Below are 105,465 nucleotides of genomic sequence, written 5' to 3'. Positions count from 1 at the left end.
TATTTCGGCATAGGGAAAAATTTTTTTTATAAAAACTGTTCTGGGCAGATGGGGGTGTCCGGTTGGCGAAGAATGCACCATATATATATATATATATATATATAATTGGCGCGTACACCCTTTTTGGGTGTTTGACCGAGCTCTTCTTCCTATTTGTGGTGTGCGTCTTGATGTTCCACAAATGGAGGGACCTACAGTTTGAAGCCGACTCCGAACGGCAGATATTTTCTTTTTTATGAGGAGCTTTTTCATGGCAGAAATATACATATATACATATCAGTTTACCAACTCTAAACTTGTTTCTTTTGGATGAGGATCAAAATCTTTATAGTCTGAAATTTCGGGACAAGGGTACGAATATCATAACCCATACAGGAGCAGTTTGCATCGCGCTACTCAATAATTGCGCTGCAACCCTTTTGGAACTCTGTTGCAGAATCTTGTATGAGATTGATCACTCTGTTCACCTACCGACTAATATCATATCCATCTATCGAAATATATGATTCGCCGCATGCAATAATTATTATTAATATTGTAATTAGCTGCCGCAATATTGCACAAGTTATTTCGCGATGTTTCACTGAAAGTCAGCGCACGACGAAAATAATCTGCAGATTCCAGCGCATTTAGCGTATTTACAAATTGTGCTGCACATGTGGAGCAGGCCGCGTCGAAGGTCATAACCTGCATCTCGTAAATATCGGAACCTCGAAAAGCATCTATCTTCGGGTAGAACGTAGATCTGATGAAACATCTCGACTATATCTCGGCATACGGCAACATACGCAATACGAAATTAAAATAACACGCAAGGCGTAGGCTGATACTCCTGCTAGTAAACGCTAGCACTACGTTCAGAGCCGTGAAATTTCTCCAGCAACATGCATTTGGCTTCCCATGTCAAAATTAAGATTGAACAAATGTAAGCAAACAAATTTATGAGCATTTGAGCAATTTGTATATTATTTTTATCAAGCTTTACTATATCTATCAATATCTGGATAGTTAGGGTAGTTTTAGTTAATATCTTATCGTTCATAAGCGATATGTTATGCTTGATATAGATATAACATACACAACAGAGAAACGAAATAAAAAATAAAATGAAGTAAAATAAAATAAAATAGAACAAAATAAAATTGCATTTCATGAATACTTTTTTGGGGATTTTCAACCTTCTCTTAAGCCCCTTAACATATTCGCCGTGCCCCGATTTCTTTGTCTTGTTTGCATAGTACGGCTTGTTAATTTCAACGAACTGCCAGTTTTCGCTCAATTTTAAATGACTTGTGCACTTTCAATAGTTGTGAAAAAATATTGCTGGCATGTTGCGCCGTGTTTTCATGGCGTGAAGTGTGTGCTGCTTGGCCGTGAGATTATTTTGAAATTTCATGCATATTCCACAGCAAAGCAATTTGTGTAGATTTGCACAGCCATTTCCCGTGAACCTCGAACTTAGTAAGCTTAAGCACGAATTGAGTGAAATATTCCCGACGGAAGTGGTAGCATAAGGCACAATCATCCCAATAACCTTGTATTCTTTGTTTGCCAACTTTCGAGCAACATTCCGGTAATTTTAAGGCAGTATGCAGTCACTTGCAAAGAAGTCCCGTCTAAAATTCCCCAACAACACAGATGATCGTTTGCTTGAGCATACGCACGCCTGTAGTTTGTTTTGTATTTTCAGTGTATTTTGTTTTTGAATAGTCGGCTTCAAAATTTCCACAAGCTCCTTAAAAGCATTTTTAGATATTCTGTTAAATGTTGGAAATTTATAATCATTGCAATCATTTGTGTAAGCAAAAGTCTGCAATTTGTAATCATCCTCTTGTAACTTCCTTGTGACAATGAATAATCTGCTGTTGAAGTTATTCCTAATGTACGGATACACCCATGGCATTCTTTTTCTTCTATTCCCTCCGATGGAGAACATAATACAATAAAATAAATTCCTCTTCATTACTCGACATATTGACTCGTCTTGTATTTGTACGATAGCTAGTTGCATTGTATGCGGACAAGCAAGCGTATCGTAATGGTTGCTACAAAAAAAGAAAAAAAAATGTAGTGCCGCTGACGACACGACCCGTGTGCAGATGCCCTAAATGATGAAAATATCGCTGCTTCTTTGCGTATAGACACGTTGCGTTTGGCGCGGCCCTTTGTTCATTCGACCCGAAGACTACCCCGTCATACTCCGTGTTGACTTGCATACACACCTTGAAGACCTGCATTGTTACGGATGGCAAGGATCTAGCCCGAGTATTATCCGGGTGATGTGGGAGAATCGCATGTTCATATTTCACAAGTCCCCGGTAGCCAATCTATGTAAGTTTGCTTTGCACTAGCAGATTAAGATTCTTTAAACCATTGTACATTGAAATCATGTTTTTCTCCATGGAGAATGGAGGAGCCTTCTAACATCGCAAATGTATCGACTCCTTAACAAGGCCCAAATAGAGTTACAAGCATGATCCGAAATAAGTCCCCAGGTCGCTTAGTTGTATCGGGTGAACCTATCTTCATTGATTCCATTACGTTGACGACACCCACAAACTGTTGTCCGTTGCGATATGGCCGTTGTGCTGGTGGCGTGGAAAGGCTAATGTAAAAGTTTGTTGTGCTTACGTTGACAACCGTCGACCATGCACAGTGCGCGACGACGGCAATCACGCGTTGAATGATCGCTTCTTATGCACAAAAACGTAACCGGCTCTGCTTTGTCAGAGCCCATCTTTCTGCCACACAGGAAGCCATAAACTTAGGCAAGTGAAGGCTTTGTGCTGTCCCCGGAAAATTGGATACTGGACAGAGTGTTAGGCTTATCTAGATCTCCTTTCTATGGCATACAGTTCTACTCGTCGACGGCTATCACCTTGTTGAAAAGTTCAAACCAAGTTACAAATCGTCATATGAATTCAAAAAAGCCCTAAGTTACAAAAAATTCAAAATCGACTTTTTAGTTGATTATTATGCACTGTATCATTATACATGTTCCTTTAAAATTTTATAATCCAACAACCAATAATGACGTTGGTATAAACAAAATTCGAAAAGCCGGTGACGGTGACGGTGAATAAAACATTCTCACTTTAAAAGGTTTTTTGCTTCTCCTGTAAAATTTTTAAAATGTAACTTAGGGCTTTTTTGATTTCATGTGACGAAATAATGGATAACGGGCCTCAACTGAAGATTACAGTGGACTACTGTCATGTCAATGGCAGCAATTTAAATGTGTTAAATAGCTTGCGTGTAGACCTGCGAAATAAAGCTGTAGTGCCTTGAAGATTAAGGTGGTGAAATAAAGTAGTGCCGGATAACCTGGCGAAAACTATTTATTTCTAAAAATTTAAAAATACAAATGTATAGCATGACAAATCAAATTGAATTGCAAACAATACAATGCCTACCGCAGTTTACGACCTTCCTCTTATACGTTCACGACACTACTTGTCATTTGGGAGTGCAGCGAATATACAAAAAGGAGCTCGCAAAAAGCGATGAGCTTACATCGATTAATGTTAAACAAATTAGGAATCAGCGTTGTGTTACACATACATTTATATGAAGCTCTTCGTATAGCCAAAAGTGAGCAACGCCAACCCCAAAGTAAAGCGTAAAGATGGGCAACTCATTTTTTCGCATGCATCGACAATCAGTAGACGTAAACAAATAAAATTATTCCAAAAATGTTTAACCCGAGTTAAATTGAAATAAGTATGGTATAAATTTAGCAAATGCAGTTATTATTGTAAATAATAAATTTTACTACAATTAATTTACCAAAAGCGTTCATTGTAGCAAGCACTAGAGTTTAACGCGCTGCGTCAAAGCGAACTGAAAGCAAAAGCAATGCTGAAGTTGTATGTAAACAGCCATTGTGACATTACTGCGAGAAAAGAAAACATCATGACTGTTGTTATTAATACAATACAATTTCGAACCAGATACCAAACTCTCACTAAAGAAAATATAATCCAAATTGATTCCTATTTCTGTATATACATAATCTTTATATATAAAAATGAATGTTTGTCTGTATGTCCTCGATGAACTCAAAAACTGGACCGATTATTATAAAAATTGGTATATATATATATGTATTTTTCCACGGAGAAGGTTTGTAGAATATGCTCATTGCTGCCACTCACCACCAGGTGGCGCTGCAGAGTAGCAACTTCTGCCCCGTTCAACCGATTTTTTTGAAATAATCAAAATCAATAAAATGGTTTAGAATGAATTGAATATTTGCGTACTGATTTTTCTTTGAAGTTATTTTTCTTAAATTTATTTTAGTTGTTGGCGTAGCAACGCGCGCCGGGTACAGCTAGTATTTTACATAAAAACAAAATGGCTTTAAAAAATATATAACGAACCAGTGCAATGCCAAATAGTTTCAATTCTCTCACTTATCTGCTGCTGCAGACCTATGAACGACTTTTCACTCTTGCCTAAGCCACATACATACATATATAAATATATAGGAGCATATATTTAAGTATCTAAAATATTACAATATATATAATTTTAAAACAAAAGATTATTATACTAAAACCTGTATCTTGCAATGCCTTTCTCGTAGCTCGTGATAATATTGATAAAATAATTGTCCGGTAGCTATATTTTTTAAATATCGTATTAGAACATGTTTACTACATTTAGAATATTTAAAATTCTCCTGCTTAATTTCTGGAGTCCCGACTAGATCAGCAGCAGGCGTTTTCACCTGATATTGCATAATTTCACTACAGAGGTTTACGTTCTCTAAGGTATCTAGCAATGTTGGGTTGTATAAATTTGAAACTTTCTTTTTAATATCTTTGTTTGCTTGTAAATCACGATCACAATTTCTACAGCTACTCCCGCCAAAACTGGGGTGGAAATGCATGTAAGAGTTTCCACTTGTAGAACCTTCAACATTATGCCCTATTTGACTAATATTTCTACTGCTTGATGATTCGTCAGGACATGGATCACTCCCACCACGTTTAGTTGTTTCACTGTCCATACAATCCATAAAGTTTGTAGCGCAAGATGGTTGATATATCACTGCTGATGCATGACCGGAACGCCCAGAGTTTAGAGGAGTACCTTGCTCCCATGTGTTAGTTTTAGGATCATATACCTCAACGATCGACAGAAAATTCGTACCATCAAATCCTCCAATTGCATAAAGCTTTCCATCTAAAGAGGTAAGAGATAAAGCGCTGCGCGCAATTCGCACGGATGCCACAGATTCCCAAATTTGATTTTCAGTATCATATCGTTCTACCGTGGCAAGTTGGCGTGTTCCATCAAATCCACCAACTACATAAATATATTGGTTTATGGCAGCGACACCTGTAAATTTTATGGGAAATTTATTGCATTTGACAATCTTTACATCTACAATGTAATGTATGTACATATAAAATAATAATAATGTATGGCCCAAATTTGGAAAGAAATGTGTTTTGAAACGATGAGGTTAAGGCTAAGCTTTAAGATTTACATTCCGGCCCAGATTTTGGCTAGGGTATGGATAGCAAAATATGATATTTATCTAAAGCCGCATATATGTACATGAGGCGATAATCAGTTGGAAACCCGCCCGGCAAAAGTTGAGAAAGTGATTTTTTTGTCAGATAATTTGTTGAATCATCATTTACATGAGCGATTTTGAATAGATGCTTAACAATATCCATGTGGCGCCGATTCATTGGGTGCGGTGAGAACTATCTGAGGTAAATCAGTTGATAAATCAATTCTACATACATATATATGTATATATGTGTATATAGGTATATATATGCCCCTTATTTACAATATATATGAATAAAATGTAAAATGTTCAAAATGAACTCCCCAAGTTCTCCCCATCTCCCCTATTTTGGCTAAGGTTTTAGCCTGGTTCCAGAATACCTGGGTTACTTTTAATTCTCTTTTGGTACAGCGGAACTATGTATTTCGAGGACGTCTACGCGACGTCCATTTCTACTCCAAATTTCTATTTCAACTGGGCTGGTGCTTGTGCGTAGCAAAAGCTTTTCAGTTCAAATACGGTTTGGGCAGAAAATTCGCAGTATTTGTTATTAGAATTTGTTGCCAGCGGCAAGCTCCAAGCTCTGCAACCGCATGACAGTTCCGCTTTGACACTGCAGTTGAAGATTTTGATTTTTGTGCTCTGTGAGATGTTGCTGCATCTCCAAACTTTATTGAGTGTAAAAAAGCACTTATCGCATTATTTATGCGGTCGTTGATCTCTGGAATGCCCTGGAGGAGGAGCTCGGCCAAACACCCAAAACGGGTGTACGCGCCAATTATGTATATATGTATACTATATATATATATATATATAGGATATACATATGTAGATAGCAATACTCAGGGTCACAAAATCGAAATTTTTTTTCTTCACTCATCTTGTAGTAAATCATTTCAAGAATGTTGTGTCAAAATTTTAAGTGGATCGGAGCAGAACTCTCAAAGTTATAGCCTTTGTAGGCACTCTACCTCGAATGCGGAGCATCGATAATTTCTTAGAGTCATTTTTTCAAACGCGTTTTTCCCGAAACGACTTCTTAAAAGTCGGTGCCAATCACAACTCCGAAACTATTCAACCGATTCTTTTCAAATTTGGCACACGTTTTCTAAATCAAAAATACCTCCCCCCCTACACTGTTTTTTTTTATTTATTTTTTTTAAGGTTGTTTTTCACTTACAAATATGGCGAAATTTTTCGCCAAAAATGCTCGTTTTACGTTTTTTTGCCACCAAAACTACAAAAATGAAAAAAAAAAGTTTTTATTAATGTAGGGGGGAGCATTACGTCATACTTTAACTGAAAAATTCGACTTTTTTAGTTTCAGATGATTCTACGACGAATGCCGATTGGCACCGCAGAGCACCTCTCGAAAAACATATCTCCAAAAAAACTCTGTCATGGGCTTATTTGTCAATATTTTATTATTAATATTTTTTAAAAACTTATTGAAAAGATGTACAATAACATGCAACTGATTTTATTAAAGTATCTTAAGCCATATTTCTGTAAAAAATTAAAAAAAAAGTGTTTTTTTTTAGCGCGAAACCCTACCCCCCCCTTAATGTTGTTTCACCTACAGTTTTGAGCCGACTCCAAAGGCAGATATTTTTTATGAGGAGCTTTTTCATGGCAGAAATACACTCGGAGGTTTGCCATTGCCGGCCGAGGGGCGACCACTATTAGAGAAAACTTATCTACATTTTGGTGTTTCGGAGATTCGAGCCTACGTTCTCCGAATTCCGAATGGTAGTCACACACCAACCCATTCGACTACTGCTAATTTTAAAGACCGATACTCCATTGCATACAAATGCTGTGAACTATCAACTCTGCTTGTACAAAAAAAAAAACATTACACAAAATAACCACAAGCTAAAATGGGAACAAAAAGAATAAAAAGACAAAAAAAAAAAAAAAATGTCAATACAATGGCAATCGCTCACAATCTTTAAATTTTACGAGAACATCTGAAACGTACTTATGCCAGGACTTGATCCAGCTCTCGAAACATTTCCGGAATTCTATTTTCGGTATAGCCATCCGAGCTGTCTTGCTGTTAAAACGTGTTCCCCGTAGTGGGGTCTTGTCTTCACTAAATTAATTTGGTTTACAAATGTTTACTAATATTTTTAACTAGGAATCAAACCATCCACCGAAAATTCACTTTTTTCAAGATATCCTCAAATAACGGTTATGGATTAAAGGAAAATGTAGATCATACAAATTTCTAATATCTTGAGAATATGGTAATCGATCGTTCATGCTTGATTTCATTAAAATTAAACATTTTCAAGATATTTCCACAGTTTTTGCGAAAATATGAAAATTTGCGATTTATGTATGAGATAAATAAAGGGTGGTTAAATTTCAAAGGCCGATGTTGAATGGAAGCCACACCAAAACGTCAAGTTTTTTTCTGCATTTCATTTGACATTTTTCAATTTCAGACTAACTCAATTTGAACCATGAGAAGATACATAATCGAGCAACGCGTTAAAGTTATTCAGGCTTATTATGAAACGGGCGTTCAATGATGAGGCACATTTTCACCTCTGTGGATTCGTCAATAAGCAGAATTGCCTCATTTGGGCGAATGATAATCCAAGAGTGATTGCCGAAAAACCAATGCACACACAAAGAGTGACTGTTTGGTGCGGTTTATGTTCCGGCGCCATTATGGGCCGGTTTTTTATCCAAAATGAGGCCGGTCAGGCAGTTACTGTGAATAGTGTTCGATATCGTGATATGATAACGAACCTTTTATGGCCCGAATTGGAAGATATGGATGTGGACGATATGTGGTTTCAACAGGACGGTGCAACTTGTCACACAGCTAACGAAACAATGGGTCTTTTACGCGAAAAATTTGATGGCCAAATAATCTCACGTTGCGCCGATGTCAATTGGCCGCCAAGATCATGTGATTTGACACCGTTGGACTTCTTTCCTTGGGGTTATTTGAAATAAAAGGTGTACGTCGATAAGCTAGCAACAATTCAAGAGCTAAAGGATGAGATAATTCGGCACATTAACGGCATAGAACCTCAATTATGTCTCAGCGTCTTCGAAAATTTGGACCATCGGATGGAGGTGTGCCGCCGAGGCCGTGGCGGCCATTTGGCCGATATTTTGTTCCATACGTAATTGAGCCATACCAATATTATCATAATAAAGAAAAATGACAATAATTTCCCAAAACAATTGTATTTTATTCAAAATCAACACCGGCCCTTGAAACTTAACCACCCTTTATATAAGAAAACTATTCCCGAAATTTCGTTCATCCATCTTTTAAATTTAACATACATATCTAGAAAAATGTAATCTACTTATGAATGAAAAAAAAAATCCTTAAATAAATATACAGACGGGTCCTGGAATCCGAGTGAAAGTAAATATGAAAATTACCCTAAATACTAGTGAATTTAGTTTTTGTTTTCTGAAAAACGGATTATTTGGTAATGTTCGAACTCGTGTTGGTTTACATAAAAATATATTTTAAAGCTAATAGCTATCTGTTTAACCAAAACAAACAATACCTTTTTGAATTTAAAAAAGTGTGCATTAACTGAGGTTGCAGTTTTTTTAATAGAAAATGAGACACTTTCAGAAATGTTTAACAGAAAAACCATTCAATTTATTTAGGCCTGAATTAGTATAAGTACTCATATTGGTACTCCCAACCATATACTTATACATTAATCATCCGATTTTGTTTTGGATAACTTTTTTACTAAATAAAAAAAAATTTTGAGTAATGGAAATATTTATTTTGACCTCTTTACGCGCTCCATTGTTTGTCTGTTTGTATACTGCAGCCGTCTAATTCACAAGTGAAAAATATCGACTGTGCTTTTTTCGACTTTTTTTTAAGAGCTTCAGAACTTAGAATGACAATACAAAGCGGGAATATTGATGGAGTGAATTTTTTTCCTTATAATCTGGTAGATAATAAATCCAGAAATCTATCTATCTATTTTGATGATATGATAGGTCTGCCGCGACTACGAGTTACATGGTACATTCGATGAGCCTAAATTTTGACTACTTTTTTCAATAAATCTGAAGAATATCAAACCATAGTTATCGACATCGATAGTTGTCATGAATCTAAAAATAACACCCGATAGGATTGACGTACGACGCCATTTGCAAACATTATAAATTTTCCGATATCTTTATATAAATAATTGATGTTTACACCCTTTCCAGGAGTTTGGTAAGCGTTTTGATGTTTTCTACAAATGGATTAATCTACAGCTTTATGCCACCTCCGAACCGCAGACGGTTTTTCATGACAGAAATACAGTCGGTCTGCCGAGGAGCAACGGTCATTAGAAAAACGTGTTCCATCTATTGGTGTTTCGTGCCCGGGGTTTCGAACCTGTGCACTTTCGAATGTGAGTCAAGGCATCAACCTTAACTTAAAGAAATATGTAAAATCCATAACGAAAATCTAGCTTCCCAATATGGAGAGCAAAATGTAAGAGGGGGTCAATTTAAAGATCAACATGATTTGTTTTATCTTGAATTCAGAAAGAACGAAAAAGTTTACGTTCAACTTATCATATCATCAGGTATGAACATTCAAATCAACATGGAGTGGAAAAAATCGTTCCTAATCGTTTCCCGAAGAAACGATTTAAACATCATTTGGCCATTGTTTTGTATGAGATGAGTTTAGATAAATGATAACTAGCACATCAGAAATAAATCGAGTTTTGCCTAAAACTGGGGTAACCAAAACCAATAACTTTTAAACACATTTATAAGCCAAATAAGATATTTTTATTTTACCAGCACCACTCCGCTCATATTGCATTGGCTGCACAAAGGTCCATTCATTATTTTCAGGGTGGTAGCATTCTACAGTTGTGAGGCGATCAGTTCCATTAAATCCTCCAATAGCATATAATAAACGATTCACAACAACCACACCTACACCTAAGCGTTTTTCATGCATTGGCTGCACTAGTGTCCATCGATCTTGATCTGGCTCATAACTGAGAATAAAAAAATAAGTATTTTGTTCAATAAATGCTACACCCGAGTTTTTCTTTCTTATTTACATACTATTCAACTGAATTGTGATATTCCGATCCAGCGGATCCACCAACTGCGTACATCAACTCATCCATTACGGCAACACCCACTCTGTGGCGTGGTACTGTCATTGGAGCGCATGCGCGCCATTGTTCTGTTGCGGCATTATAACGATCCACCCAATCTGAATCATATGAAGAACCAATTGAATTATTTCGTCCTCCCACAGCATAGAAAGTTCCTTTCAAGAATGCTGCACCAAGACCAGATCGGGGAATTCGCAAATTCGGTAATGTTGTCCACGCCTTGTCATCCACATTATAAGCTTCAAGTATGTCTAATGATTGCCGAAAAAATCCTCCTGCTACAAAAATCATTCGAGTCGTATTTGGTGTACGTTCTTTCACTACCGGCCGTTTGTGTAAAGTCAGGTCTTTGAATATCTTTGCTAAATATTCTCGACAGGCCGGCACCTTTCGTAGCACATCACAGTTTCTCATTTGTTCTTTGAGAAAATTGGGTGTCAGGAATTGACAACGAACAGCACAAAGAATGTGTTCCATTTTTGGATAACGATTATCTTCATCATACTTAACCCATTTAAGTACGGCATTATATACTTCGCGCTCTTCTTGAACATTTAACTCATCGCGACGTATTAAAGCAATTAATTGACAAGCATTCAGTTGGAGAAACTCCTCTTCCTGGCACACCTGCAAACACAGATATTTCATTAGTCATACAGATTGTAAATTTCTATGCACACACTCGTATTGCAATTTTAATAACATTTCAAAACTTTTATTTTTTGGTGAAAAGCTAGTAAACTATTACAAAAATATTTATTGTGTATTAATTAGGCGAGGAGTCTATATTTTAACCTAATATTTTTTATTCAGAATTAATTCACTTTATTATTAAAAATTTATTCAGCTTGTAATACTTTCATACAGAGTATTCCTAAATATTAGTTTTGCTAAAAAAATAATTAGCATTTTTATGAAGCATACTGTTTGACTGCAGTGGTTGGTTGGTTGGTTTAAGTGGTGATTCTTCCAGAATCCAACTAGCGCTTCCGCACCATTTTGTTGCCACATCCTCGTTATCAACTTGTTTAGCAATTATTTACAGCATGACTATATCCAGTCTGTGCGGTTCAGGAACCTTATCAGGTTGTTGACATCTAAGCCCGACAGCTGCTCCAGACTCTCGAACAGCGGTTTATCCAGGGTTAACATTCTGTCCTTCCAGTATGTGTTGTGAGGGATGCCCATTTTGGCTGCTTGTTCTCCCACAGACCAAAAGCCAGTTATGACTGCCGTTAGTCTCCAGGCGTCCCGTCGTTTCATGTTTAACAATATTGAGGATTATTTGAGGTTGTAGGTGGGCCATAACATTCTGCTAATTTTGCATTTCGTCTGGTCTCTCCATCTACAATCCGCGATTCGAAGGTATTTTAGGGAAATTGCACTCTTGACTGTACCTAGTGGTGTGAATACCGATTCTGCAAGAGCGTTATTCATGGCAGATCCCCTTCTTGCCAGTTCATCCGCTTTTTCATTACCTTCGATGCTCCGATGTCCCGGGACCCAGATTAAGGTAACTTTGTGGTTTTCGCCCAAGGTGGTGAGGCTATTCCTGCTTTGCTCCACCACTTCAGAGGTTGTTGTAGCTGAACCCAGTGCCTGGATTGCAGCTTGGCTATCCGAAAGAATAGCGATACTGCCCATAAAAAAGGGATCTACGATTAGTAGCCTACAAGCTTCCCCAATTGCCAGTACTTCCGCCTGAAAGACACTGCAAGCATTAGGGAGACGCACAGATCTATCAATTTTAAGTCTATGAGAATATATAGTGCAGTATATGCATAAAAAGTATTCAATGCTGGAAAATACATTTTTAAATTCTCCTGCCCTGAAATAGACATTAATATTATCCGATCATACTAAACAAAGCAATCGAAAATTTGAATTAAAGTAGCTTATTTATTAAAATAAAAAGTTTGTAAATAATTTGAAGTATTAAGTTAAATCAAGCAGGGATTAAAGGGGAAGCAAATACGCAGCTTTATCTGTTCATTTTCTGACACTCGGCTGCCCTATCTTTTACAAGATTGCCTATATTCGTCGGATGTTTCACGTATTGCTTCTTTGGAGGCATGTATATAATGATGTTGATACCCAGCCTTCTAGAGTATGCAAACTTCATTTTTGACTTTTTCCATTTTTTCATTTATTGAAAATGATATTTCAAGTGTTAAATGGTGAAATAATTTATGGACCTATCAATTTCTCCGAAAATTTTAACTCCACAGCCATGACTCCAATAACTCCATATTTATTTAAACTAAGCTCACGTTTTGTGTTTATTTAAAGCATCTTATAATACGTTTCCTCTAAAGTCAAACCCTTGGTTTAAAGATTTTGGGTTTGAGAGACTTTTGAACTGTTTCCACAACACATTACAGTGTTTGCACTGTAATTCGTTTCTTCATATATATGTACATTTGTATGTATATCTAAATTTTTGACGACAGCCAATCAAAAGTCGGCTTCGATTCGCTACTTCTCTCTCGCCGTCTCTGGACTATGCTCAGTTGAAGAAAAATTTGCATTTGAAAGCAGCAACAAAGTTATAGAGCAAGATTCGCTGCTAGAGAGTATCATAAAACTAGTATAAAGCATAGACAGACAGTGACGTTAATCGGGATTAACAACTTAGTTCGGAATTATCTTATTGAGCATTCAACAAGACGATAAAATCTCAAAAAATTTACAATTTGAGTTAATTCTCTACATCATTAACAGTGCGATTTATACTAATATATGGATGTCTCCAAGTGTCCTCTTTTAAACCCTTGGTCAACTCAACGCTTGTCAATTACATCTCTCACCACACAAATATTGTGATCGCACGCATCTCTTTTTGTTTAAGTTAGTAAAGAGAGGTGTTAATGTAAATTCTCTATCTAAAGCAAATTTCAAAATACGAGTCACATCCGTTGATTATGTCCTTTTCGTTTTGCTTCAAATTTTAAAATTTAGTATTAAAACATGACAGGAATTGGAACCAAAGCTAGCTCTACTTATGCTGCCATTGTGATTGTGATATTTTCTTGTAGTGAGGAATTTTTTTTACAGAAATTGATTGACAGATTGAGACAGTGTATCTGTAAATACTACTCGTGGTGGTGATGTTCTAATTGCTATTAAACCCAGATTTTTACTGCTGTAGTTGCTACAATTGTACCTTGACCAATTATGTGTTTCAATTATGGTAATTTGAAACATATTTACTTTTCAAATTTTTACCATTTGCGCAAAAACTGTTTTATGGTCGATCTTTAGCTCCTGGGCGATGCTACGACTAGTAATATGCCAACTTCGATTATTTCTGTAGTTATATCGACATTTTCTTTAACATCAAAAATGCATCACAGGAATTGACGACCCCAAAATTCAACTTAACTAGCTGTTACAGTACCGGCACCATAAACACCATTCACAATTTCAGCAGTGTGGCTTGCATTTTCACCTTTATCAAAGAAAAACTGTAAAATGTACCGAATTTTCTCTTTGTTGACTTCCATTGTTAACACCTTGTAACCTACAACTGAATGAGCAAACGAATTTTTTTAGTGTTCTTATGTAGTTGTTAGTTCTTGTGTACTTAAGAATCAAACAGTTCGTTAATTAATGCAAATTCAAATTATGTACCAACTGGCAAAAGCTGTCGTAGTTGGAGCATTGATGACGCAAAAACTTAAGTTATTGGTGGTGATTAAGGCAGAAAAATTCAAAATTCTAGCACTTTTCATACAAAATGTGCCAATAGGTAAATAAACATTGTGAATTTCAATTCAGTAGGAAGTGCATGGGTGCGAAACCCCGTGCACGAAACCCGAATGATAGAACAAGTTTTTCTAATAGCGGTCGCTCCTCGGCCGGAAATTGCAAACCTCCGAGTGTATTTTTGCCATGAAAAAGCCCCTCATAGAAACCATTTGCCGTTCGGAGTCAGCTTAAAACTATAGGTCCCCTCGATTTGTGGATTAAGAGGAGGAGTTCAGGCAAACACCGAATAAAGGGTGTAAGCGTCAATTCACCAATAATATATTCATTCAATAATATATAAATAGTAGTCTTCGCCATCTGAAGTACATTTTACGATATCTGAAGTATAATTGAAGTATAAATTTTACAGTTTCTGAAGTACATTTTGCGGTCTCTAAAGAACAATTGACTATTCTGAAATACATTTTACGGTTTCGGAACCTTATTTGCACAGTCAAACTAATTTTGTTAATGACCATCCCTCGAATGTTAAGTAAAATTAAAATTTCTTCCCCGCTAAACCTTGGACCATCGGTATATATGTTTAATCAAATAAGGGATTTGAAAATCTCGAAGCAAGTATCTCCTTGTTTTTCCTTGTTTATCTCTCAAATTTTAGATTTTCTTAGAAGAATGCAGAGTGGTTTTCTTACCCTTATTTTCAAAGGTGATTCTTTAGATTTTTAACTATTGCTCCCTTTCCAAGCCTACAAATCTGTCAAGTTATTTGAAAATATTGTTAGTACCAAACTTCCATTTCCTCACAACAGGGATTTGTATCTGGGCGTTCAACAGCTACCACTATCGCAATTTTTTCAAATTATTACATCTCTTTGTCTGTTATTTGGTACACACTTTTTTACTGTTCAAAGGATTTGTCAGAGTATGCCAAAATAAATATATGTATTGCTAAGCGAGTTACAGGTATATGGTTTCCACACCATCTTTTTTGGCTTGGGTTAAATCTTGCGAATAGAATTATGGTAATTATATAAAAATTGGCAATGCTAGATGTTTTCCAATCACAGCCACGTCGTGGGTGCCCCAACACAGTATATTCGGTTCATTATTTTGCTCGATCTTTACAAAAGACGCCAATGCTTGTTTTAAATACTGGAGTTACCTTTTTTATGCGGAGGACTTGAAAATTTTTTTTGCGAAAATGTAAAAGTTATTCAGATTCCGAAACTATTTAATGCGAGTTGATTAGCTTTTGCGAAAGCTAATGTTCTGTAATCTGTCATAAAATACTAGCATTAAAAAAAAGTGTATTGAACAAAGTGAAATAAATATATGACATTTAATTTTTCTATATACTTAATTGGCATGCATGTCGTCATTGACTTAACCTTTTTTTTAATTTGTTTATTTTTTTTTTTCATAAAAAAAATTCAATTTTCAAATTGGGAAATTCTAAAATTTTAAAACGAAAAAAGCAATTATTATATTTGAAAAAAAAAACTCGATCAGTCAATTGCTCGATATTACTCTAGTATGGATTCCAGGCCATAGGAACATCAAGAGTAATGAAAAGGCTTATGAGCTTGATAGGATATAGTCCGGGAGCCAGGGGTCATTTTGACCTCATCATTTCATGCCGACTGATTTTAATACTGAAGGCAGACGCGCCTGGGATGCTGCAAAACGTGTCGAAAAAATTTTTAGTAACTCATTTAAAACCGGCTGAAATTTTTTTGTGTATTGGTGACATTTAGTAGAATAAAAAAAAAAATAGTCAGCTGCGCCGTAGAGGGGGGAAAATACGTCAGATGAGCAGGCGAACTTGTAAAATAAATTAAAAAGTAAAACCACTTTATGCCTCAAGAGTCTCAAAATTACAGCCTTGGAAGATGAGTACCAACCTGTGCCATGGCCAGAAAGACATAGCCTGGCTATAACATATCCAAGAACAAACAACCGGCAGGGGACGGACGACCTAACAGCTCAAGACTGACAGCTCTTTATACCTGAGCGGATTTATCAAGAACAAGGTTTTTGGCAAACCATTCCTCAACCACATTGGCGAAATTTCAGGCTTCGAATTTGGTATCTTCTTCTCTTCCTAAACCCATAAATTATTCACATTTTCTATAAGAATTTTAATTAATTTTGAGTAGTTTACAAAATCATACGCTTTGAAAAAATATTTTGGTAATACAAGGTGAAGTCCCCCCGCTACTCAAGGCGATCAACATGTTCGTTTTTGGGTCATGCCGTAATTGAGTTTCTGTGGAATTCAGATCTATTACCTCCACGCGGTGACGGCTGGAAACAATTGCGCAGTAGACATAGGCGCGGCTTGTTCTTCAAATAGGTCGTAAAGCCTGTCTCATGTATAATTGGCTAAGATAGATCGTCGTTGGCTAAGATAGGTGGTTGGCAGTCAGGGAGTTTCGACTGTATTTCTACGGAACTACCTCGATACCAGGTCACCTCGGGGTAGAACCAAGACCTTGGAGTGGTATGAGGCGCTGCTAGGTCGACCATTATGTTTTTCCTTTTTATGAGATCACAATGTCAGCCACGGTGGACGGTGATCGTACGAAACAGATGGAGTTTCCCAAAAAAATATCCGTTATCGGCAAACAGTCCTTAAATGCAAAGGAAGCTATAGCGTCGTATTCAAGGTCAGCCTTATTTGAGATATTGAGGGAAACTGTAAAGCCGTTGAAGCTAGCTAGGAAAGGTACTGTTCTACAACTGCTCAGTGACAAAAGTACCATTGGGATGCCTATGGCCACGAGTAAGTTAATGATGAAAAACAAAATTATCCAAGAGACCAATAGGTCATGGAAAGATGACAAGGACAAAGGACAAAGGAATTGCTTAGCCTCTCAAGAGATGATATCTCGAAGATCGTGGCTTGTGTCACCAGTTATTGGCTATTTGGCAGGCATTCCTTGAGACTAGGAGTATTCTCCCATGAATATTGTAGAAGTTGTAGAGATGAGGAAGAAGAAGAAACAGTTGAGCACTTCCTTTACAATTGTCCAGCCTTAGCTAAAACCATAGCAGGTTATCTAGGTAAACACTTTTTACATTCTCTTACAGAGCTACCTGGCGCGGGGATTACACCAATCCTGCGCTTCATAAGAGCCTCAAAATAGTTTAATGAAATTAAATAAACAAGGTTCCCGTGTCGCGCAGTGATATCACAACGGACCTGTAAGGTCTAAATGAGTTGGTCATACGGACCGATTACCACCATAACCTAAGTACTTGGGACTAACCATAGATAAGAATTTGATTTGGAAGGCAAACATCTTAGAAAAAGTTAAGAAAGGAAACCTAGCTTTTTATGTTTTAAGAGAGCTTTAGGTAATTCCTGGGGAAGGTTGCTCATTCGCTTTATACTGATGTCGTCAGACCCCTTCTTCTATTTGGAAATGTTGTCTGGTGGTGTGCTATACAGAAAAACCCTATTCTAATTTATTGAATAAGGTGCAGAGATCAGCGGAATTAGCAATATGTTGCGTCATGAAAACCACGCCATCTACGGCTTTGGATATCATGCTACATTCCCCTATGAATCTGGAAGACTGTCATACATGGACATTCAATCATCTTAGGCGCCTATACGGATATATCCAGTGATTGTGATTATCACCCTCCCAGTTCCTGCTTCGAAAGAAATTTCTCAATAAAAATCCCTTCTAGACTGGAATGGCTTGAAGAAGATCCATCAGCGAACACACCCGTTAAGATCTACACGGAGGGATCTAAAATGGTCACCGGTGTAGGATCAGGGTTATATTGCGAAGAGCTTTTTATTAGTGAATCCTTTAAACTACCAGAAGAAGATAAACGCTATTCATGAAGCCTTAAGATGGTTAGAGATAAACAGAATACCATCAACAGATATCTGCATTCTATCAGACAGCCAAGCTGACCTACGCGCTCTGGATGCATTCCAAATAACATCAAAGAGTGTCTTACATTGTCGCCAATCTCCTAATGAGATGACCAAACAATATCGTATTATCTTATGCTGGGTTCCAGGCCACAGAGATATACCAGGGAACTGTAGAAGGTACCTGTATGCCAAACATAAGTAATTTTATTTGGGTGCCTCTCGCAACTTGTAAGCTTCTTGTTATGGACGCAGTTCTGTAAATCAAAGATTGATTAGTGCCAATACCTGTGAAATTGCTAGGCAAACATGGCCAAGGCTAAATCTATGTCTGTCCAAGAATATATTTTAAAATTGAGTAGACTTCAAATTAGGAAATTGTCTCATAGGAAATCACGCAAAGAGATTACATACATGATTTCTGTCTCAGCTGCAGGAATGAGGAGGAGTTGGAAACAAAACACCTTTTTAGCACATGCCCGGCTCTAATCGGAAACAGGAACTGATATTTAAGATACTACTTCTTAATGAATAGAGATAATCTATACACTTTAGGTATCAACAACCTTTTACGCTTTGTTTAAAGCTCAGGATGGTTCAATCTGGAAGGGGAAATGTAACCCAACCCCTGCTGCTCAAAACAGACCCATTTCGAGGTCTAAGTGGCAGCGCTGTCTCTATTTGCGATGCGGTTGATAAACCTAACCTAAGGTGAAGTTCAAAATAAATAAGACTGATCCTTCCCACTGCCTTTCAATATCAACCTAGAAACCTCCAACCTCCATAAAGCGATTCGATGTGCGGTCAACGCCTCCATACCCCTGTTCCCAACAAAACTAGCCCCCTTATGGTGGAACAAAGAAATTGCCTCGCAAGCAATAGGTTTGGCACTATTTTAAACGCAATCGATCCACTTCAAATCTCATTCAATACAGAAAATTGAACGCACGGTTTCGTCGAGTAATTAGGGATGCTAAGCGGCACTGTTTTCAAAAGTTCAACAGCAGAATTTCTGCGTCATCCGAACCTTAATTCCTCTCATGGTAATCTTCTATATCCTTGGAATATAGCTCAAGAATTTGCCAGCCACTTTTCTAATGCCTCTTCAGACCACACTTCCTCCCGAATTTATTATCTTTAAATACTCGCTAATCCCCCAAAATCGCACCACTCCTTCTAATCTCTCATTACAACAATATCCTCACCACAGGTTACTACCCACACGTATGGAAAAGAAGCGCAGCAATTCCTCTCCTAAAACCCGGAAAATCACCTTGAGACGTCAACAGCTATCGCCCAATTTCACCTCTTCCCTGCCTAGGCAAATTAATGGAGAAGATAATCGCTGCCAGACTAACCTCGTATGCCCACTCAAACAAACTCATCCACCCGAATCAAGTCGCCTTCAAAAAGGGACAAGGCACAACAGATGCCCTATTACATCTTGACCATTTTATTTCAAACGCGCTTTCCAGCAAAAACCACATATCCTTGCTTTCACTCACAGGTTGTACTCAGACAACTCGACAAATGGAAGATCGGTCTCAAATTATACAATTTCATAAAATCATTTCTCTCGAACAGAAAATTACATGTACTTATATCCAACACCCGCTTTCCCATTTTTCCACTCGATAATGGCACTCCACAGGGATCCCCTTTATCGGCCATTTTGTTCATTATAGCCTTTAACGAAATTAGTACCATTTTCAACAAGTTTCCAACAATCCAACACCAAATATACGCAGACGATGTATTGCTATTCTCCAAATCCAATGATCAAGCGGAAGTAATGAAAACCTTTTCCAAAATCCTACGCCTTTTATCCACCTGGTCTCTATTCTCAGACTTTTCAATTTGTCCTATTAAAACCAAAATGCTTCATATATGTAAAAAACGGGAGTGTCCTCCTTCTTCCCTTACCCTCAATGGTGTAAATATTGCAAATACAGATAATCTTAAGTTTCTTGGTATTATATTCGATCCCAAATATTCCTTCTATTAGCACTGTAAATATGTTAGGGAAAAATTATATGTTAAGTTAAATATTATAAAATACTTGTCAAACAAACGCTCGCTAATTAGCTCAACTCTACTGATTAATGTCGTAAAAGCGCTCATCCTATCAACCATTAATTACGGTCTAGCTATTTATGGATTACACGCCAAACAAAATCTAAAGATGATTTCTGCCCCCTACCATGCCGCAGTGCGCAGATCCATACGCGCCTTTCCCACATCGCCCATAAAGGCCATTCTTGCCGAATCGGGCCTTCCGTCTCTATACGACGACATGGAGGACAAAATATTCAGGCTCTATCCAAAGCTTACTCTAAGCCTCAACCTTCTTATTGGCAAAGACTTTCACTCTGCAACCTCACGCGTATCTACACCTAAAATACTCTCATCAATACACACCAGCGCCTTATTTGCTAAACATGTGCAACTGCCCTCTAAGTCATACACTCTGCGGTTCACTAATCACCCACCGTGGGCGGTTAGCAAAAAAGCCGTTATCAACGACCTAGCTAATTTACGGAAAAATAATATTGGAGGGCGTTACAGGGCCAAGTTCTCCGAATCTATTGCATACTATAAATTTAACGGGTGGCAATTGGTTTTTACTGACGGGTCTAAAGGATCCCACACTTCTTACGCAGTGGTAAAGGAAAATCAGGAAGTTATCGCGTACGTCCTTCTATTTTCATTCTGCTCCATTTTCACCGCTGAAGCAACCGCTATATTACAAGCCGTTCAATTCAAAAGTAAGGGTAAACATATAATTTGATCCGAAAGTTTGTCCTGCTTCCAAGCCATCCAAAACCACAAAAAAATCATCGACATCAAAATTATGTGGATACCTGGGCACTCCGGCATCCAGGGTAACACACTGGCAGATACAATTGCCTAGGACATTTCCATTACACCAACAGTCACATCAGAAGTCATCCTACCCAGCGACATATACCGACTTATTCTTGAACAGAGGCAAACTAAGTTACTTCGTGAATGGTCGTATTATAAACACCATTATTCGAATATTAACCCCAAACGTACAAAACCTGCCTATCCATCATCGGTACCCACCAACCACATTACCCCATACACACGACTCCGTATTGGGCACACCCTAATTACTACCGTACACCTATTACAGAGTAATACATCCAACTCCTGCCCCTTCTGCCCAGGCAGTCAGTGTGCATAATCTACTGGTATCCTGCACAGAACTTGCTTCTCAAAGGCATCACCACTTCAGCAACACAGATCCTCTTCTACTTTTAAAAGATGCCACTGAAGATAATATTAAAAAAATTTACAAATTTCTGAAGGACACCGACCTACTCCTCGTATCTGATTCAACACACATCACCAGACAGCCGAAAGCCTCTGCTGCTAGCGCTGCGTTTGCTTGAGTTTACTTGTCATTTTATTATCATGTATAATAAAAATAAAAATAAATAGATAAGGCTGAGCTGAAATAGAAACGACAGGAGCCTTGTTCTGCTAACTTCGAGTTTATTTATTTAAAATAGTCCCCTCTGGCCTCGATATACTGTTTCGCGCTATCTAAAAGCTTTTCGAAAGAGTGTTTCAGGTTATTGATCAGAATGTCCTTCAGGATGTCGGTACAAGGCTTTTGGATGGCCTCTACGGACGCAAAACGTTTTCTTTTCATGGCCAAATGCAATTTTCGAATAGGTAGAAGTCACAGGGAGCCATATCAGGCGAATACGGTAAGTGATTGATGGTTAAAATACGATTTCTTGTCAAAAAATCAGTCACAAGAGTAGATCGATGGGATAGTGTATTATCATGCATTAAGCAACAGGTACCTCCTTCACGGTATTCAGGGCGAATTCGACGAATGCGATGCAACAAACGCTTCAAAACGCCAAGATAGAAACCTGCATTGACGGTTTGGCCTGTTGGCACGAACTCCTTGTAGACAATTCCCTTGGAATCGTAGAAACAAATGAGCATCCACTTGATTTTTAACTTCTCCAAACGCAATTTTTCATCAATTCGAATGTTTCGGTAAACGTTTTGGCGATTTTAGAACAAAATTTGATATTAACTCTTTGTTCGAAACTCATTGACTCAAACATACTGACACTTTAGACGCAATAACTTCGCTTCCACTGAACCGAATGTCACCAAGCTTTCGCTGGAAGTCAGCTAGGGACGTAACTTCCAACGCACTAACTCATTAAAAAAACATTTCTATGACACCAGTCTTGTGTATTTCACCTTGCACAATGTTTGCCAAAGGGTGCCAATACATAATTTCCCGTAAGCCGTTTGATATTGGCTCGAAAGGTTAAATTTTTCGTCATTAATTACCTGTGTAAAATGTCTTTCAATGAAATGGTTGGCTTTTCTTTGCAGTTCTGAGCAGCCATGCTGTTCAGCAAAGTTCGCTATTCCGATAGCATTCGTTGGATCCAATTGCCTCTCTAAAAACGCGCAGCAAGCATTAATAACGTTTGGCACTTGGAACATAGTTGCAGCAGGTAGTAATTGGCAGACCGTCACTTCTGTAACACGTATATGGCCTGTATACATGAAATATATTATACGACCCATTGCTGTGGGGCAAACCTAGCATTTAGAGAAGAGTTTTAATCTATAAAATAGGCTTTTGAATACAACATATTTTCGATACATACTCCTTGCAGCTGAACTCGTGACATTTCAGATTCTTTTAAGCCTCCCGTAAACATAGCTTTAAAATAAGGAGATGCTGCTGACAAAACTACTTTGTGGGCGGGAAATAGTTCATGTTTTACTTCTAGTATGACATCTGTAAGCATATTGTGCGATCGCATCATAAACATCATCTTTAAAACTTCTTTGGCATAATTTGACATGCAAAAGGTCATATCATCGTCCCGGTCGTCTACATCTTCCTGTTCAGCTATAGGTGTATTATATGAACACGGGTTACGAAATATAAAATCATTTTGGCAATTATTTGCAGAATTAGTAGTGTTGCTCATCTCCGTTTCTGAAAAGTAAGTAAGAAAGTATTTTAATATGAAATAACAAGAACTTTTAATCCGTGAGACAATCTTTAGTGTCTGAGCATCTATGTGCTACAGTTATGAGGCGAAAGGTATGATATTAATAAATTAAAATATTGATCGTTTCTTTCAATAAATTGATTTTGTTAATACATGTTGTGAAATTATTTATATTCACAATTAAAACCACTAGTATATAAGAACGTAAAATTATAATAAAGGTAAGTAGAGATGTGTGAAAATTAAATTGATTATAAATATATTTATATATGTAACTAAGGCCAAGAGTGTACATAACTTGGCAAATATTGCCTACAGCGATAGTAGTAGTATAGTAAGCACAAATCCGATAATCTATGCCATCCATCGGCAGGTCTGGATTGACGTGGCGTTGAGCCCTTGCCACAATTTTAATGGAACAATAAAAAATGTACATACATATCTTTTAACAATTATATTGAATAAAGAATGGACACAAAAAAAAGTCTATTGTGACTACTTAGCATTTGCGTAAAATTAACTGTAATTAAAAAATAAGTATACATATTCATATTGTTCGTTGCCATTATTAATTTGGCGGATTCACTTTTTCTGCCGCTCAATACCAAAGCAAATACTTTAAATTGTCCGAAAAGTACGGTACCTTATCTGTTAAAAAAGTATAATGAAACCTTGTCGGTGGAACAAAGGACTCAAAGAAAAACAAAAAAAAAAAAAAAAACCCATATAATGGTGTCATTAAATTCAAACGTTCATCACTATGGAGTGTTTACAAATACGTTTGCTGCCATTCATAAAAGAACATAAAGGCTCAGTTCTGTTCAGGTCCGATCTAGCATCGTATCGTTATAGCCGTCTTGCTATGAACTTGTATGAAAATCACGAGGTAAATATTGTTCAAAAGGCCCACAACCCATCAATTTGCCGACAATTGCGACCAATAGGAAAATATTGGGCAATTGCTAAAACGAAAAAAAAAAAAAAATAATAATTAAATGAGCAGCAGTCTAAACTGAATTGGCAAAGAGCAGCAGATACCTTAACAAAAACTGATGTCCATCACCTAATTACAGGAGTCAAATCTTAATTGTGCCATTTTTTTATAACAAAAAGAACACATATCAGTTTTTTGTTTAACATAGTACACTTAAAAAAGAAAAAAATAGCATTAAAATTGTTTTGATAGCTTTATAAATTTCGCCCAACCAATATTTTTCGTGTCCATTTTTAATATATTTTTATAGATCTACCATTTTTGTTATTTTTATACTGTTCGGATTTTAGTTATTTTTGTAAACGAAATCAAACACATTTTAGTAATATACAGATTTTCTATATACAAACATCTGTCAAAAGAGACGACATCGAATTGTGGCAATTGTATAACAAAACACTGATTCAAAGAAAAAAGCCTTCAGCAACTTGTGACAGATTTTGGATATTGAAGCAATCTCAAAAAATTGTCCCGCATAAACCTACACTACCATTTAAACCTATTCTTCTATCACCCTCCTCCCCGTCGAAACAGACCGTTTTCAATGCCTGCAGAAAATGCCAATATAAACGTTTGGGCTACGTTTCCGTCTGTAAAAGATTGTGAGCTATGTTTGTACTTTTCCAGATATCTACAATAGTTCGAATTGTTACACAATGTACATCATTCAAAGTTGTGTCCAACGTTAAACCGTTATTCGGCTCTCAGCGAATTTGATGAATCAACTGATTTGCTAACGTAATAAGTATTATAACAGCGGTTTGTATACAACAGGAGTCGGAAAAAACTAAGATTGTGTCGGCTTTATGAAAAAACAAAAATCAAATTGGATCATGAGATCAGAATGATCAAATTTATAATCTAATTTCAACAGCACATGCATTTGTAATAATTTTGTTTATAGTAATAACTATTATAATTGGTGGATTCGAAAATTGACTAGTACCTTTAATATTAAGACCTGATATAGCTTTTCCACGTGAAATAATGTAAGATTCTAATTATTACAGATCATCCAGTTCATTATCGTTGCCTTTTGAACGACTAACCGGAAGAGAGTTAGAATACGTGTCAAATGAGCGGGCCGCCTATGACGTAACAGTCAAAGTTACTCTCTTAATTTTGCTTCGGATTGTCAAATCTTGTATTCTATCATTTTTGGAATTGCTGTTTCAGGAGCTGTCAAGTTACCAAAGCTACCAGTGGTCAAAATATTCAGTAAGGTTTACAATTTCATCAAGCTTCGTGAGTACGGTTTTGAACCTTAGACCAATAACCAGACAAATTGTTTATCATTAATCAGCTCACCACCATTGCATTTATGGGCATATCACCAGGAACTGTATTTGTATATTCCGACCTCTTGTATTAGCCAACCTCTTTCGTCTATGAGAACAGAACAGAGTTCCAGCTTCAATGCGCAACAACTTAAGTAAGAGCAACATCAATAATGTATTGTATTCATACTTTCGTTAACAGGTACATAATTTTTCATTATGACTTTTGTTATCTACTTACATACGGGTATATCCTAGTCTAAAGTAGTATACAATCATATTATCTTGTTATCCTTTTCACTTGTTTTATGGGCATTCGTATACATTTTTTATTTATATTGTAATTACTATCATTATTGTAATACGAAAGTTTAGTTAACATTCCAGTGTATTTTCTTGTAGAGATGAAAATGGAAATCTGGTAACAGATACGAAGCCGACACTGAGATTATGGAGGGAATGATGGCTAGCGATTATGCTGTCAATACTGCCGCTAGCATCATGAAAGTGGCACTGGACTGGAAACCGCAAGGGAGTAGAAATCGCAGTCGACCGAAAAACACTTGGAGAAGGTCGATGCTGCGCGAACTAACACACGCCGACATCTCATGGGACGGTGCCAAAACAACAGCACAGAACCGTGTACGATGGAAGAGTCTTGTCGAGGCCCTATGCTCCCGAGAGGAGTGAGCAAAGAAAAAAAAACTGCCGCTGGGGAAATTAACCTGGAACCACCAATTGAAGACGACGGGGTGGAAACTCCTAGCTATGACGTGGATAGTGTAACTATTCAGCGCCTGAAGAATAACAAGGCAGCCGGAGTAGATGGACTGCACACAGAACTGTTCAAGGCCGGCGGCAATGAGCTGACTGGGTGCATGCATCAGCTTATGACTAAAATATAGCTAGGATAAAGCATGCCCAATGATTGCACCTTAGGGGATACGGTACACTAGACAGGGCTAGTTTACTGGGGCGGCAACCCTTGGTTGGGAAAAACCCGAGTCATTCCGATAACGTATTGTAGAACCGGCTGCCATGGGAATGCAGCATAAAATAAAATAGCATAACCTGGCGGCCTATGTTATTGCTTGCATCAGACCACTTGCCCATTATCATCTCGATCGAGAAACCTCCCGACTTTGTTTCCGCGGATCACTGGTCATATATCAACTTTAAAAAAGCTGATTGGACCATATTCGCAAAATTTACTGCAGACATCTTCGCCGCTCTCCCCATTCCCATCGATGTGTGAGCAGGCGAATGCGCATTACCGCAAGGTGATCACAGGCTCGCTTCATACCCGCTGGAAGAATCCGGGACATATGTCCCAATTTCCCAGCTGAAGCATTTGTTCTGGCGAACGAGCGGGACCTCCTACGCCAGACCGATTCCGGAGATCCTCGGTTAAAGGACCTCAATTTGGAGATCCGGCAACCTTTTACCCAACACAAGCGGACCAAATGGGAAGATCATCTGAAGTCCTGGAACTTTACCTCTGGTGTGAGCAAGCTCTGGTCCACCGTAAGGTCCCTGTCGAACCCGACGAGCACAACGACAAGGTGGATATTACCTTCAACGGTTGTACTTTGTCGGATTCGAAGAGAGGCGCGAGCCACTTTAGCCGGCAATTTATTCTGCATCCTCCGGCCTACAGATCTAGACGTACTGCTACCAGGCGGCTGAACAAACTGACATACAACAGTGCGCCTCTTGCTTTCTCCAGCAATGAGGTTCGGAGTCCAACCACCGTGAGACACGTGTAACACTGGCACAATTACGTTCTGGATATTGTAGCAGGTTAAACTCCTACTTATCCAGAATCGACCTCGACATACCAAACATATGTGCGGCATGTGAAGGCACCCCGCACGACACTAACCACCTTTTCACATGCCCACTAAAACCGACTCATCTAACACCCCTCTCCCCTGTATCCATCCCGTCGAAACAGCATGTTTCCTGGGCCTACCTCTAGATGAGCTAGACGAAGACGACCGGTGATATGCCCGACACTGGCGGGGCTACTATTACTGTTAACAAACAAACAAACAAACCTTGGAAATTGTCAAGAAATTTATAATCTTGGCACCGCCGTCACAACAACAAACGATGTCAGCCTGGAGATGAACCAACGAACCACGCTTGCTAATAGGTGTTACTAGGGTACCAGTAAGCAAATGTGTAGCAGAGACCTCTCTCGCCCGACAAAACTAAAACTTTCCAAATGCTCATCTTATCCGTGCTACTATATGGCGTGGGTTGTGTCGCAGACTGATGCAGCCGCTCTTGGGATATCCGAGAGAAAGATACTTTGGAAAATTTTCGGTCCTCTTCGTGTTGACGATAACTACTACCGCCGAATAACCCACGAGCTGTAAGAGCTCTACGAAGATGTGGACATATGTAGTTAAGCGCATCAATATTCAGCGCTAGCGGTGGCTGGCCCAGGTTGAGCTTATGGAAGAAGAAATTCCAGCGCTCATTGCGCTTTAACGTATCTGATAACAATTGCACCTCTGATAAGTCTGTCAAACTCGTCATTGGGGTAATTGTCATCTTCAAGTCGTATATATGGTCCTGATATATTTCTGAGAATCTTTCTCTCTCGAAACAAATTAACTGATCGACTTCATTTTATTTCAGTACTCAGACTTCATGAGACTCAGACTTATGTGAGATTAGGACTTATAACGGTTTTATATTTATATTTGAAGCTTCAGGTTTCTCGACTTCGTCAGTTTTGTATGCGCAAAGTAAGTCTTATTTGCAGCTTGTATCCTGTCTTGTATGGCAATTGATGTATCTTTCTGCGCACTCAGCAAAGCTCAACCTACTTAAATTCATCAACTTTTTCAAAACTATAGCTGCCGATTTGTAAGTTACGTATTGCGTTGCGTGCGGCACCTTCTATATATTTGGTTTTTTCTTCGTTGATGGCAAGTCCTACCATCCTAGCATATAATTATAGGCGCATATGTTTCTTTCAGAGATGATGTTAATATGTTTTCGATTGAGTATGTCAATCGCTTGTTTAAAATCTATAAAAAGACAGCATGGCATAATTTTGTATTTGCGGAATTTTAAAATATTTGCGACAGTGAAAAGCGTTGGTCAAATGTTGATTGGTCTGCCCTGGAGACGCATTGATAGTTGCCGAAACTTTTTTCAGCCTTTAGGTTAATGTAAATATTTGAAAATTTTGTAGCATGTATTTAGCAGAGAGAAGCCAGCTGCAGGGTGGGCCATATAGCGTTTGCTTTTTGAACCACCTATTTTTTTGAGAATGGTAACACAAATGACATGTCAAATGTGTTCAAATTGGGAAATATTGAAAACCTATTTCCAAAGTGGTGAGTCTTCTTCTTCTTCCGCGGTTACAGTAAATGGCGAGCGTTACCGTGACATGCTCAACGAGTTTTTGTTTCCAAAAATTGATGAGGATGACATGGACGACATTTGGTTTCAACAGGACGGTGCAACTTGTCACACTGCCAAAGTTACACTCGAACTTTGGCTACCGTTTTTGAATTCCGATATCAATTGGCCGCCTCGGAGCTGTGATTTAAGCCTGTTGGACTATTTTTTGTGGGGAGCCGTTAAGGACAAATGCTATGCGAACCATCCAGAGACGATTGATGCTTTAAAACACGAAATCGAAGTTGCCATTGATCGAATGGCCTACTGTAAAGCCAGTCGTGGCAGTCATTTGAACGACATTATTTTTCATTCATAAATGACAATGTTCAATCTTCAAAATAAAACAAAAAGTTTGAAAAAATATTGTCTAGTTTTTTTTTTTTATAGCCGATTCAAAAAGCAAATTTTACCTGGCCCACCCCATACTATCTTCCCACCCCGCAGGAAGTTCTTCTTGTAACCATATTTGCAATATTAGCTGATGCATACGTTTGTGGAATATAGATCCACGGCATTAAAGCAATTCCGCATTGATTGCGTCGCTGCTACAACTCTTACAGTATTAAGCTTACTAATTGGGTCTACGTTGTTTGTATTTGTTGTCTGTTTCTTTATCCTTATCAATTCGTTCTACTTCCAATTTAATTCGATGATCTTTCATGCATGAAAATTTTCCAAAACACACTCCACGTTCGCTGAACTGTTTCTTAGAATGTAATATTGTAGTTTTAAAGGTACTTCTCAATCACCGGTTCCCATTTCCGTTTAGAACCTTTGGAGTGTTACAGCTCATCAAAGCAGTAAAATCCAGCAACTTGAAGGACTTGTGGACACAAATAGAAAATGTTTGGAACACAATACTCTTATGTACGGCTCTTAAGAGTTTGCTATGGTTATGTGATCCTGTCATTGAAAACAAGCGATTTCAAACTAAACAATAAGCTTTTTCCTCTGTCCACTTAAAAATGCTGAATTCGGATCCACAAGCGGGCTTAGGAAGGCACAGGAAAGATAAATCTAACTACCATGCAGAAGGCAATAGCCTGGCGTTTTTGGAGCACCGTTGCTAATTATACATTACTTTTAAAAATTCAGAAAGCCATTATTGAAAAATTAAAAAATTCTTCATGTGGGCAATAGTAGTTTTATGAACTGCGGCTTCCCCATTCCATCCTGTTCTGTTCAATTTTGTTCAAAAGTTTCCCCAGGTTTTATCAAAATGACGACCTGTTTCTTGCGTAGGTTTCCTACACATATTTATATGTACATATATGCATGTTTGCTTATGATATAAAATAAGAGAACAAAGTCCTAATGTAAAAAGCACTCTCTTAAGCACCAGCATCCCACCATATATTTATATGTTTACATTTATACTACAATAAGAAAATTATCATTCTCAGAAAGTTTATCTTTCATAAAAATCAAACTCAATGATGAATGAGAACTTGTCAACTTTGTATCAAAACAGTAGCAACATTACTTGAATCAGATATAAATCCACTCCTCTATAATACATACCGGAATATATTCTTTATTATCACAAAAGCTAAAATATCAAACCTAATCCTCTGGAACCATCGAAAAACTTTTTCTCAACCGTTTTTAATGGAAAACAAAAACTTAAAAACCTAGTTCTTAAACATGGAAATCTATTAGTTATGTGTTGATTAGTCAATGCCTATTACTTCAGAAAAATGTCGGTACTCAATATGTTCATTTCGGTACTCGAGACTGATTCGATAAATTATCATTTGCTTAATGTGCATATGTATCGGACCGCCTAAGAAAATACATCTAATAATACGTTCACATATAAGTAGATGATCTACTTTTTCGCACTTAACTCAAAATCCGTAATTAAAAAGCGTGATTTCCCATACAAAATGTCTTTCCCAAAATCTGAGATTATAAAATAATCCTAGATAATAACGATACGTTTTGTGTTTCTGTGTTATCGATAATTATTATTACGAATGTGAGGAGAAACATCAAAATAAAAACTAAATGAAATGGATGCCGGCAAAGAAAATAGGTCTGTAAACATAATTCTAATAAAATTTTTGTTAAATATTATTAATTATAGATTCATTTTACAGAAAAAAGCGTGTGTCCATAAACGTTTTGTCCTCTTAATACTTATTATAAACGGTATTTTCTTCATATAAATTGAGAGATTTCGCAATTTGTCATCTATGCTAATATACCTTGCAATTGTTAGTTTTTGATCTACAGTCAATAACAACATTGAGATAAACGAGAACACAAAAGGTGTCGTCATAGCACAAGCGTTATATCACTTTACTTGTTTGCACTTTCAACTTAGGACTGATTATTATTATTATTATGATTGGCTATTTGTGCACTGCGAAAGGTTCTATTGTGCAGTCATGTTGCCTACTCAAACAGTTTTAGGCTGTTAATAAATCCTAAAACTGCTGTAGCCTTAATTTCTACCAGGAGGTTTGGATCTGTAAGCCCGTTTTCCAAGTAATTTAGTCTGCGTCGTGCCACTGCTGGGCAGTCACATAGAGCATGTTCTGTCGTTTCTTGTCCCTCTTTGCAGAGTATACAAGCATCCCTTTCAATCGCATCTATCTTTTTCATGTGATAATTAAGTTTACAATGTCTCGTTAGTAGTCCAGTGTAAAGTTTTATGCTGGGTGTTGAGGATTTTAAAACATTCCCAGACCAACTTTGATTGGAATGAGAAGCTATCCAGGGATTTTAGAGCTGCTTGACTATCAGAGAGAATGTTAATATTGACACCGCGCGTGCCTCTTCGGAGACATTCTCTGTCATACAGCTCTAAGGCGTGGACCTCCACCTGGAAAATGGAAGTGGTTTTTCCCATTGCAATTGCTTTTTTCAAATGTGGTCCGACGATTCCAGCCATTGCACTACCGTCTTCCATTTTGGGCCCATCAGTAAACCACACCTGTGTGCCCTGTTTCAAGGATATTTCATTGTTTCTCTACTCTGAGCGGTCACTAATGACCACTCTGAAATTCGTGGAGAATTTTAGTTTCCTTTCCATCTTGTAAGGGACTGTCAGGCACGGAGAGTTCAGATCGGCAAGGGGGCTGGTTGATCAACCATCAACTTCCGCAGCGACTCGAGCGCGGCTAAACATCCAAAAGTCAAAAACGAGGCTCAAATTTTCTAACACTAAGCCAAAGGTAGGGAGTGGCAACACCAGTGCCAAAAAACCCTCCGCTCTCTCTGGTCGGCTGAGGAAAGGAAAGACCCGGAGGCTGCGGAAACAGTACGATGCACAAAGGGTGGTCAGGTGCACAAATAATGTCCCAGGCTTCACACCAAAACGTAACCCTTGGAGGCAGTTTCGCTGTCTTTAAAAAAACCTCCTTCGGACAGAAGGAACCTCTACCAGACTTGATGCCTTGGTGGAAAAAACGTGTCTGGTCATCCAGCAACCCTGGGCATCCTACGGAACTGTCAAAGGTTTGCAGACAAAAACATGGAAGTTGATTAACGATTTCAATGTTGACTGTCCCAGGGCGGCAATATTAACCGGTAAATACATTAACCTTCTTCCAATTTCAGAGCTTATGCAACGTGATCTGGTGGGAGTACAGGCAGAAGTGCCGGAGGAAGAAGACGGATTGTCCTGGCCTCGCTATACCTTCCAGGTGATACGGAAGATGTTGCTTCCTGCGAACTCTATGGTTTATATAGAACTAATGGCATATTGCCACAAACGAAATTTGCAATGGGTCATATGCTGCGATGCTAAAGCACATCACACGGTCTGGGGTAACTCGGACATCAATGCAAGAGATGAGTCACTTCTTGATTTTATTAATAAAATAAATAATTGGCGCGTACACTTCTGTTAGGTGTTTGGCCGAGCTCCTCCTCCTATTTGTGGTGTGCGTCTTGATGTTGTTCCACAAATGGAGGGACCTACAGTTTCAAGCCGACTCCGAACGGCAGATATTTTTATGAGGAGCTTTTTCATGGCAGAAATACACTCGGAGGTTTGCCATTGCCTGCCGAGGGGCGACCGCTATTAGAAAAATGTTTTTATTAATTTTGCTTTCACCGAGATTCGAACCAACGACCTCTCGGTGAATTCCGAATGGTAATCACGCACCAACCCATTCGGCTACGGCGGCCGCGATTGATTGATTTTATTACTACTAATAATAAAGTGGTAGTTAATAGAGACAATGAGCCAACGTTTAAAAATGTGGTAAGAAGCGAGGTCCTGGATCTCATTCTCACTAGCGTATTTATATCGGATAGCATTTCGAATTGGAGGGTGTTATGTGAAGTCTTCTTGGCGGACCATCGGTACATTCGGAGCAAAACATAGGGACTCTGAGCGGAAGAATCACTAACTCTCAAGAACTTAAGGGGTTATATGCAGATAGGCCTTTCAAAACTCGACTTTTTTTTCTTAATGTACATATATTTAAGAATACACACAGACAATTTAATATCGTTCCGGTGAATATTTTCGAAGTTACACGCAAATTTGGAAAGGCGTTTTTATCCTATCAAACTTTAAACGCGTTTTTCTCAAAATGGTGTTTTCAAAGTCGGTGACCAACATTACTCGAAAACGGCTAAACCGACTAGTCTCAAAGTTTAACACAAGCTTCTGAAGTGTATTTTTTGGTAATTAATCAATGATTATTTTCTCAGGAATTTCTCCAAAATTTTTGTGAAAAATCGTTTTTTTAGAAACCGCCATTTTGTCAAAAAAATTTATTTTACTTATTCCTTCGATTAATTACTTGATTTAATATTACTTTAACGAAATCTCTTTCGAGAGATATAGTTCAGAGATATAGTGGTCACCGCAAAACGTCTTTATTGAGTGGAGCTCCCGGAGATCAGCTAAAGCTCCTTTCCAAAAAAATATTTTTACTAATACTAAGTCTTAAAATACAGTTAAGAGATAATATAATATGTGTACAAATTTTTAGATCAACAAATTTAGAAAAAATTCTGGAAAATTCGCTTTTTTTAGCCTTCTAACTATATATAACCCCTTAATCTTGGAGTTAACAATCTGCAGAAGGTAACAACGGCATTCTTGGGTAAACAGTTGCGAACATGGTTATGAAGAAGTGTGCCAGGAATATGGAGTTCAAAGGTCTGCAGAGGAAAGCTCGATGGTCGGACAAGAAAACTTCACATAACACCCTCCAATTCGAAATGCTATTCGATATAAATACGCTAGTGAGAGTGAGATCCAGAACCCCCCTTCTTCTCACATTTATAAAAGTTGGCTCATTGCCTCTATTTACTACCACTTTATTATTAGTAGTAAAAAATCAAGAAGTGACTCACCTTGTGATGTGCCAGATGCTAGACAGTTAAGAATTAACCATCCAGGCTTGAAACTGTAGAGTGCAAAGTGAGGCTTTACCGGACCACTTCGACTTTCATACATCCTATCGAGGATGCATCACTGTAACTTTGTTATTTTCTCGGTCGACCAAATGTCCTCCGAGAAATCGTGCGGTATAATCCCAATCTTTTTGCCTGCGACTGCCTGCGCCAGAGTAGGCACTGAGCAAGGAACTTCCGTGGAAACACGCTGTGTAGCCTGCTCTCCAGACTCTACCGATGCCAGGATCAGGATTGCCCTTGGCTGAGGTCTCCACTCCTTCTGTCAATTTGCAAGCCGACGGAGAGGTTGTGGGCACTGTGGACGAGTCCTCAACAGTTTTCTTGCCTGCTGGTGCACTTCGTCGGCTTGAAACTCGATGTGAGTGTGAAGCCACTAGAACGGGATCGTTTAGAGGTGTTCTGTTCGATGCCAGACGCATTCGACGACCTCATGGCCATGGACCAGGCTGTTTCCAGCGGTGTGCCCTCGGCGACTAAGGTCTCTAGTCTCTTGCGTCCAGCTTCGGACAGCTTCACCCTGTTTCCATGAGTCTTTTAATTTTATGCTCATTGATTTCTGGACCAGTTTCCAGGAGAGTTCTCTCCTGTTCGGAGGAGATAAACATTCCAGCCCATTTTGGCTAAGCAGAGTGTCTATCTCCTCCGGCTTGTCGATAGAGAGACCGAGTGCCCCTACCCGAAAGTCGAGATCCATTATCTCACTGGAGATGAGACTAACTGCCTCATCAGCCAGTGATTGTTGTTCGCCACTTTGATGGTGTGCAGTCCGGTTTTTTATTTTCAAAATTATCCATATGATCTGTTTTTGAATTTAAAAAAGCTGTTTGGTCAACAGTGCCCCCATGGGAAAGCTAATTGAAACCGTATGTTCACCAGACCTTGTACGGAGTTCGCTATTAAGCTTGACTCTACCCCGTCAAGCAAGCTCACCAAAATAGCTGTTACATCGTGAGTTTAGGAGTTTTTTTTGAAGGAGTCATGATTTTGACTCCGTCCTACGCTCTCAAGACCGGGCTTTCAAAATGAGAGGCGGAGGCAAAATCCACCCCAGGGAGTTCCTTCTCCCGCGTCCGGCTGTCGGCAACCCAAAACCAGCAGACACATGACCGTACTTATAGCCGCACTACCCCAAAGGGCTGACCGATTTACTGGTATCACCACCAGCTAGCCTAACGACTGACCAGGAATCGTAGAAGGTATACTTTCAATCTGTGCGCTACAGGTAGTAATACGATTTAATTTTTTAACTACCTTGTCTGGTCTGGTATTGGTATTTCATTTCCCTCTACCCACCTAGCTATACTAGAGAGGGATCCCCTATCCGCCACCTGGGAAGGCGCCATGTAGGGGTTACAAGTTCCCCACAAGGAAGGACTGATTACTTTGAGCGCATGCACCTCTGCTTAAATCCATTACTTAACAACCATCGTACTTTTTATATGTATAGTGGCAACTCAAGTTTTCTGGTAACTTCTTTCTTTTCATCTCTCATTCATGTTTTATTTTAGTTCCTCTCCAGATGAACTCCTTTAACCTTCCTCCGATAATCTATTTCCAACGCCGGCAACAAAAATGTACTCGTTGTTATGAACTAATTCAATAAGTTGCCGGTAGTGTACGTTCTCCCACTTCTGAGGTTTTCGTGTAGAACTGGGTTTGGAGTACCTACTGAGTTACATTTAGATGAAGGAAGAAACTTTGAGTCCAGTGTATTTAAAGAGATGTTCTGCTTGTTGGGAACTATGAAAACACACAAAAGTTCTCTTCTTGGAACATTAAAATTTACTTTTCCAGAAGGACAGCACAGTTGAAATCTCGTTTTATATTGCCGGGTACAAAAGTTAAGGAGAGAACAGATCTTTTTCTTTCTTGAGGTTCGAGATTTAAAAGAACTAAACGAGCATTATATTATGGAAGAGGTTCAGTAAATCGTAAAGATCGCAAATCATACTTCAGAAAAACCTTTTGAATATTCTCAAACCTGTTGATTGAGAATTGACTAGGATATGGTTAACTATACTATAAGGATATGGCTAACTATACTATAAGGGCTTTCAAAAATAAACCGCGATTTTGAGTAAGTGGCATGAAAACACTTTTTAATACTTAAGCACAGATGAAATCTAGTGCAGCACGAATAAAGATTCTCAATCTCAGTTTGAAAAATCAACATATCATCTGCCGATTTACTAACGAGTATATTTTAAAAGTCCTCAACGTACAACAGAAACTTAACATATGAAAAACAAGAGCTAAAGTCATTAACGAACAATATGAAAAGTAGCGGACCTAGAGTACTACTCTGAGAGACGCCGGCCGTTGCACGGAAGGGTTCAGAAGACACGCCGTCAATAGAGACAACACACTAGCTATTGCTTAGATACGACTTAAGTCATTGCAAAAAAATGTAGTGAAAGCCTAGGCAAACTAGTTTATGAATCAGTATCTTATGAAAGACTTTATCGAATGCTTTGGAGAAATTAGTGTAGATGCAGTCGACTTGACATCCCGAAAAAACGCTTAGATACAGTATTCACTTAAAACTGTCAGGTTCGAAAATATAGAATGCCTCGTGAGAAAATCTGGTGGGTTAGAGCAGATTAAACTTTAAACAAAGAAATAATTCTTATCCTTAACTATGCATTCGAACAGCTTAGAAATATTAGAGTATCGATATAGGCCTGTAATTGCATACGTTTCCACATTTGTAAATAGGAGTTACCGTAGCATCTTTCCAGGCATCGATAAACTCACCACTGCGAAGTGACATATTGAATAGTATTTCTAGAGGTACAACTCGGGCATGGCAGCCTTTGAACAAGAGGGTCAATATACCATCTACGTATACCTTAGAGGAATGTTTTAGTTTAAATACAGCAAAAGAGATATCGTCAACTAAAACTAACATTGAGCCAAAATCAAGCATAGCATCAATATCAGATGAAAAGTCAAAAGGAGAAACATCATCATCACACACAAAATTGGATCTGAAAAAGTCTGCGAAGAGATTAGCAGCACCACAGGTAGTGCTTGCAGATTTGTTTTTTAAAATGACATCGATTTGAACACGATTTTTTGGACTTTATGAAATTTCAAACCATCTTAGAGTTGGACTTACTTGGACTACTTGATTCAAAATTAGCGATGTACTTTCTGTAACGGAACCTGCCCAAACAGTTGAATTCCTTCATATAATACAGACTGGTCTGAACAAATTTCTTGTAAAACTTGTTCAGTGTTTTTTAACTCTTTTAAACCCCTTGCGTGCCATGGCAATTTATATGGTTGCTTTTTTTACAACTGGAACATTCTTTAAGCATAAATCAAACATAAAAATCTCAAAATAGTTAGCAATATCTGAGTTAGAAAGCACGGCAGACCATTTTATCTCAGAAATAATTTGATTTAGACCGTAAAGATAACAGCGAGCAAAATTGAAAGTGACTGTTTTGTCAGAAAGAACAGCTCCAAATTCGTAAAACTCGAGTTTAAGAACAAGAGTGGTATGGTGCTTATCTGATTGACATTTCCGTGATTGGCGCATAGCACTCAGATAGGTTAAAGTTAATATTATCGTTAATGTAATAAATTTCACCTTAAAATGTTGTCTATAAGGTGGTACAATAAGCACGAAGTCAGTTAATATCGCTAAGATTAAAATCTTTTAGAATACATATATGGTGATTGTCCAACTTGTTGAGCACAATAGATGCAATATTATCATGTTTAACATGGGCTTTATAAACATTTTCTAAACTATTATAGGTATACCAATATATCGCACCCTAAATACAAAAGGGGCACAACTCAAAATTTTCCACACTCGAGCTTGACTTGTTTACAGTAGCACAGAAAACAAACTATGTGACATATCACGCTGAAATTCGCCATGTAAGCTTATAACAGTCCTACCAAAAAACAAAAAAATTATTTTTGCCATATGTCATCCGCGGACCGTTTTATTGATAACGTCTCGTTCATATTTGAGCAGAAGTACATTTTGAGTTGTGACCCTTTTGTATTTAGGGTGCGATATAATGAATACTTTCTAAACTTTGGTATATACGAAGCAATTATAAATAAATATCCGTAATGCGCAGACCCCAGTACGCTGATGCCAAACTGGTTAAGTAAAGTATCACCATTATCGAGCGCTATTAAATATTACATTATACTTGCGTTCGACAGCAATTAATACACCAGAACCTTCGAACGGTCAGTTTTAATTGCATCCTTGTGAAAAGCCAGAATCTGATTCGAGTCAAAAAATGTAGAGGTGAACAAAGTTTCGATACTGACAAAGATATTGTACTCCAGTTGATAACTCAGCACTCTTACAGCATTAGATTTTGTCCTAATGGCAGAAGCATTTCGGAAATATAATATATACAGTGCACTCGCGATAACTCGAACTAATTAAAACAGGCGCTGTTCGATTTATCGAATTTGTTCGACTTATCAATTGAGTGTGCTATGTTAAAAAAACAGTCATCGATATCGATTTTTTTCAATTAAATTTATTTATGGATATGGATTATTTATACATATGGATATGAACATGAATATGTTTAAAATAATTAATTCGTTTCAATATTTTTCATCAAATATTTGGCAGTCTTTGTGTCAGTAACACAAAAAAGTCAGTTTTTACAGAAAAGTTAGGCCGAAAAGAAAGTTGTAATGTGTGTTTGTCTTTTCTTGCCTGCAGCAATGTTGAATATGACTTTTTCACGCAGCAATTGAAGAGTGTTAACCTTTGCGGGGATTACTTGTTCAGTTGTGGCCCACTGAATTACCTTATTGATAGAGCTAACTGCCTCCTCAGATGATATCCGCTCACATGTCTCAGTTGTGTTGTTAAACTCAGACTCAGAATCACTAGTTTCAATTATTACTTCTGTGTCGGTAAATTCGGCACCATCATTCCATTTGCTAACATCATAAAGCGAAAATTCGACCTGTAAATTATGTTTTTCATGTTATGTTCTTTCAAGATGAGTCCACTTATTGGGTAATTCTTTTTTCTTTGGGACAGAAACCATTTGTATAAAGCGGCTTTCATTTTAGGAAACTCAGAAGCTTTTAAAGTTCTCCTCTTCCCAAGCCCCAAAAACGTGTTGTTTACTGCTTTTAAAATTGCCTTGTCTTTCTTTTTTATAAGACTTATGGTGGACTTGGCTACCCCATATTCCTTCGCTAGAGAAGTAACACTACATCCACGTTTAATTTTGTTAAGGACTTCAGCCCTCTCTTTTAATGTTAAACACTTCAACCTTTTACGATCCATTACTCACATGCACTGATACACTACAAATGACAAATTTAAAGCAATTTGGTCAATGCAAGATGTTGTTCCCAGAAAACTAACGGGATATTAACGTCGAAATATTCATATGGACAATACACTAGTATACATATAATTTATATACATATACTATTACATATGTATGTATGTACAAAATGTACATGTTTGAAAAGAATGTGTGTACAAATAAATTTGTTTTTTTGTTCGAGTTATAGAGCTTTAATATTGTTCGAGTTACAAACTAGTCAATAGGGAAAAAAATGTGTTCGAGTTAGCACGTCGTTCGACTTAGCGGCTATTCGAGTTACCGCGAGTGCACTGTATTAACATGATGCAAAGAATAATGAGATGGCGCCCATCGTGGTCCCGTTACTTTGCGCTCAGCGAATTTGACAACTAGTTACGTGATTTTAGCTCCAGTATGGCCAGATTACCATTTTCGTAACTTGATTTATGATTTTTTTTTTGTTATTTTTATTATTTTGTGTCTCGGAGTTTTAGTTCTTTCTTCATGACATTTTTGTACTTGTTCTAATTAAAATGTCATGTTTATAATTTTGTAAAATATGCATTTTTTAATAATTATTTAAATAATTCACTCAGTTTTATTTAGCTTTACTTTTTTTTAACATCTGGTGGCATTGCCCGCGTGTGCAGGTGTTGTTGGTGTTCTTCTGCTTTCGGCAGTCAAATCTCTCTCTCGCTACTGCAGTGTTGCCTAGCTTTGGATATAAAAACGCATTAAAATGCCCATTCAAAGAAAATAACCCAACAAATTTTTATTGAATCACTTAAAGAACTTTGTATGCGTGACAAATTGTCTTTAAAATGTGCGTTTTTTCAAATAAATATGTCATGCTTATGTACAATTTAATTTATGAGGTTTTTCTTAAACGAGACTCTTTTGTTAAGGGAACGGCTTTTTTGCTATATTTGAAGTTATGCAACTAGATAAGGTACTCTTTTTGTAAAAATGTCAGTATGGTTTCTTTAGTATTTTCTGGTAGTTTGTGGCTTATTTTTACAATGAATACAACTCTTAATGTCCTATGTCTCACTAAAGATTTATGACCGGAAGAAACAATTACACCTCTAAGGTTTTAATTCGCTTTCAATAAATTCAAAGGCTTTTTAAAATGTGTAAAAAGGTTTTCAATCTTAAGAAGAGTTGGGAGCGGGGCAAATAATATTTTTGCATAACCTTAAATGGAGCCAAAAATTAAATTTGCACTTTCAAATTATCAAATTTTATAAGAGTAAAAAAATTTTCATTAGCACTAAAATCTTCTCAGAGATCTGGTCACATTGCCCATGATTGCGGTTATTGTTGATGTTTATGAATATTCGTTTCTTATTTGAAATGTGCGTTAATAAGAACAAACGGTAACAAACGTTTTAGTGAATATTTACGCAAAAATAAGATATTTCGTGAAAGTGTACTCGTATAAGTGAAAAATAAGAAAACATGAAATGTGCAGTGAAAAATTGTGCTAGTAAGAACCTCAATAAAGCGTGTGATATAAGCTTTTTTATATTATATTTCCAAAGGATGAGGCGCTCTGCAAACAGTGGATGCATTTCTGTCGGCGAGGAAATACCTTCAATCGAAAAACGAGCTTTATATGTATGAAGCATTTTACTAGTGATAGCATTGAAGCATTCGGTAGCTTTAAATTAAACGCAAAAAGAAACAAACACGAAACTTCAAAATTTTCGCATTTTCGGTATAAAAAAGCACTAAATTTATTGCGAAGAGCAAATGGTTGGCAATACTGCACAACTCAGCAAACGTGACGACACGTACGCTCTGATGGGCGCAATCTTGTTTATATCATTCTTGGGTTCTGCTGTTATTTTTCGTCTCGTGCAAAAAAAAAAAAACGAAACGGCTGACATTCACGACAGACGGATACAAGTCTGGTTATAAAATTTTATCGTATATGGCAGTAGCCGAATGGATTGGTGGGAGAATACTATACGGAGTACGTAGTTTCGAATCTCTGTGAAACACTAAAATAAAGAAAAACATTTTTCGAATAGCGGTCGCCCCTCGACAGGCAAAGGCAAATCTCCGAGTGTATTTCTGCCATGAAAAAGATCCTCATAAAAAATATCTGCCTTTCGGAGTCGGCTTAAACTGTAGGTCCCTCCATTTGCCGAACAACATAAAGACGCACACCACAAGTAGAAGGAGGAGCTCGGCCAAACACCCAAAAAGCATGTTAACGTAAATTATATATATAAATATATATATATAAGCATGTAAACGTAAATTATATATATAAATATATATATATAAGCATGTAAACGTAAATTATATATATAAATATATATATATAAGCATGTAAACGTAAATTATATATATAAATATATACATATATGGTAGTGGCAGCTCCGAATAAAACTCTTTATTGTGCTTATCGGCGTAGTTTTTTGACTAACCTATGGCAAGCATAGTTTGAACTATAGGCCTTGTATGCCTTACTATATAGGCAATAATAGGCCTCTTCTATTCGCCACTTCTCTGCTCGCTATCACTCTGCATGGCTCTGTTGGCGAAAAAATGGGAAAGTACCAACAAAGTTATCACCGCTAGAGAGTATGGTTATAACTCATAACTTTACAAACTATTACTCACTACTTTACAAGCAAATTATACCAGTTGCTTCATCTATTCGTCACTTGCTAACGCTTGGCGAAAGGAAGAGGCCCAATATCATTTGCAGAGACTTAAGGCTTGAATGAAAATACAATTGCCAGAAAAAGTATCCGTACGCAAAGAAATGTAAGCAACATATGTATTAGGAAGTTCATTGTAAAAAAAACTAAAACTTTTTACACTTTTATGAGAAATGTTTAGTCAGTAATTTTTCTACAATTTCTATACATTTTTTCCTAAGTACATCTTTAAAAATTAAATTTCACAAAACAAAAACCAAAAACTTCACTTCCACGAAGCAGAAAAAGTGTTCGTACAGTAAAATTTAAAAAGAAAACTGATTCATTGTTGACACTATAAAAACAAGTTTGCCAACTCCTTGCGCCGCCAAATGTTTGTACATATTTGTGAAAAAGTAATTCGAGGATTATTTTTCACTGATTCCAATATGGTTAATTTTTCACATACGGTCAGCTTTCTAGGTCGACCAGAACGTAGCTTTGACACAATTCAACCAGTTATATTGTATGCTTATTTTAATATTGTTGGTATTATGGTGTACATTTATATTAGCAACACTGCATCTGTCAACCCATTATTTTCCTATTCTTTTTTTATTTTAACAAAATGGCCGACAAGATGTAATATTAAGATGTTTTGTGTTAATTAAAATAATTGTAAAAGCTTAATAAAACTAATAAAAGAAGTAAAGAAGAATTTCATTCATGTATATTAAGATGGTACCACAGCGTGCTTTGTGAAAAAAACTGAACTGAGCGCGTTTTGCGCGCTAAAACATCGACGGGTGACGCCGAATGGGTTGAAAAAGGCATACAAACTACTAACTATATTTATAGTGCATACGCTATTATACAAAAATTTGATTCAATGTAGCTGTAAATTGTATGTAGACATAACCTATAAAATATAAAATTGAAAAACTATTCGGATGTGACTTTATTTTGTGATGACTTTGAAAAAGCTGTGAATGAATTAGAACAAGCTGGTGCAGCGATCACTGAACAGGAAAGACTTAATTACATGCTGAAATCCATGCCGCCAAGTTATAGTCCATAGGTGATCTCATTGATGAACTGCCAGAGAAGGATACAACGGTTGACTATTTGATAAGTAAAATTAAGCTTAAAAGTGCTGAAGAAAAATCTAGTGAAGCAACAAATGACAGCTCAAATGCTTTCCGAGCTGAAGCCAGGCCGACATCATCATACCTGAGAGGTGTAAATTGTGTTAACTGTGGAAAGCCTGGTCATTTACAAAAAGACTGACGTGCCCGCTCAGACTATAGAAATAGAGGTCGTAGTCATATATAACTTTTCTATTTTTTGCCGTTCTTTATTAAACTCCAATCTCAACTTTCGACCGTTCTTTATTAAACTCCAATCTCAACTTTCGACCGTTCTTTATTAAACTCCAATCTCAACTAAAAACTATATTCTTACAATCTACCCTAAATCCCTACTTGCGGTGTAGCTATTGAGTTTGTGTTGGTGTAGTTGCGCCGGCAGCTTTGTTTGTATGTTGGTACGAATGCATTCTCAGCTGCATTCCTCAAGCTGCCAAAAGTCACGTACGTAAATTGATGATCAGCTTGACCGCTGTAAGATTTGTTTATTTGCAAAATCCAAAAGACGGGCAGGCGTAGGAGTAAGCTGTGCGATCTAATTACGAACAGCCAGTAGCGTGGGAGTGATTCAAGGGAATCATCAAATCTCTGTTTTAGCTTTGCAAGTGTGCAATGCGCTAACTTCTCCCCCTCTTAAGACGAGCCGCCCTCGACTCGTGCCAAAATTTCCTCTACTGCCCTCTGAGTTTTTACTTTATTACTTGCTAATTTGTTTCTGCGGTGGATGAAAAAAATTGCTATTGCGATCAATAATAATGGAGGAAAAGAAAAAATCGTCCAGAACAAATTACGATGAACAGATATACCCTCCTTCAATTCGTGAATGCGAGAGATGTTGTCGATATAAATTTGGTGCAAATATGGTAGGGACAAACTCGTATGGTGTTCCAAGTAATTAATGGATACGGTTTTTGGAGGATGTGGTTGGATATAAGTCGGTTCTCTTTTTACCACGTAAGTTGTATCATTTATGGTGATAGAGTCACGAAAAAGAAGCAGATACGTTCCCCTTATTTCCAATTTTCGTTGATCAAATATTGTCGTTGGTTGCACGTTGTTAAGAATAATGATGCCCTCTTCTATTTTTTGAACTGATGGTATGTGATATGCCGATTCTGATGAACAATTAGCTGTGTTATTATTTAGCATCTGACCCAAGCAATCTGAGTGAGCCGGTTTGCACACTTTAGCTACCAGAGTGTCATTGCAGTTCTCGAGTGGTTGAAACGTGTCGCTACATTTTGCCGCAAGCGTGGTCTCTAGCTTTACGATACTATTATTATGGACTACAGGATAGATTTTTAGGAATTGACAGAAATTTGTAACCTTAGGAACCTTAAGAATATAGTAAATAACATCAGAACTTTGCAAAATTTTTACCTTAGATACTAAAAGTAAATTACTTAAACTAAAGGGTAATTGTTCGGAATTGAACGCTTGATCCATCTCTTCGTCATCCAAAATAAGTGGATTTATGATATTACTTTTTGCCAACACAATGGAGAGTGCTAGTCTGTTTAGTTGGCTGATTATATGGTTATTTCTTCTTACCAAATTTTCACAGAGCAATGTTTCCTCGTCTTTTAATATCCAATCCGTTTGATTTCCGCGAAGTGTATTGATTAGGTTGGTAATTTCGTTAATTCTATTTTGTAAATCGGAGTTAATTCTAATCTGCCTATTGTTGTTTTCTATTAGTATGCTTTCCTTTGTCAAGAGCAGTTCAAAATCTTCGTGGTCCGGGGTACCGGCTATAAATTTCAGGGCGGACCCCAGAAAATCTATTGACCTTGCAATTCTCTTAGGTATTTCCAAAGTGCGAATTATGTGTAGTATTTCCTCACCTTGCTGTTTCAAAATATTTTCGTTCACTACCTGATTTTTTGATTTTGATGTGAACCATCGGCTTTCGTAAGCTATCTGGCGATAATCTGTTAGGTTGATGGCGTGCACGAGGTAAATGAATTCATTATAAATAGCCACATTTCCCCGAGGGATGGTGATAACTTGTGAGGAGGTGTAGTCAATTAAATTGGCTCTAGTGACGAAGACTAGGGCAAGCGGCAATCTGAAATTGATTTTATCGTAAATTACTTTTATGAATTTTCCTGCCTTCTATCTGTACTGTTGTACCTAAATCTCTTTCTACTATTTTTTCCACGAACACCTTCTCAAATTTATTTCCCAATCGCTTATTTCGTCGAAGAAACACCCTTTCACCAGGCTGATATGTTTTGGTTATTCTTTTCTCATTCAATCTATTCAATACTAAATTCTGGGCTCTTATTAATTTATCTCTAATTTCCCCAAATTTCTCCGCTGGGCAGTTCTGCAAAATTTCGATTGGTTTCGAATCTACAACCGAGTGAATTGTTCTGTTGTACTTGTAAGCAGCAAGCAAAATCAGATCTTTAACCTCGCTTATCTGCTGCTGTGCCTTCACGCATCTGGCTATTTCCAAAAGGGTTGAATGAAACTTTTCGACCTGTCCGTTGCTTTCGCTATGTAAGGTGGGTACGAAAAACTGTTCTATGGAGAAATGATCGCGTAGCATGTTTCTAATTAAATTTGAAGTAAACGCTCTTTCGTTATCTGTGACAATTGTTTTAGTGTTTTGGAACATACCTAATACCTCTAATAAAGCTTCTTTTATATCAATGGTACATCTTGAAATAACAGGTTTAACAATTGCAAACTTTGAAAACCTATCAACAGCAGTTAAGAATAGCTGCTTTCCAGTAATTAAAATGTCTAAGTGGAGAATTTCTCCTGGGTGCTCTGGGATTGGAGTTTTCCCAATTTCCGGATTTGGTGGTTTTCTTTGGTATTTATTTTCCAGACAGATCTTGCAATTTGATACAGCTGACCTGAGCATTTTCCTCATGTCGGGAAAGTAGTATTCTGATAGAATTTGCTTAAAATTCTCGGACAGAGATCGATGGGCACGGGCATGCTCCGTTGCTATTGCTTCCTGTTGATCGTTCGGATTCGTTAGATCGATTACAAATTTTTCTGTATGAATAAATTTAACCCCCGGGAATGCTTCGACAAGAGGTCCCTGGATCTCTGATAGTGTCGGAAGATCGCAACAAAGAGCGTTTGTAACGCTAGGGTTTACGAGTTTCTTAAGATTATGCAACAAATTTACTATTGTGTCGTAATTTATAGTATAACGAATTTTTTTCTGAAAAATTATTTTTGTACTTTGGTGATAATGATCCCCCTTCGTCAAAATGAATTGTCTTTTGAATTGGTTTACTGGATACTGGATAGTTTTAATTGTGTTTGAGAGCGATGACTCGCTATGTGCTGTAGCATCTGTATCAGTCATATTATTCAAAAACTGACGGGACAGAGCGTCTGCTACGACGTTGTCTCTGCCGGGTTTATAAACAAATTTAGGCGAAAATTCTTCTATGAACGCACGCCATCGCTTCATTTTTGTATTAGGATTTTTGTTCGAAATAGCGAAAGTTAAAGGCTGGTGGTCTGTGAATATTACGATGTCTTTAATACCGTATAAGTAATGTCGAAGGTTTTTAAGGGCCCACACTATAGCCAAGAGCTCACGCTCGTTGGTTGCATGATTCTCCTCTGTTTTTGATAATGTTCTTGAAATCATTGTAATGGGCCGACCATTCTGGGAGAGGACCGCGCCTAAAGCGCTAGAGGAAGCGTCTGTTGTTAGTTCGAATGTTTTGTCATAATCCGGATAAAACAGCAAAACATCTTCCGATGCCAAAATGCTTTTTACCCTTTTAAATGCTTGAATGGCCTCGTCATCAAGGACTATTTTAGTGTGTTTGGACTTGTGGGATGACACATGGCCATTCTCCCCCCGAAGATACTTTGTTAATGGTTTGACGATAGACGCATAATCCCTTATAAACCTTCTATAATAACCTGACAGACCCAAGAAAGAGCGTAATGCTCGAAGTGTTTCCGGCTTCCTATAGTCGATTATGTCCTTGATTTTATTTGGACATGTTTTTATCCCCCTTCGAGAGACAATAAAGCCAAGAAACTCAACCTTATCTTTAAAGAATTTAGTCTTTTCTGCTGAAACTCGCATACCGGCCCTTTCCAACTTCCCCAGTACCTTATCGACATGTTGAATATGAGACTTTTCGTCCCTTGAAAAGATGATTATATCATCCATATAAACTTGGCAACTTTGGCCAATGTCGTCTCTCAAGACGTCATCAATAGCCCGTTGAAAGATACTGGGCGCATTTTTTAACCCGAATGGCAATCTATTAAATTCGTATTTGCCATTGTTAATGCTGAAGGCTGTTTTTTCGCGGTCCTTCTCCTCAAGGATTATCTGGTGGAATCCAGACTTTAGATCTAAAGTAGTAAAAAATCTGGAACTGCCCAGGTTTGCCAATATGGTAGAAATATCTGGTATAGGATATTTATCCGCAATCGTTTTTTCGTTTAATTTTCGAAAGTCGATTACCATGCGGAGCTTTTGTTTACCATATTCATCCAGGCCTTTTTTATTCACTACATGGACCGGAGAGTTATACGCCGAATTAGATTTTCGGATAATTCCTTCTTTCAACAGTATTTCTATTTCCTTATTAATGAATCCTGCCGCCGAAACCGGGTATGGATAAGATCGGGTGTAAATTGGTTCCGAGGAAGTGGTACGAATTTTAGCTTTGACCTTAGTATTAAATGGCAAAGCGCGGTTAGGTTCGGCAAAGGCCTTAAAATTCTTTTTAATCATAGAGTCAAACTCGTTTTTCACAAGAGCTGGGACCGAGTCCTTGTCCAAATATATGGAGTTAACTTGCTCACATTTGACGTTATTTAATTTTTCCTTACCACCCTCGTAATATAAGTATCCGGATGTCGTATCAATTTTAGATTCTATCTCCTTAAGGAAATCGTATCCCACTATACCATCGAAGCCCTTTATATTAGGAAGAATGAAGAAAGTTGAGACTTTCCCCAAAACGAAAACCTTACATTTTTTTTCTATGAGATTACATCCGTTTATAGTTTTGACCGTAAACTGTCTCTCCACAGGGATAATTCCCTTTAGGAAGCTCAAATTTTTGATATAGTTTTTTGAAGTTCCTGTATCAATCAGTAACCTAAGCTCCTGCCCCTCCGACGCCTTCTTGGTAATGTAAGGTAGGAGCGACCTTATACTAAAAAATTAACCTCGTCTTCCATCGCGAAATTGGAAGCGATCTCGACATCCGAATCACTGTCACGGTCCACAGTAATTTTCTTTTGTGGATCCACCTCTGGGGTTGTCTCCAAATGGTTGGTCCGTTGCACTTTCGGCTTCCGTGAATTTACTGAATCTCCCCTTCTGTGCTCCCGTTTATTCACGTATTGATTAGCATCCCTTTTGGGGTGCCCTCCCACGGCATTTCCCTTTCTATAACTCTGGTTGGACTGTTTTGTACGTCGGAATGCGGAGGATCCGCGGTCTACATCCATTGGAGTAGGGGTGTCCTTGAGCATTTGGGGATTGCCAGGATAGTTATTGTGGTATTTTGGGCTAGTGGTAGTTGCTACGTTGTTAACCGCAAATGTTCTGGCGAAATCATAACGCATGCGGTTGTTCGCTAACTCCTGGGCAGTAGCCAGTGCAGAAGGCAAATCTTTAGGATTGGCAGAAAATAGAATGTCGCATAACGGCCGCTTTAGGCCAGAAATAAAAACTCTTAATGCGTTTTCTCTAGCTCTATCATTGAGCGCGGCGGCAAGCTGCGTATTGTTTGAATGAGTCATTATATTTTTATTTGTTATGAGTGTTAATTGCTTGTCTACCGTATCATAATATTGGCAGATTGACAAACTTCCCTGCCTCAGAACGCTGAGCTCTGTTTCCAAAACATGTAGCGGTCTTTTGTCCGCGTATGCTTTGTCCAATCTAGCTATTATAGCTTTAAAATTTAAAACAGTTGAGAAGGAAGCGAGCGTTGCATTTGCGGGGCCTACTATCTTGTTTCTAAATATCCCCATGGCAACATAATATTGCTCTGAACCCTCTTTGTAGTAGCCAATGGCGAATTCTGCTGCGGAACGCCAGGCCGGATAAGAAGCAGTATCCCCCTTAAATTCTTGTATAGATTTTATTAAATCCATATTTGTGTTGCCCCCGACCACAGTTGGATTTATTTCCACGGGAATGTAACTCTCCGCGGATGGCGGCTCTAAGCGCCGAAGAGTTTGCATCACTTCATCCAACTGGGCTTTTAATTCTTTTTTATTTTTCTCATTTTGTTGTCTTAAAATTTCTATTACCTGTTCCCTAGTTACACTCATGTTAATTTTGTTTTGCTTTTTTTTTTTTTAAAAAAAGGTAAGAAAGAGCCGAAGGTATTTCGCTTTACAAAAACTTTATATAACTTTTCTTTAATTGCACTGGATCAAAACCGAACAATTACTTACAGTATTATTATTTCACGTATTGCAATCATTTCTGCCGTGCAGGTTTCCTTCGTTTCCACAAATAGTTGATTGTATCCTTCGTTGTTAGATTCAGTTGTTCTGCCAGTTGGGTTCAGTTGTCCTGCTAGTTGGGCTCGGTTATTCTGCCAGTTGGGTTCAGTTGTCCTGCTAGTTGGGCTCGGTTGTTCTGCTAGTTGGGCTCGGTTGTTCTGCTAGTTGGGTTCAGTTATTCTGCTAGTTGGGTTCAGTTGTCCTGCTAGTTGGGCGCCACTTTTCTATTTTTTGCCGTTCTTTATTAAACTCCAATCTCAACTTTCGACCGTTCTTTATTAAACTCCAATCTCAACTAAAAACTATATTCTTACAATCTACCCTAAATCCCTACTTGCGGTGTAGCTATTGAGTTTGTGTTGGTGTAGTTGCGCCGGCAGCTTTGTTTGTATGTTGGTACGAATGCATTCTCAGCTGCATTCCTCAAGCTGCCAAAAGTCACGTACGTAAATTGATGATCAGCTTGACCGCTGTAAGATTTGTTTATTTGCAAAATCCAAAAGACGGGCAGGCGTAGGAGTAAGCTGTGCGATCTAATTACGAACAGCCAGTAGCGTGGGAGTGATTCAAGGGAATCATCAAATCTCTGTTTTAGCTTTGCAAGTGTGCAATGCGCTAACTTATACAATGGGAATAGAGGTCGAGGATTTTCAACAAATAGAGGTCGTGGAACTTACAATACAAGAAATTTTAATAGAGGACGTGGACAAAATAACAACAATCAACAAAGATATAAGGAAATAGTTTTCATATTACTATTGTATAATAATAATTCGAATAATAGGCATAAATAATCATTTGTTTTTTATATCACAGGAGCTCACCGACGTCATACAGACACAGCAGATGATAAAATCCAAATGGATTAAATAAAATTTATATAAATTTAAATTAAATTAAATAATTAATTTTTCTATCAATTTTTCAAAGTTTAAGAACGTGTGTTCTAAATACAGATTATCAAAATCAAGTTTTTCGTATATCTTAAAAAAAAAAAATTAAAAATTCTCATTCATCATTGATCTCAAAAAGTGTAAAAAAAAATTTTTTTTTTCATACATATTTAATAAAGTATTATTATATAAAATGAATTCACAAGTATGCTAGAAATTTGTTATCCAGAATTTTTAAGTGTACAATTTTAGATGTAAATCATAGCGATCGATTTTCCGCAAAAAACATGAAGCAAACATTTTTTATGCAATATGGTATTCGCATCTCAATAGTATTTACATGAAGTCATCATAGTCATTAGAGCCAAGGTGGATTTCTGACAGCCATCAATACCCTATGAGGATATAGAATTACACATGTAATAATTGCAAATTAAAAATGTGATAGAAATCCAATTGAGCTCAATATTGCATACATTACTTTCTGTACGCTGTGAGACTTTAATTTCGGCCTTGTTTCCAAGTTTTTTCTGCGTTGTGTTTCTCTAATTTAAACTTTTCCGTGTGCACACTTCATTCTTTACATTCATCTTCAACCTATTAATGCCCGTGGCAGATTCTGAAATATGTATTTATAATTAAAATACCGCAAAAGTAGATGATTTTTTTCATATCTACAAGAACTTACAATTTAGATATAAGCTACGTACTAAATTTTCAATGAACTGTGGGTAATGTGGCGACTTTTTATTTTGTGACTATTTCCAGCGTAGTTTTTCAGATAACCTTTCTTCAGGTAGTAAATTAGCTAAACGCTTTTCCTCTTTTTCTCCTGCTAATCGCTATAAGTATGGAAAACAATTGTTGCTTTTTGTTTTAGTTTTGGCGAGCGTTTCTAACGCCCATTGTAATTGTATCGAATCCTCCTAGCCGATGCTGCGCCTAGGAAGAAATATTATTTAAATGCAAGTATCGGTAGGTATTCTCTTTGCTTACCTGCATACACATCACCGCATCGCATATGCTGGCATCTTCAAAGCAATTTGCTCAGGGCCACAGATCAGTAAATCAATCGAAAGTACTAAGCAATTTAAACGCGAAGCTTGGATTACTTTATTTACGTTTCACAAGCAAATCACGCTAAAAGCAAACAGCTGATTTTGACGTGATGCCTACACCAAAGGCAATAACAGATATATATGTTTTGACGTGATAACGTCTTATAATTCAATTTAACAGGCTGCACGCACGAAAAAATGTGTCGTTACCTTGCTCATTAGTGTTACCTTGCTCATTTGTCGTTACCTTGTTCATTGTAGTTACCTTGAATGAACTGTAAGCGAAAGCGCGGAACGAACGACAAAGCAAACGAAAGGCAACGTTCGACATCTTGCTCTCTCCTACTTGAGTGAGCATATATATGTATGTATATGCGCATTTGTATATAAATTCACATACTTGTATTTGCATATGCCTTCTTCCTGTGTGCATGGTAATGAAAAAATTCTCTGTTGAGAATAAACGATGATAGGAAAAATAGGAAATGAAAGGGAGTGTTTCAAGTGTAATAGAGAAGTCTCAATGACAGGAACGTATGGAATTTCGAGGGGTACTCGTCTCGCGAAGACAATTTCACCATAGACACATTTTTCAACAAAAATTAACAGTGACGGGCTGAATTATGTAAATTTAGCAGCAGTCCATAAGAATTTGTTGGTGATTAGAAGCAAAGAATGTTAGGTAGCTTTTTAATATGACCTATATATTTGAATTTTTCCAAATCATCCAAAATTATATACATATGTTATGTCTGTCTGTCTGGTGTCTGTAAAACTTTGTTGAATCCCTTCAACTGAATCAAAATCCTCTATAGCAAACGCTTCATTACCAGGCGCACAGGAAGATGGCATATGCAAATGTAAATTTGTGAGTTTATATACATTTGCGCATATGTATATGCTGTGTGTATGTATGCTCACCAGCCACAGCTCAAGATAAAACGGTAAAGCTTCTCAAGAAATCCAGCGCACATTCAAAGGCGCAGCGCACATTCATAGGCACAGCATTGTACATATACACATATTTACGTACATATATTGATGCATACATATGTACGAAGCCGCGGGCACTTGACTTGACAAAAAATCAAGATTTGGGTATATTCAGAAACGCATTATAAATGCGCAGTAATTGCAGCGCTGGCAACACTGCCAATGTGACAAGTGATGCAATTGAAAGATTTGTTGACGATTTGCAAAAAGATTTGTTGCATTTATGAACGCGTTTTACACTAAAATGGAAGTATTATTGAGTTTAGTTGTTGACGATATATTTGAAGTAAAAAGTGAGCGTTTTTTGCTAAATTTAAGAAAAAAAGACGTGTAAAGTAAAAAGAAGATCACATATAGTAAGATGTTCATTAAAACGAAAAATTCCCAAAAATAAATCTTTTTTTCCTAGTCGCTAATGCTTTTTAATTTATTGTGATTGTAATTCAATACTTTTCCAATTTTCAAAAAAAAAAAAAAAAAAAACTTTTTTTGAAACAATTAGAAAATTTTCGCTGCGCGATTTGCCCGTCTATTTTCAAATCTTTATTCACTTTTTTTATTTCTTCCGCCACCTTATTCGACAAAACACTCTGCTCAAAAACTGCTCAGTCGGACTCTGAGAAGCAACTTTACTTCCGATGTACCTAAATAATCGCTAAAATCAAGAAAAATGTAATAAAATATTGTTTTTATAACGTATATAATAATAATTTAATATATCTTTGCATTAAAAGCTAACAAAATTAGTTTTATACTCACTTTTCATCAGACATCATATTAGCGTAATCAGCGGCAGTATTAAAATTTTTCCTGCAAATAATGCGTGACGTTTGATACAAAAATGGCGTTTTGGAACGCGATGCACTTGCAGTACTGCCATATTTGCATTTCTGAACGCATTGTCAACACTGCAAAAGTACGTTGCGCATTATAATGCGTTTCTGAATATACCCTTTATCAAATATTGGCAAATAATTCTACGCGAAATATTCCAATATTGACTATTTTCGAATTGTCGAGAAAATTGGCATATGGGCGGCTCGTTTTATGAATGAAAGTACTTGCTCTTAGAACTATGAGCTCGAATTTATCAATGAATTTTTTGATGAAGAGTTTTTGTTGCACAGTACAATAGTTGAAACTGTTCGGCGCCGCCGCGAATGGCAACTAGAATGATGGCCGCTACGCCTGCGTCTATGACTGCATTTTGTTCTTGTAGTCGCTAGGCATAGAATTTTAGCTTTGAACGACATACGCATTTTGAGGAATAAAGTGAGTGCCCTGTGTGTGCGGTTGTATGTACATGCATATGTGTATATTAATAAGAATTGTTTTGCTTGAATTCACATATTTATATTTGCATATGCCATCTTCCTGTGTGCCTGGTAATGAAGCGTTTTGTATACAGAATTTTTTGATTTGATAATTGAACGTACATATATATATAGTTAGGGCATCAAGTGTGCATATACGCACATGCACATGTCGATGCATATGCAGAAGAAGTTGTTTTAGCATTTGCAGGAATTCGATCATTCGAATATTTACTCCCTAATTATTGCATGAAATATGATAAGACGATGCTCGTGAGGTAGGTCATGTTGCTTCAGTGCATACATATGCGTGCAACACTAACTATATTTATTAAAGATGCAATAGAACTTAGTTGTCCCATATATGTATGCATGTATGAAAATACGTTTCTTTGAAGTTTTCTTTTATTTATTTTAAATTTCAAAGTTTTGTACTATCTATAAAATGCATACATATATGAATTATTCCATGTAATATACATATGTAAATTGAAAAAAATTTCGTTTGGCAAAGGAACAAAAAATGCATATTCAAATGCACATAAATATGATAAGGCAATGCGTCGTGAGATAGGTCATTGTTGCTGCAGTGGGTGTGCAGATACATTTGTAACACTATAAGAATTGAAGATGCAATTGAACTTTTGCACAAATATATGTATTGTACATATACATATATTCATCAATATACCAATATGCTCTTTGAATTCTTGTCTAAAATTAATTTCGACTCGAAAAATTAGTAAAAATTTTCATCAAATTTACTAAAACGCACACAACAAAATGTGAGGGCGTTTTATAATGTATTTTGTTTAAATTCTTCTTTTAAAATTAAAGCAACAAACATTAAAGTTACTTTGATTTTAAATGTTGGATTTTAAATCTTTATTTGGTTGTACTTGTTTGAAAATATAGATTGAATAAATTTTCGTTTATCAAGGGAACATAAAAATGCACAAGCAAATGCCTTGCAAAATGCCGTCGGCATTCGTCAATTTGATTTCATACAGAAACCAAAAACTGAGCAGAGCCAATGTACTTGTATATAATTCACTGTAATCAGCTCTGTTAAGAACTTCCCCGCTGTCGAGTTAAGCGAGGTGAAATAGTGTTCGCGGTTTCACTTCATTTTTGACAATTCACACTATTCGTAGCTCGTGAGAATTCTCTATATTTAACGTTCTTTGAATGTGTCTTGAGAAAGTCAAATCGATGATGATGGCTCTAAGTGTTGTTGACTTATTAACGTCTGATGCACAATCGAAATTGAAGATATCTTTCATGAATTTGATAAATGTTTCGTCAATTTTCACGTTTGTGTAAATGTAACATGACCTATTCCATTGAAATTCCTTTTACCTCCTCCTCTATATCCATACAAAATATCTATCAAACAAATAAAATTAAAATTTTGTTTTGAAAATTGCAACCATTCCATCAATATTTTCTTATGACGTTGTCACGTTAAACTATCGTCAGTAAACCGACTTTACAGACAACCTCTTTTTTTTCTTATATTATATGTGGCTGCCTTCACCTGTAATAAATTCGGTTTGGTTGAACCATGTAAACAGAGTTTTACTTATATACTACACGTACTAATGAGATGGATTTGTGTAGAATAATGTAATTAATTCACGAATTTAGCCTTCTATTCTGTGTTCATATATTTTGAGGTGTTCTTTGCTTTGAACTTTTTTCTATTTAGTTTCAGCTAGAGAAATGAATCTTGTTTTGAGGAACACACATCCAACAACTCGGTTACATAGCGCAACAGTGATTTTTTTTCATGGCTCGGGTATATTTTAATTATTATTTAGACAGCTATTCATTAAATTTTGTTTACAATAGGTGACACCGGCTCAAATTTACTAGAATGGATACGCTTCTTACTAGGGCGAGATATGGAGTTTGCACACATCAAAGTGATATACCCCACAGCACCTTTCCAAGCATATACTCCATTAGGCGGGGAATCTTCAAACGTTTGGTTTGATCGTCGGTCTATTTCTATAGATGCTTTAGAAGATCGAAAAAGTATATCCCGGATTTATGAAAAAGTCTGTGATCTTATTAAGAACGAACAGGAACTGGGTATATCACCAAACAGAATTATTGTTGGAGGGTTTTCTATGGGCGGAGCACTTGCTTTACATACGGGCTTTCATTTAAACACGGATTTAGCTGGAGTATTTGCTTGTTCATCGTTCTTAAATTCAGATTCAATTGTATACGAGTCATTGAGTCAGAAGTTGGGAACCGAGTTCCTACTACCGGAGATGCGAATGTACCATGGCGATAGAGATACACTCGTACCTTTAGAGTGGGGTAAGGGAACATATGAAAAGCTAATACAGCTTGGTGCGAAAGGAAATTTTATATCTCTCGACAACACTTTACATGAGCTCAAGAAACGACAACTCTTAGATATTCAAGAGTGGATATTAAAAAAATTACCTCCTCTCGAAAGTGAGTCAAGAAATAAACTATGAAAAGAATAATATTATTTGAATGATGTACATATGTTTGTTTCCAAAAATGGGAATTGATAAATTATTGTCTGGAATTAATTACTGTTATTTTGTATATAATCAACTATTATGAGATGCTGATAAATAAAATGGTAAAAAGCGGATGCTTATTTACGGTATTTTCTTTTCACGTAATAATGTCGGATTCATTCTGTTCAGCCCCAGGGATGCGTCTTTTTTCTTACCATATTAATAAGGACTGCATTTTGTTTTATCAAATTGTTGCAGTCTGACCAAGTCAAAATGTAGTATTTTGTACCTACTACAAAAAGTGAAGATAGTTGATTTTAGTTTATCTGCGTAAAGAAGGCCATCACAATAGGGTGTGTTCTGAATTTTTGTCTATCGAATAATTTCCATACGTCGTACGCGTGCAAAGAGGCGAACGCATATACATAAATATATACATCTTTATACATACATACATACACATAAACTTTGCACTCAGCACTGAACATTGTTTCAAACATTAGCTGCCGTAATATTGTTTCAAACATCACTTTGAAAGCAATCGCGAACTATAAGTTTGTACCGTATGTACATATACTTGCAAAAAGCCAAAAAAATTCTCAGGTAGGTAGGGGAAACGGTTGAAGTGCCGGTCTGGCACTCCTCAAGTAGCACTAAATCATCGTTTTGATACCATTATGAGACCTCCAACAGGCAGATATCTACAGCCAGCCAAAGCTGTTGTTATAACGGAGGAGATTGATGGGATTTAAGTTGCCAGGCTGTCGAAGAAAGGTGCGTCCAGTGACCTTAGTCGTCTATCGGCCAAACCCGGACATTTACAGAGAAAATGCTCTACAGTTTCTTTCTCTGAAAGGTCTCCACAGCTTTTGCAATGGAGGTTAAATGGTAACCCTAGCTTTTCCGCCTGTGTGCAGATAATCCACTGACCGGTAAACATAGCTACGAGTTTGGAAATTGAATGTCCAGCAGTCCAAAGGACTTTCTGAGTCCTTCACATATCGTATTGGGTCTGGCACTCCTCAAGTAGCACTAAAGCGTCGTTTTGATACCATTATGCGACCTCCAACAGGCAGATATCTACAGCCAGCCAAAGCTGTTGATATAATGGAGGAGATTGATGGGATATAGGATTTTCGAAATAGCACATGAAGAAATGGAGCTTAAATTTTTCTGCGCTTTTAGGTTTACAAACGTCTTGTTTATTTAATAGCGTTACAAAATTCTTCTGATTACGTTACCTGTGCCAATACTTTTTTGATGTGAATTTGTGCCTTACTTTGCCTTTCAAGGTTGAGCTTGTAAACCGAAGTCCAAGTTAATTTATTTGTTCAGATACCTAAGAAATAAATACATTTAGAAAATACCGCTTTATATTTTTTTATACCATCATTAGAATAAAAGTTATAGCACTGACAACTTTGATTTTTTGTGTGTGCCAACACTTTTCTGATTCACTGTATTTTGTTGTGAATGCGTGGCAAACTAATTTTGTCTACATATTTGTCTTTCATTCCATTATATTTTCTTTTCGTTGACATTACCATTTAAAAAATGTTGCTTGAATTCTATCACCTCGAATAGATTCGCTTTGCCTTTATTATTGAATCATGCACGCATACGCGATATTATACTTTTCCCCCGACAGTCGGTTCTACGTTACCGGAACCACCCGAATTCACTATATATTCGGTCAAGGACTGTCATTCCAGCAGCACTCCCCGTACATGTATAGGGAATATTTTTGCTACGACAATAACAACGCGTTATTATAATCAAATCTTTCAAATTTTCTCTTAATCTTGTATATTGTATTTATTAGCTTTTAGCTACCGATGAATTTTGTTACTGTTAGTAACTGGAAGGAAGTTCACTTTCGATAAATTTTATCCGAAGTTAACTGTTAGACGTTCGCTATTCTGACACTGAGAAATATTTCTTAGCCACCTGCAATGCCCCGGTCAAGCGCTTAAAAAAGACATTGAGGAATAGAATTCAAAATTGCGTATATTCAAATATTAGCTGTTGGCAAATATCTAGAACAATTTGGAGATCCACATAAGCAAACCGTCCCTTTAAATTTCACAGGGTATTTTGCCTTTACAATTTCTGTGCAGCCTTCATTATAATGGAAACAAAGTTCTTCTCCAGCATTTATGAATCGTTTTGAGAATATGCCTGTAAAGGCCGTACAAAAATATTAGTGAATGCATATTTATTTATTGCTTTTTAACTTACAAATTTTCGGAATGGGACAGTCCACACGGACACTACGCATTTCACAATTCGGGTCACAGCTATGATTTAAGTACCGTCCAATATTGCCTCTCTTACTAGGGTCAATTATTGTCGTTAGCACGTTAGACACCGTGGTGTGCTTTGCTATATTGTGTTCATTTAAAAACAGAATATAATTCATAAGAGAACTTTGTTCGTTTGTCTTTTGGCGTCGAATAGCTTGGGTGCGCGTTAGTATCTCTCCGGCGTATTCACAAATATATCCACCACCAGGAATGTCTTCGGTTGTTATGAGACCTTTGGAGCCATATAACTTAGAGTTAATAATATTTAGACCTCTTCTTGGTCCTTTTTGTACAAGTCTGTTTAGACACTTGTAAGGATCACATCTGCAAACGGAGCTACATTCGTAAATTAATTCTTTAGACCTCTCAGAATCCAAGACAAGCTCTCTAAATTGTGCATTCCATTTGTAGTTCCCCCCATGGGAACAAACACTACAATTATGTGGGTCCTGAATGCATTCACATCCATTTAAGAGAATTGAATTAAAGCTTTGCTTGAGCTTCTGGTATTCCTCACAATGATCGGCATCAACCTGCGTACTAAGAACATTTTCTAGAACATAACACAAACTCGGATCAATGTGTTCGTAATCATCACAAATATCAAAAGCATTTAGCTCGATCTCCATTCATTTAGGAATACGTAGAAATTCCTGCGAACAAACTTGAAATAAAACAATGCTTAGTTAATAATTCACAAATAAATAATTTGAAGCACCATGATGAATTTACATACATCTATGCATACATAGTGCCGTTCCGATATGAGTATACATATACTCGATACTTTGTTAAATTACTGAGTAGTTTGTGTACTTGAGCTCCTAATGCAGGTAATCAGGTGAAAGAATAGAGAAATAACCAAAATCACTGGAGAGTGCTGGTAATGCAGTACATAGGAACAATTTAGATAGTTATTGGTTATTTATAATATATCGCTTCTACAGCCGGGGTGCCAAAACTTATCAGAAATAGTCAATAGTTTCTAACAAATTAAAGTTATTAGCAGAATTATTCCATTCAGGCGATTTTTTATATCACTAAATACTAATTCTACAAATTTCAGCAAATATTTTGCAATTATTTCAATGTCAGTCGGTCCTATATTGACTACTTTTGACACATAATCATAATTTTTGTTCTGTTTTAACGAAAATGACAGGAATAACTTCCACAAATCGCCAGGGTACTCCACGTTGGGAGTTGAAAAATTTCTGAGATTACTGGTGTACAGAAAAAATTAATTAAAATGAATGAAATGACGAGAGTGAATGATTTATTATTAATTGAAAATTGAAATACTGATTCGAAGTCTTTGTGGATATCAAATAAAGGATATTTAGATCTTAATTTATTAAGGAGGTTACAATAAAAAATTTGTGTGTATAGGAGCCGGTGCCTTCATATACTAGACATATCGCACTTGTTACGTTAAAGCGTAACAACTCAAAATCTGAACATTTTCAGTAGAGACGAAAAACTGTTTCCGTAAATATTAATAATATATTACAAGGAAAAAAATATGTATCTGCACGAAAATATCACTAAAAACAATATATCGGTTGTTTCATTCTTATTTGTTTAGTAGTTGCGCTAAAATAACAAATTTTTGAGTTGTTACTCTACGGTTTTTTAATGAAAGACTAGACAAACCACTGAACGATTTTTACAGTGGGTAGAGATGACCACTGTACATTGTTTTCTTGCAAAAAACTAAAATTTGGAAATTTTGAGTTGTTACGCTTTAACGTAACAAGTGCGATATGTTTAGTATATCGGGTACGCGGGTCTCTCGGGGTAGTAGGAGCTCTTCGTCTGCTATGGGTGGGGGTTTGACTCCGATTACGGCATTCGGGGGAGCTTAAGAAGGTGGTAAATGTCACCCGAAGAATGCCGGTTATAGTCTGTCTGAACACTGTCCGATCCATTAATTGTCGGTCTGTTCTGTTTGTTTAACAGTAATAGAAGCCCCGTCAGTGTAGGGCGTATCACCGGTCGTCTTCGTCTAGTTCATCTAAAGGTAGGCCCAGGAAACATGCTGTTTCGACGGGTTGGGTACAGAGGGAGAGGGGTGTTAGATGAGTCGGTTTTAGAGGGCATGTGAAAAGGTGGTTAGTGTCGTGCGGGGTGCCTTCGCATACCGGGCATATGTTTGGTATGTCGGGGTCGATTCTGGATAAGTAGGAGTTTAACCTTCTACAGTATTCAGAACGTAATTGTGCCAGTGTTGCACGTGTCTCACGGGGAAGCTGGAGCTGTTCATCTGCAATAGGTGGTGGTTGGTCTCCGATTACGGCATTCACAGGACGGGAGCTTAAGAAGGTGGTGACGGTCTCCCGGTGAATGTCGTTTATTGACTGTCTAAATACTGTCTGGTCCAGTAAATTTCTGGCAGGTTTGTCCTGGATTTCGTCGGCGTAGTTTAAGAGGTGTCTCCTGACGTGCCTGGGAGGCGGCTCAGGCTCAAGCAGGTGTCTGCAGGGGTGAAACCTGCGGTAACATCCTAGTAGGAACTGCTTGCTGAGCAGTTTGTTATGCTCCATTACAGGGAGCATTTGTGCCTCGTTGTGAAGGTGTTGAACAGGGGACATCAGGGCATGTCTGTAGTAATTGTGGTTGTGTGCGCTGAGAAGGAGAGCAAACTCTCGAAGGTTACACCTAACATGTTGGGGTTGTTTACCGTCGGAACTGGTGTGTCGTCGACTTTTATCTTAAGGGACAGTTTGACCTTTGTCCTGGTGGTAAAGAGGGTCGCCGTGGACTTAGTGGGCAAAGTTGGAGATTCCTCGCACTGAAAAAGTGAGAAAGGTCGGAGAGATAGTTGTTCACTTTGGCACACAGGCCATCGATGTCATTGCCCGACGCCATTATCGTACAGTCGTCAGCGTATAAGACCAGGGACTCCCTTTGGTGGTTGGGGGAGCTTCGAGATGTAGAAGTTGAACAGCAAGGGAGAAGGGACACCACCCTGCGGTGACGACCGCTTAGATAGTGTGCGGACCACATTGTTGTTGTTGTAGCAGCATAAAAATTCCCCATATTTACGCACGGGGAATGCTGCTGGAGTGACTGTCCTTGGCCGGATATAAATCCGGGTCGTTTCGGTGCGGACCACCTCTTCAGCCCTGGCGGGAGTGTCGACTGATAAATATCATCTAGAAGCGTGGAATGGTTGACTGTGTCGAAAGCCTTCTTCAGGTCCAACGCTACTAGGACAGTCCTCTCGCAGGGGCGGTTTCGGTTAAGCCCGCGGTTTATCTGGGCGTTTATGGTGGTGAGTACAGTGGTGGTGCTATGCACTCGTCGGAAACCATGCTGATGTGGGTGTTTCGTGAAGAGTGGGAGTAGGAGGGCTTCAAGTGTCTTCACCACTGGGGAGGACGTCGGACGACAAGATTCCCCTTGGTTGGCGGGTTTCCCAGGTTTCAGTAGTGGGACCAGTCTCCCTGCTTTCCAAGGACAGATTGAAAACCCTTGTGAGAAATCCTACTCCCAATGGTCCCAGGAGCTTCAGCATAAGCGCGTTTAGTCCGACAGGCCGAATGGCTTTTGAGGATTTTGATTTGTTAATGGCCCCCTGAACCTCATCACAAGAGAAAGTCAGTAGCGCACTGTCGTGCGCTAGTTTGTGCAGCCTTCTGGAGGCACGACACTTGGCCCTGTCGACCGGGGGATGCAGTATAAAAAGTCGGCTGAAATAGTCCGACGAAGTGCAACCGTTGAAGATGATAGCTACCTTGTCGTTGCGCTTCGTCGGGTTCGACAGGGACCTAACGGTGGACCAGAGCCTACTCACACCAGTGGTGAGGTTACAGGTCTTCAGGTGCTCAACCCATTTAGTCCGCTTATGTTGATCTATCAGTTGCCGGATTTCCAAATTGAGATCCCTTGTGTGTGATATCCTTGAACCTTCTAGCAGGAATGAAGCGAGCCGCAACAGCTGTGAGCACCTTGCGGAATGCGCGTTCGCCTGCGCGCACATCGGTGCGGATGGGAAGAGCGGCGAAGGTATCTTCAGTGAATTCCGCGAAGCCGGCCCAATTTTTTAAAGTTAAATAGGGCCTGTGGTTAGCGTAATCGAAGTCGGCAGGTCTCTGATGCAAGCGATAGCATAGGGCGCCACGTTCTTAGATCAGGCGAGCTGCTGCAATTGCAGGCTACCCTGGTGGGGGCGTCGTCGTTCACAGTGCTGAATGTCGAATCGTCTATTTGCTCTGCCAATTGCTGTCCCCTACGATCGTTTGGCAGGCTTGAATGCCAAAGATCGTGATGCGCATTGAAGTCACCTACAACCAATCGGGTTTCACCTGTGATGAGCGCACCTATATTAGGGTGATATTCTGCCGGGCAGCAGCTGACAGAGGGTATGTAAACATTATAAATTTCGAGCTCGGAATCGCCAGCTATACCTTGACATTCTAAGGTGCTGTCCCTGCGGTCGATGCCTTCATCAATGAGACGATACTGCACTGTATGGTGGACTATAAATGCTACGCCACCATTGTCTCGTTCGCGATCGTGTCTGTGCATGTTATAGCCATCCCTGGTGATCAGAGAGGACCTAGCGTGCAGCTTGGTTTCCTGGACCGCAGCTATGGTGATACTGTGTCGGCTCATGAAGTGAACTATCTCGACGACCTTACTCGTGAGTCTGTTGCATTTGTTAATTTGATGAAGCTTGAAGCTTCTTGGTAAGGTCGAAGTAACTCGCGGGGTGAGGGACGCGTGGGGTTGCCTACGTTGGGCCTGCTGCGCAATCCGCTGTAGTTGTTGCGGCTTGATGATGGTGGGCGGCCGCGCCACGGGGGGCGGTTGCGGGTGCAGAGCTCTGCAGCAGGGGGCAACGTAGTCAGTTGTCCACTCACGGGTGGTGCACAGGCCGGAACATCTCCGAAAATGGCACCAGCCATTACAAGAATTGCATTTGACTGATACCAGATTCCGAGGTATTCCGGTCTGACACACGGAACAGACTGTGCGGAGGACCAAGAGCTGCTGGTTTGTCCCCGCACTGGGGTTGGAGCAGGAGGGAAGGGGATGGGCTAAGTCGGGGGAGTTTTGTTACTTCGATAGGCTCCATACCGTGGAGGTATGGGTTGTGGTGGCCGTTGGTGGTACCGGCCTATCAGGGGGAGTAGTAGCCGTGGAGGCATCAGACGCCTGGTGGCGGGAGCTATACGTGGCCACATACCGTGCGGACCACTCCCTATGGGTCTTGAGGCCTGAACAGGTCTTAAGGTGGTTCCACCCGTTGCACTTATTGCACTTAACCGTGGTGGAGTTCGGGTGGATCCGTAGAATACCTCTGGCCCAGGGTTGGATTCAATTCCAGCCCTGAGGAGACCATTTGGAGCAAGGTTGCTGCAAAGAGTTGCTCCTGTGACGATATGGGGTGATATGTAATTCACTAGACAGGGCTAGTTCACTGGGGCGGCAGCCTTTGGTCGGGAAAAACCCGAGTCATTCCGGTAACGTAGAACCGGTTGCCATGGAAATGCCTGGATCTCGACGGCAAAATAAAATAGGTGCCTCCTGATGTTCCTGAGAGGCGGCTCCGGCTGAAGCAGGTGTCTGCAAGGGTGGGACCTGCGGAAGTCCTTATACGAAATTGCTTGTTGAGCAGTTTGTTTTGCTCCTTCACTGGAAGAACCGCACCTCGTCATGCAGGTGTTTTAGTGGGGTCACCAACTGCTAGTGTTTTGGCAAGTCTAAAGCTTCGTCCATTATGTATCACTAGTTCCAGGCGACCAGACCGGCGCAGTGTAATCTAGAACCGGCCGGCCAATTGCCTTAAATGTCGATACAAAACATTTCTTTGTTTTTGCCCCAAGCACCTCAGGCAAACGATTTGAGGACCTTATTACGATTTGGGACTTTAGAGGCAATTGCAAACGTGAAGGAAAGCAAACTGTCAAAGGTAAACCCCAAGATTTTGCTGTTGGTATTAGTGTGCCGTCGACGTTTACCTTGGTCCGTACTTTACTTGACTTAGTGAAGGAAAATCGTAGATTCCTCGTAGTAAAAAAGCGAGAACGACTGGTGAGGTAGTTGTTGTTGTTTTAACAGTAATAGAAGCCCCGTCAGTGTAGGGTGTATTACCGTCTGCGTCTGGCTCATCTAAGAGTAGGCCCAGGAAACATGCTGTTTCGACGGGTTGGGTCCAGAGGGAGAGGCTTGTTAGATGTGGGTTTGATGGGGCATGTGAAAAGTCGGTTAGTGTCGTGCGAGGTATCTTTACATGCCGGGCATATGTTTGGTATGTCGGGGTTAATTCTGGATAGGTAGTAGTTTAACCTTCTACAGTATCCAGAACGTAATTGTGCCACTGTTACACGTGTCTCACGGGGAAGCTGGACCTCTTCATCTGCTATAGTTGGTGGTTGGATTCCGATTACTGCATTCAGTGGACGGTAGCTTGTCGTTTAATGACTGTCTTAACACTGTCTGGTCCAGTCGGCGTAGTTTAAAAGGAGTTTCCTGACATGCATATTTGGCTGCTCTGGCTCAAGCAGGTGTCTGCAAGAGTGAAACTTACGGTAGCACCCTTACAGTAATTGCTTGCTGAGCAGTTTGTTGTGCTCCATCACAGGGAGCATCTGTGCCTCAATGTGAAGGTGTTAAATGGGGGACATCAGGAGGCAACCGTTCACTGTCCGAATAGCAGTATTTTGGCATGTCTGAAACTTTATCCACTGCGTGTCACTAGCTCCAGTCGACCAGACAGGCGCAGCATAGTTCAGAACCGGCCGACCAATTGCCTTAAATGTCGATAGCAACAATTCTTTGTCTTTGCCCCCCCAAGTGCTGCTGGGAAGCGATTTAGGGACCTTGTTGCGATTTTGAACTTTAGTATATTAGCATAGCGGTTGTGTGCGCAGAGAAGGAGAGCAAACTGTCAAAGCTAGTCAATTACTTTGGCGCAGCCCATCAATCTCATTGCCCGACGCCATTATCGTACAGTCCTCGACGTAGGAAACCAGAGAGACTGCCTCTGGTTGCTGGGAGAGCTTCGAGATGTATATATTGAAAAGCTAGAGTGAAAGGACACCACCCTGCGGAGCTCCTTGCTTTATTTTCCTCTGTTTAGAGATTTGGTCTCGAAATATTACCGACGAGTGTCGATAACTCTGATAGTTCGCGGACTACCTCTTCAGCCCTGGCGGGAGTGTCGAGTGTAAAATGACGGTGTCGAATATCAATCTAGTGGCCGCCTTTATTAGCAATCACAAACTGCGATCTTTTTTCTGCGTTTCTCACCACCTTGTCAAGCATTTCGGGCTTTATAGCGTCGATTTCGGCACGAATGTTTGCCTTAAACCTTGAATTTGAAATGAATTTGAAAAGGTCGAGCCAAGGAGCACCAGGAGATTTGGCGGCTCCTAAAACACTCAGGCTAAAAAGCCCATTGTATTTAAAGCTCTGGAAAGGGGGTAGATAGTCAAGGAGGGAGGGAGAAAAGTATCATAGAAAGAGATAGGAAAGAATAGAGACAGAGATAGAGATAGTTAGTCCTGTGAGAATTTTCCAGATTCTTTGGCAAATCTGTAAATATCCTCCAGTTTTAGAGAACGAATATTACTCATTCTCATGACATCGGAACCTAATACTCGTAGTCGCGCTCTAGCAAAGGCAGGACACTCACAGAGAAAGTGGTCAGTGCTATCCGCCTCCTCCAAGCATGACAGCCATACCGGGTCCTCGATGATTCCAATGGTGGTCATATGCTGACCCCATGGGTTGTGTCCTGTAATGATGCCGACCATCAACCGAATGTCTTTCCTTCTAAGTTTTAGTAGAAAGTTTGACAGTTTTCTGTTCGGACTTGTCACAAAACACTTTGCAGTTCTGCAGCGTTCTAGACCGGACCATCGCTCTTTATGTAGATTGCTTACATAATCGTTGATCCAGTTCTTGATTCCTGCGGGACTGATTCCGATTATTGGCTCTGGCCCCTGTGGGGGCACCGCTGATCCACGGTTGGCCAATTCGTCGGCAATTTCGTTTCCTTGAACACCGGAGTGTCCCGGAACCCATATAAGTACAAGCCTGTTTTGTCTTGCGACAGAATTAAGCTTCTTCTTACATTCTTGAACAATCTTTGAGGTTTGCTTCGCGTTCTCCAGGGCCTTCAATGCAGCCTGACTGTCACTGAAGACTCCAATCTGTTTCCCGCTCCATCTCCTCTCGATTATCCATTCGGCTACTTTTAGGATGGCAAAAACTTCTGTTTGGAAAACAGTTGCCGAGCCCCCATAGCGTGGTGATACTTATTACTACTGTTTAAGTACCATCCGGCTCCAGACCCTATTTCAGTCTTGGACCCATCGGTAAAGAAAATATCCGTCAAACCTCCCTGCATGCCTCCTGGATTGCTCCATTGCTCACGCAATGGAAATCTGACATCAAGTTTCCTTCCGAATGAAACTGTGGGTATCAGGTCATCTTTAGGTGCCAAAAACAGTGGATACTGCTCCGACAGCAACTTAAAGATTTCTCTGTGTCCCGAAGTTCCATCTTCGTGCCAGAAACCATATTTATGGAGTCTACACATTGCTTTTATTGCTTCCTGTTGTATCTTAAGATCCAGGGGGAGCAAATCAAGCATAGCATTTAGGACATCTCCAGAGGTTGTACTCATGGTACCCGTGATGTATAAACATACACTTCTTTGCAGCCTGTATAGTTCCCGGATTGTGGACTTAACCATGCTCCGTCGCCACCAGACCACAGAAGCGTAAGTGATGATTGGTCTGATAAGTGCCGTGTATATCCATAGGACCACAGCAGGTTTCAGACCCCAAGTTTTGCCAAAGGCTCTACGGCATTGCTGAAAAATCTTCAATGCACGATTCACCTTCAGTGAAACGTGTGTCTCCCAAGTCAGCTTCTTATCCAAGATTACTCCTAGATATTTAACTTCGTTGGAAAGACCAAGTGTCACACCTTTCAGTGTTGGAAGACTGAGTCCATCCAATTTCCGTTTTCTCGTAAACAAGACTATAGTTGTTTTGTTCGGATTAACGGAAAGACCTTGTTTCATGCACCAATCATCGATTTTGTCAAGAATCCTCTGCACTTTCGTGCAAAGCCTCCTTAAGGATTTATCCGATGTTAGCGCACAGAAGTCGTCCGCATATGCTTGGACGTGAAAGCCGAGTTCCTGCATCTCCACTAATAGGGAGTCTACGACGAAGCACCACAGCAGCGGAGAAAGAACACCCCCTTGGGGACATCCTTGCTTGGCCCTGACTGTGATTTGCTCGTCATCGCTCCCACCAGCGGTTAACAGCCTCTCAGAGAGCATGGAGTATATCCACTTTATAATGGCTTGATTAACTCCGTGTCGTTCGGTAGAAGAACATATCGAGCCGAAAGTGGCATTATCAAAAGCCCCCTCAATGTCCACGAACACGCCCATTTGGTATTCGTCAGCTTCCAGCCCAGCTTCAATCTTGCTAACAAGATCGTTTAAGGCTGATTCACATGATTTTCCACTCTGGTAAGCGTGTTGATTTCTACTAAGTGGACTTCTCGGCAATACCCCCACTCGAATATGTTTCTCCACCACTCGTTCCAGACTTTTCAACATGAACGATGTCAAACTGATTGGTCTAAAACTTTTTGCTAGGGAATAGTCATCTTTTCCTGGTTTCGGAATAAATACTACTCTTACGCGTCGCCATTGGGATGATATATAACCAAATGCAAGACAGGCTGTGAAGATCCTTCTCAGGGCCTCAATCAGCCTGTCTCCTCCTTTTTTAAGAATTGCTGGATATATTCCGTCAGGTCCAGGGGACTTAAAGTTCTTAAAGGAAGATAAGGAAAACCTTATCGATTCCCTTGTCACTATCCGACTAGCAATATACCACCCGGAAAGTGGGTTTCGAGTAGAGCATTAAACGTTTCCGATTTGGAAATGGTGTATGAACCATCAGGTTTTCGAATGGAATCCAGCCTTACTGAGCGGTCTAAATGAAGGACCTTACAAAGTCTCGCTGTTTCCCTCATTTCTTCGACGTTACTGCAGAAATTTCTATAGGATTCAAGTTTGGCTTGCCGTACTTTTTTCTTATATTCTCTCTGTGTAAGTCGATGATTGGCCCAGTCCTCTTCTGTTTTGGTCTTCAAGGCCTTATTAAGAAGTTTCCTGGACCGTACACGAAGCTTCGACAGTTCAGGGTTCCACCAAGGAACCGCTTTCCCCTGTCTGCTTTGCCTGAGTGGACACAGTTCCTCAAAGCAATTGATTAAAGTACCTTCTAATTTCTTAGTCGCATCTTCAATCATTTCTGCTGATTTGAGTTTTTTCAGGTTTGGTAATCGCTCTGTTACAAGCTCACCATACCTGTCCCAGTCCACATTTCGAGGATTCCTACCGGAAGGTATTGATATTGTGTCAATTCCCAGTCGGAATTCGATAAGACGATGATCAGAAAGAGAGTCCTCTTCCAAAACTCGCCATCGGTTGATTTGATTTCCAACTGACCTATTGGTAAGTGTTAAATCAATCACCTCTTGTCTCCTTCTGGTCACAAAAGTTGGTTTGTTACCAGTGTTTTGAATGACTAAATCGGATGACAGGATAAAATCCAGTAACTTGAGACCTCTGGGGTTGCATTTGCTGCTTCCCCACACAATGTTCTGTGAGTTTGCATCACAGCCCACTATTAGCCCCAGATTATTGGATTCTGCGTACTTGACCACTTCTCTTAGCTCCCTCGAAGGTGGTGGCTGTAAAGAGTCGTAGGGTCGGTAGGCCGAAACTACAATAGCTTCGACACTGTTCCCACTTTTCAAGTACTTTATTTTTGCAGCAACGATATCTCGGCATGATAATACAAGCTCGCGGTCTCACATTCCCTTCCCAATGAAGTATTTGTCCTCACGACATAGCACTAGACCACAGATACGTTTGTGACATACCCATGGTTCTTATATAAGTATTATGTGTGGGTTTGTTTGCAGTTTTGCATGCCTACGGCACAAGAGAGCCGTAGACGCTTTGCTATGCTGCTGTTTATCTGTGTAAATATTACTTCAGTCATGAGACTGAGTATATTTACGCTTTGTCCTCCACCTTATCCTGGACGCGGAACTGGATCCGCCCCAGATGTAGGTGGGGACGGCACCCGTAGTTCGACTTAAGAACCTTGAGGGATCCAAGATCGATACCCAGTACCAGGTGGGAACCCGCCTCCGAAGTGGTAGCGGATTTCAGGTTTAACTGTTGTCAAAGACTTACTCGGTATCAGAGATCCGTCTGAGTCTACTGAGAGATTGTCCGCCATCTCCACATCCTCCACAACTTGTTCAGTTGCTTCAGATCGTTTCGATGGCGGTGTATCTCTCACACTCACTCGGCTCTCCATTGGCATAGCCAATGTGCCATGTTTCACCACTAGTAGTGCGCTTCCTCCGGAACCCTGGGTGTCAGTTCCGGTCATAGGGGAATGTGGGGTTCGGGCCTGCACATCCGATGCCCGAGCCGTCGATTGCTCGACGGGAGGATTTCCCAAAAGTGGGTTACCTCGTGCAGAAATATCCTTATTTAGCCTCCACATTAGGGAAAAGAAATGCATTTTATCCCTCCTGCCAGGTTGTCGGTACGGTACTCTCCACATAGTACTTGGGTGGCCACCAATTCCGCCGTTCCGCGGATGAGTGGATACCCAGTTCCTATATGAAGCTGCCCTCTTAGTTCGTGGTAAGTTAATCTCCATAGAATGGGGTTAACTCGCCACTTAAGCCTCATCCCCGCGGCAAGGAAACCTTACTTTTCAGATAACCCCACAAAAAGATGTCCGGGGGGTTAAGACAGGTGATCTGGGGGGCTAGTAGATGTCACCTCTTTTCGCCACTAGACGTCCCGGGAATTTTCGTTGCCAAAATTCAGTTGTCGCATTTGCAGTGTGGCATGGCGCACCGTCTTGTTGAAACCGGACAGACATAATGAGCCAACATCTATCGATATCCGTTTCCATTGTCCGTTTCGTTTTCTCGGTAAAAGTATGGCCCAATGATGGTTTTGGCGCAAATGCCGACCCAAACAGTTACTTTCTGGCCATGCAATGGCATTTCATGGATCTCGTGAGGATTCTCAGTTCCCCAAAAGCGGCAATTTTGTTTATTCACGCTGTCAGAGAGGTTAAAATGTGCCGCGTCAGTCATTAAAATTTGCTTTCAAAAATTAGATTCAGTGTCAACCATTCGAGCGACTGTTTGGTCGTATTCCAAGCGACGTGAACGGTCTGTCGGTAATATTCTTTGTGCCAACTTTATACGGAAACAAATTTAAATCATCCTTTGAAATGCGACGCATTGTGGTTTCACTGACGCCAGAATGCTGTGCGTGACGACGATACGACACTGTTGGCTCCTGGGCAACACTCTCCCTCACTGCTTCAACAAGTTCATTGGAACGTCTTGGTCGTTGATGAACGGCATGTTGACGATTTCCTACTGTCCCGTGGAAACGACGATTGAGCAAGATAATTACACATTTTTTCGTGCGTGCAGCCGGCTAAATCGAATTATAAGACGTTATAACATCAATATTTAATGTTTATACTTTCACTAATTTCTATGTTTTAAGCTTCGTATTTATTCATTCATATTAAATGTACGGTTGTGAAAACTTTGTTCTGCTAAAGAATTTAATTTTAGTAATAGTAATACTATTTGTTAAATAAAATGAAAAGCAAAGAAATGAAGTAATTCATTACAAATGACAGTATTTTATATTTATTTATCTTTTACTAATCTTAAGAAAGAAAGGCTACTATTAATTACGGTTTTAAAACTAGGTCTTATCGCGTGGTGCCTAAGCCTACCAACACCAAGGCTTTCTCGTACCGTTGCTGAAGAATCGATTAAATTAGATGCTTACTGGGTAAAATAATGAAATGAGCTAGCATATAGTGTTGACATGTTGCCATCAGAATTTTATTCGGCTCATATAATGGAGCTCATGCCAACACTACTAAATAAACTAATTGAAAAAAGAATTCATTTTGTTCACTCAAAGACCTTCTGTTACAAACTAATACACTTTATCGGCACCTTATACCATTATATGTGCCTTATTTTAATAATGATTTCTCTGTTTATGCCATAAGCCTAATTTTTTGAGCAAGAACTTTTAAAAATATTCCCTCCGTGACCTGTCTAGTTTCCAACATTGGCGATGCCGAAAGCATATATCACTTTATTGGCGCTGCCCGATTTACAAAAACATCCGTGGACTTAATTTTGGGGAAAATCTTTATATTTAGCAACTATGCGTTATTTAAATGTACTTATATCTGTTAGTGAATACAGAGATATTATTGTAAATTAATTTTCTTCTACATTTTTGTTATTTGTGTGGCACACAATCTTATAAATTATTGCCATAATTGTTTTTATTTATTGTTTTTTTGTTCTACTTATTATAAAATATTATGTCATATTCACTGTGTTATAAAATAAATAAAATACTTCTACTAGTACTATTTCTATTATTACAGTAATATAATAACCGAAAACTAAAGAATAAAAGTACGTTCACATATGCAGTAATTAGCAATAAAAAAACAAAATTAGTCTACCCGTTCACATATGGCAGATTACCTGCAAAATTGACAATCAGCTCTCAATACTGCTTTGAAAGGTTTCTCTTCATAGAATTTGCTTTGGTGGAATATTTTGGAGTTTTTGGTTTGTTTTATTATTATTAACGATATGAAGAAAAGACAAGGAGAAGGAAAACTAACTGCGGAATTGACTACTAGTAATAAACAGTTGGAGGAAATCCGTAAACGACGTTTACTGAGGTTTCAAAAAATTATGTCAGCAATACTCATACAAATTTCGATATTACATTTTATAACAAGTAATAAGAGGACAAAGCGTTTATGGACATAGTCTTTTTTCTGTAAAATTAATGCATAAGTAATAATATTTAATACAAATTTTGTGAGAGCTTTGTCACAAACCTGTTTTCTTTACATTCGTAAAAATAATTATTGATACCACAGAAAGAAGAGGGTGTATGTAAAAAAATATGGTAATAAACTAGGATTATTTTATAATCTCAGATTTCGGGAGAGACATTTTGTATGGGTAATCTCGCTTTTTAATTACGAATTTGGTGTTAAGTACGAAAAAGTAGATAATCTACTTACGTGAACGTATTATAAACAACATTCTTGATCAATTACGAAGACGATTTTTTCTATGGAAACGAGAAAGCTGTTTGAATACAGGACCTTTTATTGTTGAATCATGACCAATTTGTATATTATTACATGCGTATTTGATACACTTATTTAAATGTATTGCCACTACGTATGTGATAAGGGCACACATATCTTTCAGATCTCAATACTCATACATATATTTTCCCATATTTGATACACATATATGTGTGTGTACAAATAAAATAAAATAAAAAAAGGTTGTCTGTAAAGTCGGTTTACTGACGATAGTTTAACGTGACAACGTCATAGAAAATACTGATTTACAAATACAGTTTTCAAAACAAAATTTTAATTTTATTTGTTTGATAGATATTTTGTATGGATATAGAGAAGGAGGTAAATGGAATCGCAATGGAATTGAACAAGTTACATTTACACAAACGTGAAAAATTACGAAACATTTTTCAAATTCATGAAAGATATCTTCAATTTCGATTGTGCATCAGACGTTAATAAGTCAACAACACTTAGAGGCACCATTACCGATTTGTCTTTGTCAAGACACATTACACTCGAAACACTCTCCTTCATTTCCTACTTTTCCTATCATCGGCCTATTCTATCCTATAAATTAATAATAAAAACATTAAAACAAGAGGTATTACTCGTATTAACAACTAGTCGTCACTAATTATAAATTCGGTAAGGATGATGATGATACAATTGGTTTTATGTTAAATTCTTCAAGTAAATCAAATTAATAATCCTCATAGAGAAATGATTTATTACCATGCACACAGGAAGAAGGCATATGCAAATACAAATATGTGATTTTATATACAAATGCGCATGTACATACATGGGTATGTTCAACAATGCATTATAATGCGCAACATACCATTTCAGAGTGAGCAGTGCGTTCAAAAATGCAAATATGGCAGTACTGCAAATGCAACGCATTCTTAAACGTCATTTTTGTGTCAAAAGTCGTGCATTATTTGCAGCAAAAATTTTCACACTGCCAATAAATACGCTAGTACAATGTCTGATGAAAAGTGGGTATTTAATTATTTATTTTAGCTTTTAATACAAAAATTGATGAAAAATACGATATTTAAACTTTATTTTACTATACTTTTCTTGGTATTAGTAATTACTTTAGTACATCGGAGATAAAATTACTGCTCAGAGTCCGACTGATATTAAACTTTTGACAAGATATGTCCTTCTTTTAAGCTTTACACGGTTTTTTTTTCTTAAATTTATTAAAAGACTATCGGTTTTTTCCTCACATACATCTTCCATGACCAAACTTAGTAGCAATTCCATTTTACTGCACAGCGCGTTCATAAATGCAACAAATCTATTTGCAATTTTTCAACAAATCTATCAGTTGCATGAATTGTCACATTGACAGTGCTGCAAGTACTGCGCATTATAATGCGTTTCTGAACATAGCCCATATATATACATATATGCTCACTCAAGTAGGAGAGATCCAGATGTCGAACGTTGCCGAAGGCGGAAACGCCGCATGAGCAAGGTAACGCCGCATTTTTTGGTGCGTGCAACCAGTTACATCGAATTATAAGACGTTATCTCGTCAAAAATGGATTGAGTCGTGGGGAAACTTCTTCAAGCCTGATGAAAAAGTATTTACACTTCATTTTTCTGAAATGGACTTTGAAAATCAATTGAACTCAATGGTCATGGGACCTAAGACGTTCAACCATTTGAGCAACAAAGGTTATCCTTTGCCGAGCGAACACACTGTGTCTAAATACTGCCGACTACTTCATCCGAAAGTCCAAATTAAGCGAATATATGCCCAATGAGTCTTCGTTTACATTGGTCGACACGGTTTCCAAGGGGCATGGGTTAAACCAAGCGCTGGTTAAAAAAAAATTAAGCTTGTGGAAGCAGCGTTTGCACGACGTTACATTTATTACGAAATAACTATTTTGGCATGCAGAAAATATTGTATTAGATGAAGATGTGAAGAAGCTTCTTTTAAATACAGAATGCACTTTCACATTAAATATTTGAACAGGTGTTTGAAGAAATATAGCGTCTTATTGAACCGGCACTAAATATATGATAAAAAGTAGTTTTTTCACAAGTAAGCCACTTTTTGTTTTTAAATAGTTTTTAATTATAATAGTATAATGTTTAAAACACATACAATTTGCATATTTTGTATAGATATATTATGATATATCTGTGATTTTGAATATAAAATGCAATAAAAGTGGTTTTCCTATATGGAATTTACACTATAACTAAGTAGTTTTATTTGTCTACTCAGTACAGGTCTGACCAAAAAAATTTATTCTAATAAAATACAAACAAAATTTAAATTATTATTGTTATAATTGCATATACCATATAGTTTAAGTCAGAAAAGTCAGGGCCGCGATTATTCATACATTTAAATTTTTTTACATGAAAGTATGTACAAAACCACGAGTCGCAATTACTCAATAAGCCGTGTAGTCTCCATCGTTGTCGAGTATAGCCTGGCATTTTCTTAGCATGCTTTGAACTTTTCTGCGTAGCTCGTCGACAAAGGGGACCAAATTTTGCGAACTTGACGCACGAGTTCCTTTAAATCGTGGACTGGCTTTCCGGCAAGATGCGTTTTCATAATTCCCCACACATTTTGAATGGGGTTGCGTCTGGGGACTGGGAAGGCGAATACATTACTGTGAAGCCATACTCTTGTTTTGTTGTTTCTCAATGTGTTTTGTTTTTTTAGACCAGTGGCTTTGATGATGTAGGACGGTAGGATATGTTCGCTCCTCAGTCGTCGTTCGATGGTGTTGATACTCAGATCTATTCCCTTTTTAGCAAGAATTGTGCGTACTTGGCGTAGTCGCAAAGAAGGGTCCCGCTTAAAACGTTGGACGATCGCTTTATCCTGCTTTATTGTCGTCACTCGCTTCAAACCGCACTCGGAAAAGTCATTAACACTTTGTACAGTTTATACCGTTGATTGCACATTACAAAAAACCTTTTTCATTTTTTAATCATTTTTTCAGCCGCGGCGTAAGATAATTTCGGCTCTTTCGAATGCGTGCATAAAAATACCGCCTCGAAACGCTTCGTTATTTCCCTTTCTCTCAACTCAAATCCAGCAATAAATTAAGGAGTGCCAGTTTTTAGTTGCCACTGAATACAGAACCTTTTATTATTAAATCATGTATATAGTCAATATTGTTTTTGTTTGTGGAGATTTAGAGCTACGCATTCTACATTTATTTTCATTTCATAAAAATCATGTTGTTAATGAAAACGTATCAAGCTCCTGATTGTTTTTGAAAGCTCTGGGTAAAATATGCGAAACGAGCTTGAAGCAAAGCAAAAAATAGCCTTTCTTGAAATTAAACTTTTGGTAATGCCTTCAGCTAAGTTTATCCGTTTTTTTCTGTGCTCATAAATATGACTTTATATTTTTATTATGAATTCGTGTTATTAAAAAATAAATATTTAAAAAACATTATAGAAAAATTCCTTTTATTTTGTAATGTTCTTGTTTTGGCTTCGCTAAATTGAAATCTCTAATTTGAAAACCTTATTAACTCGTAGAATCTTGTTGACCCCGTACGTTTACGAATCATCCGAATTCCACTTTACATCATATTTTATCACACTATGATTTCAGCAAAAATACGAGGAAAACATCGAAAGAAATTTGTATCGATCTGCTTCAAGCATATGAAATATAAAACATTATATTTTATTTTACCGGTAAGTATAAAGTTTATTGTAAAAAAGAATATTATCTCGAAATTGTACACTATTAAATAACAAAATTTTGCTTAAAACTGAATATAGATAGTACATATATAAATGCACATTTATTGTTTCACATAACTTTCATTTACAAAGCTCATCGTTTATTACTCACATTTGTTTGCATAAAAACATTCGAATGCGTTTGATGTAAAAATGATGTCCGTGTAATTGATTATTCCCTTACAACAAATATTTAATATATATTAGTATGTCTGAAATTGTGTTGTACATGAATAAAAATTATTTATTATAGGAAGCATAATCTTCATAAAAATCACTGTTTATAGAAAATTTGATTATTGATGTTTGACAAATTTTACTCTTAACGAATTCATGTCCTGGTGCAGAAATTAAAGTGAGTTATAGTAAAATCCAGAAGTGTTGATCACAAGTGTACAAATGCGGAATAATTTTGGACTTAACATTGGCATATGTTCGTATTGTTCCGTTGTTAACATTTGTATACTTGCTGGGGAAACATAATTATTTTTATTTCTTTTATGCTATGGTACAATGCATACAATCAATTAAATGAACTGTTTTTATTGCAGTTGCATTGAGAGTTTTAAATTAAAACAAAAGGCTTCTAGAAACATACATTCGTATTTGATATCAATTTCAATACATAATAAATAATACTGTAAAAAAGTGCATTCCTGAAAATTAACGAAGTCGAGCAAGGACAGTTTCTTTTCTTTTTTCAGAATATGACATATTAAATGTTACATATGAGAGGTCTATGATGAGGTCTATGTATACTAATTCAGAGCATATTTGTACCTACATATAGATTTGTCTTTGTTTAGAATATTTAATTATAATTAGGCCATCAATTTAATCTTTTTGATTTATGAGCGTTGCTTACAAGGTTTTGAAGATGTAGTGTGTAATATAATTTTATGCAATGCAATCGAGATTCATTTTAAAATAGTGTTGGGCATTTTTATGCCTGGCATGGCACAGTAGTCCTAAAATTAGAAAGAAAAAAAGTTTTATAAAACATATTAATTAATATTATGTATAGGCAAAATAACACGTTTTTATAAACGGACTAAAAAAGTCTAATTTTTCCTAGACTTATAGGATTAGCTTTGAGAAGTTTTGATTTAAAATTTTTTACAATATTCAGTATAAACAAACATTTAAAATGAAAAACGTGTGGCACATGTGATATATAAGGCGTCTTCTTTTCACCAAGCGTTAGCAAGCGGCGAATCGATGAATCAACTGGTATAAATGAACATATGTGGGCAACGCGGGAATAGAGCTGTCTTTAATTACATGTGTTTGTATGACAGTAAGTAACACCAGTCTAATGAGCTATAACCATACTCGCTAGCGGCGGATCTAGCTCGAAAACTTTGGTACTGTCGCATGCAAATTTTTCGTTAAGTTAATCGAGCATAAAGATAGCGAGCGGGGAAATGACGAATAGAAGAGGCCTTTAAATACATATTTACATATACAAATATGTCCATAGATATATATGTAATTAGCGCTTACACCCTTTGATAGATGTTTGGCCGAGCTCCTCCTTATAATTGTGGTGTGCGTCTTATGTTCTTCCACAGTTGTATGCCGCGTTATATGGCTCGAATCTTGAATGAAAGAATTCAAATCATAGTTGGTGGAATTGTTGTCAATTACATCTAAGGGAGTTTTTAATGAATTATATGCTACTTAAATACTACTGCATGCGACCCCCGTTTGATGTTTAAGTGGAGTTTCTAAAGTAAAGAGTATTTCAAATGACGCGCCTATATTTTGTTTTAAAATAAAACATTCAAAAATTTAGATATTTTCAGGTTTCAAAATTTTTATTAAAAATATTTAAAATGACTATTATATGTAAAATATTACATAATTGAAATGCTCTCCATGAGCACGTCTACAAGTAAAACCCACTGAAAAACAAAAAGGCACGAATTTCGCGATGTGTTGGTCTTAAAGATTGCCCATTTTCATAATAAGTCTCAATAACTTTCACGCGGTGTTCTATGGTGTAATATTGTGCATCTGTTTGCTTGACAAATGTCAACAATGACATAAAAAAAGTTACCGTCTTTTCTTTCCAGCAGCTCAACTCAAGTATATTTTGTGCAGTTGCTTTCCTCGTAATTCGTTAGCTGGGGTTTGAGCATTATTCGAAATTTTCTATCTCATCGGTAAGTTTCCTTAAAGCAACCGGAAATTTCTACTGAAATCTCAGATAAACAAGAAAGCGAGTTGATGGTAAAAAGGTAAATATTTCCATGGCTTTTCAAGGGAGATTTAAATATTTCGTTACAATTTTTTATCTATATACATATGTAAGTAGATATTGCACGTTTGCTGGAAAAATGTGATAATTTGAACAGATAAATCGCGACAAGCATGCTGAGATGACTGCCTAAACATGTCTTTAAAGCCATTGCTCCCGATAATTAGGTTTTTTAAGCAAACGATGATGTGTAAATTGCAATCAAAAAACCGTTCATACGAAGTAATTTCATGAGTTTAAAAATGTATGCTTGAAAAACATGCAACTTATACTCCATTAGCCCGATTAGCCGAAGCCGAACGTGTAAATAAAATGTTAGAAACGGGTGGATTTCTGCCATGAAAAAGCTTTTCATAAAATTTCATTTATCATTCGTAGAGGGCATAAAGCTATAGATTCTATCATTTACAGGGCCACGTTAAGTCTCGCCACTTTATTATTAAACATGACCCCACCCAATATAAGGGGCACATTCCCCCTCCGCTTAACAAACTGCGCCAAGAAAGACAGGTCAAAGTTAGAGATATACCATAGCCAATGATTTATTTATTTATGCTGGAATTAGAGTTAAAATCTTGGCATAAGGATTGACATTTGTTTTACTTTTCTAACTTCTGCAGCCGCTGTAGCCGAATGGGTTGGTGCGTACGTTCGGTTCTTCGTGCATGAGACATCAAAATTACATAGAAGAAAAGTTTTTTCTAATACGGTCGCCCCTCGGCAGGCAATGGCAAACTTCCGAGTGTATTTCTGCCCTGAAAAAGCTCCTCATAAAACACCATTTGCCGTTCGTAGTCGCCTTAAAACTGTATGTTCCTCCAATTGAAGAACAACATGAAGACGAACACCACAAACAGGAGGAGGAGCTCGGCCAAACACGCAACAGTCCATTATTTATTTAAATTTCTTCGAGGCAAACGTATTGGCACACCTCAAAATTTTAATGTTTGTTTGGGCTTAACTCGGGAAGCAAGATCTGCACTGTCAGAAGACAAGCGGATCTTGCTGTCCCTGTCACTTCAGGTGACACGGGAACTCCGGGAGGAGAAACACCCACAGCAACGTCGGCAGCACCGGACCACATGGTTCAGCCAATGGATAAGATAATTTCATATGCCGATGATATTGTTAAAGCAATCTCGGGGAAACACCTTCCGATATTATGCGATCTTCAACAAAGATCCCTTAACAGACTATCACTTTGGTGTAAAAGTCGAGGACTTGAAGTAAATCCGGAAAAAATGGATCTGATACTATTTAGCAGAAAACATAAAACACTTGCTTAAACACATATTCCTAGGAGGGAAACCACTTAGAGTAACAGAAAAGGCGAAATATCTGGGACTTGTACTGGATAGGAAGCTAAATTGGGGGCACACGGCCGCAGATAGAGTACGCAAATCTATGATGACCCAGAATGATACACAGGCTATACACAGCAGTGGTTAGGTCTATTCTCTACTATGGTATTGTAATATGGTGGAATGGCCTTGAGAAGGGGGTGAACATCAAAAAACGTGACAAGGTTCAGAGACTAGCATCTGTTCTCATAACTGGCACGATGCCAACCACACCATCGAAAGTATTATATGCGACATTAAACTTCCTGCCGGTAGATCTGCAGGCAAAATATATCGCTCGTCGCACAGCAATAAGGCTGAACACTCTAAGTGGTCAAATAAGAGCTACGGTCACGGCAAAATCCTGGCTGGCACTTCGCAGATTCCCGGATTGGTGGACTATGCACTCCCGCCCACACTTGACATTAGTACTTTCACGACCTTCCTACCCTCAAGGGAAGAGTGGGCACGGGACGATGTAAGACAGGGCGAGTCTATGCATGTATACACAGATGGCTCAAAGCTCGAGGCAGGGTGGGCGGAGGTGTATACTCCGAGCACCTGGGGATCTCCTTCAGTTTTCGGCTCCCCGACTACTGTAGTGTCTTTCAGGCCGAACTGATGGCAATAACGAAAGCCGCGACACTGCTACAGTGTGATGCGATATCCGGAAATGACATCTACATTTTCACTGACAGCCAGGTGGCGTTAAAATCCCTCACAAAACAGTCGACAACCTCCAAGGTAGCCATGAAATGCCGCACATCTCTTAACGAGATGGCTGAGTCATTTCGCCTAAGGATAATATGGGTTCCTGGCCATTGCGATATTGATGGTAACTGTAGAGCCGATGAACTAGCGAGACTCGGCACCAACATAGACAATGACATAGGCATACCCTTACAAACATGTAAGCTGCTTATCCTTGAAGAAATCGTAAGGAAAGCACACGAATGATGGCGTAATGAAGCCACCTGCAAAATAGCCCATCCACTGTGGCCGACTCTTAGTGTAGTCATAACGGGATATTGTCTAATAGATAGGCACGCCCAAAGGATGGGTGTGCAAGCACATGACTTCTGTAGAAGTTGTCTTGATGAGGAAGAGACAATTTTACACTTTCTTTGCCATTGTCCTGCTCTATCCCGACGGAGATTTGCTATTCTAGGCAGACAATTTTTTAACGAATTGGAAGATCTCAGTTCCGCAGAAATAGGAGGTATTCTAAAATTTTTGAAAAGCACACACTGGTTTTAGGAGAAATAGGGAAAGCTCCCCACGCGACATCACAATGGGCTATGAGCCGCATTATTAATCAAAAGCCTGGGCCGTAAGCAAGAATAAACGCCTCGCCAGTCGCGTCTTGGCCGCTCGAGGAAGCCAATAGAACGTGAATGAGCCCAGATCATTCGAAAAGTTAAGATGGAGTCAAACCTCACAACCACACTAATATATTGAAATATCAAGGATGATTTTGGTAAGGAATCACATTCCAAAACAGTTTGAAGAGTGTTGCACGAGGTGCGGGAAAACTGAAAATAGCAAACATATTCACTTTTTAGCGACCGCCGTGGCCGAATGGGTTGGTGCGTGACTACCATTCGGAATTTAGAGAGAGAACGTCGGTTCGAATCTCGGTGAAAGATGAAAAATTAAGAAAACGTTTTTTCTAATAGCGGTCGCCCCTTCGCAGCCAAAAGCAAACCTCCGAGTGTATTTCTGCCATGAAAAATCTCCTCATAAAAAAATATCTGCCGTTCGGAGTCGGCTTGAAACTGTAGGTCTCTCCATTTGTGGAACAACATCAAGACGCACACCACAAATCAGTCGACTACAAGCCAGTCGGATTTGCAAAAAGTATTAAAATCATAATCAGAATATATTAGGGAAGAAACTGCAAAAAAATTAATATCTCAACGCAGAATCGCTGAAATGCCGTCCTCAAACAAAAAGGCATGCTAACAAAATATTAATTAAGTTAAGTTATATTTACATATTAGTTTTATTGCCAATACCTTTGCCTCTATGAAAGCGACCAGGTTTAAGTTATTTAATTTATAATAGATAGAATAAATAAAGTTCATACTAATATTTTCTTTTATATAAATAGTCAATAAATGAGGAAATGTGAGAAAAATATGTATCGATGCCACAATGACTCACAGTCAAAATGATGTAGCAATAAAAAAAAACTTAAACTCTTGAAATAAATTCTATTACCCCAACAATTTTTTTTTTGTTATTTTTATTTAATATCATATATATGTATTTTTATAAAAGTCACAATTAAGGTTTTAGTAAACAATTTACGTTTTTACGAAATAATAATATAGATTAATTGAAAATAATTATTGCCCGAAATCGAATGTCTTCATTGCAATTTGAAATGCGACTCCCCCGTACTGTTTAACATATTATTGAGCGTTATTAAGGAACTGGAAATTTAACTTTTGCTGAATGTAATATGGCATAAGTATGTGGATATTTCAAAGGAAAATTTGCTGCAAAGAGCCACAAAATTAAACATTCCGGAAAATTCGCTTCTATCAGGGTAACGACTCAAAGCATACATATATCCGTGATTGTACGCAATCACCAGATTTGAATGATATCAAGAACCTGTGGTCGGTTATTAGGTGCGAAAATAAACTAACTTAAAAAAAGAGTTACAAGAGGAATGGTAAAAATGTTCTCATATTAAATATATGTATTATGTAGTATTTACCTTATTTTCTTGATAAAGCATCATTTATTTTATCCAATCCATTGTCAAGCCCTGCTTTTAGCCCGTCCCTTATTTTGCTTGCAGTGTCATTTTCTTGCTCATGATAATAAACAAAGTACACTATTACGCCGACTATTAGGAACACCACAAAAAATGCGCTTAGAATTGATATTAGAACACTGAGCGCGCAATTGAAGCAGCTGCAAAGGAAAATAAATGTACACTTGTGTAAATTAATATGGGCAACCCGTTGGTAGATGTATGTATATACATATGTATGTATATTAATAAAATTTTCAGTAAATTTCTTTGATCTATTGTAGAAGCGCAATTATATTCCGATAAAAATTAATAATTTTCGCTTTTCCATAATTTTGTCATACACTGTTAAATAAAAATTTTGATAAGAACATAAAGCAGGTACCATCTTTTTAATCACCTGTTCTATAAAAATTGTTGAAAATTGTAAAATTTATAAAACGGGAGTGGCTGAAAAGCAATTTTCCCTAGTGCAGCAAAGTAATCACTTGCAATTTACATACATATGTATGTGATCAAAGACAATACTGACATTTTTCTATAAGCTTTTCCCGTTAGTGTGGGGAGTATGTGAACAACAACAACTCCCCTTCGGATTTACTTTCCCGCAAACTAAGAGCTCTAATTTATTCATTACGAAACACACATACATACATATGTTTTTATAATATTGCTTAGCCCAAAACTTAACTAAAGACTTAAGTGTTGTGGTTCTTATATAAGGGTGGTAAGTACATATGTGTAAATGTAAAGTTAATGTTATTTTATCTTGGGTGGTACAAAAGTAAATATAATTTGGATTCGTTTGGCAAATCCATGTTTTAAATTCATTATTTTAGATGTAAGTTCTTGATATATTGTACGTACATATGTACATAAGAGTTAAAAATGTTCGATACGATCTCGGTTCCCCTATGGAACAACAGTCCGATCAAGGAGATGTTGAAGGAGGCTGACTTAAACATTCAACTAAGGCAGCGCTGAGCTTCTCAACTGCCACCTCAATACCCCCTGTTATTTTCGAAGTCTTGGTGGCGTCAGGGCAAAGCCCTGCAACGCCCCCCTAAACTTTTGCCAGTCTGTTTTTCTGGGGTTTCTAGAGGGCAATGACATTTGTGCCTCCTCGTCACACTGAAACTCAATATAACTGTGGTCCGAGCACGAATCTTCGGCAAGGACTCTCCAGTTCCTGATTGACCACACAAGCTTTGAATTTGATAAGGTGAGATCAATCACCTCCTGCCTTTCATCAGTAACAAACGTAGGCTGTCTGCCATTGTTGTGTATGTTTAGGCAGAGGCGTCCCTGGAGGACGTAGCGCTCATGGCAGCGAAATATTAATAACGCCAAATCGCACACTCTTTCTACACCCATTGTAGCTCTTAAATAAGACAGTATAAGTTTTAACTTGCTGAAGGATCTCTCGCAGCTAGCAATGGAAACTGCTATTATCAGTATAATTTGAATGCCGATGCGAAGTTTCGGGAACACGCTTTCATTTTCGAACCAAACAATGAATTTGAGGAGTGTTTCTGGACTTGAAATGGTGTTTTTTCGGCTCGTGAGCAACATCCTGCATTCAAGAATTTCTTCGTAAAGTTCATTTCCATCAATATCACTCACGTAGAATTGACCTAACTCATTGCACTTTTTTTGAGATCGTATTATTTTTCCTGATAAATAAGACCTTTCAGGGGGAAGGTCCTTCGCTTCCCACCTCGGTGTTTTCTCTCGATCGCACTTACTGCTTTCTCCGTCGCGCTCGGGCCCCTCCACGCTGTTCGAAGTTTTTCGTATCACCGGCAGTCATCAACTAAACCGGCTTTGACTTTAAACAGCGTAGAGGGGCGCAGACAGTATACGTTTCAGCTGGCGAGTATACGGATTACAGAGTCGACTATCCTGACTTCTTGTATCTTTATTTAAAACTGAAGGTCAAAATCGCGATTGAATATACAAAGTTGAGGTGTCACTTTGCCAACAACCAACAACAACGATTGTGCGTTAAAATGTCACGACAAAGAAAGTGAAAAAGAAAACGACAAACTACGTTGAACAGCCGACTTGGAACGGCTTTTTGTTATCTCATTTGAAAAAAAAAAAAAAAATCAGCTGGTCTAAATTTGCCTAGCCTGTGTCTGAAAAAATGTTGTTGTATGTTAATGTTGTGGCACTCTTCAGAAAGTATAAAAACCAATTACCACATGCTATTTTATGTTACGAGTATAACGAATCTGATATTTTTTTCGTGAAAACTTAACTTCACGATGAAACTTTCAGAATAAATAAGGGACATTTGGGGCTACATTTGATAAACAAATTGTAAGTCACAATAATTTGAAAATGTTTAGGTTTAACTTTGCCACAAAAACTATTAATTTTTTTTTAGATTAAAATAACTTTTTAATTTCTAGAACTAAAAATTAAAATCGTGTCCTTCTATCGCACTTTGTATTATGTAAAGCAAAAGTATATAGAAAAGCGCAAACAATATTAGTTTGCTTTTATAACAAGTACCTTTCGAAATAATTGGAAACATTGCTCCAATGTGTATGACAATTTACGTGAACCAATATTAAAATCCGGTTACACTCATAACCTTGAATTTCAAAATTCACACGTTCAAATCAATAAACAAACAAAAACAAATCAAAATACAATATAAACAGAAAATAATTAGACACAATTTGCAAATCAAAACCAAGTCAGTTAAGTTGTATTTGGAATCGCCGAAAGGAGTTCTGGGCAAAAATACTGTGACTAGGAGACATCCCGTGGCGGTCCTGGTAGTAGTGTTTCGGCACGCAAAATTCATTTCATTTCTTTTCTCTGCCCCTCGATCTACCGGCGAGCGATTTGTTGCGGATTTGTGCCTTATATTACGTTTCCACAGCGTTTCCCAAAACTCACTTGGGAGGCTCACCTCAACTCACCAATAAAAAAGGCAACGAAAAACCTTTGAACAACAAAACAACTCTTGGGTAAATTCTGGGGTCTGAACCCTAAAATAACCTTCTGGATCTACACCCACATGGTAAGACTTATTGTACTATATGGGGCTTTGGTATGGTGAGTTAAAAGAAATCAAACTACTGCTATATCAAAACCGTGTAAACCACAAAGGCTGGCGAGCCTAAGCATAACAGAGGCCATGAGAACCACCCCGACTGCTGGCATGGAGGCGCTTTTAAATTTACCACCGCTACATTTAGCAATACAAGAGGAAGCACTCTCTTTTCATATGAAAGAAAAACTTAAACCAGGAGATCTTACTGGATATCTCAATATCTTTAACAGTTTAACAGCTTCAATTTTATAAAGAGATACAAGGCTATCTTCCCGTCTAGGGAAGAGTGGAACACTAACGCAACATGGCTAAATGATGACTCACAAAAATGGTACAGAGGAGTAGGAGCAGTAATAATCGGGCCTAGAGCACACAAATCTCTAACTTTAAGTACAGATACCACGATTTTCCATGCGGAGCTCTTCGCCATAATGGAAACAGTAAGAATCATATCCAAAAGCCAATCGGTTCTCAACCCTTGAATAGCTTTACATTCAAGTCAAAAGTCCTAATAGAGCGTAACAATGCACTTAACAAACTGGCCACACATAATCAAGTCTCCCTGATTTGGGTACCAGGACATGAGTAACATGAAGGAAACGAGAAAGAAAACTTTTATGTCAAAAGAGGAACAGAAGGGCTATTTATTGGCCCAACCCCATTTTTCGGCTTTAACAAAAATAATATAAAACAGGAAACGAAAAAATGGATCCAAACTAAAATCAGGGAACACTGGAACGGCACAAGCGGCCTTAATGATTACAAACAGTTTTTGAACTTCAATGCCAATAGAGCAAAATCTGTTCTAACCCTAGATAAAAATGGCCTCAGATTACTCTGTGGAGCACTTACAGGTCTCTTTGCCTGTAATAAACACATTAACACAATAGGGCTATCTAGTACAAGATCGTACAGGTTCTGCTGTGATGAAGAGGAGTTTATGGAACACTTAATCACCAACTGTGAGGCATTAGGCCACAGGAGGCACAGAATCCTGGGCTAGGGCCTACTAGAGGAGGAAGACCTACAGTTGCTCCCTCCTAATGAGCTGGTGCGATTCCTCGGTATACAAAATAATTATAATTAAGTAAATAGAGGCGCACAATAAATCAATGTGGTCGCAGTGCATAAAGGACTAATCTGTACAACCATTACCATGTAGTGGCACCATAGGGCAGTATTAGGCATCGTACAAAGAAGTGCTAACCAATGCGGTGTGACGTGATACTATTACTTTTATATTCACAAAAAGTGTTGCCGATCCACAAAGTCCCCACAACTTAAAACTACTTCCTTTCTGATTACAAATTATGTACATATGTATGAATGTATGTACATATAACCGTTCAATATGGTTTGAGAACTTAGCATTTAAATTTGAAATTTAAAAAATTGTAACACATTCTAGCATAATTCTTTCTAATAATTCTTCGCCACTTTCGTTAAGATATGGAACTCTAAATTTTCTTTTTACCCTAAAAAATCTCACTATTTTAAAACTTATGCCATTAACTTTTATGTAGTGGTTATGTTTAATCTGAGCGGCGACATATCTACTCACACCACATAAAAGTAAGTACATATCTGCGCAGTTTAGTAGATTTGCTCATGCTTGTATTTGCGTCATCTTGATATTATGCGAAGTATTATATTTGGGTATTACTGGCGCCAAGGAACACATAAATATGAAATTGTTAGTGTATGCTAATGCTTAACATTAACATAGCTTCTACACAAATTTATTCAATGAGGTCACACATGTATTACAAACTCTCATGCAATGGGTGTACAAAACACTTGGGAAAAGAATGCCTCTCAAATGCGAATAAACAAATATTATATGTACACTCGTTTCATTTATATGTGTACATACATTGTATAAATCCTTATAGTGCGACAGAGGGGTTGTTCTAATTTGCTTTACATACATATGTATGTATTTAACACACATTATTTTTATACCCGCGCCCACTTGAACACAACAATACTGCCATTTTGTTTACATAACGGTTGTATGTAACATCATATGAATATAGTAAAGGGTGATTTTTTAAGAGCTAAAGGAAAGTTTTTCAAAAAAACACACGTAAAATTCAGAAAAATTCATGAAATTTTTATTTAAATCGATAGTACAGTCCATATAATTTAATGTTTGAAGATTATTTCATGCAAATGTTGACCGCGACTGCGCTTCAAATGGCCCATCCGGTTAGTCCAACTTTGCCATACTCTTTCCAATGTTTCGGCCGGTATCTCACAAATAAATGCTTTAATGTTGCTTTCCAATGCGTTAATTGAAGCAGGCTTGTCTGAAACGATGAGCTTTAACATATCCCCCCAAAAAATAATCTAATTATATCGCACGATCTGGGTGGCCAATTGACAGGTCCCGAACGTTAAATAAAATGTTCACCGAACTCGCCTCTCAACAAGTTCATTGTTACGCGTGCTGTGTGGCATGTGGCACTGTCTTGCTGAAGCCACATGTCATGCAAGTCAAGCTCTTGCATTTGGGCAAAAAAAAAAGTTGGATATCATTTCACGGTAGCGCTCACCATTCACAGTTACGTTACGATTCGCAGCATCTTTGAAGAAGTACGGTGCAAGCTACCTCCAGCCCATAAACCGCACCAAACTGTGACCTTTCTGGATACATTTGTAGCTCTTGCAATTCTTCTGGCTGATCTTCACACCAAAATCGACAATTCTGCTTATTTACGTACCCATTGATCAAAAAATGAGCTTCGTCGCTGAACACATTTTTTCGATAAAAAAGTGGGACTTAAACTTTTTTAACAGAACACGCATTTTTATAATAACATTCAATGATTTGCAAGCGTTGTTCGTTTGTAAGACGATTCATGGTTAAATTGTAGACCAAAATGAAGATGTTTGACAGTGAAACAAAACACGAAACGTGCGTCAGCTGTTTAAACCAACTGTTTAAAAAGATATTAGCTAAAAAATTACCCTTTATATGTGACTATATTAACTTATTTTAAATTTCAATCTTAATATTAAAATATTTTGAAATGCGATTCTGCAACAATGTTTAAGTTCTTATTTCTGAACGCAACCATGTGTAACATTTTCCCTTTGTAATGTTAGATACGAGGCTCGTTTGCAAAGTCCGTTTAAAAATAAAAACTACTTACATAATTGTTTGGGGCAAACCTTTTTTATTTTTCGACATGGCCCCTTTTAGGCTTATATACTTCGTCTACAACGCTGTTCTACTTTGTTGACCCCTTCCGACTAAAAGGATTTGTCCATGTCTGAAAAATAATAATTTCTTTAAATTGAAGAACAAACAGTAGTCCGATGGATCCGAAGGAGCCAAGTCTGGAAAAAAGAGTGACGCGAAACGAGTTGGAACCCTATTTCCATTAATTTTGCGACAGTAACTGCTTTGGCGTGAGCTGAAAAACTTCTTCGATTAATATGTATATACATATGTATATATACATATATGTATGTCATTAACTATGTTAAATTATAAATTACGCTGTAAAAGCTTGATAACTGTAAACTACAATTAGTTTTATTGTACACATACATATGTAATACTATTATTATACTACTTAGCATATAAGCATATAAATGTATAAATTAGGTTTTAAGACCGTTAAACTAAATAAATAAATAATTAAATATAGCTGTGGGTTTTTCCCAAGAGATGCTACTAACCAGACATAACCTCGATACGCGCCAGTGGTGCCATCTCTTTGACTTTGCACGGACTTTTCAAACGACCCTCGTAGTACACTTGTGGTATTTAATACTGTTTTCATTTGTTTTTCGATTATGCCGAGGAGCAACGGGTATTAGAAAAACTTTTTCTATCATTTGATGTTTCATGAGTACTATGGGTTTCGAACCCGAGCCAATGGAGTTTGCACCTTAAACCCCAACCATTTGATGTCGTTAGCACTAATCCTCCCCTTTACGAACAAAAGGCCGTTATCCTGTTGGAGTATCCAAACTAGTGGCAAATTACCAGCGCAATTCCGAATTACATGATTTTACAGAAATTTTTGGAAACAACAGATGATAAAAAAAAATTGACTATGTTCTAGTGTATTTTTTTTAATGTTATATTCTTGTAGTTCTTATTGTTTTTCCAAACTATTAAGTGCTATTTAAAATTTTAGCTTTGATCGATAATTCCAACAACAAATAAAAAAGCAAACAACAAATTTATACACACATTCCATTACTGTACTTGTCTACGACTATTAGACGCCAACAGTTATTAAATTAACACACACATTACACATTGTTGGAATTCTCGATCAAAGCTTAAATTTTAAATTTTTCTTCACTATGCAAAGAAACACTGCGATTACCTCTGGCCATGATTCAATAAGGAAAGGTCGTGGAAAGTTTGAAAACTAATTTCGGATGATACTTAATTCATTGATGAAAGTAAGAGGAAAATGGGTATACGTTTATCCGCTTTCTGAAAAGGTGGGAAAAAATTGAGAAAAGGTCGATGTAAACCACAGAATAATTTCATGTTATTTTAATTATTTATATTTTTAACTTAACCATTCCCGTGGATTTGTTACATATGTACATATTATATATGTATGTATGTATATTGACAATGCATGTGTTTGGCATCTACATATTTGTGACTAGTTACCGAGTTCTTTATACATACATATACTACATTTCACGGTATTTTTTTAGTCTCGGAGTTTTAGTTCTTTCTTCATGACATTTTTCTAGCCTGTTCTAATTAAAAGTAATGTACCTACATATATATTTTTTAAAAATTAGTTCAATAATTCACTTAGTTTTATTTAGCTTTACTTTTTTAACATCTGGTCGCATTGCCCGCGATTGCAGTTGCTGTTGGTTTTCTTCTGCTTTCAGCAGTCAACTTTCTCTCTCGCTACTGCAGTGTTGCCTAGCTTTGTATATAAAAACGCACTAAAATGCCCATTTAAAGAAAATAAAATATCAAATTTTAATTGAACTACTTAAAGAACTTTATATGCGTGACAAATTGTATTTAAAATGTGCGTTTTTTTAAATAAATATTTTATTGATATGTACAATTAAATTTATGAGTTTTTTTGTTAAAAGAAACTCTTTTGTTAAGGGAACGACTTATTCGCTATATTTCATGTTATGTAACAAAATACTCTTTCTCTCTCTCTTTCAAAGGCACTATTTTTGTAAAAATGTCGTTACAGTTTTTTCAGTAGCCAAGCCTAATAATCCATCTAGGTAGGAATTTTGGATATTGCTTGTGTCATATCGTCCCAAGTCCAATGAAGGCCTTTATTCGTTGGACGTTTTATGTGTTGCTTATTGGGCATTTACAATTATTTAGGGAACAATTTTGTTGTTATCTTCAAGAAATGATTTGTTTTATTAAGTTTTCTTTTGATCTTTTGTGAAAAAATATGTAAAATCTGTAATATTTAAAATTTACATTTACTTAATCAAACATCATACATGCTAAGCTCTTGGTATGGATCTCATGTATTTAATTGTAGCGCTCCATAAAATTATCACGATAATTTTGATGCATTCGACGAGTCCTTTTGGAATTATTTGTCTACAATTTGTTTTTTCTAATTTTACCATTTTGATAGATGTTTTTCATCTAAAGCCATTAGAGTGTTTTGAACCCATAGTTGGAATATAGATGCCTCCTACGGTCTTCACGTTCAAAAGTTCTCATTATCACATTATTTTATAGTGTGAAATTCTATAACTAAGTTTCTATAAATAATTTTTTTAAAGCTCTTTTGTTACAGTTAGTGCTTTTTATCTAGTACTAAATACAAGCTTAATCCACAAAAACGTTTAGCCCATTTGAATAAAAAAAATAGTTACTTACGCTTGAAATTAAAATTGTTAACTACGAGACCTTTGGTTGCACATGTGAGCTTAAAATTAGTTATTTATGCAGCTTTATTAATTTATATCTATTGAATTACTTGTGCTCTTAATACTGAAAATTTACTGAACTAACATTTTTGAATCCGACGACTATTTAATAATAAGTTTAATACACAATGCATAATTTTTTTATCCACCCAACCTTTATTCCACATGGGTATATCAAAGTAATTTTTCCTTAAACTTATTTAGTTGATTTTACGGAAACATTGGCTAAAAATATTCGTTATGGGTACCAATCGACCCATTTTTGAACCAGTATTAATACTCCAAAAACGGAGAGTAATTCTTTTAAACCGTTCAAAAGATATTAATATAAAAAAAAAACAATTGCGTAAAAGTAGTATTTTGTATCACTATCAGCTTGAACATTAACTCAAGAATGAGATTATATATATGTATATATATAAATGGCACGTACACCTTTTTTGGGTATTTGGCCGAGCTCCTCCTTCTATTTGTGGTATGCGTCTTGATGTTGCTCCACAAATGGAGGGACCTACAGTTTCAAGCTGAATCCGAACGGCAGATATTTTTATGAGGAGCTTTTTCATGGCAGAAATACACTTGGAGGTTTGCCATTGCCTACCGAGGGGCGACCGCTATTAGAAAAATGTTTTTCTTAATTTTGGTGTTTCACCGAGATTCGAACCAACGTTCTCTCTGTGAATTCCGAATGGTAATCACGCACCAACCCATTCGGCTACGGCGGCCAAGAATGAGATTACAACATGGTGAAATGATTTGTAGAGGTGGGGCCAAGATCAAACCGTTAACTTCTCTCAGCGATTTCGAGAGAATAAGCTGATTGGCTGACGTAGCTGGGGACATCATAGAGGTTTGTTTACGAAAAAACTGAGATTGTGTTAGTGATATAAGAAAAAAGGCCTCTTATCCAAGCGTTAGCAAGCGGCGAATAGATGAAGCTACTGGCATGAATAAATATATCTTGGCGGCGCTGAAATAGAGCTGGCTAAAATTAAATTAGCCACCAGTTTTATGAGGCATAACCATACTGGGCGAGTCTTGCACGATATTTTTGTTGTTGCTTTTGCATGCGAATTTCACGTCAAGCGAGCCAAGCAGGGAAGTGGCAAATAGAAGAGGTCTAAAATCAACATAGCCAGTTAGATCTTTGCCGTCTGAGCAGCGGCTGATTTGTTTGTTTGTTTACAATTCTTTATTATCTTATAAAATATATACATTTTTGTCTAATAAATTTTATAAGTGCACTTACATGGGTACACACAAGAGTTTAAATAAGATAAAAGTTAGCTTTCGGTAAACACTTTGGGATGTGAGTAACCCCATATTTAGGTTGTAGCTCGTTTATTTCTAGCACTTGGAAATATACCGTTATCTTCGAATTCATGCAGTAAGTCCTCAGTTGCTGCGCACCGAATTTATGGAGATCTAAAAAAAATAATTGGGTGAAATTTACCCAGTGTGTAGTTCGCGTACTTTTTTTTGCATATACAGTCACCATATACTGATAAGTTTATGACACTATCATTGCCATCATCCCAATCAGGTGAAAATTTGTCTACCTCACTTTCTTTTAGAGGCCGACATGGAATTACAAAAAAGATAAAAATTCACCTTTCGCCCCATATGGAAAAGTTTTGACTATTTACTTACATATATATTTTTAAATTTTATACAAAAATATAGTTCATACTATTGCAAAACCCATATAATGCAAGTAACTAACTAACTAATGATTCACTAACTTTTTGTATTCTTACTACTTCATTTTTAGTTTATATATCTAGTTTTCTGAATCACAAGATAGTTTCTCCTATATATTTCTTTTTTCTTTAGAGTGCAAAGCTTATTTCTGATAAAATTTGTCTTTATGTTAATAAAATCCAAGCATGATATTATATTATGTGATATCTTTGAATAAATTCAATAAAACAATTCATTTTAAATTTATTTAATCTAAATACTTACAAAAAAAGGTATAAATAAAAACTTCAACTCTGTTTGTGGAAAAAAGGTGTGTCTATCGAAGGCTAATGACAGAGTGTTCGAAAAATATAGCAGTGGTAATGTCAATTCCTTGTATAGTTATGTAATATTGGATTCTAAATGCTGTAGGACGCATTAAGAGTCAATTAAAGATATGTATAAGATAATAAATGGTAGCTTACGTAAATAAAATAATTATACAGAAATTACTTCAATATCGCATGTTTTAAACCAAAAAAGATATTTTCACTTCTGTTAGGAAAACGGGTAATTTTACAAGTTGTTTATCTTTAAGAAGTTTATTAAAAAAAGGGTGGTGCGAAGACATTGGAACTCCAACATGTGTATGAGAACTACTTTTAAATTGTTCGAGGTGTAGATTGAACTTCGTAAGTACAGGGTGGCGCACGAATCGTGCTACAAAAACAAAACGTAATAACTTTTTTTCTAATCAACGTATTTAACTTTTTGTTTTTTTATTGTATAGATAATTCAATTTTATTTTATGTAACTAATTAGTTTTGAAAATAATAGAACGTAAATGACCTCCATGCTCATTCACGCATATGCGACACCTGATGAGAAAATTGTTCATTGCGCACTGAAGGGTTGAAGTCGGGATCGCCTCAATTATTGTTGTGATGGACTGCTTCAATTCAGTCAAATTACTTGATTTTGTTTTACACACCTCTTGTTTGAGATAACCCCATAAAAAAAAATCTGGTGCAGTGAGGTCAGGAGACCTTGGGGGCCAGCGGAAAGTGGAATTTCTGGATATCAATTTATTTCTAAATTTTCGTTGGAGCTCCTCCATAACCGGTCTGACTATATGTGCAGTTGCTCCATCTTGCTGGAACCAAATGCTGTTAAAAGGGATACGTCTTCGCCGCAGTTCTGGATAAAAAAACTCCTTCAACATGTTTAAATAACGGTGCCCATTTACAGTCGCTGTTACACCGTTTTCTTCGAAGAAGTATGGCCCGACAATGCACCTTGATGAAACTGCGCACCACACTGTGACTCGTTCTGCAGGGTACAGTTCCATCTCATGGAGTATTTGCGGATTTGATTGACTCCATATACGGCAATTTTGCTTGTTTACATTGCCGTTTAGATCAAAATGGGCCTCACCAGACATAAACAAGCAATTTATGAAGTTGTTGTCTTCTTCGGCCATTTCAATAATTTTTTGGCAAAATTCCAGGCGAATAGGCAAATCCAGAGGGTTTAATTTGCTTGTGATTTGAACTTTGTACGGAAACAAGTTTAAGTCATCATGAACTATCCGCTGCAATGACCGTCTGCTAACTCCAATTTGCGCCGACAAGTTACGAGTCGAAACTCTTGGATTTGCCTGAATTGACGATGCTACAGCCGCGATTGTGGCTTCGACCCGAACATGGGGATCTCGATGGTACGGTATGCGTGCGATGCTTCCAGATTCAGCAAACATGTTCACCAGCCTCATAATGGTCCATCTGCTCGGGGGAGTGCCGCCAAACTCCCGCCTAAATTCCCTTTGGACGGAAATGATGGACTGCAAAGCATGGTACCGCTGCAATATCCAAATCCTCTTTTCGGTATCCCAAGCCTCCATTTTTTGTAAATCTAAATACTAATCTGCAAAATAAAAAAAAATAAAAAGCCGATTACTCACACAGAAAAAAAGTTATTACGTTTTGTTTTTGTAGCACGATTCGTGCGCCACCCTGTATTAACTCCTTGTAAAAAACAATTTCACAACTGTAGTACAAGTACAAGTTTATTATGGGAAGAATATTAGCATTATAAAAAGATCCACAGAGTGCGCCAAACAAGTAATGTTGCATATTCTTCGAATGAGACACTTCTGCAAACCTAATTTTAGTAGTATATGCACTACCCCAGTAGATTTTACTATATTGTAATTTAGATTGTAAGCCCAACACAATTTTCTGAACACAATTTTCTAAGGCGATGGAATGAACGTAGATACCATACAAGGTAAAGTCCAAAATAAACAAGTCTGGCGTCATAAAAATGGTTTTGATGGCGACATCTTTTTAATGATTTCAGGAATTGGAAGTTCCATCCCTAACTGACTTCCAGTGAAAGCTTGGTGACATTTGGTTCAGTGGAAGCGAAGTAGTGTCAGTATGTTTGTGTGATCGGTACAAAAAGAAGTTTCGAACAAAGAGGTGTCAAATTTAGTTTTAAAATTGGTAAAATGTTTACCGAAACATTGGAATTGATGAAAAAAGATTATGGCGATGATTGTCTGTTTCAGAAATGGTTGTGAGGACATAAATGTCAATGAACATACGGGCCGCCCAAAATCAGTAATTACTGAAAACTCCATCGAAATTGTTCGTAAATTTGTCAAAAACTGAAATCATCGTTGAAATTTATGGAATCGGAGTTGAATATCTCCAAAACATTGATATATCGCATTTGATCTCATCATTTGGGCTTACGAAAGGTCTGTGAACGTTTCATTCCGCACAAGTCAACTGAGGACCAAAAATTTCTCAGAATTCAACATTGTGTTTCTAACATGAACCTGAAAGTGCCCATTTACACGATGTCTCCTCTGGAAGGGAAACATTTTGTTCGGTGGTGAAGGACGGCCGCGGAAGAGAGAAGGGAATTTGTCTCCTGTACTGGCGACACGCTTTGTGCTTCTTATTCGTATTTCCAATCTTAAAGCAATTTTTGACAGTTGCTTCATTCGTTTTCTTCTTTCGTGGAAGAAAGTTCTAAGTTATGTGTTGGTTTTCAAGCAAACGGAAGATAACAACAATGACAAACATACGAACGCTGCCTGGGAAATGCACAATTATTTTTGCTAGTAAAGTAGTATAATTTAAAATAGTTATGGGACATGTTTATGTTGATTTCTAATTTTTCCCTGCATTTCTAGATACTCAGTTTAATTTTAAGTTAATTATTTACATATGAAGTATTTTTAATTTAATTTTTTTTATTCAAGTATAAGAATTTATAAATATATTTCAATAAAAAAAACAACAAATTATTTATTATTTAACCAGTTTGCATTTTTCATTCATATATTTAAGAAACTGTTGACGAACGCTCTCTGCTTTACATGTAAGCGCGTGCTAGAATACATCCGAACCAGACGATGCTAAAGTATTAAATGTCAAAATGTCGCCGAAAACAATTTTGCCCGTGTGGCCGCGAATGAGACATGAAAAGAGAATTTCCAGTGTCTCCATTCCAGATGTCTCCGTGTGTAAATGGGGTGAAACTAAGCGTCAAAGTGCCGAATGGAAGACCCCAGACGAGCCACCACCCAAAAAATTGCGTTTGAAGAAATCAAAAACCAAGTCGATGCTATAATTTTATTATTTAGTAAAAATAATAAAGAGTGTTTAGTAGTGAATATTGTTACTTTTCTGTGTTTGTATTTAAGTAAAATAAGTGTCTGTAATAGGGCATTTTTTAAGCTTATGCAAAAAAGAAGTATTTTTAAAGTTAAATATTGCTATTAATTCTTAATGCTAATTTATAAGAAGTACTATAAATCAAAAGGTTGATGTAGTGACTAGATTTTTGTGTTATAATTTTTAAATTCAGTCCACGCTTTAGACATTATAAATAACTATATCGTGGTAGCAATGGAAAGCCAACCGGAAAATATTATTTTATCGCGATTTAGACGTGATAACGTCTTATAATTCGATGTAGCCGGCTGCACGCACCAAAAAATGCGTCGTTATCTTCCTCATGCGTCGTTCCTATAACTTATGTTATGTTGTGTTGCGTTTTGTTATATTTTGGTTTGAGTGCGTGTGTGCGTTATTATGTTTATATACATTACAATGATGTGTTTATATATATATATATATTATTGTTATTATGTTTACATAAAAATAAATATAATAATGATGTTTATATATGTTATTATTATGTTTATGTACAAATAAATATATCAATAATATTTATATAATGGGTTATTTGTATATGCATATAAAAAAAGAGGTTGTCTGTAAAGTCGGTTTACTGAAAATAGTTTAACGTGACAACGTCATAAGAAAATACTGATGGAATGGTTGCATTTTTCCAAAGAAAATTTTAATTTTATTTGTTTGATAGATATTTTGTGTGGATATAGAGAAGAAGGTAAATGGAATCGCAATGGAATTGAACAAGTTACATTTACACAAACGTGAAAAATTACGAAATATTTCTCAAATTCATGAAAGATATGTTCAATTTCGATTGTGCATCAGACGTTAATAAGTCAACAACACTAAGAGGCAACATTATCGATTTGACTTTTTCAAGACACATTACACTCGAAACACTCCCTTTCATTTCCTATCACATCATATCGGAGAGAATAGATTCGCACATTTGATATGTTCATATGATTTGTATGCATCTTTACATTACAATTGTCAAACGCGCGAAATTGTATATATGTAGGCATGTTTATATGTATTGGCATAGGACATATGTATGTATATTAGACTATGAAAATTGCACCAACGTAAATGTATGTATGCATATTTATATACATACATACATATGTATATTAGTATAAAACGTATCTTATAAGGTATGTGGTAAATATTATCATACATTTTTCCTTCATATACAATATAATAATAAAAACATTAAAACAACAGGCATTATTAACAACTAGTCGTCACTAATTATAAATTCGGTATATATAAATATATCATTATTTATATTTCTATCGAATTTCGTCCCGCACAATTATTTTGCACGGTATTACAAACGTTTAGAAGAACATTTGTAATAATAGAATTTTAATAAAATTCGTAGTTCTATTGAGTAAAAATGGCTTTAACTTAAATCTTGAATTAATAAGAGAAGATTGTTATTTTTCTGCTAATATTAAAACAAGAAATTATTTCAGTTAATCCAAGATTTTATGTTGTGAATTAATTACTAAATTTAAAACTGATCGCTGGTACTGTGCTTTGCTAAGCCTCCTGTGGACACTTCATCCATCCATGGTAAGATGGGCTCATTGGGAACAAGTTCCGTCAATCCCAACTTTTTTATAATCAGGTATGCAATGTTATCGGTCGCGTCGGGACTATCCAATTATTCTCACTGCCGTAACTCTTTGGGAAATGCTAGCTGTTTGTAAAACATGAATTCCGTCTAAATCACCACATCATACGAAATAAAGCCTTGTAAATTCTCCACTCATCGATCTCGGATTGCGTCAATACCTCTATCATGTCCTGACTTAAGAGGTATGTATTTCATGTCGTACTATCATACTCCTGAACATACCGATGAAAACTCTTGAGCGAGTTGTTGCTCGTAAGCACACCATTTTGAAAATGATATGTTTTTTTCTACAAATTTTACTTTTCCTACACTTTTACTTAAAGTTTCTAGAGTTAGCATCCCGTGTCTTGCTAAGGGAGCCGATTTGTCAAGAGAGAACGAGAAAGCTGCTTACTGAGCAAACCTTTTATCACTGAATCATGATTGATATCCATGTTTTGTTTGAAGTGTTTCAATATCATGCCGGTAAATTAAATAATTGCCCGCGTTTCACATATTTACATTCTGAATTAACTTACCAACACGCTACATTTCCTGCCAAACATTTACACATTTTTGAGAGGTAGGCACTTAATCTCAATGAATACAAAACAATGCGCTCGTCAAATGCCCGGTTATGACTTTATTCTTCCAAGCTATACAAACGAGAAATTGAAACTAATAAAAACTTGCTAAACGAACAACCAGCCACCCAACACAACCTACATTTCAAATGTATTACAACTCGTCTCCACGGGCAAATGTTTATATCTTGATACTTAAAAAATATATTGCCATTGGCTAACGCTACACGCTCAATATATTTATGTATGAATATTGTAATACAGGTATCCCTTGTATAACGCGGTCTTATACAACGCGGTTTCGATATAACGCGATTTGGAAAAATTAGGTTTCAGTACAACGCGAAATTTAGGCTTATATAACGCGAAGGGGAAAATACATAATTATAAAATCTGGTAGCACTAATTTGCGTACCACATATATATGATATGTAATGTATTTTTAATGTAAACCGGGAATTACCCTTTTTTGCCTTCACAACATGTGTGAGTATACCAGAAAAGGAGCTTAAAAAAACCACCCACCAAAAACTGATAACAGATTTTGCAATTATAAAACCAGTAGAAGAACCACAAGGTCCCACAACTAGTTTCTTATCCAATAGCGAAAACTATGTTCAAGAAATATCTTCTGATGAAGCTATTGCTCCCCCAAAACGCCCACGTGCAAAGATCTTTGAAGACAGTGAAACAGATTAATTACCATAAGAAGTTTGAAGAATAACAACAAAGTTTTTAATAAACCTTTAATTTGTTTTAGTTTGTTTTTAAATTTTTTAATGTGCACATAATTATTTAAATTTTGTTTTTTGAATTTTGAAATATGTGTGTACATATGTATTATTATTCATATCTTGTGTTTTTAATTGTATAAGAAAGTCTGAACTTTAGTATTGCGTTGAAATATATATGCATCTGTTATTTTGTATGTATTTTATTTAAAAAAAAACCTATTGGAACATAACTCCCAAATTTATATGAAAACTATGTTTTAGATAACGCGGAATTATATTACAAAACGCGCAATTCTTCTGGAACGTTACTATCGCGTTATACGAGGGATACCTGTATTTGGATTGATGAAAAAAAGTCGATATCATGGATAATGTTCGTGTCAGTATTTCCATCATTTTTGTGCTACATGGTTCAAAGTTTGAAAAATGACAAAATGAAAAAAAAAATATTGGGTAAAATTGTACGGCACTTCATTGAAACCAGACGAAAAAGTTGCGTGTATCACTCTTCGGCAAGGAATTTCGAGATCGGGCCAGATCGAAAGATAGCGAAGTTGTCTAGTGATCATCTTCCGATGCCTATCGAAATCTTGCAATGCTGAAATGAGCGCAAAAAGGCCCTTGCTTCTCCGCAAATATTTTTTTACGCGATTTTGGCCGCGTTTAATAAAACGCGCCAGTCGTTTCTTTCTCGTGTTAACCGATGCCTGTTGGACACACCAAGTGAAGCCTAGTCCTTCTCCATCTGATCTTTCCAACGCAGGGAGGCCTTCCTCTTCCTCTCCTACCACCAGCTGGTACCGCATCAAATACTTTCAGAGCCGGAGCATTTGTATCCATTCGGACGACATGACCCATCCAGCGTAGCCGCTGAATCTTTATTCGCTGCGCTATGTCTATGTCGTCGTACAGCTCATCGTTCCATCGCCTGCAATATTCGCCGCTGCCAACGTGCAAAGGTCCAAAAATCTTCCGCAGAATCTTTCTCTCAGACACTTCATCGGATGTTGTCATTGTCCAAGTTTCTGCGCCATACGTTAGGACGGGCATTATGAGAGTCTTGTAGAGTGTTAGTTTTGTTAGTCGAGAGAGGACTTCACTGCTCAGTTGCCTACTTAGTCCAAAATAGCACTTCTTGGCAAAAGAGATTCTGCGTTGGATTTCAAGACTGAAATTGTTATCGGTGTTAATGCTGGTACCTAAATACACGAAGTCTTTTACAACCTCGAAATTATAACTGTCACCAGTGACGTGGGTGCCGATACGCGTGTGCGCCCACTGTTTGTTTGAAGACAGGAGAGACTTCGTTTTGCCCTCGTTCACCACCAGACCCATTCGCTTTGCCTCCTTATCCAGTTTGGAGAAGGAAGAACTAACAACGCGGCTGTTAAAAGATAATAGTTATAAGGTTGTTAAAGAAGTCACACGACAGCGAGTCACCCTATCTGAAACCTCGTTTGGTATCAAACGGCTCGGAGAGGTCCTTCCCAATTCTGATGGCGCTGCTGGTATTGAGCAACGTCATCTTACATAGCCGTATTAGTTTTGTAGGGATACCAAACTCAGACATCGCGACATACAAGTAGCTCCTTTCCGTACTGTCGAATGCAACTTTGAAACCGACTAAAAGATGGTGTGTGTCGATTCTCCTTTCATGGGTCTTTTCCAAGATTTGGCGTATTGTGAATATTTGGTCGATGGTAGACTTTCCAGGTCTAAAGCCACACTGATAAGGTCCAATCAGTTGGTTGAAGGTGGACTTCAGCCTTTCACACAATACGCTCGCTAGAACCTTATAGGCGATATTTAGAAGACTAATCCCGCGGTAATTGGCACAGATTGCAGGATCACCCTTTTTATGGATTGGGCAGAGCACACTTAAATTCCAATCAGCAGGCATACTTTCATCCAACCATATTTTGCATAGGAGCTGATGCATGCACCTTACCAGCTCCTCGCCGCCATGTTTGAATAGCTCAACCGGCAGTCCGTCGGCGCCCGCGGCTTTGTTGTTCTTAAGCCGCATTATCGCTATTCTCCCCTCGTCATGGTCGGGTAGCGGAAAGACAATTCCGTCGTCAACGATTGGGGTATCGGGATCTTCACATTCTCTGTGACATGCGCAGCTATCACTGTTTAACAGGTTCGAGGAGTGTTCCCTCCATAATTTAAGAATGCTCTGGATGTCGGTCAGCAGATCGCCATCTTTGTTCTTACAGCCCTGGTCTTGAAACCTTCTGTAAGCCGCCGAACTTTCTGGTAGAATTTTCGGGCGTTGGCCCTGTTGGCCAGCATCTGAAGCTCCTCGCATTCACGTATTTCGGCCTCTCGTTTCTTCATTCGGATAATACGTCTCTCTTCCTTTTTTAGCTCTCTGTAGTGATCCCAAATGGCTCGCGTTGCTGGTTTCGCGTTTTTCGATCAGGGGACATCCTTGGTGGATCTTTTTATGCTGGAATCTGGTGCTGTAGACTACCGGGCCCCGGTGAAGTCGATCAGCCTCTGTCCGTTACCGGATGTTTCGTTGTGCAGGCTGAATTTTCCGACTGTGGGACCAAAAATTCCCTCCCTTCCACCCTGGCGTTGAAGTCGCCAATCATGATTTATGTCGTGGCGGGGGCAGCGCTCATAGTAACGTTCCAAGCGATCATAGAAAGAAATTTTGGTCGCATCGTCCTTCTCTTCCGTCGGGGCGTGGACGCAAATTAGCGAGATGTTAGAAAATCGAGCTTTGATGTGGATTATTGCGAGACGCTCTTCCACCGGAGTGAACGACAGTACTTGGCGACGAAGTCTCTGTCCCACAACAAATCCGACACCGAATTTGCGCTTCTTTACATGGCAGCTGTAGTATACGTCGCAAGGTCCTATGGTTTTCTTGCCTTGCCCCGTACATCGCATCTCTTAGATGGCAGTGATGTCAGCCTTTACTCTCACGAGGACATCAACCAGCCGGGCAGAGGTGCAGAGGGTGCCTTCCCCATTAAGGGACCGGACATTCCAGGTGCACGCCCTCAAATCGTACTCTTCATTTCGTTTGCAGGGGTCGTCATCAGTGAAGGTAGTTCTCATCCGAGGCTTTGTTGCTGTTTTCATTGGGGGGCTGTTTAAGGGGCAGGTCGCAAGCCCAGCGCACAACCAGCTATCCTGGAATGGGTGTTCGGAAGCTACCCAGATGATACGTGGCCTAATCCCGTAAGTTGTGAGCTGCTTGAACCATATGCAGAAGAATCGTCCTGGCAACTCCCAAGTGAATAGCAGTCAATAACTTTCCTCACTTGCGTGGACTTCTACACATGGAACCATCTTCCTAGGTTAGATTAGTTTAGGTTAAATCGCTGCCCTTGCGAGGGGCCCACTTAGACAAAAATTTAAAATTTGTCCGTTGTGATATTGTACAGGGGAAGCGGAGGGGAACAGGAGAGGGGAGGAACCATACAGAATCCAGGGGTTTGATTAGAGGATTTGAGGATGACGACCAGCTAGTGGCGATTTACGTTTGTGTTAACCGCTTCAAGGAAGTGTGATACTTAAACCCGAAATATCAGCTGGCGTAGCGAAAAAGTGAGAGCCCGACGAAAGCAGGACAACAGGAGAAAAAAGCTCTGAGATGATTCCACCTCGTCCTTCAGACAGATTCTGCAGAAAGGGCTTGAAGCAATGATATGCCTCACCGCATGGACTCCTAAAGGATAGTGTCCTAATACTAAATTCGATAGTTGTGAATTTGTTAGCCTTAGAATTTCTCTCGAGTGCCCCTGATCTACCCGCGGCCAGAAGGATCTTGCAACTTTGGAACAACTAAGGGAACACCAATCCTCTCATTGTCTGGCTAACTCGCCGGCCCAGCAGTTTCCCTCCTTTCCTGCTGTGACCATTGGAGGGCGCCAAAGTAGTCTTTGTTACCGGATTCTTCACGTGATGGTGATTAGCCGTTAACGGTATTGGTGTTTTCCATTGATCACTCCACGCTAGCGGAATTGTTGATTCTCGTATTTTAGCCATAGTTTCTCTTGTTTCTATTTCTGTTTTATCAGAGTAAGTTGAGCACTGATTTGGATTTGTTGTTTGCGCGGTAGCTAGCGGTATACTCCGTTCACGCGGCACTCGAGTGTGAGGTGTTAACACGTCCGAACACGATGAGTATTATTACATTACCATTACTTATATAAAAGATCATAGTCTCTGCTCTGGAGATCCATGTTCTTAAACCAAGCAGATATCAATGTCTTCTTCCCTGAGAATGACATAGAGGTTATCGGTGGCTAGACTAGAACGGGGAAGGTTGATTTGAGCTACTCTTAACATGACTTTGTTAAGGGAAGTTCATAGAAATCGGAGGTTCTCAAGGTTCCATGGAGCCATGTGCTCTGGAACCGCGTCCGTCGCAGACACGTGAAGGTCACCATCCGGAGTAGCAGACACGGAGAAGGCCTTAACTTTAGCCATCCTGAGGCCAAAGCGAAGTTGATGCTACTTTTTCTTGAGTACCACCAGGGACTCGTCAGAAATAAGCAGCAGCGCTGTGAAACTGTTTTTCTGAGGTTCTTCTGAGGTTCCAGCTTCAGTTTCGGCAGCCAAATGTGATCTTTTGAGTTTAAACGAATGCCGGAGTAATATGGCTTGGGCTCGACGTACTGGGCCCGACAACTGTGTCCTGGCTAGTGTGCCCAGCACATTCTCAGTTTTTGTTCTTTTCCATTTGTATTAAATTTTTTTTGAACGCTGTATTTGGGTCCCACGAGCTTATCCTAGCCACAGGTTTATATCGCGATTTGCTTGACGCAAGACGGATATCCACTGTAGACATAACCAACTTGTGGTCAGACGATACTAGGAGGA

At 37.9% G+C, this 105,465-nt stretch overlaps 3 protein-coding genes and 2 long non-coding RNA genes across 7 annotated transcripts; 1 reads left to right on the top strand and 4 right to left on the bottom strand.

Moving 5' to 3' along the window:
- Positions 1 to 3,728: 3,728 nt before the first annotated feature.
- LOC128871899 (kelch-like ECH-associated protein 1B) lies at positions 3,729 to 30,682 on the bottom strand. Of its 2 annotated transcripts, none has more exons than XM_054114056.1 (6): positions 30,490 to 30,682; positions 22,924 to 23,261; positions 22,598 to 22,855; positions 10,601 to 11,283; positions 10,325 to 10,530; positions 3,729 to 5,343 (listed from the first exon to the last, which is right to left on the bottom strand). In XM_054114056.1, exons 2-6 carry the CDS (start codon positions 23,251 to 23,253, stop codon positions 4,547 to 4,549), a joined length of 2,274 nt encoding a protein of 757 aa, XP_053970031.1. In that variant the 5' UTR covers positions 23,254 to 23,261; positions 30,490 to 30,682; the 3' UTR covers positions 3,729 to 4,546. The 2 variants fall into 2 exon arrangements, with proteins under 2 accessions (XP_053970031.1, XP_053970032.1); XM_054114057.1 differs by having other exon boundaries at positions 30,532 to 30,682.
- Positions 30,683 to 51,022: 20,340 nt separating this feature from the next.
- Positions 51,023 to 51,993, bottom strand: LOC128858168 (uncharacterized). Of its 2 annotated transcripts, none has more exons than XR_008453985.1 (4): positions 51,813 to 51,993; positions 51,505 to 51,758; positions 51,293 to 51,435; positions 51,023 to 51,211 (listed from the first exon to the last, which is right to left on the bottom strand). It is a non-coding gene; the product is annotated as an uncharacterized LOC128858168 (long non-coding RNA). The 2 variants fall into 2 exon arrangements; XR_008453986.1 differs by having other exon boundaries at positions 51,298 to 51,435.
- A 3,708-nt stretch (positions 51,994 to 55,701) lies between these two features.
- LOC128858161 (lysophospholipase-like protein 1) lies at positions 55,702 to 56,821 on the top strand. Its single transcript, XM_054094200.1, has 3 exons — positions 55,702 to 55,806; positions 55,889 to 55,978; positions 56,032 to 56,821. The coding sequence occupies exons 2-3, from the start codon at positions 55,903 to 55,905 to the stop codon at positions 56,670 to 56,672; spliced, it is 717 nt and encodes a 238-aa protein (XP_053950175.1). The 5' UTR covers positions 55,702 to 55,806; positions 55,889 to 55,902; the 3' UTR covers positions 56,673 to 56,821.
- A 1,849-nt stretch (positions 56,822 to 58,670) lies between these two features.
- On the bottom strand, positions 58,671 to 60,015 carry LOC128858158 (probable histone-lysine N-methyltransferase set-23). Its single transcript, XM_054094186.1, has 3 exons — positions 59,721 to 60,015; positions 58,920 to 59,648; positions 58,671 to 58,859 (listed from the first exon to the last, which is right to left on the bottom strand). Exons 2-3 carry the CDS (start codon positions 59,611 to 59,613, stop codon positions 58,693 to 58,695), a joined length of 861 nt encoding a protein of 286 aa, XP_053950161.1. The 5' UTR covers positions 59,614 to 59,648; positions 59,721 to 60,015; the 3' UTR covers positions 58,671 to 58,692.
- Positions 60,016 to 76,889: 16,874 nt separating this feature from the next.
- On the bottom strand, positions 76,890 to 99,996 carry LOC128871898 (uncharacterized). Its single transcript, XR_008456075.1, has 3 exons — positions 99,845 to 99,996; positions 83,285 to 83,484; positions 76,890 to 77,927 (listed from the first exon to the last, which is right to left on the bottom strand). It is a non-coding gene; the product is annotated as an uncharacterized LOC128871898 (long non-coding RNA).
- Positions 99,997 to 105,465: the final 5,469 nt, after the last annotated feature.

This window comes from Anastrepha ludens, chromosome 2 (genome assembly GCF_028408465.1).
Source record: "Anastrepha ludens isolate Willacy chromosome 2, idAnaLude1.1, whole genome shotgun sequence".
In the NCBI taxonomy this organism is placed as follows: domain Eukaryota; kingdom Metazoa; phylum Arthropoda; class Insecta; order Diptera; family Tephritidae; genus Anastrepha; species Anastrepha ludens.
The sequence above is the reverse complement of the archived record's forward strand: the minus strand, read 5'-3'. Positions and strand labels throughout refer to the sequence as shown.

Excerpts from the sequence above, each read along its gene's own strand:
- LOC128871899 (XM_054114056.1), bottom strand. The coding sequence starts at position 23,253 with ATGAGCAACACTACTAATTCTGCAAATAATTGCCAAAATGATTTTATA. Across the intron at positions 11,284-22,597 it reads TTGAAAGACATTTTACACAG|GTGTGCCAGGAAGAGGAGTT; the intron begins GTAATTAATGAC and ends CTGTGTTTGCAG. Across the intron at positions 10,531-10,600 it reads TATCACAATTCAGTTGAATA|TTATGAGCCAGATCAAGATC; the intron begins GTATGTAAATAA and ends TTTTATTCTCAG.
- LOC128858161 (XM_054094200.1), top strand. The coding sequence starts at position 55,903 with ATGAATCTTGTTTTGAGGAACACACATCCAACAACTCGGTTACATAGC. Across the intron at positions 55,979-56,031 it reads GATTTTTTTTCATGGCTCGG|GTGACACCGGCTCAAATTTA; the intron begins GTATATTTTAAT and ends TGTTTACAATAG.
- LOC128858158 (XM_054094186.1), bottom strand. The coding sequence starts at position 59,613 with ATGGAGATCGAGCTAAATGCTTTTGATATTTGTGATGATTACGAACAC. Across the intron at positions 58,860-58,919 it reads CTGTCCCATTCCGAAAATTT|GCATATTCTCAAAACGATTC; the intron begins GTAAGTTAAAAA and ends CGGCCTTTACAG.